Consider the following 137,743-nt stretch of genomic DNA (forward strand, 5'->3'; position numbering starts at 1 on the left):
CGAAAAGCCACGGGGTTGATGATGGCTACAATTTTGTAAGGGCCAATAAACCTAGGACCCAGTTTCCAAGAGGGAACCTTCAATTTAATATTCCTAGTAGACAACCACACATAGTCATTCACTCCTAGGTCCGGACCTGGCGACCGTCTCTTATCAGCCATGCATTTGTATTTACCTCCCATATTTTTCAAGTTAGCTTGCACCTTCTGCCATACCGATGAAAGAGATGACGAAAACCGTTCCTCTTCGGGAACCCCAGAAGACCCCCCCTCTTTGAAAGTACAGAATTGGGGATGAAAACCATATGCACCAAGAAATGGTGACTTGCCAGTGGATTCCTGACGACGATTATTTATGGCAAACGCAGCTAACGGTAAATATGATGACGACAACTCTTGGTTTTCAGACACAAAACATCTTAGATATGTCTCAAGGTTTTGGTTGGTACGCTCAGTCTGTCCATCCGACTGAGGATGGAAAGCAGAGGAAAAGGACAAGTGTACCCCCAAACGGGAACAAAAAGCTTTCCAAAATTTAGAAATAAACTGGGTACCCCGATCCGAAACAACATCGGAGGGGACCCCGTGAAGCTTCACGATTTCACTGACGAATACCTGAGCAAGAGTCTTAGCATTAGGTAGTGCGGGTAACGCAATGAAGTGTACCATTTTGCTAAACCTGTCCACTACTACCAAAATAACTATTTTACCCGCAGACAAAGGTAAGTCAGTGATAAAATCCATTGACAGATGTGTCCACGGTCTATTGGGAATGACGAGTGGTAATAGAGACCCTGCAGGACGTGTATGTGAAACTTTTGCACGCGCACAGGTAGAACAAGAAGACACAAAATCCAATACATCCTGACGCAACCTTGGCCACCAAAAACGACGAGACAATAGTTCCAAGGTTGCTTTACTACCCGAGTGCCCAGCAAGTGCCGAATTATGATGTTCCTTTAATAATTCGAAACGTAAGTTCAACGGTACAAACAATTTCTCTGAGGGGCAAGAGACCGGGGCGTCCCCCTGGGCCTCTAACACCTTCCCCTCCAAAACAGAGTGTACCGCAGAAACAACCACTCCTCTTTGAAGAATGGGTACCGGATCACTCACATTACCCCCTCCAGGGAAACAACGAGATAGTGCATCAGCCTTGGTGTTCTTTGCCCCAGGACGATAGGTAATCACAAAGTTAAACCTGGTAAAAAATAGCGACCACCTAGCCTGTCTAGGGGTGAGACGCTTAGCTGATTCGAGGTACAGAAGATTTTTGTGGTCCGTAATCACAGTGACGGGGTGGACTGCCCCCTCTAAGAAATGACGCCACTCCTCAAACGCAAGTTTAATAGCTAATAGTTCCCTATTGCCAATATCGTAGTTCTTTTCTGCTGCAGATAGTTTTTTAGAAAAGAAAGCACAAGGACGCCATTTGCCAGGAGACGGACCCTGAGACAGCACCGCCCCCACTCCCACCTCTGACGCATCGACTTCAACAATAAAAGGCTGAGAGACATCAGGTTGGACCAGTACAGGTGCTGAGGTAAACCTCTCTTTTAGAGAGGAAAAAGCAACTTTAGCGGCGTCAGACCATTTAGAAAAATCAGTCCCCTTCCTAGTCATGTCAGTGAGCGGTTTTACAATAAGTGAATAATTTTTAATGAATTTCCTATAGAAATTCGCGAAGCCCAAGAACCGTTGTACTGCTTTGAGGTTCTCAGGAAGATCCCAATCTAAAATTGCCTGGACCTTCCTAGGATCCATACGGAAACCTGACGCAGATAAAAAATAACCCAGGAATTGTATCTCCTGAACGGCGAAGACACATTTTTCAATTTTAGCATATAATTCATTCGTCCGTAGGACCTGCAGTACTTGTCTGACATGCACCTCATGTGTTTTCAGATCGGACGAATAAATTAAAATATCATCTAGGTATATTACCACAAACCTGCCGATTAGATGACTAAAAATGTCATTAACGAAATGTTGAAAGACGGCAGGAGCATTGGTCAGACCGAAAGGCATAACTAGATTTTCATAATGCCCCTCAGGGGTGTTAAACGCTGTCTTCCACTCATCCCCCTCCTTAATACGAATCAGATTGTAGGCCCCCCTAAGATCAAGTTTGGAGAACCACCTAGCACCCGCAATCTGATTAAACAGGTCAGGAATGAGAGGAAGAGGGTATGGGTCTCGGATGGTTATCCGGTTTAATTCGCGAAAATCTAAGCAAGGACGCAGGCCCCCATCTTTCTTTTTAACGAAGAAAAACCCTGCAGCCACGGGTGAAGAAGAGGGTCTGATGTGTCCCTTAGCCAAGCTCTCAGAGATATAATCTTTCATGGCTTGTCTCTCTGGACCCGAAAGATTATATAACCTGGTCTTGGGTAATTTTGCGCCGGGAATAAGGTTAACCGGGCAATCATAAGGACGATGAGGTGGTAACTTCTGACAACCCTTTTCAGAAAAAACATCCTCAAAGTCCGAAATAAATGTAGGTAGGGTAGTTATGGAGGCGACTAAGCAATTGCTATTTAAGCAATTTTCTCTGCACTGCTCACTCCACTCCAATATCTCCCTGGCCTGCCAATCCACCACTGGATTGTGCGCTACCAACCAGGGAAGACCCAGCACTACCGGAGTGGGAAGCCCCTCCAGAACATAACCTGAAAGCATCTCGTTATGGTGGTCCCCTACCCGAAGGTGTAAATTATGAACAATGTGCGTGAGGTTTCTCTGAGACAGGGGAGCAGAATCAATAGCGAATATGGGAATGGGTCTCTGTAAAGTACAGAGAGACAAACCCAAAGTGCGGGCAAAATGGGCATCTATCAAATTTACCCCTGCTCCACTGTCTAGAAAGAAAGAAATAGTCTCCGTCTTATCACCAAAAATAATAACCGCTGGCAACACAAATTGCGATGTACGTATGGAGGAAACGTATACCCCCCGGCTGACATCCTCCACACAGCCTGGGGTTAGTAGTTTTTCCGACGGTCTTTTGTTTCTGAAGAAAGAAGGACAGACATTAATGAAATGACCCCTCTCCCCACAAAAAAAAACAAACCCCACGCCTACGGCGAGCCTCAGGAGGACGGACCTGACGAGTAGTTCCTCCTAGCTACATAGGCTCGTCTAAGTCCGTACAGACTAACTGCTGCTTGGGAGGGGTTACCAATTGCTCCGGTTTTTTCAACCTGACCCTAAGGCGTCTATCTATTCGGATAGAAAGGGACATAACCGCATCAAGGGAAAAGGGGGTCTCATATAATGCAAGCGCATCCTTAACCCTTTCGGATAACCCAGAGCAGAACTGACTCCTGAGAGCCGGGTCGTTCCATTGGGTATCCGTAGCCCACCTACGGAATTCAGAGCAATACTCCTCTACCGGCCGCTCTCCTTGTAAGAGTCTCCGTAATCTTGATTCAGCCAGGGCGACTCGGTCAGGGTCATCATATATGAGACCCAAGGCCCCGAAAAACTCATCCACTGACCGAAGAGCCTGGGAATCAGTAGGTAAAGAGAACGCCCAGGACTGCGGATCCCCCTGCAGCAGGGAAATAACAACCCCCACCCGCTGATCTTCATTACCAGAGGAGTAAGGGCGCAGTTTAAAATATAACTTACAGGCCTCACGGAATGTCAAAAACTTGTCCCTTCCCCCAGAAAATCTGTCAGGGAGAGGGACCTTGGGTTCCGCAACAACCTGGTTACCAGTAGCAACCGCTGGGCTTGCAGTCAGTTGTAATTGCTGCTGTTGCTGGAGGACCGACGCCTTCAATCCTACCACCTCCAAAGACAGGCCATGAAATTGTTTGGACAGAGCAGCAATTTGATCCATACTGGATTCTAAGTAGGTAAAAAAAAATTTTTTTTTTTTTTTTTTTTTTTTTTTTTATTTTTTTTTTACCTACACAAAATAATGGCCAGAGATAATGTAAGGAGGTCTGGGAGTGCTGGACAAGGAACAGCTGAGGAGAAGGAGCTACGGATCCCTGAGTGAGCCAAAAGGGTTTGCTAAGCAAACCCAGAAAGCTACCATAAGGAAAACAGCCCTATCTTAAATAGAGCGTGCAGCCAACCGCTGCGACTTCCTGACCCCGGGTATAACGGAGTCAGGCGTGGTCCTCGACACCCTCGTGACACCCAGGCTGCCCCCTGACAAGAGAAGATGCTCTTCTTTGCCCTGTGCTGAATCGCGCAGGGCAAAGGCATTTTCAGGAGATCCGGTGACGTACTGGGCTCTCCTTAGGGCTGCCAGGCGGAGGCTTCCGCCCAGCAGTGAGCCCGGTGATGTCACCGGCACTGATGGGCGGGCTTTAGCGCTGCCCTAACCTGTAAAACGGCTAGGGCAGCATTAAAGCCAGCCCATCAGAGCCGGTGACGTCACCAAACACAATGCTGGGCAGAAGCCTCTGCCCGGCAGTGTGTTATTGTAAATAGAAGAGCCCTTGCTCTGCACGATCCAGTGCAGGGCAAGGGAGAGCATCGGAGCATGACATGTTCCGATGCTACCATCAGGGGAGCTGCCTCGGTGAAAATATGGGTATGTCCGGACTGAGATCTGAACCCGACCCGGACAACCCCTTTAAAGGGAACCTGTCATCAATTTTATGCTGCCCATACTAACGGCAGAATAAAGTAGAGACAGTTGAGTTGATTTCAGCGGTCTGTCATTTATAAGTTAAAAATAAGTGGTTGCCGAGAACCAACATCACAATCATTGCAGACTGGGCCTGGAAAAGAGTCACGGCCACCTGAGAAGAGTCATGGTTTATCATGAATTCTTGCTCTCCCTACCTCACGGAATACCTTGGGGTGTCTTCTTTTCAAAATGGGGTCACTTGTGGGGTATTTATACTGCCCTGGCATTTTAGGGGACCTAATGCGTGAGAAGTAGTTTGAAATCAAAATGTGTAAAAAATGCCCTGTGAAATCCTAAAGGTGCTCTTTGGAATGTGGGCCCCTTTACCCACCTAGGCTGCAAAAAAGTGTCACACATGTGGTATCGCCGTACTCAGGCGAAGTTGGGCAATGTGTTTTGGGGTGTCTTTTTACATATACCCATGCTTGGTGAGAGAAATATCTCTCTAAAAGACAACTTTTCGCATTTTTTTATACAAAGTTGGCATTTGACCGAGATATTTATCTCACCCAGCATGGGTATATGTAAAATGACACCCCAAAACACATTGCCCAACTTCTCCTGAGTACGGCGATACCACATGTGTGACACTTTTTTGCAGCCTAGATGCGCAAAGGGACCCAAATTCCTTTTAGGAGGGCATTTTTAGACATTTGGATCCCAGACTTCTTCTCACGCTTTAGGGCCCCTAAAATGCCAGGGCAGTATAAATACCCCACATGTGACCCCATTTTGGAAAGAAGACACCCCAAGGCATTCAATGAGGGGCATGGCGAGTTCATAGAAGATTTTTTTTTTTTGGCACAAGTTAGCGGAAATTGTTTTTGTTTTTTTTTCTCACAAAGTCTCCCTTTCCGCTAACTTGGGACAAAAAGTTCAATCTTTCATGGACTCAATATGCCCCTCAGCAAATACCTTGGGGTCTCTTCTTTCCGAAATTGGGTCACATGTGGGGTATTTATACTGCCCTGGCATTTTAGGGGCCCTAAAGCGTGAGAAGAAGTGTGGAATATAAATGTCGAAAAATTTTTACGCATTTGGATTCCGTGAGGGGTATGGTGAGTTCATGTGAGATTTTATTTTTTGTCACAAGTTAGTGGAATATGAGACTTTGTAAGAAAAAACAAAAAAACAAAGACGTCTGAATGGAGCCTTACAGGGGGGGGGGGGGTGATCACCCCATATAGACTCCCTGATCACCCCCCTGTCATTGATCACCCCCCTGTAAGGCTCCATTCAGAGGTCCGTATGTGTTTTACGGATCCACGGATCCATCGATCGGATCCGCAAAACACATACGGACGTCTGAATGAAGCCTTACAGGGGGGTGATCAATGACAGGGGGGTGATCAATGACAGGGGGGTGATCAGGGAGTCTATATGGGGTGATCACCCCCCTGTCATTGATCACCCCCCTGTAAGGCTCCATTCAGACGTCCGTATGTGTTTTGCGGATCCGATCCATGGATCCGTGGATCCGTAAAACACATACGGATGTCTGAATGGAGCCTTACAGGGGGGTGATCAATGACAGGGGGGTGATCAGGGGTTAATAAGGGGTTAATAAGTGACAGGGGGGGGTGTAGTGTAGTGTGGTGCTTGGTGCTACTTATTACTGAGCTGCCTGTGTCCTCTGGTGGTCGATCCAAGCAAAAGGGACCACCAGAGGACCAGGTAGCAGGTATATTAGACGCTGTTATCAAAACAGCGTCTAATATACCTGTTAGGGGTTAAAAAAAATCGCATCTACAGCCTGCCAGCGAACGATCGCCGCTGGCAGGCTGTAGATCCACTCGTTTACCTGCAGTTCCTGTGAACGCCCGCGCCAGTGTGCGCGCGTCCACAGGAAATCTCGCGTCTCGCGAGATGACGTGCCGGCGCGTCCAGGAGGAATGAATCAGCCGCCACCGGAACGCGATCCTGCGTTAGGCGGTCCGGAGGCGGTTAAAAAGACATGATAACCTTGTCAAAATTATTTTTCTTTGCATCGCTATATTCTGACCCCCATGACTTTATTATTTTTATGTCTATGGATATTTACTTTTTATTACATTTTTGGGGAATTGACGTGACCAAAAAACAGCCTGACCCCTGACCTACATACACAGGTGAATCCAATTATGAGAAAAAGTATTTAAGGGGGTCAATTGTAAGTTTCCCTCCTCTTTTAATTTTGTCTGAAGAGTAGCAACATAGGGGTCTCAAAACAACTCTCAAATGACCTGAAGACAAAGAGTGTTCACCATCATGGTTTAGGGGAAGGATACAGAAAGCTGTCTCAGAGATTTCAGCTGTCTGTTTCCACAGTTAGGAACATATTGAGGAAATGGAAGACCACAGGCTCAGTTCAAGTTAAGGCTCGAAGTGGCAGACCAAGAAAAATCTCGGATAGACAGAAGCGACGAATGGTGAGAACAGTCAGAGTAAACCCACAGACCAGCACCAAAGACCTACAACATCATCTTGCTGCAGATGGAGTCACTGCGCATCGTTCAACCATTCGGCGCACTTTACACAAGGAGATGCTGTATGCGAGAGTGATGCAGAGGAAGCCTTTTCTCCGCCCACAGCACAAAAAGTGCCGCTTGAGGTGGGCTAAAGCACATTTGGACAAGCCAGCTTCATTTTGGAATAAGGTGCTGTGGACTGATGAAACTAAAATTTAGTTATTTGGCCATAACAAGGGGCGTTATGCATGGAGGAAAAAGAACACAGCATTCCAAGAAAAACACCTGCTACCTACAGTAAAATATGGTGGTGGTTCCATCATGCTGTGGGGCTGTGTGGCCAGTGCAGGGACTGGGAATCTTGTCAAAGTTGAGGGACGCATGGATTCCACTCAGTATCAGCAGATTCTGGAGACCAATGTCCAGGAATCAGTAACAACGAAGCTGTGTCGGGGCTGGATCTTTCAACAAGACAACGACCCTAAACACTGCTCAAAATCCACTAAGGCAACGTTCTGGAATGGCCATCTCAGTCCCCAGACCTGAATATAATTGAAAATCTGTGGTGTGACTTAAAGAGAGCTGTCCATGCTCAGAAGCCATCAAACCTGAATGAACTAGAGATGTTTTGTAAAGGGGAATGGTCCAAAATACCTTCAACCAGAATCCAGACTCTCATTGGAACCTACAGGAAGCGTTTAGAGGCTGTAATTTCTGCAAAAGGAGGATCTACTAAATATTGATTTCATTTCTTTTTTGTGGTGCCCAAATTTATGCACCTGACAAATTTAGTTTAAACAATTATAGCACACTTTCTGTAAATCCAATAAACTTCATTTCACTTCTCAAATATCACTGTGTGTGTCTCCTATATGATATATTTAACTGACATTTTTTATCGTAACAACCAACGATTTATACAGGAAAATCATGACGATTAAGGTTGCCCAAACTTTCGCATCCCACTGTATTAGGGCTCATGCACATGACTGTATTTTGCAGTCTGCAAAAAACGGATCTGCTAAAAATACGGATGATGTCCGTATGCATTCTGTATTTTGCGGAAAGGAACAGCCCCTAATAGAACAGTCCTATCCTTGTCCGTGATGCAGACAATAATAGGACATGTTAAATTTTTTGGCGGAACGGACATACGGAAACGGAATGCACACGGAGTAACTTCCTTTTTTTTTTTGAGGACCCATTGAAATTAATGGTTCCGCATACGGTCTGCAGCAAAAGGAAAGGACACGGAAAGAAAATATGTTTGTGTGCATGAGCCCTTACACTGTGTTTTTTCTACACGAAAATTATTTTTTTGGGCGAGGATTTTAGCGCTGATTCCGCACCAAAAATCCTCGCCAAAAACGCATGCAGAACTTCCCCACTGCCTTGAATAGGGAATCTGCGTGTTAATCCATACAGCGTTTTTTCCCCCGCATGCGGCTTTAGAAACTGTGCCGCAGAAAACAGAAGCGTCCTGTCCATTCTTGACACAGTTTACGTGCGGAATCCCCATCCAGAATTCTATTGAAAATGGCCTGGAATGAAAATCCTCGCCGAAACAGCAACCAAACACCATGTCCTTTCTCGGCGTGGCCGGTAGCTATAAGCCACTGATCCTCAGCGCTGCCTTCCATTGAAATGAATGGGAGACAGAAAAGGCGCGGACGGATTTCTGGTAAAATTTTCCACTGTAAATCCGTCGAGTGCATGTCCCCTTGTGTTTCACCTGTGGTGTTCAGTCTTTGCAATACAAAAGCTGAAACCTGGAAGGACCCACTGCTGCTCCAAAAACCAGACCAAGGCCTCATGCACACGACCGTTGTGTGTTTTTTGCGGTCCGCAAAACACGGATGGCGTCCGTGTGCGTTCTGCAATTTGCGGAACGGCACGGACAGCCATTAATATAATTGCCTATTCTTGTCCGCAAAATGGACAAGAATAGGACAGGTTATATTTTTTTTGCGGACCACGGAACGGAGCAACGGATGCGGACAGCACACAGAGTGTTGTCCGCATCTTTTGCGTCCCCATTGATGTGAATGGGTCCGCATCCGAGCTGCAAAAACTGCGGCTCGGATGCGGACCAGAACTACGGTCATGTGCATGTAGCCCAATTCTGACAGATCTGCTGATGAGGCCTCTTGCACACGGCTGGAAGTGTTTTGCGGTACGCAAATCGCAGATACGCAAAGTATGGATCCCAGCCGAGTGCACGCTGCATTTATTTATTTTTTTAACCTTGTCTGCAAACCATGCATCCAATCTGCAAAAAAAATGAAAACGGATGCGGATTGAAACTACGGCTGTGTGCATGAGGCCTAATCCTCAGCGGACCTGTCACGTGTGGTCGCGCTCATAAAGGGGCAAACATTTCAATGCATGTAAGGACTGTGAATTTCTGTCATGCATAAGGAGATGTGCGACGTCCATAGCAACCAGTTACACTAGAGCTTTCCTATACCTAGAAAATGAACGCTGTAACATGACTGGTTGCTATGGGCAACCAGTAGTTTCTATACCTAGTTTTATGCAGCATGGCTGTTAGGCCTCTTTCACACGACCGTTGTTTTTTGTTTTTCGTTTACGGGCCACTTTTTGCGTTCCGTATACGGAACCATTTATTTCAATGATTCTGCAGAAAAAAACGCAATGTACTCCGTATGCATTCCGTTTCCGTATTTCCGTTACGTTGAAAGATAGAACATGTCCTATTATTGCCCGCAAATCACGTTCCATGGCTCCATTCAAGTCAACGAGTCCGCAAGAAAAACGGAACACATACGGAAATGCATCTGTATGTCTTCCGTATCCGTTCCGTTTTTGTGGAATCATCTATTGAAAGTATGCCCAGCCCAATTTTTTCTATGTAATTACTGTATACTGTATATGCCATGCGGAAAAACGGAACGGAAACGGAAACACAACGGAAACAAAAAATCAGAACAGATCCGTGAAAAAACGGACCGCAAATCACTGATAAAGCCATACGGTCGTGTGAAAGAGGACTTAGTGGACTTGTACAGATGACGTAGTGAGTGTAGAATGACGTAGACTTGTACACCAGGTCATCTGTACACGTCATCTGTACACGTCATTCTACACCAGGTCATCAGTACACGTCATCTGTACACGTCATTCTACACCGGGTGATCTGTACACTACGTCATCTGTACACGTCATTCTACACCAGGTGATCTGTACACTACGTCATCTGTACACGTCATTCTATACCAGGTCATCTGTACACTACGTCATCTGTACACAAGGTGATCTGTACACGCAGAGCAGGAGGAGTGCAGTGTGGTGCTGGGCGGGGGGAGGAGATCCGGCGTCTCCATCCCTGGAAGTAGGGGAAAGGTTAACCCCATTGCCTCCTCCCCGAGACCCGCAGTGTCGGAGCAGACGTGCCCGCTGGAGGATGCAGAGCGCACTGGAATACGCCTGGTCTCCCAGGGCTCTCATACGGTGAGATTCCTCCATCGCACGGAGCGGCCGTTTGCTATGACGTGGTTCAGGCGTCCGTCATTGGAAGGAGCGGTTCTGTGCGGCTGATGCAGGGAGCCGGCATTTACTGATTGCGGTATCGGTGCGGCTTAGCTATGAGTGTGGTCTCCACCGGGATCGTGCCAGTTGTACTGATCCATAGAAACAGCTGCCATCAGTATATGATCTAGTATGACCTGTGGGAGAACTCTACCCCCCTGAGCCTATATGCCTTCATCCCTGGTGGTTGTGTAGGAGGAACCCTGTAGCATGTATATGTAGAATTTACATTAGACTAGTTTTATTCTTAAAATACTAAATTCAGTCAGCATGCCTTATGCGGTGTCATGGCACCCCCTCCTTCCACTAATTAAAAAGGGGAACGTCATGCACACCAATGTATTTTTATTTTTTCCCCCATGTCCGTTCAGTTCTTTTGCAACCCGTATGCAGAACCATTCACTTCAATGGGGCCACAGAAAAACGGAAGTGACTTGGTGTGCATTCTGTTTCTGTATCTCCACATGGCTGTTCCCCCAAAAAATAGAACATGTCCTATTGTCCGCATTATGGACAAGGATAGGACGGTTCCATTCTGCAAAATATAGAATGCGCACAGTCCGCAAAACATCCAAGAGTCGTGTGCATGAGCCCTATATCTGCAAAAATGCAGCCCCTTGTCTTATGGATGGGCATGCCTGACAGGATTGCTTGGTCCATAGGGAGAAAGGTGCAGGCGCACGTCCACCCCTGCAATTAAACAGGTCTTCTTAATAAGAGACCGCTCCTTTCAACGTGTGGCCACCAGAGCGATCACCTGATTGCCCCGGGGCCCGCTCCTGGCACCCTTGGCTAAGGGTGCTGCAACAAATTCAGTTTTTTTTTTTAATGTCATTTTTAACCACCTCAGCGCCTATAGCTTAAACACCCTTAAAGGGAGTCTGTCACCACATTTGAGCCTATTAGACAGATCCAATAGACAGATCCTCCTCTCTCCCGCGGCGCAGTGGAAAAGGAGAGAGGAGGAGCGTAAACGGGCGGGCAGAGGCACACGGAGGGCGGGGTTATGAGCCGTTTGGGAGGTCCGGTCTTGGGCTCGGAAGATTGAGACGCCGCCCTGGGCACTTGAGAGGGCGCATTTACAGAACCTACAAAGTTCATTTTTGGCTGAAACAAGACTCCGGTATATGCAACAAAGGTACCGTTTTAAACTTCTGGGTGGCACATATAACGCTATTGGATCTGTCTAATAGGCTCAAATGTGGTGACAGACTCCCTTTAATGACCAGGCCACTTTTTACAATTCTGACCTACACTTCTTTCATCGTTTATTGCTCGGTCATGCAACTTACCACCCAAATGAATTTTACCTCCTTTTCTTCTCACTAATAGAGCTTTCATTTGGTGGTATTTCATTGCTGCTGACATTTTTACTTTTTTTGTTATTAATCGAAATTTAACGATTTTTTTTGCAAAAAAATGACATTTTTCACTTTCAGTTGTAAAATTTTGCAAAAAAAACGACATCCATATATAAATTTTTCTCTAAATTTATTGTTCTACATGTCTGATAAAAAAAAAATGTTTGGGTAAAAAAAAAATGGTTTGGGTAAAAGTTTACAAACTATGGTACAAAAATGTGAATTTCCGCTTTTTGAAGCAGCTCTGACTTTCTGAGCACCTGTCATGTTTCCTGAGGTTCTACAATGCCCAGACAGTACAAACACCCCACAAATGACCCCATTTTGGAAAGAAGACACCCTAAGGTATTCGCTGATAGGCATAGTGAGTTCATAGAACTTTTTATTTTTTGTCACAAGTTAGTGGAAAATGATGATTTTTCTTTCTTTTTTTTTTTCTTACAAAGTCTCATATTCCACTAACTTGTGACAAAAAATAAAAACTTCTATGAACTCACTATACCCATCAGCGAATACCTTGGGGTGTCTTCTTTCCAAAATGGGGTCACTTGTGGGGTAGTTATACTGCCCTGGCATTCTAGGGGCCCAAATGTGTGGTAAGTAGTTTGAAATCAAAATCTGTAAAAAATGGCCGGTGAAATCCGAAAGGTGCTCTTTGGAATGCGGGCCCCTTTGCCCACCTAGGCTGCAAAAAAGTGTCACACATCTGGTATCTCCGTACTCAGGAGAAGTTGGGCAATGTGTTTTGGGGTGTCATTTTACATATACCCATGCTGGGTGAGATAAATATCTTGGTCAAATGCCAACTTTGTATAAAAAAATGGAAAAAGTTGTCTTTTGCCAAGATATTTCTCTCACCCAGCATGGGTATATGTAAAATGACACCCCAAAACACATTCCCCAACTTCTCCTCAGTACGGCGATACCACATTTGTGACACTTTTTTGCAGCCTAGATGCGCAGAGGTGCCCAAATTCCTTTTAGGAGGGCATTTTTAGACATTTGGATCCCAGACTTCTTCTCACGCTTTACGGTCCCTAAAAAGCCAGGGCAGTATAAATACCCCCCATGTGACTCCATTTTGGAAAGAAGACACCCCAAGGTACTCAATGAGGGGCATGGCGAGTTCATAGAAAACAAAAAATTTTGGCACAAGTTAGCGGAAATTTATTTTTTGGGTTTTTTTTCTCACAAAGTCTCCCTTTCCGCTAACTTGAGACAAAAATTTCAATCTTTCATGGACTCAATATGCCCCTCAGCGAATACCTTTGGGTGTCTTCTTTCCAAAATGGTGTTATTTGTGGGGTTTGTACTGCCCTGGCATTTGAGGGTCTCCACAATCATTACATGTATGGCCAGCATTAGGAGTTTCTGCTATTCTCCTTATATTGAGCATACGGGTAATGAGATTTTTTTTTTCCGTTCAGCCTTTGGGCTGAAAGAAAAAAATGAACGGCACAGATTTCTTCATTCTCATCGATCAATGTGGATGAAAAAATCTCTGCCAAAAAAAGAAAAAGGAGGGGAAAGGCGTCTGCCAGGACATAGGAGCTCCGCCCAACATCCATACCCACTTAGCTCGTATGCCCTGGCAAACCAGATTTATCCATTCACATCAATCGATGTGGATGAATAAATCATTGCCGGGATTTTTTTTTTTTTTTATATATATACAAAGTGTAGCAGAGGGGTAGCACGATCCACAAGGTCTCCGCTGGTAGACAGGAAAAGCAGGCAATGATCCAAATAGGCCGGTACAGCATACAATCCTTCCTTCCCAAGAACTGTAACGGAACGCCTAGCACCCCGACCGGGTACCTCCGTCGATAGATGCTCCTAGTGCTTCCAGAGGACTCCAAGCACTCCACTTGACCTCGTCAGCACTGCAGACCCCACGAACCGCCGAAGCTTGGTGGAGGTCTCGCCGTCTCCTACCCACCCTGGACCTATGACAAGGCTCCAGTGGGTGAACCTCTCCTAAATCCAGAGACAGGAACCAGGAGCAAGCTCTTACAAGAGCTAGGAGTTATAGCCAGGGGAGTATACAGCGTATAGCAATCCCCATACACATGAGACGAGGCTCTATGTTGAGTGTAAAGCAAGAACTGACTGTACTTCACGTACAGCCTCTTTTATTCACAAACCAAAAACATAGTACTGCCCACAGGGTTTTGAAATACAACCAATCAATATATTACGACACATCCCCACAGTGCATCATGGTTTCCTCCTCTCTGCCCTGGAGACACCCGAGGAGTAATCCAATTATCTCTCAAGACAAAGGGACATTGCCAATACACATGTGGGACACAATGTCACACCCTCCCAGCAAACACAGACATTAACATATCCCAGATAGCTCCAGTCTGAGGGCATATCATTAGGTGAATGCCGCTCAGAATACACAAATACAATACAATTAGCTATCTGGGTCCCCTCACATAACGACATACAATTGCATGAATGCTGGCAGTTTTCATGCAGTCAGCATAGGAACGTTACAGCCCACCTGAACCATATTACCCAAAACATATATACGCTTGGTTCTTTAAAGTGGTATACACATATGCAATAACATCGTACATACAGGAATGACAATATACAGTGGCTGGGTTTGCCACACAAAGTGTTTGCCAAAGCATATGAACACCGCCACCTCCTCAGCTCATATGCCTCGGCAAACGTATCTTTTACTGCAGAGGAGAAATCTCGTCTTGCAGCGCCGCATACACCGACTTGTGTGTAATCTGACAGCAGCGCAATGCTTCTGTCAGAATGCACATCAGTGCTGCAGCTGGTTCATCGGTTGGTCCACCTGGAAGGTAAAAAAAAAAGAAAAAACCAGGCCGCAACGCAATAAATTTTATTAACTTTATAATAACTTTTGAACAGAGCATATAAACTTTTTTTTTACTTTTTGAACTGAAGTTAACTTTTTTGCTTACCTTTTTTTTAATTTTTTTTTAATTTTTTTTACCTTTTTTATAGGACAAACCTCTCCTTCCCCATGGGACAATGTGCAAAGCGCAAATCGCCCAAAGATGTGGCGAAGTACATTATGCACTTTATCCCAGGTGAAAGGAGGGGTTTGCAGTAGCTGTGAGTGTAAGGGCCCTAATAGCCCTGTGTGCCTGTCCTGTGAGATGCAATCCCTATGCTAAGTGTACCTGTGTGTGGTACTTCCGGAAACACTCTCCAAAGCATAGGGCAGGGTCGTCAGGACAGTCAGGACAGAAATAGCGGGTGTCACGCCTTATTCCACTCCTGCTACAGACACGACATCTTTTTCGGGGTGACGGTTGGGTTGAGGTACCACGAACGACACTGGGGAAATGTCGCTCGTGTAGACGGCTAACTACACTGGTGGATGGGGCCACGGAACCTTCTGGATACAGAAGGTTCTCGATGATCTCTTCCTGAAATTTGAGGAAGGATCCTGTTCTCCCAGCCTTACTGTAGAGAACAAAACTATTGTACAGAGCCAATTGAATTAAATATACAGACACCTTCTTATACCAGCGTCTGGTGCGTCGGGAAACTAAATACGGAGACAACATCTGGTCATTGAAGTCCACCCCTCCCATGAGCAAATTATAGTCGTGGACACAGAGGGGCTTTTCAATGACACGGGTTGCTCGCTCAATTTGGATTGTCGTGTCTGCGTGAATGGAGGAGAGCATGTAAACGTCACGCTTGTCTCTCCATTTCACCGCGAGCAGTTCTTCGTTACAGAGGGCAGCCCTCTCCCCCCTTGCAAGACGGGTGGTATCGAGCCGTTGGGGGAAGCCCACGCGACTAGTTCGCGCGGTGCCACAGGCGCCAATCTGTTCTGGAAACAAATGCCTAAAGAGGGCCACACTTGTGTAGAAATTGTCCACATAAAGATGGTACCCCTTGCCAAATAAGGGTGACACCAAGTCCCAGACTGTCTTCCCACTGCTCCCCAGGTAGTCAGGGCAACCGACCGGACCGGCTCCAGGGTCTGATCTTTTCCCTCATAGATCCGAAATTTGTGGGTATAGCCTGTGGCCCTTTCACAGAGCTTATACAATTTGACCCCATACCGGGCACGCTTGCTTGGGATGTATTGTTTGAAGCCAAGGCGCCTGGTAAAATGTATTAGGGACTCGTCTACGCAGATGTTTTGCTCTGGGGTATACAAATCTGCAAATTTCTGGTTGAAGTGGTCTATGAGGGGCCGAATTTTGTGGAGCCGGTCAAAAGCTGGGTGGCGTCTGGGACGGGAGGTGGTGTTGTCGCTAAAATGCAGGAAACGCAGGATGGCCTCAAATTGTGCCCTGGACATAGCAGCAGAGAACATCGGCATGTGATGAATCGGGTTCGTGGACCAATATGACCGCAATTCATGCTTTTTGGTTAGACCCATGTTGAGGAGAAGGCCCAGAAGAAATGTAATTTCGGAAACTTGGACTGGTTTCCACTGGAAAGGCTGGGCATAATAGCTTCCCGGGTTGGCGGATATAAATTGTGTGGCATACCGGTTTGTCTCTGCCACGACTAAGTCCAAGAGCTCCGCAGTCAAGAACAGCTCAAAAAATCCCAGGGCCGAACCGATCTGAGCCGTCTCAACCCGAACTCCAGACTGGGCGGTGAAAGGGGGAACTAATGGTGCGGCTGAAGTTGGTGACTGCCAATCAGGATTTGCCAGCACCTCAGGGGCTCTACGGGCCTGTCTGTGCGGTGGCTGCGACGGTGTAACTACTGCACGTGCCACCGTACCAGCTTCAACTGCCCTTCTGGTGCTCGCCACTTCACCATGTTGTACGGCAGTGCTGGTACTAGGTCCAGGGAGGGCTGCGCTGCTGGTGTATGCCTCACCACGTGATCCGACAGCGCCAGGCCCACTCTGCTGCTCTTGAAGCGGATCCTGCGTAACCTGTGGTCTAGCGACACGGGGCCGGGTACGCCTGGTGCTATCAGGGACCTCCACCTCCTCGTCCGAACTTTGGGTCAGAGTGCCACTGCTTTCTACAGGTTCATATTCTGACCCGCTAGATTCGTCAGATGAGGGTTCCCATTCCTCATCCGACTGGGTCAGAATCCTGTAAGCCTCTTCAGAAGAATACCCCCTGTTTGACATTTGGACTACTAAATTTAGGGGTATTCCCTGAGACTACCCAAGAAAAAAAGCAAACCTGTCTTACAAAGGGGAGGCTAGCGAAGTACCGGAGGCCGCTGCGGTTGATAAAAAATATCAAAACTGATTTTTTTATCGCCGCAGCGCTTGGAAAGTGATTGTGCTGTGATCAAAAAAATATGTTTTTTTTGTCACTGCGGTGGGGCGGGTGTGGGTGAACGCACGTGTGGGCGACCGATCAGGCCTGATCGGGCAAACACTGCGTTTTGGGTGGAGGGCAAACTAAGGTGACACTAATACAATTATAGATCTGACTGTGATCAGTTTTGATCACTTACAGATACTATAAAAGTACAAATGCTGATTAGCGATACGCTAAACAGCGAATAAGTGACTGCGGTGGGCTGGGCGCTAAACAATCGCTAAACTACCTAACCAAGGGGCCTAAACTATCCTAAAACCTAACAGTCAATACCAGTGAAAAAAAAAAGTGACAGTTTACACTGATCTTTTTTCCTTTCACTAGGTGATTGACAGGGGCGATCAAGGGGTTAATTCGGGTGATGGGGGTGATCTGGGGCTAAGGTGTAGTGTTGGTGGGTACTCAGTGATCTCTGCTCCTCTGCTGGAACCAACCGACGAAAAGGACCAGCAGAGGAGCAGACAAGCCATTTAACACGTCATATTTACTAATATGATGTGTTATCTGGCTTGTGATTCGTTTTTTTGAAAATCGCCAACCTGCCAGCCAATGATCGTGGCTGGCAGGCTGGTGACGAACTTGTCCTCTAACTTTTGCCGGCCCGCGATGCGCATGCGCGGGCCGGCTTTGAGCGAAATCTCGCGTCTCGCGAGATGACGCGTATATGCGTGACTCTGCGCAGCGCTGCCGCCTCCGGAACGCGATCCTGCGTTAGGCGGTCCGGAGGCGGTTAAAGCCAAAATCAGTGTTGATAATAAAGACTGAGGAATTATTAAAGAGGTTGTCTCACTTCAGTAAGTGGCATTTATCATGTAGAGAAAGTTCATACAAGGCACTTACTAATGTATTGTGATTGTCCATATTGCCTCCTTTGCTGGCTGGATTCATTTTTCCATCACATTATACACTGCTGGTTTACATGCTTACAGACCACCCTGCAATCCATCAGTGGTGGTCTTGCTTGCACACTATAGTAAAAACCAGAGAGGTCAGCCTCTCTGGTGGCCGGGACCTTGGGAGCGCACATAGGCTGGTGCTTTTTCCTATATTGTGCAAGCACGACCACTGCTGATGGATTGCAGGGTGGTCATAACCATGGAAGCGAGCAGTGTATAATGTTATGGAAAAACTAATCCAGCCAGCAAAGGAGGCAACATGGACAATCACAATACATTAGTAAGTGCCTTGTATTAACTTTCTCTACACCAGGCATGCTCAACCTGTGGCCCTGCCAGCCCTGTGCGCTGGTGAAATCTCGCGCCGTTCAGCTTTCGGCGCTGGCAGCCTGCGAGCGTCTTTCCCTCACCGAGCCTGTGCCGAATGCTGAACGGCGCGAGATGTCACCAGAGCACAGGGCTGGCAGACAGATGCGAGCGCTCCCTGGCCTGGTTAATCAGGACTTGGAGGGAGGCGACAAAGGTGGGAGAACGGAGCCTCTAGGAGCAGGAACAACACCCCCCCCCTGCTCCTAGAGGCTAATTAGCATATTATAAAAGTTAGATTTCTGGCGTAACGGGGGCATAGATAAAAGTAGGAATAGGCTAGTTAGGTTTAGCTGACATTAGCACATCGCTACTGACAGCTAGCTTAATAGGGTTAGGGCTACTTTCACACCTGCGTTTAGGTGCGGATCCCTCTGGTATCTGCACAGACGGATCCGCATCTATAATGCAAACGCTTGTATCCGTTCAGTACAGATCCGTTTGCATTACCATGAACAAAAAAAACAAAAAAATCTGTTTTGACTTACATTGAAAGTCAATGGGAGGCGGATCCGTTTTCAATTGCACCATATTGTGTCAGTAAAAACGGATCCATCCCCATTGACTTACATTGTAAGTCAGGACGGATCCGTTTGGCTCAGTTTCGTCAGACAAGCAGCGTTTTTGTGTCCGCCTCCAGAGCGGAATGGAGGCGGAACGGAGCCAAACTGATACATTCTGAACGGATCCTTATCTATTCAGAATGCATTGGGGCTGAACTAATCCGTTTTGGGCCGCTTGTGAGAGCCCTGAAACGGATCTCACAAGCAGACCCAGAAACGCTAGTGTGAAAGTAGCCTGAATCTGGTGACAGAATCCCTTTAAGGACAGATACTATTTCTCCCTTCTTTTGAATCCATTCCTGGTTTTGGCTTCAAAAACTGCATAAAAAAAAACCTGAAAAAAACAAGTGCAACTTGTTTGCAATTTGCTGTCGCATGACTTTTAGAACTGTAATTTTGACTGTAAAAACAGCGAAGACGCAGGTGAGTTGCGACTAACATTAAAATCACCCGACGCTGCTTGCGACACAGAATCCATTAGGTCTGGGTTGGTTGAGACTGTTGCATCGCAGGCGCAGCATGTAGCGTGTTGAACTGCGACATCATTGACCATCATTAGATCAAGTGTCTCTGTGTAGCCCTAGCATAATACCACAGCCACGTTGCTGGCGAGTCGCGTGTTGCCCACAATTTACATAGTCCATGGAGTTAGTAGTATGCGACTTGCGACACATGACACAAAAGCCATTAGATCTGGATTTTTTGCGATTGTCTCATCACAACTGCAAAATGTAATGTGTCGCCATGTAGACTAATGGTTAACTTCATTTTTCTGTATAGCATAGCCTAGTAGACTACTATGCTGAGGTATTCAATAAAAAATATACTGTGTGTCGTACATGGGAGCCTACAGGCAATATATTCATATGTAAACCCAAATAGTGGTATATGCCTGAGTTACAATTTCGAAAATCCTTCTGTGGAACACTCGAACCTCATGTTAAAGGGGTTGTCCAGCCATTAATACCGATGACCTATCATCAGAATAGGTCATCAATATCTGATCTGCGGGGGTCTGACACCCGCACATCCCCGGCTATTGTAATAGTGTGTGGAGGGTTACCCCGTGCGGTGTAAGTCTTTTCTGGGAGCTGCTGCGGAAGTCTGGTCTCCCTTCTCTATCCTTACCCCTTACCCCTTCCGTCCTCCTTCCCGGTTCCTGAGAGGGTCTTGACCTTCCTGGCCTCCTGCGAACCTCTCCGTCCGTGTTCGCATGTTCGGCCGCTGGCCCGCGTGATGATCTGCTGGTTTGTTCAGCCTTTACTTCTGGGTTGTGGCGCTAGGAGAAAGCTGACCGGAAGGGCCGGGATGGCGGCTAGCGCGTGCCGAGGTGAAAAGCCCAGCTGGCTCACTGCCATGCTGGGTGGAAAAACGTGGCTGTTCCTCCATTCAGGCTGGTGTTGGCTGTATGATACATGGAGCAGGCTTAGCGCGTTGAACCCAATGAGACCACCAATGATACATCGGTACTACGATGGGATAAGAGGGGTTATACCCCAGCATGAAATATTTATTTTAATGCTTATGGGGTCATTTCTTGTTGCTGAGGTTTCAAAGGAGTCTTCTAGGAATACCCCCAAAGTAAAGGAAAGGGGATGTGGTGTGTGTAAGATGAAACTTCCTTCTGCCCGGGCAAAACCCCTATGTCAGGGGTGTATCAGCAAGTTAATGGAGGAGGAAGCTCTGTCTTTTATGGGCAGCATTAAACAGGTGATCCATGAAGAGGTCAGAGAGTCTGTTAGCGGTTTGATAAAGCACCGCACCAGTACTTCTGCTGCTAAAGACTCCCCCTCCAGTGACAGTGATATACTTTCTGGTCTGGAAGAAGGAAAGTGGGGGTCATCAGACGAGTCTTCTGAGGACAAGGCCGCAGGGAGACCACTATTTCATGTGGAGAACACGAACTCTGTAGTAAAGGCGGTTAGGGCTACTATGGGGTTGGTTGATCAGAAGCCACAGCATTCAGTCCAGGACTCTGTTTGAAGGTTTAGCTCCCAAGAAGAGAAAGGTGTTTGATGTGCATAAGAACATTCAGGAAGTGATTGCCAGAGAATGGAAAAGACCGGATAGGAGGTTTTTTGTCCCTTCTTCGGTGAAGCGGAAGTATCCGTTTGATGAGGAATTGTCTGCTCCCTGAGATAGGCGCCCATAACTTGATGCCCTGGTAGCGAAAATGTCCAAGAAAGCCGCACTCCCCTTTGATGATATGGGTTTGCTCAAGGACCCAATGGACAGGAGGGCAGAGGTTTATTTAAAGAAAAATTGGGAAGCCTCTGCGGCGGCTTTTAAACCTGCTATTGCTGCTACGTCTGTTGCCAGGTCCCTGAAGGTGTGGATGGGGGCGTTAGAGGCTCACATTAAAGGGGGTACCTACTTCCTACCTTCCGTACTATAAATAATGCCTTGTATTTCTTAGATGATGCTTCTGCGGATACTTTAAGATTTTCCGCTAAAGATTCCGCCCTATCCAACTCTGCCCGGCGGGCAATTTGGTTGAAAGCCCGGAATGGGGATGCTAGTTCCAAGGCAAAACTTTGTGCTATCCCTTGTCAAGGAGAGTTTTTTGTTTGGGCCTGTCCTTGATGATTTACTGGAAAAGGCCTCGGACAAAAAGAAGGGCTTTCCCTCTGTTAGGCAGGCACCCAGAAAGTCTTTCTGTCCCAGATTTAATAAGGGAGTCTTTAAGGGGAAAGAAAGAGCAAAACAATTTGCAGGTCCAGGTAAGAAGAGTAAGGGATTTCTTTTTTCCGGGTCAGATGCTACAAAAAAGTAGTCCCGATGACGCAAGAGCACCTATTGGGGGTCGTCTGTCTCTTTGTGCACCTCAGTGGCAGAAGATCTCCAACAGCCCTTGGATAAATTCTGTGATAGGGGAGGGCCTAAAATGAAATTTTCAGAGTTTTCCAGTAGGGAGATTTGTAATTACAGATTACCGTTCAGATCCCGCAAAACAATCTGCCATCATCTCAGAGGTTTTTTCCCTGATAGAAAAAAGGGTGTTGGTAAGAGTCCCAGAGCAGGAATTGACAGAGGTGTTTTATTCAACTCTTTTTCTGGTCAAGAAGCCAAATGGCTCATTTCGGACTATAATAAACTTGAAGTGTTTGAACCAATTTCTGCAGTACAAGAGATTTCGTCCATCAAGTCAGCAGTGAACAATCTCTTCCTGGATTGCTTCATGGCCACAGTAGACCTGAGGGATGCGTACTGTCATGTCCACATTCATCCCAGCCACCAGAGGTTTCTGAGGTTAACAGATTAGTTAGAGAGAGAGATTCTGCATCTTCAATTCCGGGCATTACCCTTCGGCCTCGCTCAAGCTCCAAGGTTTTCACAAATATTGTTTCTGAAATGATGGCCCACGTCAGGGAGAAGGAGATCATCATTATACCATACCTAGACAATTTTCTGCTGGTGGCCTGGTCAGGTCAGATTCTTCAGGGTCAGATTGCCTGGTTGAGGGAAGTTCTTGATAAGCTGGGATGGGAGATAAACCTAGAAAAATCCAGTTTATTCCCAAGCCAGAGATGCAGTTTCCTAGGAATGATTTTTGACTCCAGTTCCCAGAAGTGCCTGCTACCCCTGCAAAAAGCTTTACTAATCAGATCAAGAGTTCAGCTTCACTCGTCTCAGTCAGTCACCATAAGAGAGGCCGTGTCGGTACCGGGTCTCATGACAGCCACTATTCCAGGGGTGGAGTGGGCCCAGTACCATTCAAGGCTTCTTCACCTCCTGCGGGACTGGGACAGAAGTCTCCCCTCTCTGGACACAGAGATCAGTGCAGTCTCTAGGTAAAATTTCTCTCGGGGCGAGTGTCACCCCCCCCCCCCTCAAAACTGCTCGATGAAATCATAGCAGAAGAGTACTTGCAACCGTCTCACTATATATATATATATATATATATATATACAGGGAGTGCAGAATTATTAGGCAAGTTGTATTTTTGAGGATTAATTTTATTATTGAACAACAACCATGTTCTCAATGAACCCAAAAAACTCATTAATATCAAAGCTGAATATTTTTGGAAGTAGTTTTTAGTTTATTTTTAGTTTTAGCTATTTTAGGGGGATATCTGTGTGTGCAGGTGACTATTAATGTGCATAATTATTAGGCAACTTAACAAAAAACAAATATATACCCATTTCAATTATTTATTTTTATCAGTGAAACCAATATAACATCTCAACATTCACAAATATACATTTCTGACATTCAAAAACAAAAACAAATCAGTGACCAATATAGCCACCTTTCTTTGCAAGGACACTCAAAAGCCTGCCATCCATGGATTCTGTCAGTGTTTTGATCTGTTCACCATCAACATTGCGTGCAGCAGCAACCACAGCCTCCCAGACACTGTTCAGAGAGGTGTACTGTTTTCCCTCCTTGTAAATCTCACATTTGATGATGGACCACAGGTTCTCAATGGGGTTCAGATCAGGTGAACAAGGAGGCCATGTCATTAGATTTTCTTCTATTATACCCTTTCTTGCCAGCCACGCTGTGGAGTACTTGGACGCGTGTGATGGAGCATTGTCCTGCATGAAAATCATGTTTTTCTTGAAGGATGCAGACTTCTTCCTGTACCACTGCTTGAAGAAGGTGTCTTCCAGAAACTGGCAGTAGGACTGGGAGTTGAGCTTGACTCCATCCTCAACCCGAAAAGGCCCCACAAGCTCATCTTTGATGATACCAGCCCAAACCAGTACTCCACCTCCACCTTGCTGGCGTCTGAGTCGGACTGGAGCTCTCTGCCCTTTACCAATCCAGCCACGGGCCCATCCATCTGGCCCATCAAGACTCACTCTCATTTCATCAGTCCATAAAACCTTAGAAAAATCAGTCTTGAGATATTTCTTGGCCCAGTCTTGACGTTTCAGCTTGTGTGTCTTGTTCAGTGGTGGTCGTCTTTCAGCCTTTCTTACCTTGGCCATGTCTCTGAGTATTGCACACCTTGTGCTTTTGGGCACTCCAGTGATGTTGCAGCTCTGAAATATGGGCAAACTGGTGGCAAGTGGCATCTTGGCAGCTGCACGCTTGACTTTTCTCAGTTCATGGGCAGTTATTTTGCGCCTTGGTTTTTCCACACGCTTCTTGCGACCCTGTTGACTATTTTGAATGAAACGCTTGATTGTTCAATGATCACGCTTCAGAAGCTTTGCAATTTTAAGAGTGCTGCATCCCTCTGCAAGATATCTCACTATTTTTGACTTTTCTGAGCCTGTCAAGTCCTTCTTTTGACCCATTTTGCCAAAGGAAAGGAAGTTGCCTAATAATTCTGCACACCTAATATAGGGTGTTGATGTCATTAGACCACACCCCTTCTCATTACAGAGATGCACATCACCTAATATGCTTAATTGGTAGTAGGCTTTCGAGCCTATACAGCTTGGAGTAAGACAACATGCATAAAGAGGATGATGTGGTCAAAATACTCATTTTCCTAATAATTCTGCACGCAGTGTATAAATATATATATATATATATATTACACTGCTCAAAAAAATAAAGGGAACACTTAAACAACACAATATAACTCCAAGTCAATCCCACTTCTGTGAAATCAAACTGTCCACTTAGGAAGCAACACTCAGTGACAATCAATTTCACATGCTGTTGTGCAAATGGGATAGACAACAGGTGGAAATTATAGGCAATTAGCAAGACACCCCCAATAAAAGAGTGGTTCTGCAGCTGGTAACCACAGACCACTTCTCCGTTCCTATGCTTCCTGGCTGATGTTTTGGTCACTTTTGAATGCTGGCGGTGCTTTCACTCCAGTGGTAGCTTGAGACGGAGTCTACAACCCACACAAGTGGCTCAGGTAGTGCAGCTTATCCAGGATGGCACATCAATGCGAGCTGTGGCAAGAAGGTTTGCTGTGTCTGTCAGCGTAGTGTCCAGAGCATGGAGGCACTACCAGGAGACAGGCCAGTACATCAGGAGACGTGGAGGAGGCCATAGGAGGGCAACAACCCAGCAGTAGGACTGCTACCTCCGCCTTTGTGCAAGGAGGAACAGGAGGAGCACTGCCAGAGCCCTGTAAAATGACCTCCAGCAGGCCACAAATGTGCATGTGTCTGCTCAAACGGTCAGAAACAGACTCCATGAGGGTGATATGAGGGCCCGACGTCCACAGGTGGGGGTTGTGCTTACAGCCCAACACCGTGCAGGACGTTTGGCATTTGCCAGAGAACACCAAGATTGGCAAATTCGCCACTGGCGCCCTGTGCTCTTCACAGATGAAAGCAGGTTCACACTGAGCACATGTGACAGAGTCTTGAGATGCCATGGAGAACGTTCTGCTGCCTGCAACATTCTCCAGCATGACCGGTTTGGCATTGGGTCAGTAATGGTGTGGGGTGGCATTTCTTTGGAGGGCCGCACAGCCCTCCATGTGCTCGCCAGAGGTAGCCTGACTGCCATTAGGTACCGAGATGAGAGCCTCAGACCCCTTGTGAGACCATATGCTGGTGCGGTTGGCCCTGGGTTCCTCCTAATGCCAGACAATGCTAGACCTCATGTGGCTGGAGTGTGTCAGCAGTTCCTTCAAGACGAAGGCATTGATGCTATGGACTGGCCCGCCCGTTCCCCAGACCCGAATCCAATTGAGCACATCTGGGACATCATGTCTCGCTCTATCCACCAACGTCACGTTGCACCACAGACTGTCCAGGAGTTGGCAGATGCTTTAGTCCAGGTCTGGGAGGAGATCCCTCAGGAGACCGTCCGCCACCTCATCAGGAGCATGCACAGGCATTGTAGGGAGGTCATACAGGCACGTGGAGGCCACACACACTACTGAGCCTCATTTTGACTTGTTTTAAGGACATTACATTAAAGTTGGATCAGCCTGCAGTGTGTTTTTCAACTTTAATTTTGAGTGTGACTCCAAATCCAGACCTCCATGGGTTGAAAAATTTGATTTCCATTTTAAAATTTGTGATTTTGTTGTCAGCACATTCAACTATGTAAAGAACAAAGTATTTCAGAAGAATATTTAATTAATTCAGATCTAGGATGTTATTTTTGTGTTCCCTTTATTTTTTTGAGCAGTGTGTGTGTGTGTGTGTGTGTGTGTGTGTGTGTGTATATGTATATATATATATATATATATATATTTTTTTTTAAATTGCAGTATAAAGGAAGGCAATAGCCTTTGAAGAGTAGTCATGAAATACAATCATCAATAATGTGCAAAACCAAAAAACTGTCATGTTAGCATTTAATAACTAACTAAAACCCAATCACAGCAGGTCTCAACTAGCACACGCAAGTACGCAAGTAAATGTACAAAAACCAAGTAACATATAAAACCAGATTCAAAGCATAGATGGCATGGCGGATTAATGTATACTGTACATAAAATGTATGGAGGTTACACCATGCCGTACAATATAACCTCTGTGCCATGCTGTACAATAAACAGTATAACCCCTACACAGTGTAGCGGTATACTGTATATTGTGTGGCACAGTGTATGCTATATGTGTATAACAAACATATTCCACATGAAAACTTACAATTACTTGGCTTGGCCCTTGGGGATCTCGGACGCCACTTCAACACTTTGGCTGGGGGGCTCGGTGAAGCTGATGTTGTGTTTTATCCTAATGAAAAAGATTTCATAATAAGGATTTGGAGAAAGGGCAGAGGGATAGCAGAGCAGGGAGAGGCTGGTGCTGCTATTAGGGGGTCATACCACGGGGGAGTAATAAAGCCCACCATAATGCCCCCCCAGTAGTAATAATTCTCCTTTATAATGTGCAAAACATGCCCCCAGTTGAGCTAATGTTCCAATAATGTGCCAATATAAAATACCCCTTCTTAGTGCCCCCGTAGATGACCCCATAGTGCTCTTCTCTCCCCTTCCCCATAGTACCCATAATAATGTCCTAGTATAAAATGCCCCTATACAGAGCCCCCCATATAAAATACCCCTTCTTTTTAGCCTCAGTAGATGCCCCTATTGTGCCACCCAATAATGTTCCAGTAATAAGTGCCCCCATAGATGCCCCCCAATCATGTGTCCGTAATAAGAGCCCCCCCTATTATGTGCCAGTAGCCCCCCTATTATGTGCCAGTAGCCCCCCCCTTATGTGCCAGTAGCCGCCCCCCCCCCTATGTCCCAGTATTGTAATTTGTGTATATATATATATATATATATATATATATATATATATATATAATTATACTTGCCTCCTCCAGGATGCGATGCAGGTCTCTTCCGGCCTGTGTCCCTCGCTGGCTCAGGCGGCGCGATGATGTCATTGCGCCGCCTGCACCGGCCTCTCATAGGCTGCCAGCACTAGGCCGGCAGCCTATCAGAGGAACAGGGAGGGGACACACCTCTCCCTCCCCTGCCGCAGCACAGACATTTGTATTGCTGTCCTGAGGACGGTGATACAGATGACTATAGAGATGAGTGAGCGCTTCCATAATGGAAGTGCAGCGCTCATCTCCTGCTGTGCCCTGCCGGCTGCCCGCCTGGTCCAAGAAACGGCCCTGACAGAGATATCTCTATCTTCCCAGACCCTAGATTCCTTGGGGTGGTGGATAGATCTAAAAAACCTAGAAAGAGGAGTTCCTTGGATCAGGGAGGTGGTTCTCCCCTTAACCACGGAGTCTCCCGGGCATCAGAGGCAGGAACGTAAGGGTCTAGTCGGACAACACGAGAGCCATGGCCTATATCAACTGGCAGGGAGGTACAAGGGCTCAGGACCTAATGGCTCTCACTCATCAGATTTTTAGCCTAGCAGAAGCTTCTCTATTATTTCTTTCTGCAGTACATCTAAGGGGTTCAGACAATGTGAAAGCGGACTTCAGTCATCAACTATACCAGGGAGAGTGGTCCCTAGATCAGGGGGTTTTCAATCAAGTGGCAGCATTGTGGGGTCCTCCGGAGATAGATCTCTTTGCCACCAGGGCAAACAGGAAGGTAGAGGTCTTCTTTACCCTTTCTCTGCAGGAGCATCCGAGAGCAGTAGATGCACTGGTCCAGTCTTGGAGGCAGGGCCTTCTGTATGCCTTTCCCCTGCTAAAATTGCTACCAAGAGTCCTCAAGAAAATCGGAGAGGAGGAGGCCTAGGTAATAGTTATAGCTCCCTTTTGGCCAAGAAGGGTGTGGTTTTCCTGGCTCCGCAAAATGTCGAAAGCAACACCATGGGTGCTTCCAGAATCTCAGGAGCTTCTGTCCCAGGGTCCAGTTTTTCACCCAGAGGTGAAGAATATGCACCTGACTGCCTGGTTATTGAGAGGGAGATTTTAAAGAAAAGAGGTCTCTCCGAGGATGTGGTAAACACTCTGTTGGCCAGTCGGAAAAAGGTCACTTATGAGATCTACCTTTGTTTGGAGGACCTTTTTCAGATTCACCCAAAAACCTGTGGATGTGCTAGAAGCTCCTGACATCCCGCTTGTATTAGATTTCCTACAGGAGGGATGGAACAAAAAACTTTAGGCCCAGCACTTTGAAGGTCCGGATTTCAGCCTTAAGCGCCTTATTTAAGTTAGCGAAACATCCTTGGATTAGGAGGTTTATAACAGCAGTGTCTAAGTTATCCCCGGTCTGTAAAAATAGAATTCCCCCGAGGGATTTAAATTTGGTTCTCTCCTCTTTCACTTCAGACCCTTTCCAGTTTATTGATAAAATCTCCCCAAAGTTGCTCTCCCTTAAGCTTGCTTTTCTTCTGGCCATTACTTCGGCTAGAAGAGTTAGTAAGATTTCTGCTCTCTTGGTTGACCCTCCCTATTTGGTGATCCTGGAAGATCGGGTAGTGATTTCTCCTGATCCTTCTTTTTTTACCAAAAGTCTCTTCACGTTTTCGCCTTTCTCAGGCGATAGTACCGTATTTTTCGCCCTATAAGACGCATCGGCCCATAAGACGCACCTAGGTTTTTAAGGAGGAAAATAAGAAAAAATATATTTTTATCCAAAAGGTGTACTTTTGGTCGGTTTTAACTAATGGCGGTCTGTGCATGACACTATTATGGGGGATCTGTGGATGATGCACTGTTATGGGGTGGGGGATTTGTGGATGGCATTATGATGTGGGGGGATCTGTGGATGGCATTATGATGGTGGGGGGGATCTGTGGATGGCATTATGATGGTGGGGGGCTGCAGGCGGCCGTAACTCACTAAGGTCACGTGCCTGCTCCGCCTACTGTATAATACAGTACATACTGAGCGGCGGGCCAGAGTACAGTGCCTGCACTGCCCGCCGCTCTCCCCGCCTACTACAGACCCTCCTCCCTCCTCACTAATTCATCGCAGTCTGCGATGTAAATTGCCAGCATTTGCCCCATAAGACGCAGGGGCACTTTTCCCCCACTTTTGGGGGGGGGGGAAAGTGCGTCTTATGGGGCGAAAAATACGGTATTAGCTTCCTTCTGTGCTTCCCCTAAAAAAAAAAAAATAAGGAATCCGAGTACCACTATCTAGATGTTAAGAGATGTATTTTGCAATATCTACAGGTCACTCAGCCTTGGAGATCCTCCTCACGTCTGCTGATTTTGTCTCGGGGAGCAAAAAAGGGATCTGCAGCCTCGTCTCACACTATTGCTAGATGGATAAGACAGGCCATTTCCTTAGCTTACTCTTCTAAACGGATTGTTCCGCCCTCGTGATTCGGGGCTCACTCTACTAGATCAGTCTCCACGTCATGGGCAGAGAGAGCTTCTGCCTTTATAGAGCAGATTTGTAAGGCATCTACCTGGAGTTCTCCACGTACGTTTTTTAGACACTATAGACTACAGTTGCCATCTATTGAAGGTCTTGCCTTTAGTTGTAAAGTACTTCAGGCTGTGGTCCCAACCTAGACAAATTCTTACCTATTCTCCAGGGGTGCTGTCATAGGCGAGATTGGATTACACTTACCGGTAATTTGGTTTTCTTTGAGCCTATGACAGCACCCGGTTAATTCCCAACCCTATATAAAAATTGTATAGAGATATATACGGTATATATATAAAAAAAATAATAGGTTGTTAAGATGTTATGTTTCTTAGTTCTTGAGAATAGGACTGGAGATAGAGGGGATGATCCCTCCTTTAAAAGGCAGTTCTGGTTCCTGTTTCCAGTCCTGAGGAGGTGGAGGCGGTCTCTCCAGGGGTGCTGTCATAGGCTCAAAGAAAGCGATTACCGGTAAGTGTAATCCAATCTTTCCAGTCTGCGCATGCGCAGTTCTTTCTACCTTTTTGAAAAAATTAAATACCGGATGCAGTTTTCCGGATGATACCGGAAAGACGGATCCGGTATTTCAATGTATAAGTCTAATGGATCTGGAAAAAAAAGATATCCGTTTGCATCCGGATTTCCAGATCCGACAGGCAGTTCCGGCAACGGAACTGCCTGCTGGATTCTAACAACGCCAGTGTAAAAGTACCCTTACCTCAACACGGAGAACTATGAAAAGATTTAGGATTTGCTATATTTTAAAAGAATGCGCTTACAGGCTAAATTTTTGTGATATTTAGCTGCAAATCAGGTGTAAATGCAACAATGTTTAACAGATATTGCTCCTTTTTTCTTTGTATTTTCATAAATGACCCCTTGTCTGTATAATTCTCCGACATGTCACTGCTTTACTTTTATAATCCTTTTAGTTCTGTAAATCTGAAAGAAGCTTATGTACTGTACACGCCTTTTTCTTTTCTTTATGTCTACTACCACCCTAGCTTGGGGCAAGCAGTGTTTGACACCACCTGTTGCTACACTAAAAAGGGTATGTGCAGAAAATCTGCAAGTCTGGACCAAAACCCCACAAAAACCCCACACAAATCAGCACTATTTATTGCAGTTTGGGCATGTTTTTGGTGTGGATTTGATGCAGGTCTCCCCCTTCTATTAAAAAGGGGGAAATCTGCACAAAAAAGCAACAACACTTGACATGCTGCAGATTTCAAAGTCTGTCTATTTCACCACCTATAGGTTAGTAACCCCTATAGCTGGCAGTTGATCTGCACCGGCTTTTACATAACTTTGGCGCATTCAGCGTTAGTGTTAATATTAGCCCCCTTTCCTTGCTGTCTTACATTTGGACCATTTTCTATGCCTAAAACAGGCATAGAAAATTATGCCTGTGCTACTCCCACTTTTTTTTAGACCTGGCATGAGCGGGGAAAACTCTCAGATTTTGACGAAGAAAACCTTTGTGCCATAATCTTTGCCAAAAATACAACTAATATAGGCGTATTTCTGGATAGTAAATGACCCCCAGTGTACATGAGATTTGGCTAATCTCATACGCTTTGCTAGTACTGTATGCTGTGGTTTTTCCTGCGTGGAATAAACCTAGCGTAATTTGCACCCTTAGGCCCCTTTCACAACGAGTGAGTTTTCCGCGCGGGTGCAATGCGTGACGTGAACTCATAGCACCCGCACTGAATCCTGATCCATTCATTTCAATGGGTCTGTGTACATGAGCGTTTTTTTTTTTTTTTTTTTTTCTTCACGCATCAGTTCTGCGTTGCGTGAAATACGCAGCATCCTCTATATTCTGTGTTTTTTCATGCAGCCCTGGCCCCAAAGAAGTGAATGGGGCTTCAGTGAAAAACGCATTGCATCCGGAAGCAAGTGCGGATGCAATGCGTTTTTCACTGATGGTTGCTAGGAGATGTTTTTTGTAAACCTTAAGTTTTTTATCACGCTCGTGAAAAACGCATTGCACTCGCGCGGAAAAAACTGAACGCAGTTGCAGACAAAACTAACTGAACTTGCTTGCAAAATGGTGCGAGTTTCACTGAAAGCACCCTGAACTTATCCGGACCTAATCCGTCACCCTCGTGTGAAAGGGGCCTAAGAGTAAGGCTATACAGCGGCACGTGTCGTACAACTCCTAGTTGGAGAACAGTTGTGCAACACAAAAATATGTGCAACTTGCTGTCTCGTAACTATTTTAGAACTGTCATTTGGCTGTGAAAATACAGTTGCAGGCGAGTCCTGTGTGCGCCTCTGCTTAAAAGTGGAGACATGTTAAAGTCCAGTATCTCCCCACTGCCATATTTCAGATCAGTAAAACCTCATCCCATCTACATGAGGCCCCCCCCCCCCCCCCCTCTTATTGCTGCAAAACTGCAACATTATTTTATGGAGGCCAATGTGTTTGTCCTAACCCTTGAAGTATGTGCACATGGGAGTGCAGTTTATGTAGATTTTCCATGCAGATCCGCTGCGGTCAAACACCAAAATTTGCATTTGTTACTTGTGGATTTGCCCAAGATCTCACCCTTTGCATTGCAAATGGTGAAGTGTCCGGTGAAAATTTCTGCTCTTTGTACAGGAGATTTAGAAAATCCCATCTACTTAGTAGTGTATTACGCTGAAGATTTTCTGCACAAAAATGAATGTGTAATACACAGCATGTGCATGTGGGCTAATAGATGCCAAAAGCGTCCTGTGCCATCCACCTCTTGTTTATATGGACCCATAATACTGGCCATGTACATTGGCCAAACCAGCTTGACCCCCTTACGTGTATGGGGGGGCCTCCCGAATCTCCTTCGGTAGCAGATGTCAGGTTCAGATTTTGGGTTTTAGCATATCCAGTCTGTATGTTCTCGGCAGCAAAGCTGCTCTGGCATTGGCTTACACTACTATCCCTATTAAAAACACATGCATGCTCGGTATCGAGGAGTCTGGAAGAATACCTGTCTGCAGCACAAGCAACTGCTTGACTGTTATCTGGGGTACATTTGCATCTGCGGCATGGCTGATCTGGCACAAATGCCGTCTGTCCATTGCATGCAACGGTTTTTGTCCAGCTCAATGGGGGACCGGCAGTGAATTGTAGAATCTGGTGAAATCCGGAACAGCCTGCTGTATCTGCTTCTGGAGATGTGAACGTACCCTACGGCCCCATTCACACGAACGTAAGGCATCCGTGTTGCAGGCACTGGCTGTGTACACTTCGTGCTATGGATGAGGACCCATTGACTTAAATAGGTTCGCGATCCACAAGGTACGGCAAAAGATAGGACATGTCTTACCCTTTGTGGAGCGGAGGCACGGATCAGAAGCCCACGCTTTTCAGGTCTGTGCTTCCACACCACAAAAAATGGGACATCTTTTGTCGTGTTTTGCAGATCACTCACCCCTTCAAGTCAATGGATCCGCGCCCCAATACCGGCTAGCAGTCCGCAACACGGGCACAGCATCCATGTAGTCGTGTGAATGAGCCCTAATGTGCAGGTTGGGATTTGATTTACACATTGCATAAATAATATGTAGAGTTGAGCGAACCTGCCTTTTGGGAGTTTCGAGTTTGGGGGTTTAAGCGAATTAAGTAATGGATTCCGTTCTCACGGAATCCATCACCTAATTCAACGCCGGCATGCCGCATTATGCAAGTGTATGGCCGGCTCCGAGGGTTCCGTTCTGCTGGCCGTACACTTGTTTTATAACGGAATGCCTTATAAAGGCATTCAATGACGTTATAGATTCCGTGAGAACAGAATCCATTACGTAATTCACTTAAACCCCGAATTTGAACCTGCCAAAAGGTTCGCTCATCTCTAATAATATGCAGTAGAACCGGCCTAGAAATACAAATCTGCAGGGTCTGAACTCAGTCCAAAGACTGGAGTGTTTTAGCATGGGGGATATTTTCCTTAGTAATGAAGCAGAAGTGTGAAAACCTCACTTAGGACTGGGATTCTCAGCTATACCACCGTCGCCATGTCTGAACCCTGCCGTATACAGACAATCTCCCAATTAGCTGATTATTGTGTGCCAGGGAGGTGACTCCTCTAAGCAGATTACTGGCTTTCTATTCAGCCTGGAATGCAATGTAGTTTGGCTTAGTTGATCTGTAGGCATTACATTAAAATACTACTTCTATTGAGCTGTCTGACAACACGTTTTTAGTGCAGTTGTCACGGCATGGACTGCTGCTCTGTCCTGACAACTGGTGGCTTTTTCTGGCCATTTTACAGCCTTTATTTCTGGACATTAGGAGTACAAGCATCTGTGCGGTATAGGGGGGTTCAGAAATCTCCATATTTGAGGCGTTGTCACCTCCGCTCATAGCAACCAATTAATGCTTCCATTTGGTAAATTGCTGTGGAAGAATGAAAGCCGCACTGTGATTGGTTGCTATGGGAACCAAGGACTTTGTTTGAGGCAGTTCTGTCGAATAAAGGGTACGTTTTAGTGGCCCTGTGTTTTCTGTAAATGATCACTGTGCTTTCACAAAACTTTTGTGAAAGTGACGTATCAAAAAGTTTTTTTTATAGTTTGTTTTTTGTTTTTTTAAATGAAATGTTTAACGTATGGTGCTTCTTATTTGCAGATCAGTTACTACTGTGGGTTCCTCACTAACTCGAAAAGTTCTGTTCCCACCTCTTCCTCCTCCACCACGACCCTTTCGAGTATCAAATTGGGACAGAAGCCGGCGAAAAGGGGTGATGGCTGGCACCTTACAGGAACTGCTAGAAAAGGTACTTGTTCTGGATTTCTAATATATTTGTGAACTGTACTGTGCAAATTCAGGACAGCACGACCCTCTCCTTTGGACAAACTCGCCATCCTATATTAGGTCCACAGCCTGTACATTACGCGGGTATGACTAGATACACAGTGGCCCTACACCCATTTCACGTCCACAGCCGATTTTTCAAGGCCTTGACAAAGCATCGGTGGGCATGAATAGGCTGTAGGCCACTTTGTGTATCTAGTTATACCCTTGTAAAGCACCGGCTGTGGACCTAATATAGGATGGCAAGTTTGTCCAAAGGCGAGTGCTGTCACTTTCATATTTGAATGAGTTGAAGCACCTTCTTTCTGTACTCAGTGCAACATGGAACTACAACTCTCAGGAGATCTGGTTCAGAGAACAGTAGTGCCAACTGTGTGTTTTTAATACGAGACTGTTAAAAAGCGAACTATCCCTTTAAAGGACTTTCCAAAATACATCATAAAGTCATAGAGGCTTATCAAAAGTTTTGAACAGTGGGGGTCTGAGTGCTAAGACCCCCACTGATTTCTAGAACGAGGGGAGAGAAACGTGCGCTCTTTCTCCTCGCTGCACGAGCTGAGCTTAATCAAAGTCTATGGGCTTTTCTCGATTCTGTCCTCGGCAGCAAGGAGAGAGCGATATGTGAGCGCTTCTCTCCCCTCATTATAGGGATTGGTGGGGGTTTCATCATTCAGACCCCACCAATCAAAACTTTTGATATGTCTCTGACATATCAAACGTTTTAACAAATCGCATTGACACTTTAAATATGTACTCTGGGATGCCTTGTTCATGGTGCCCGTATTTTCCACACCACAGGATGCACCTAGGTTTTAGAGGAGGAAAATAAGAAAAATATATATTTTTCATCAGACCTTAGATCAGACCAACAATCTTCATTAGACCCACATTCCTTGTCAGACCTCAGATCAGACCCCATTCCTCATTAGACCTCAGATCAGACCCCTGTCAGACCTCACATTAAACCCCTCAGGATAGGTCATCAATATATTATTCCTGGAAAACCCCTTTTAGGCTCCATTCAGACGTCCGTATGAATGGTCGGGATCTGTTCCGCAATTATGCAGAAGGGGTGCGGACCCATTCATTTTCAATGGGGTCGGAAAAGATGCGGACAGCAGAAAGTGTGCTGTCCGCATCCGCACTTCCGCGGACAAGAATAGGCATTTTCTATTATAGTGCTGGCCATGTGCACATGGCCGGTGTCAGTCTTTTGCGGATCCGCAAAACACTTACGGACGTATAAATGGATCCTAAAGGGAATCTGTCGCCCTGATTATGGACTATTTCTTACAGCAATACATGTGTAGTACTGCAGATAAGGAGTCCAGATCTCTATTTCTTTATTATCTCTATTTATTTTCCAACTGCCCCTGGTTCTCTGCTGTCGGCGCTCAAAGCTGCACTGAAATACACAGTCCGGACTGCTGTGCTAACATAATGGAGAGGACTCCTGTGCGCATGCACAGCAGTCTTGACAATGTATTTCAGTGCAGCTCTAAATGCTAACAGCGGGGTATGGGGGGCAGTAGGAAAAAAAAAGTTATCTGGACTCCTTATCTGCACTACTACTCATGTATTACTGTAGATAATGCTCTAAAATTGGGGTGCCAGTTTACCTTTTAAACAGGAATCTGTCATCAGTTTTATAGTGTTCTAACTTATTATAAGGGCATCATAAACTAGTAACAGGTCTACTTGCTAGGACACCTTCTTCAATTGACTATTTTTGGCTGTTTTGCCAAAATCTTGTATGGAACCACTCCAGAAATGATGAGTCCTTGTATTCATGAGCTCCTAGCTCCCTGCCCACCTGCTGCGGATTCATATGGAAAAAACTGTCAGAGGCAGGGGTCGGGGACAGCAGTGAGCTCATGAATATGGGGACTCATTGGCATGTGCTGGAGCTTTCAGGATTTAAAACTGGTGACAAATTCCCTTTTAATAACATGACCTCTCAAGGGCACAATCAGTGCCACTGGGAGCACCAGTGCCTTTTTAAACAGCTGATTGGAGGGGGTCTTGAGTGTTGGACCCCCACCAATCATACACTGATGACCTATCCAGTCTTGGAAAACCCTTTTAACTATGCAGCAGAGGCTCCATCAGATTCTGTCATGTTTGACGAGAAGAATAGAGATGTAGGCAATGATGTTCTTTACATTTTAAACAGATACCACGATAAAACCTCAATGAACACCGTTACAGATCAGTGGCGTCTGGCGCTTGCAGTTGGCGTCCATCATATGACTGGTCCAGCAATGCATTGTGTTTTTTTTTTTTTAAGAATGAAAACCACAATTCAAATGTGAACAAAAACTAAAACAAAAAATGACTATTGAAACATGAAGGAATACATTTTATTTTCAATAATCTACATTTAGGAAAGGGGTATTTTATTCTACTCTTCTTTCGGAGCTTTCTTTAGATTTGTCCTGAGGTTACCCACTTGTGTGAGCTGATCCGTATCTCTAGGTGTGTTCTTCTGCCTCTTGTTCTGCCTCAGATTAATGGCTCATGCCCACGACCGTGTGCAGTCCGCAATGCACGGGCACCGACCGCGGGGCAGCCGCAGGTGGATCACAGACCCATTTACTTGAATGGTGTCAGGGGTCCGCTACCGAGGGTCCGCACTGCAAAATAGTGCATGCACTCCTTTTTTGCAGTGTGGCGGCATGGACAGAAAACCCACGGAAGCACTCCATAGTGCTTCCGTTGACTTCCGATCCGTGCCTCCGTTCCGCATCTCCGTGATTGCGGACCCATTCAAGTGGCCAATGCCAATGTATTGCGGACCCCCCTGTATGCAGCCCGCAATATGGTCACGGCCGTGTGCATGAGCCCTAAAAATGAGTCCTATTGCACAGATGGGAATAGAAGTGACGGCATCGCTGCTCATATCAAACATGCCTTCATATATGCGCAATGCTTGTGTCAATGGAAATTGTTTTATACGCTGGGTCTTACAAGTCAGTGTCACTTGTTATTACAGGCAGTGGAGACGTTGCTTATTGCTGCTAGAGTCGTGACCCTGGTACTAGAGGAGGATGGCACAGTTGTCGACACGGAGGATTTCTTTCAGTCTTTGGAGGACAACACACAGTTTGTACTTCTTGAAGGACAGCAGAAGTGGGCACCAGTATGTTTCCTAATGGCAGAGATTGTGTGCAATTTCTATGTACCACCACTAGGTGGCAGGCAAATATAACACGCAGAGACAGCTTGAGCTAAACATGAGCGAATTGATTCGTCTCATCAGCAGGACTCCATCCCCCGTAGGTGTAGATGCGCCCCCCTGCCGCTAGATTAACAGGACATTTAGCCTAACCTTGACAGCTTACTGCCTGTGCAGAGCAAGGGCAGAGGCTCTTTTACAGAGCTGCGACTGCATCGGCGCTGCTCTGAAGCCTATGCCCGTACTCTGCTATTCAGAGCAGTGGCACAGGCAGGAAGCTGTCAAGGTCAGGCTAACTGTCCAGCACCTTCAATCTAGTGGCAGGTGAGCGTTTCTTCACCTGCGGGACAGCCTCCCACTGGTGTAGAAGAAATCAATCAATTCACTTGTCTCTGACTTGAGCATAGTTGATTCACATTTGTGAAAAAATTGTCAAACCCCTTCATGTGCTTGAACTACTCCAGTATACAGCTAGAATATGGATTAAAGTATGCCTAACCTTTTTAAGAACATTTTTCAGCAAATTCCTTAAGTTTTACATTGACCCCGTGATAGTGGCAAGCACAGCGCTAACCGTAGTACCCCAGTTAACCACCTCAGCCCCTATGGCTTAAACACCCTTAATGACCAGGCCACTTTTTACACTTCTGACCTACACTACTTTCACCGTTTATTGCTCGGTCATGCAACTTACCACCCAAATGAATTTTACCTCCTTTTCTTCTCACTAATAGAGCTTTCATTTGGTGCTATTTCATTGCTGCTGACATTTTTACTTTTTTTGTTATTAATCGAAATTTAACGATTTTTTTGCAAAAAAATGACATTTTTCACTTTCAGTTGTAAAATTTTGCAAAAAAAAACGAGATCCATATGTAAATTTTGCTCTAAATGTATTGTTCTACATGTCTTTGATAAAAAAAAAATGTTTGGGTAAAAAAAAAAAAAATGGTTTGGGTAAAAGTTATAGCGTTTACAAACTATGGTACAAAAATGTGAATTTCCGCTTTTTGAAGCAGCTCTGACTTTCTGAGCACCTGTCATGTTTCCTGAGGTTCTACAATGCCCAGACAGTACAAACACCCCACAAATGACCCCATTTCGGAAAGTACACACCCTAAGGTAATCGCTGATGGGCATAGTGAGTTCATAGAACTTTTTATTTTTTGTCACAAGTTAGCGGAAAATGATGATTTTTTTTTTTTTCTTACAAAGTCTCATATTCCACTAACTTGTGACAAAAAATAAAAACTTCCATGAACTCACTATGCCCATCAGCGAATACCTTGGGGTGTCTTCTTTCCAAAATGGGGTCACTTGTGGGGTAGTTATACTGCCCTGGCATTCTAGGGGCCCAAATGTGTGGTAAGGAGTTTGAAATCAAATTCTGTAAAAAATGACCAGTGAAATCCGAAAGATGCTCTTTGGAATATGGGCCCCTTTGCCCACCTAGGCTGCAAAAAAGTGTCACACATCTGGTATCTCCGTATTCAGGAGAAGTTGGGGAATGTGTTTTGGGGTGTCATTTTACATATACCCATGCTGGGTGAGATAAATATCTTGGCCAAATGCCAACTTTGTATAAAAAAATGGGAAAAGTTGTCTTTTGCCAAGATATTTCTCTCACCCAGCATTGTCACAAGTTAGTGGAATATGAGACTTTGTAAGAAAAAAAATAAAAAATCATCATTTTCCACTAACTTGTGACAAAAAAATAAAAAATTCTAGGAACTCGCCATGCCCCTCACGGAATACCTTGGGGTGTCTTCTTTCCAAAATGGGGTCACTTGTGGGGTAGTTATACTGCCCTGGCATTCTAGGGGCCCAAATGTGTGGTAAGTAGGTAAATGACCTGTGAAATCCGAAAGGTGCTCTTTGGAATATGGGCCCCTTTGCCCACCTAGGCTGCAAAAAAGTGTCACACATGTGGTATCTCCGTATTCAGGAGAAGTTGGGGAATGTGTTTTGGGGTGTCATTTTACATATACCCATGCTGGGTGAGAGAAATATCTTGGCAAAAGACAACTTTTCCCATTTTTTTATACAAAGTTGGCATTTGACCAAGATATTTATCTCACCCAGCATGGGTATATGTAAAATGACACCCCAAAACACATTCCCCAACTTCTCCTGAATACGGAGATACCACATGTGTGACACTTTTTTGCAGCCTAGGTGGGCAAAGGGGCCCAAATTCCTTTTAGGAGGGCATTTTTAGACATTTGGATACCAGACTTCTTCTCACGCTTTGGGGCCCCTAAAATGCCAGGGCAGTATAAATACCCCACAAGTGACCCCATTTTGGAAAGAAGACACCCCAAGGTATTCAATGAGGGGCATGGCGAGTTCATAGAAAAAAAAAAATTTTGGCACAAGTTAGCGGAAATTGATTTTTTTAATTTTTTTTTCTCACAGTCTCCCTTTCCGCTAACTTGGGACAAAAATTTCAATCTTTCATGGACTTAATAAGCCCCTCAGCAAATACCTTGGGGTGTCTTCTTTCCAAATTGGGGTCATTGTGGGGTGTTTGTACTGCCCTGGCATTTGAGGGGCTCCGCAATCATTACATGTATGCCCAGCATTAGGAGTTTCTGCTATTCTCCTTATATTGAGAATACGGGTAATGAGATTTTTTTTTTCCGTTCAGCCTCTGGGCTGAAAGAAAAAAATGAACGGCACAGATTTCTTCATTCGCATCGATCAATGTGGATGAAAAAATCTCTGCCAAAAAAAGAAAAAGGCGTCTGCCAGGACATAGGAGCTCCGCCCAACATCCATACCCACTTAGCTCGTATGCCCTGGCAAACCTGATTTCTCCATTCACATCAATCGATGTGGATGAATAAATCCTTGCCGGGATTTTTTTTTTTATATATATACAAAGTGTTTGCCAAAGTATATGAACACCGCCACCTCCTCAGCTCATATGCCTCGGCAAACGTATCTTTTACTGCAGAGGAGAAATCTCGTCTTGCAGCGCCGCATACACCGACTTGCGTGTAATCTGACAGCAGCGCAATGCTTCTGTCAGAATGCACATCAGTGCTGCAGCTAGTCGATCGGTTGGTCCACCTGGAAGGTAAAAAAAACAAAACAAAAAAGAAAAAACCAGGCCGCAACGCAATAAATTTATTAACTTCAGAACAGAACATATTAACTTTTTTTTAACTTTTTAAACTTTTTTACTTACCGGTAATTTTTTTTTTTGTTTAGTTTTTTTTACCTTTATAGAACAAACCTCTCCTTCCCCATGGGACAATGTGCAAAGCGCAAATCGCCCAAAGATGTGGCGAAGTACGTTATGCACTTTATCCCAGGTGAAAGGAGAGGTTTGCAGCAGCTGTGAGTAAAAGGGCCCTAATAGCCCTGTGTGCCTGTCCTGTGAGATGCAATCCCTATGCTAGGTGTACCTGTGTGTGGTACTTCCGGAAACGCTCTCCTAAGCATAGGGCAGGGTGGTCAGGGCAGTCAGGACGGAAATAGCGGGTGTCACGCCTTATTCCACTCCTGCTACAGACACTACATCTTTTTCGGGGTGACGGTTGGGTTGAGGTACCAGCAACGACACTGGGGAAATGTCGCTCGTGTAGACGGCTAACTACACTGGTGGATGGGGCCACGGAACCTTCTGGATACAGGAGGTTCTCGATGATCTCTTCCTGGAATTTGAGGAAGGATCGTGTTCTCCCAGCCTTACTGTAGAGAACAAAACTATTATACAGCGCCAATTGAATTAAATATACAGACACCTTCTTTACCAGCGTCTGGTTCTGCGGGAAACTAAATAGGGAGCCAACATCTGGTCATTGAAGTCCACCCCTCCCATGAGCGCATTATAGTCGTGGACTGAGAGGGGCTTTTCAATGACACGGGTTGCCCTTTCAATTTGGATTGTCGTGTCTGCGTGAATGGAGGAGAGCATGTAAACGTCACGCTTGTCTCTCCATTTCACCGCGAGCAGTTCTTCATTACACAAGGCAGCCCTCTCCCCCCTTGCAAGACGGGTGGTAACGAGCCGCTGGGGGAAGCCCACGCGACTAGTTCGCGCGGTGCCACAGGCGCAAATCCGTTCTAGAAACAAATGCCTAAAGAGGGCCACACTTGTGTAAAAATTGTCCACATAAAGATGGTACCCCTTGCCGAATAAGGGTGACACCAAGTCCCAGACTGTCTTCCCACTGCTCCCCAGGTAGTCAGGGCAACCGACCGGCTCCAGGGTCTGATCTTTTCCCTCATAGATCCGAAATTTGTCGGTATAGCCTGTGGCCCTTTCACAGAGCTTATACAATTTGACCCCATACCGGGCACGCTTGCTTGGGATGTATTGTTTGAAGCCAAGGCACCCGGTAAAATGTATTAGGGACTCGTCTACGCAGATGTTTTGCTCAGGGGTATACAAATCTGCAAATTTCTGGTTGAAATGGTCTATGAGGGGCTGAATTTTGTGGAGCCGGTCAAAAGCTGGGTGGCCTCTGGGACGGGAGGTGGTGTTGTCGCTAAAATGCAGAAAACGCAGGATGGTCTCAAATCGTGCCCTGGACATAGCAGCAGAGAACATGGGCATGTGATGAATTGGGTTCGTGGACCAATATGACCGCAATTCATGCTTTTTAGTTAGACCCATGTTGAGGAGAAAGCCCAGAAAAATTTTAAGTTCGGAAACTTGGACTGGTTTCCACCGGAAAGGCTGGGCATAATAGCTTCCCGGGTTTGCGGTTATAAATTGTGTGGCATACCGGTTTGTCTCTGCCACGACTAAGTCCAAGAGCTCCGCAGTCAAGAACAGCTCAAAAAATCCCAGGGCCGAACCGATTTGAGCCGTCTCAACCCGAACTCCAGACTGGGCGGTGAAAGGGGGAACTAATGGTGCGGCTGAAGTTGGTGACTGCCAATCAGGGTTTGCCAGCACCTCAGGGATTCTAGGGGCTCTACGGGCCTGTCTGTGCGGTGGATGCGACGGGGTAACTACTGCACGTGCCACCGTACCAGCTTCAACTGCCCTTCTGGTGCTCGCTACTTCACCAGGTTGTACGGCAGTGCTGGTACTAGGTCCAGGAAGGGCTGCGCTGCTGGTGTATGCCTCACCACGTGATCCGGCAGCGACAGCCCCACTCTGCTGCTCTTGAAGCAGATCCTGCGTAACCTGTGGTCTAGCGACACGGGGCCGGGTACGCCTGGTTCTATCAGGGACCTCCTCCTCCTCGTCCGAACTTTGGGTCAGAGAGCCACTGCTTTCCACAGGTTCATATTCTGACCCGCTAGATTCGTCAGATGAGGGTTCCCATTCCTCATCCGACTGGGTCAGAATCCTGTAGGCCTCTTCAGAAGAATACCCCCTGTTTGACATTTTGGACTACTAAATTTAGGGGTATTCCCTGAGACTACCCAAGAAAAAAAGCAAACCTGTCTTACAAAGGGGAGGCTAGCGAAGTACCGGAGGCCGCTGCGGTTGATAAATATCAAAACTGATTTTTTTATCGCCGCAGTGCGTGTAAAGTGAATGTGCAGTGATCAAAAAATAATAATTTTTTGTCACTGCGGTGGGGCGGGCGTGGGTGAACGCACGTGTGGGCGACCGATCAGGCCTGATCGGGCAAACACTGCGTTTTGGGTGGAGGGCGAGCTAAGGTGACACTAATACAATTATAGATCTGACCGTGATCAGTTTTGATCACTTACAGATACTATAAAAGTACAAATGCTGATTAGCGATACGCTAATCAGCGAATAAAAGTGACTGCGGTGGGGTGGGCGCTAACTGACGCTAACTACCTAACCAAGGGGCCTAAACTATCCCTAAAACCTAACAGCCAATACTAGTGAAAAAAAAAAAGTGACAGTTTACACTGATCACTTTTTGTCTTTCACTAGTGATTGACAGGGGCGATCAAAGGGGTGATCAAAGGGTTAATTGGGGTGCAGGGGGGTGATCTGGGGCTAAGGTGTGGTGTTGGTGCTACTCACTGTGAAGTCTGTTCCTCTGCTGGATCCAACCGACGAAAAGGACCAGCAGAGGAGCAGAGAAGCCATATAACAGATCATATTTACTAATATGATCTGTTATATGGCTTGTGATTCGATTTTTTTAAAAATCAGCAACCTGCCAGCGACGATCATTGGCTGGCAGGTTGCTGATGCAATTGTCCTCGAACTTTTGCCGGCCCGCGATGCGCATGCGCGGGCCGGCTGTGACCGAAATCTCGCGTCTCGCGAGAGGACACGCCGGCGCGTCCACTCGGAATGAATCAACCACCTCCAGGACGCGTCGCTGCGTTCGGCGGTCCGGAGGTGGTTAAGGGCCCTTTACACGGGCCAAGAATTGGCCAGATAATTGCTAACAAGCGTTCATAGGAGCGTTCATTAGCAATTATCTGGTGGTGTAAAGGTGTCGCCGATTACCGGATGAACGAGCAAAACACTTGTTCTTCAGGCAATCGTATCTTTCATGCAGTCACTAAACCATCATTTGCTGGCAGCAGATCATGCCGTCTAATCACGCTCTGCTGCTGGCAAATGATGATTCTGCATGGGGAAGAGCGATGGCATTAGTAATTGCTCCTCCCTATACTGTGGAGAAGATCACTGCATGTAAATTCAGCGGTCTCCTTCACTAACGAGCAGGCTCTTACCGGGAAGGAACTCTTCCTTCCTGACAGTCGCCTGCTAAATTGTCCCCTCTAAAAGGACCTTTAGGCCTCCTGCACACGACCGTTGTGTGCACCCGTGGCCGTTGTGCCGTTTTCCGTTTTTTTTCGCGGACCCATTGACTTTCAATGGGTCCGTGGAAAAATCGGAAAATGCACCGTTTTGCAGCCGCATCCGTGATCCGTGTTTCCTGGCCGTGAAAAAAATATGACCTGTCCTATTTTTTTCACGGCCAACGGTTCACGGACCCATTCAAGTCAATGGGTCCGTGAAAGAACACGGATGCACACAAGATTGGCATCCGTGTCCGTGATCCGTGGCCGTAGGTTAGTTTTTATACAGACGGATCCGAAGATCCGTCTGTATAAAAGCTTTTTCAAAGCTGAGTTTTTACTTCGTGAAAACTCAGAACCGACAGTATATTCTAACACAGAAGCGTTCCCATGGTGATGGGGACGCTTCTAGTTAGAATACACTACAAACTGTGTACAAGACTGCCCCCTGCTGCCTGGCAGCACCCGATCTCTTACAGGGGGCCGTGATCAGCACAATTAACCCCTTCAGGTGCGGCACCTGAAGGGGTTAATTGTGCTGATCACGGCCCCCTGTAAGAGATCAGGGCTGCCAGGCAGCAGGGGGCAGACCCTCCCCCCCCCTCCCCAGTTTGAATATCATTGGTGGCCAGTGCGGCCCCGCCCCCTCTATTGTAATAATAGGTTGGTGGCCAGTGCGGGCCCCCCCCCCCCCTCCCTCTATTGTAATGATTTGTTGGTGGCACAGTGTGCGCCCCCCCCCCTCCCTCCCTCTATTGTAATTATTCGTTGGTGGCACAGTGTGCGCCCCCCATCGGCCCCCCCTCCCTCTATAGCATTAACAACATTGGTGGCCAGTGTGCGGCCTCCCATCTCCCCCCCCCCTCCCCCCCCCCCCCCCATCATTGGTGGCAGCGGAGTTCCGATCGGAGTCCAAGTTTAATCGCTGGGGCTCCGATCGGTAACCATGGCAACCAGGACGCTACTACATTCCTGGTTGCCATGGTTACTTAGCAATAGTACAATAGTAGAAGATTCATACTTACCGGCTGCTGCGATGTTCGTGTCCGGCCAGGAGCTCCACCTACTGGTAAGTGTCATTGCTAAATGAACTGTCACTTACCAGTAGGAGGAGCTCCCGGCCGGAAGCAGACATCGCAGCTCCCAGGTAAGTATGAATCTTTTACTATTGTACTATTGCTAGTAACCCGCTGCCACCAATGATCGGGGGGGGGGGGAGATGGGAGGCCGCACAATGGCCACCAATGTTGTTAATGCTTTAGAGGGAGGGGGGCCAATGGGGGGCGCACACTGTGCCACCAACGATTACAATAGAGGGAGGAAGGGGGGGGGGCGCACACTGTGCCACCAACGAATTATTACAATAAAGGGGGGGGGGCGCACACTGTGCCACCAAGGAAGTATTACAATAGAGGGAGGAAGGGGGGGGGGGGCCGCACTGGCAGCCCTGATCTCTTACAGGGGGATATGATAGCACAATTAACCCCTTCAGGTGCGGCACCTGAAGGGTTAATTGTGCTAATCACAGCCCCCTGTAAGAGATCGGATGCTGCTAGGCAGCAGGGGGCAGTCATGTACACACTTTGTAGTATATTCTAACTAGAAGCGTCCCCATCACCATGGGAACGCCTCTGTGTTAGAATATACTGTCTGAAATGAGGTTTCACAATCTAACTCATATCCGACAGTATATTCTAACATAGAGGCGTTCCCATGGTGATGGGGACGCTTCAAGTTAAAATATACCATCGGATTGGAGAAAACTCTGATCCGATGGTATAAAAGGGACTCCAGACTTTACATTGAAAGTCAATGGGGACGGATCCGTTTGAAATGGCACCATATTGTGTCAACGTCAAACGGATCCGTCCCTATTGACTTGCATTGTAATTCAGGACGGATCCGTTTGGCTCCGCACGGCCAGGCGGACACCAAAACGACTTTTTTTTCATGTCCGTGGATCCTCCAAAAATCAAGGAAGACCCACGGACGAAAAAACGGTCACGGATCACGGAAAAACGGGACCCGTTTTTGCGGACCGCAAAAAAATACGTTCGTGTGCAGGAGGCCTTAGTCACAGTACCCTCAGATAGCAGAACACTTTTCCTGCACTATGGCTTCTTTTCTGGACATACACTGAGAAGTATGTGGTGCCTAGGAAGTGGTGGATATGTCCAGAGGAGAAACCTGAGGATAAATGCCATAGTGCATTTACTTCACAGCAATGAAGGAGATGATGATGTGGGGTGAGAGAGAAACGGCAGGGACACGGGTAAGTGATCTCTCCTACTTGGAGCACAGTGATGGTTGAGTGTGGGAGATCATTTACCGGTCTACCTGTTAACAGCTCTTTCCCCCAGATCACCATTTTCTCCTTCATTCTTGCTCCTGTGCTTTGCTGCACATAAAGTGTTTGCTAAGTAAATTAACGCTATTCCTCCTTCTCCACTGTGCCGATTCAGGATATCATGGTGTGTGCTGAGAGCGGCGCGTGCCATGTTCTCTCAGTGATACTAGGCTGTGCACTGTGCAGCAGCGCAGCCTAGTATCGGTAAATAACAAATCCCGGGATCGAATCGATCCGGGTACAAAAGTATCGATAATTCGATACTCGGTGCAACCCTACATTGGTCAGAAGATGTCTAAATTGGTATCATGGGGACTATAAACTTGGTTTCCTGGAATGTCAGGGGTCTGCAGGACTCCACCAAACGTACAGAAATATTTGATAAGTTGAAATCCCTACCGCCCTCTCTTGTAAGTGTGTGAGAAACCCATATGACTCTAGATACTTTACAGTGGTTGGGTAGAAGATGGGTGGGATGGGCGTATCATTCAGTCTATTTAGTCTAGGGGGGTGAGTGTCCTGATTCACAAAGATGTACCTTTCCGACTGCATAAGTCTCAGGTTGATAGGGAGGGATGCTTTGTAGGGCTTCATTGCGCTATATTTAATGTGGAGTGTGTTTTGATGTTTTTGTATATACCCCTGCCATTCTCTAGCTCGGTACTAACCAAGGCACTGGCGTTCACTGCTGAGTTACTGTATCACATTTGGCTATAATTTTTTGGGGGGATTAGAACAATTATGTGGATGTTGTATTGGATAAGTTCCCTGTGCGGCAGCCTCTCCTGGCTGATCCTCAGACTCCATTTGGGAGGCTGTTGGAGGAGCTGGGATTGGTGGACTTATGGTGGGTAAGAAATCCGAATGAACGATGTTACTGTTGTCCCTCTGGAACGTATGCTTGGCTCTCCCGCATTTATTTAGCGTTAAGCACCCAGGCAATGTTACCATGGGTCTCCCAAGTTTCCTACGCCCCCAGAGTGATATCAGAACATTCTGTCCTATCCATCAGTTTGTGTGTGGGAGGGGCACTAAGACAGAGAGACATAGAAGCTGGAAGCTAAATCCATTCTGGATCAGTCTTGTGAACATGGTAGAAGTTCGGAAGCAAATGAGGGAATGTCTGCAGTTTTAATGAGGGTTCGGCCAGACTGGGAGTAGTATGGGATACGCTGAAAGCGTTCTTGATGGGTATTTTTATCAGGCAGATTTCCAAGGTTAAAACACGAACTAGAGCCTTAGGAGAGGAGCTTAAACGTAGGTTAGCGGAAACTGAGATGCTTCATATAGCTGCCCTATCTCCAGTGTCCCTTGCAAACTGGAAAGAAGCACAGGAGCCCCTAAATGCCCATAGTATAGAACAAGCATCCAATTGTAGATTTGTTTCTGAGACAAAGCTACTTTGAAGAAGGGGAAAAAGCGTGTCACCTCCTGGCGACAGTGGCTAGAGCGCAACAGGAATCATATGTACATGTAGTAAGAGACGAAACTGGTTCTTCAGTTACTGAGACCCCTGACGTTCTGAAGGTGTTCTGTCAGTTTTATACCAACCTATATAAAACAAGAGAGATGTATAGTGCTGAGGATATGTATAACTATATTCATTTGCAGAAGCTATCTGGGGAGGAGAGAGATCGGCTCGAGTTGCCTATCACATTGGAGGAATTGAAAGTAGCAATGGGAAGCATGGCGAATGAAAAAGCCCCAGGCCCTGATAGGTTGCCAGTAGAGGTATATAAACACATGGAAGATGATCTGCTACCCAAATTATTAGAAGTGCTCACAGAAGCGCAAGAGTTGGGCCCTTTGCCTGCTTCATTCTATGAGGCTATTATAGTTGTCCTCCCTAAACCCAGAAAAGACCAGGCTCTCCCCGAGTCTTATCGGCCGATCTCTCTGCTCACAGCTGATGTAAAAGTTCTGCCGAAAGTTTTGGCAAACAAGTTGGCGAATGTCATCACGTCTGTGGTACACCCGGATCAATCTGGATTTATGCCGTCCAAATCCATGGCAGTGAATCTGAGGAGATTTTTCCTGAACTTGCAGGTGGCCCCGGGTGGTGACCTTGGCAAAGCAGTGATGTCCTTAGATGTTGCTAAAGAATAATGAACTGTCATGCAGTTTCAGGCTAGAAAGAGGACTAGACAGGGATGCCCACTATCGCCCTTATTGTTTGCCATTGCTATTGAACCGCTGGCCGCCCTCATACAGCATGAGCCTTAGATACATGGTTTTAAATATGCAGCGGTGGAGGAAAAACTGTCACTTTATGCTGATGACATGCTCCTATTTGTGGATAAGGTGGGCACATCAGTGACCAGAATAATGGAGATAATTGAGCTGTTTGGGAAATATTCAGGGCTGACTATTAACTGGACCAAGTTGGCATTGATGCTGTTGTCTTCCCAGGAGGATAGAAGGGGTCTAACTAATATACCAATTCTGTGCGTAGACACGTTTAAGTACTTAGGAATATGGATTACTCGTGAGGTGACTGATTATTGTGACTCCAATCTCATGCCGCTGTTGGAGAGAATGAAACGGAAGGTGGAGTCCTGGGTAAAATTGCCCCTATCTGTCATGGGAAGGGCAAATCTAGTTAAAATGATTCTAATGCCACAATTATTATATGTCTTGCATAATGCCCCTGTTTGGCTTCCGAAGCATCTGTTCAAGAGAATCGAGGGCATCGTTAGAGATCTGTTATGGAAAAAAAAGACTCCCAGAATCTCTAACTCTATCTCCTGTAGTCCTATAGAGTTTGAATTGAGCGCCAGTGCACATGCTTGACCGACACTCCATTTAAACAGGGAACATGGGACCCCCCATTCTCGTGATTGGTTCAGTCTAGCGGAAAGGGGAGATTTAGTTGTAACCAGAATACCCCTTTGACCCCTACTGTTCATCATAATGAAGGGTTCACCGAATAGTTTACTGAGGCACAGTGCTGAGGCTATACCTGGTAGTGCAGCTCTGTCCCATTCACTTGATCTACCATCAATCAAATATTTATGGCCACTGATATTTAACTTCCAGAAAACCCCTTTAAACATTCACTAGGATTAAAGGGGTTGTCAAAGATGATTAAAAAGTTTGGGCAAACTCTCCTATGGCTCATTAAGATGGCCGTATCTGTTTTTGAGGTCCGCATTTTGCAGAAAGGAATGGCCAGCCCTATGATAGAAATGCGTATTCTTATCCGCAACCGCGGACAAGATTAGGACATGTTCTATCTTTTTTTACCGGGCCACGGAACAGAAGTACGGATGCAGACAGCGGTGAACCATGATTGGCTGCAGCAGTTTCTTGTCTACATGCATTAGCAGGAAGACCAGAACATCGCCACATAGAACAGCTGTGGAAAACGGGGTGACTATAAGGGTCCATTCACACGTCCGTTTTTTCTTTCCTGATCTGTTCCATTTTTTTCTGGACCAGATCTGGACCCATTCATTTTCAATGGGTCCTGGAAAAAAACGGACAGCACAATGTGTGCTGTCCGTTTCCGTTGTTCCGTTCCGCATGTCCGTTTAAATATAAAACATGTCCTATTCTTTTCCTGAAAAATCGGATCCTGGTACAATACAAAGTCAATGGATCCGCAAAAAACGGATGACATACGGATGTCATTCCGTATGTCATCCGTTTTATACGGAATCCGTTCCTGGAAATTACATTTTAATTTTTTTTTTTTTTTTTTTTTAAAGAAATCCTAACAACTTTATTTGCTTATTGAAATTTATACATGTTTCCGTTTTTTGCGGATCCGCAAAAAACGGATGACATACGGATGACATACTAAAACATTTTCAGGAACAACGGATCCGCAAAAAACGAACAGAAAATCGGATTATAGAAAAATACTGACGTGTGAATGTAGCCTAACTTAATGTTTTTATTTTAGGCTATTTGAGGGCTTCTCTGATATTTCAATTATTGTGGACAACCCTTTTTTTAACTAATAACAGGCGTGTACCATATATACACGTGGTTAAAAAATAGTGATTGCTCATCACAAGGATGAGAAAAGCTGCTGTGAATTGCATGGACCGGAAAAGTCACTGACAACTTAAATCAACAACTATTTTGTCATCTTAAGGCTGAATTTGTAGAGCTGCTTTTACACGTTTTTTTGAGTGCATATGTGATCGTTTTTGTAATTTTGTTTAATGTTGTCTAATATCTCTGTATCTAATATCTAGCATTCTAGAGGTCTGTCTGTTACAATACACAATCTCACAATCCTTTCCTTAGGCATCTGTTATATGTATGTGTGTATATGTGTGTGTGTATATGTGTGTGTGTGTGTGTGTGTGTGTGTGTGTGTGTGTATATGTGTGTATATTTATTTATTTATTGCAAGAAAAAGTATGTGAACCCTTTGGAATGATATGGATTTCTGCACAAATTGGTCAAAAAATGTGATCTGATCTTCATCGAAGTCACAACAATAGTGTCACGGCCATGGCTATGACCGTGACTCCTGAACCGCATGCGGTTGTCAGCGGTTCTCTTTGGTGTTCAATCACAGGTGAGGGCTGTGGTATTTGCCTCACCTGTGGTTGCCGCTGGCAACAGTGTGTATGGGCAGCGTAGCAGTCGGAGCTGTGCCATTGCAGCTTGCTACGTTGTGCATGCGGTTTTGTGTGATGTGTGTATGTGTGCACTTGTTAGTTATTGTGTGCACTTTCCCTTTATGTATGTTTGTTTTCCCTTCTGTGTTACTGGAAGGGTTAACTTCCTTCCCAGTGTGTGTGTGATGTCACTGGGTGTGTCCAATCCTTGGGTGTGGCCACTTGGGCCTATAAAGACCCTCTCTCTTGCAGAGCTCAGGAGGTTGCTTCAGCATGCTTGCTGATAGCAGCCTCCTGTGTTTGTTCATCCGCCAGTGAGAGCCACCACTGTGGTCATAGTTTAAGTTTGAGTTTACAGTTCATAGTATAGTTTTATGTATGCCTATGTCTTTGTGTGTGTTGTAGCAAGTTTGTCTGTTGGGATTTTCATATGTGTTTGTGCAGCATAACGGTTCTGGATCCCTGTCTGTTTAGGGATCCAGTCAGCAGGGCTGTGGCAGGTTGGTGAATGTCTGTTCACCTGCCATTTCCGTATTGCTGTTTCTGTTCCCCTTTTCCCAACAGCTTGGCCATTGAGGCTCCTGCTCCTCCGTGTCAAGGAGGAGTAGGTTGCCTTACCCAGCTCCTAGCTCAGGGATCTGCGGAGGGTAAGACAGGGCTCCGAGGTTCCGGCGCATGGGCCCTCCTACCTTAAAGGTCGGCCCATGCAGGTTAGGAGTTAGGGTCAGGGTAGGGACGCTGTAGGAGGTGACCTGCTCCCTGTCCTGTGGCTTCATGGCCGAGTAGCTACTTCAACACCTGGCACCTCACGGCTGAGGGTTTCCCCCATCCTCAGCCGTGACAAATAGACAAAGAATTAAATGTTACCATGTTTTTATTGAACACACCATGTAAACATTCACAGTGCAGGTGGAAAAAGTATGTGAACCCCTAGACTAATGACATCTCCAAGAGCTAATTGGAGTGAGGTGTCAGCCAACTGGAGTCCAACAATGAGATGAGATTGGAGATGTTGGTTACAGCTGCCCTGCCATATAAAAAAACACACACCAGTTCTGGGTTTGCTTTTCACAAGAAGCATTGCCTGATGTGAATGATGCCTTGCACAAAATAGCTCTCAGAAGACCTACGATTAAGAATTGTTGACTTGCATAAAGCTGGAAAGGGTTATAAAAGTATCTCCAAAAGCCTTGCTGTTCATCAGTCCACGATAAGACAAATTGTCTATAAATGGAGAAAGTTCAGCACTGCTGCTACTCTCCCTAGGAGTGGCCATCCTGTAAAGATGACTGCAAGAGCTCAGCGCAGACTGCTCAATGAGGTGAAGAAGAATCCTAGAGTGTCAGCTAAAGACTTACAAAAGTCTCTGGCATATGCTAACATCCCTGTTAGCGAATCTACGATACGTAAAACACTAAACAAGAATGGATTTCATGGAAGGATACCACAGAGGAAGCCACTGCTGTCAAAAAAAAACATTGCTGCACATTTACAGTTTGCACAAGAGCACCTGGATGTTCCACAGCAGTACTGGCAAAACATTCTGTGGACAGATGAAACCAAAGTTGAGTTGTTTGGAAGAAACACAACACTATGTGTGGAGAAAAAGAGGCACAGCACACCAACATCAAAACCTCATCCCAACTGTGAAGTATGGTGGTGGGGGCATCATGGTTTGGGGCTGCTTTGCTGCTTCAGGGCCTGGACGGATTGCTATCATCGAAGGAAAAATGAATTCCCAAGTTTATCAAGACATTTTTCAGGAGAACTTAAGGCCATCTGTCCACCAGCTGAAGCTCAACAGAAGATGGGTGTTGCAACAGGACAACGACCCAAAGCATTGAAGTAAATCAACAACGGAATGGCATAAACAGAAGAAAATACGCCTTTTGGAGTGGCCCAGTCAGAGTCCTGACCTCAACCCGATTTGAGATGCTGTGGCATGACCTCAAGAAAGCGATTCACACCAGACATCCCAAGAATATTGCTGAACTGAAACAGTTCTGTAAAGAGGAATGGTCAAGAATTACTCCTGACCGTTGTGCACGTCTGATCTGCAACTACAGGAAACGTTTGGTTGAAGTTATTGCTGCCAAAGGAGGTTCAACCAGTTATTAAATCCAAGGGTTCACATACTTTTTCCACCTGCACTGTGAATGTTTACATGGTGTGTTCAATAAAAACATGGTAACATTTAATTTTTTGTGTGTTATTAGTTTAAGCAGACTGTGATTGTCTATTGTTGTGACTTAGATGAAGATCAGATCACATTTTATGACCAATTTGTGCAAAAATCCATATCATATCAAATCAATGGAATTTGCAATGGAGACTCTGTTATGAGACTTCATTGCAGTTTTCTTCATTTTTAATGGAAGCGCAGCTGGAGATGGTGTCTAACCTGTATTTTGGGGTCATTTGGCCCTTTTGAATATGCATATTTCTCTCTGTCTGCTGGGTAGGAGTGGGCAGGGTTTCCAGGTGTGATGCTAGTGTTCTCTCCTCCCTCTCACAGCATGCAGTCTCGCTGACATACAAAGAGAAACTGCATCTCCATCTCCCACCTTTTAGTTACTATTTTATACTAGGCAGGCAAAGTGGAAGATGCCACTAATACAGCATATTATAGCCTTTCAGTTTCTTGTGTTTTGATTTCGGCAAACAGAGCTAGAATAATGGATATGCTTTAAAGGGGTTGTCCAGGATTAGGATATTGATAGGCCCAGAATATCTGATTGTCAGGGGTCTGACATCCTACACCCATGCCAAATGGCTGCTTGCTTGTAGCATTGGTGCCACTGTGCAGTGGTTGTAACTTGTAGCTCACATTCACTTCTCACTGTATTGCTGCAGTTACTGTCTAAATCCACTACACAATGGACCGAGATGTGTAGCTCAGGCACCGGAGCTATAAGGAAACTGCTGATCGGCAGGGGTGCGGAGTGTAAGATTCCTGACTCAGATATCGATGGCTTATCCTTAGGATAGGGCATCAGTGTCCACATTCTGGACAACCTCTCTAAACTTATTTATGGTTATTATAATAGATATGTTATTAGTTGTACTGTAATGCATGGCAAGGTATAGCGAGCTACCCCCTTGAGTATTAAACATTCTGCCCTTTGTTAGTTTGTTTCTGTGGGAACCTTTTGCTGCCCTTGTTCTGCTTCCCTACATTTTGGTCCATCTAATCATTATCTGACTTGGACAACCTTGCCTGTTCCTATAAAATCTCTGTATGTTCAACTGACATGGTATCAATTGTGGACTTTTATGTTCCTAGAAAAGAATTGTCACGCCATCCACCACGCAAGTGAACAAGAAGGGAATAGCCAACATTACACTGGATTTGTACAAGCTGAACCCCAAGGATTTTATTGGCTGCCTGAACGTAAAGGCAACCTTTTACGAAATGTACTCCGTGTCTTGTGATATTAAGTGTTTGGGGGCAAAGAAGGTTTTGCGGTGAGTATGTGCTTTATATTGGTGACATTTTCTGAAACCGATAAGCCAGAGGGGTCAAGCACCCTAGTATTATATCAGTGGAATATTGCTGGAGGCAATATGGTCTAGTCTTAATAGGTATTATCATCTGTAGCACTGGTTGGAAATAGCCAACTGGACATGCCTGACTATTTTCGGAAGTTCCATAGAAATTAATGGAGAGTGCACCGTGCCAGTGCAGCCACCGCTCCATTCACTTCTATAAAACTGCCGCAAGTGGCCAAGCCAGCAGTACCCGACTATTTCTGGCAGTCCCATAGAAATGAATGGAGGGTGGCCGTGCCTGTGCGGTTCGCTTATTTATTTATTTTTTTCACTTTAGGGGCAGTGTTCTAGAAATAGGTGCGAATCCCAGAGGAGGGACCTATCTTAGTTATATGCCACCAATGTCTCAGGTGAGACAACCCCTTTAAGGGCCCCCAACACTATCATGTAACCAGTGCATATTTCCTTTATGTACTAGAAGATACTATTTCTGTCTTCTCAGGCTTTTTATATGGTCTTCGGATAAGAATAGTTACATTTCTTATTTGTCTTTGCTGAGAGCTAGACATAGGAAACCTGTTCACTCTAAGTCAAGCAATGCTAGGTTACACCTCGGATATAAAAGCATATATAAAAAAATATGGTGTTGGCAGCATATCACAAGTATGTACTAGAAAGCACAAGGCTTTGGCCCTATCTGTATAGATGGGATGACAATAATTATAGTTATGGACAGTGAAAGCAATGTCATCTATGGCATTGATATTTACAACTCATTCTCCTTCACATCAGTCTGTATCAGAATGCAGAAATAGACTATTACAGTCAGTATGAATTTTAGTTGCTGACCATAAGAACTTGCAGTATATAGATATCCATGGAAAATTACCTGAAATATTAGTTGTCAGCAGCAAATTTCTTAGATCATTGGCCGCTTCTGATTTTTTATATTTTTTTATTTTTAGGAAAGATATCCTAAACCGTACCTCTTGACTGGTCCATCCCCACAAATGTATAGAAAGAATTGGAAGTTAATTTATATATTACACAGCCAATGTGGGGTTATTTATTGACCAAGACATATCTCAGTAGCCAGGCTGCTATGCATCTACAAATGTGGGCTCTCTGATGTCCACGTGTCTCCATTCAAGTGGACCTGTCATGTCCTCCATAAAGTAAAACTGGCAGCATACCTTTTTATTGATTGTGGTCCCCTGATTGCAGATCCCCGGCTCTACATTTAGCACCCAATATTCAAATTGATAACTGGGTAGGCTCCCATGCCGGTGTATTTACACCACTCAGTTGTCGGGGCAATTATCGGAAACTAACGTTACTACAAAAGCACTTTCCCAATAATCTGCCACCGATTATCCGATGAATGACCAAAATGCTGAATTTATTGTTTATGTAGCACATTGAATGATTATTTGTGGGCATCAACAATGTTTTCAGCTAATGAACGAGCATTTTACTCATTCTTCGGGTCATCTGCAGCACCTTTACACGGGCCAGTTATCAGAAACAAACATACATACTAACGTTCATTCCCATTAATTGCACCCTTGTAAATCCGCTATAAAACTGTCCTTGTTAATTCTACACTGTCAGAATGGTTTAGGTTCACGCCCCTTTGACTCTGGGCTGTGGAGACCACCTAGTTGTCAATTTATTCACGAAGCAGCATATCAGACACTGAAAGTAACACTACTAATTGCAGGGATTGGGAGAGCCAATAAAAAAATAATAATCTGTTTTCTCCGGATAGTAATCAGTAGAGATGTAACAGCGGCTGCTGTGCGCCGCTGTAACCCTGCTTACCGGCCTGGACCCGGGCGCTGTGTTCAGCAGTGATCTGCTACCAGTGTTTCCTTTCAGCCCTGGCCCTGGCTTGTTTCCTGCAGCATTTTCTTAAGGGCCAGTGTGCGTCACTTCCTGTGTTTTTATAGGTTGGATCATGTGACCTCGCCAACCAATCCTACCCCTCCTGCACATATATATAAGTGGCTCAGCCCCCTTCCCAGATGCCTCAGTGTCAAGGTCCTTGTGTCCTGCTAAGGTTCCTGATATCCGCTTGTGGTCCTGACTCGTACTTGTGTTCCTGGACTCTGCTACCTGTTTGATCCCTGCCTGCTTGCCTTGACTCTCCTGTTGTCGCCGGATTGCCTGACCTGTGCCGCCTGCCCTGACATATTGCCTGTCTGACTTCGCCTCTGCCTCATCCTTCAGTCCTGCACTGTTGCTCCTGGTAACGACTCGGCCTGCTGACAACAGGTACCTCCTGGTCTGCCTGGACCAGCTGCCTCGTGTGCCTTTCCTCCTCAAGAGGTAGTGACCTGGTGTTCCCCTCAGGAAAGTCTATCCCCACCATCAGGGGGTACTGTGAAGATAGAGGGGGTAAACAACGCTCTTGGAGGTAGGACAGGTGGCACAGTGGGTTCACACCCGCTGGTTCGTGACAAGAGCTATGCTCAGTGGAGGACATGACAGGTCTTGTTTTAATATAGCAGTTATCTTCCAAAGTTGCAGAATGATAAATCTAATCTTAATGCATTCTAGTACAAACAAGACCTTTTATTCCCCTGCCTATGTTTCTTACTCTCCCAACTCCAAGCAGCATACGCAAGTCCAGTTTGGGTGGAGCAGGTCTTCAAGCCAAATTATACTTAATTTCTCTATCACTTCCGTTCTGCTTTAGGTTTTAAGATGGGTCTGTTAGTTTATTATCTCCATTAAAGTATACAAGCACATGTTTATTCTACAATCTTTCTTATTACAATATGTAATCTAACAAGGGACATTAGGTCAATGTCTTCTCACTCATTGTGGGAATGAACTATGTATAACAGGGTAAGGAATGTTTGTTTTCCTGAGATGTCAGCCGACATGTTCATTTTCTTTTGCAGCTAACTTTTTACACTAGAGACGCCAGAAAACAGTAAGATCGTGTCTTGATTTATACTGAAGACCAGCTGTTCTGTAAAAACGCAGCTGTTGTATGTCCAGTTGTGTCCTGGAGGAGCCTGGCCACACCTGCCACCATATCCTGATTTCATCCTCCTTGTCGGGCTCACTCACAACTGAAATAAGAGCTCTTAAAGCAGAGCACAAATGTTCCCGTCAAGTTCCCCCGTGTCTGTGGTACACTAGATACTCTAATGTTTTAGCTAGGAGGACAGGAGAAGTCCATAGAAACATTGATCACAGACTTGAACATCCTATTCTCTTGGAATCTGAATACCTGTCCTACGCTAGCCAGAGTTATGGAACCTAAAAAGTATTTACCATACGACTTTGATTTAAGAGGCCGGTTTGACATCTTGATCATATAGGGCAGGGGTACTCAACTAGTTTTATTAAAGGTCCACATACCTGGGTCTGCAGTCAGTTAACAGTAAAGATGCCATGCGATCATGTGATCCATGCGCGTGGGGCGCTCTGACGTTATAGTGGAGCGCCCCGGGTAAGTCCCAGAATTAGTAATGGACACATTAGTGCCCCAGTAAGAATAATGTCCCCATTAGTGCCCCCAGTAAGAGTAATTCCCCCATTAGTGCCCCCCTTCTCTGCTTTTGCAAAAAAAAAAAATTTGCATTCACCTGGCTGCGGTGAACATTTGCTGCTGACTGCAAGCTCAGGACCGGTGCTCCAACGTGATGACGTCTTGTAGGTCCTGTCCTGAGCTTCTAGTCAGCAGGGAGTGTTCTCCACAGCGTGAGCAAATGGAGGTGGAGGTACCGTAATTTTATAAAAATTTTTACTAGCACAAGTAGCGGTGGAGGTAAATGCTGTACTAATGGGCGTTCCATGATGAAGCGCTCATTAGTAAGGGTACTTTCACACTTGCAGCAGGACGGATCCGACAGGCTGCTCACCCTGTCAGATCCATCTTGCCACTACTTCGCCGTGCCGCTGCTCTGTGCCCATCGACTATAATGGGGATGGGGGCAAAGCTACGGCGCAGCACGTTGAGAGGCCGCCAGACTAAAAGTACTACATGTCCGACTTTTTCATCTGGCGGCCTCACGCCGTGCACTGCCATGCTGCGCCGTAGCTCCACTCCTGCTATAGTCAATGGGGAGTGGCAGTCCGGCGAAATAGCGGCAGGACGGATCTGACAGGGTGAACAGCCTGTCGGATCCGTCCTGCCGCAAGTGTGAAAGGAGCCTAACAGTCCTTACAGGAAAATTCTGGCACCGGCAAGGGAACTAAAATACCAGCCTTGCTGGTGAACTACTGGCCGGGTGGCAACCCAAGCCACAGAACAGACATATGATAGTTTTGTTCCGCATCCAATTCCCATTATTGGGGGATTGGATGCGGCCCCTTAATTACAATGGGGCCACAAGAGATGCAGACAGCACACTGTGTGCTGTCTGCATCTTTTTCCGCTCCATTGAAACTAAGGGGTCCGCATCCGATGCCCCAATAATGGGAATTGGATGCGGAACAAAACTATCATGGTTTGATGGGGCTTTATCACTTTATTTAATCAGGTTACCTTTAATTTTAAAGAAGATGGCCCAGGAGAGATGGGAACATGACACTGACTGGAGTCCTTTCCTGCAGTCAGTGACGTGTTCCCGCCTTTCTGTAGCCCTCTCCACGCCCCCCTTCCTTCCCAAATGTGACATTTATATCATTGGTGGCAGTGGTGATGTCCCTCCCCTCTCCAGCAGCACGTAAGTGTCCTTTGGAGCTTGAAGCTCCCTTACGTGCTGCCGCTGCTGCAGGGGAGGAGGGACCTGTGAGCGCACTGAGGGAGAAAGCTCCCTCCACGTGCAGGTGACGGATGAAAGCGCTGGTGCCTGCATGTGGAGGGAGCTGTCTCTCACTGCGCCCCTGGGGCAGGAAGAAGTGCGCCGGTAAGCTCCTCCTCCTGCACGTACCACAGTGTGCAGGAGAGGAGGAGCGCTACATGTGGAGGGAGCCCTGTCTCACTGCGCTGTGGGACAGGCGGAAGTGCGCCGGTAAGCTCCTCCTCCTGCACGGTACAGTGTGCAGGAGAGGAGGAGCGCTCTGAAGGATGGCCGGGGTCCGGACAACTGGCGGCCGCGGTCCGCCAGTTGAGTACCCCTGATATAGGGTTTATCTTCCTGATAGGCACTCATTTTATTTTATGTTCAACCAAACCAGAAGGTTTTACTTCTGTGCGGAAGCGAGAATTATTTTCTCATTTTCCAGCATCATTTTAAGAGGAAGTAGCCATAAAATCTGAACAAAGGTCTCAGGCTTGTACTGCTGAGCCTGTTGCCACACAGCATATTCATGTACTGTAGCTTATCGTGTAGTTCCACGCAAGACATTTATTAGTATTCACAGTCGTAGCTCAACATTGTCTCCTGTTCCTGGTGGTAAACCTTAAACAAAAGTAGTCAGGGGCAGGCAATTAATTATTTCCCTTACGTCTTCCTTGAAAAAAGCCTGGTAGATAAAATTAATGTTCTCAAAGACACATTAAATAGTTAAACGTTACTGTTAAAGTCTATGGAAAATGTATTAAAAGTTTGTATTTGGTGCCCACTCCCCCCAACCCCCAATGCAGAATGCTTTGGCTATGGCAGTTCAGACATAGTCTTCCCCATAGGACTTAAAAGGGGTTAAACCAGCCAAACCTGTGGGATCTCCATGAAATAAAAAAAATAATAAAAAAACACACTATCCTCAGTTTTTCACAGCTGTGCTCTGTTTACTTGGCTGGATCGGTGTCGACAACATGTGAACGCTGCAGGCAATCACTGGCAACGTCTGGTACACATCTGCACATCACATGACTTCACTGCTGCAGCCAGGTAATTAGAGCCCAGCCAGGAGAATTGGAGTGGTTGCTCAGGATCTGTGAGGTAAGTACTTACCTGTTATTTCAGTCGGATTCCAGAGGTTTCTTCGTGAAACTGGACAACCTTTTTAAATAGCGACGTAAATATAAGATTACCCATAGGTATGTACTGGTACAGATAATCATGATTGTAATGTCAGATGTCATACATTCCTTGTTTACCCCAACTATGATGGTAACATAAGTCTGCTTATGGATTTTAGGAGCTTTCTGCGGATCCTGTCTCACCTTGCCCAGGTAGCTGGGCATTTTCTCCTATACGGCGGCTCATATATCCTTCAGTGGACAGAAGAAAGTGATGAAAGAACATACAGAAGGGCACGGAACTCTTAAAATGCCAGTGGAATGTCCTTCACCACCTGTTATAACGTACATGTATACACCTGATGGTGGCCATATGCATTTCCAGACGACCACACAGCCGATAGTCATGAACATTTTCACGTGCACTTTTTGTACAATACATACGTTGTATAAAGCATCTCCTCATATTTGCATTTCTGTCTCATTAGTCCAGGAGATAATTAGAAATCCTCATGTCTGTTAATTCCAATAGTAATGACCACATATTGTTTACATGCATTGTATCGTATGTACACTAGAGCATTACTTTGCTGCCTGCAGTTATCCTAGGTCACTCAACGAGAAGCTGAGATACGGGCAGTTGTCCTACAGATGTCATGATGACGTACAGCTGTGGTGACCAATCAAAAAGCCTGTGGGGCTAAAAAAAACAAAAAAAATTTCCAAGCAAGGAAAATCACCAGTTCTGTCATGTAAAGACCCTATTGAACAGCCCCTCTTGTCTCCGTTTCCTGGACTTGGCATGGCATATAAGAACTTCATGCACGCGACCGTATCTGTTTTGCAGATCTGTTCACAAAACACGGATGCGGTCCTATTGACTTCAATTGGTCTGTGGTCCTCATTTTGCTGGCATAGTCTATCTTTTTGCAAAACGGACATATGGGTGCAGGAAGCACACAGATGATCTGTGTAATTCCCGTTTCCGTATGTCCATTCTGAAAAAAAGATAGAACATGTCCTATACTTGGCAGCAAAATGAGGACCATGGACCCTTTTGAAGTCAGTTGGTCCACAAAAAATGCATATGCAACACGGGCGGCATCCATATTTCGCGGATCTTTTACATAAGTCCTAAGTAGGTAGTTTATTGGCAGTTTTACACCACTGTAATATGACCACGTTTTTGTACCCGACTTAAAGGGGTTGTCCAAGTTATTTTTATTGATGACCTATCCTCAGGATAGGTCATCAATATCAGATAGGTAGGGGTCTGACACCTGGCACCCCCGTTGATCGTGCCAGTGCTGCCTTCTCTTCATTGTTTACCTGTTCGCAGTCGCAACAGCAGTGGTGAGCAGGTGTAATTACACCTAACCCAATCCCATTTCTCTCCTGAGGATAGGTCATCAATGAAAATAACTTGGACAACCCCTTTAAGGAACCTCTCAATGGTTCTTCTAAAGTGAACTTTGATAACCAAATAGCCTGTAGTGTTCTAAGGCTACTTTCACATTAGCGGCACAGACCTCCAGCAGGCTGTTCCGTCGGGTGAACAGCCTGTCGGATACGTTCTGCCGCTAGTGAACGTGTGCCCCCGGACTGCCGCTCCGTCCCCATTGACTATAATGGGGGCGGAGGCACGGCTAGAGGCTGCCGGAATAAAACTACAACATGTCCGACCTTTATTTCGGCAGCCTCTCGCCGTGAGCTGCCGTGCCTTGCCGGAACTCCACTCCGCCCCCATTATAGTCAATGGGGACGGAGCAGCAGTCTGGGGGCACACGTTCACTAGCAGCAGGACGGATCCGACAGGCTGTTCATCCGACGGAACAGCCTACCGGACTCCCCTGCCGCTAGTGTGAAAGTAGCTTAAGTCTGGTTCAGTAGTTCTGCAGTTATATTATAGCCATGTACAACCAGCTGTAACCGCAGTCAACAGCAGTTATTGATTTTGAGTAGGTAACTTCTATTGCTGACATTGGTTTTGTGTAGATCCTTTTATTAATAAGTCTGTGAATCTTTGTGGGTGCTGCTAGTTTGAGAATTTTCATTGTTCTAATCCCTTGACATCATGTAAAGGTTATTTATTGATATAGGCTTTATGATATAGTTTTTTTCTATTAGATTATTTTGTTTTTCAAGTTGATGCTGCTGAAATGTAAGTGTAGTCTTGTGTATCTGATCAAATATGAATCAAGCAAAAGTGAATATTGTATGTGTTAAGTAATTTCCTACAAACATTTGATTTGCTTGACTGTTTGATAGAACTGTATTTAACTAGATTCAGAATAGTTTTAGGCGTAAAGGAACTAATTTTCTTTCCAGTGTGCGGTTTCTTGTGAAGGTCCCTACTTATTTAACTTAAGTCAGGGTTGTGGCCTTCACAATCTCTTCATGTGGCTTCTGCATCATTGGGCAGTGGTGCATTTTTTACATTACATTTTTTTACTTTGAATTCTGAATTTCACCGCCATTTAGTTTCATACAGTTTGTTCCATCCAAGAAACTGCCAACAGTATGGCCTTTGACAGCCCACCGCTTTTGGCATGTCCCCTCCATACAGCTATGGGGCCAATTTTTAAAACTGACTAATGTGTCATCCATATTGAAATAATGAATAGTGAGAATTAGAGCATTCTAGATTTAACTGTTTTCCATCTTTGTCATATTTGGTATAGTTGGTGCAGAATGGATTTTACATTATTGATATCTCCTTAAAGGGGTTGACCATTTTCCAGCTACTGTTGACCAATGTGTTTGTAAGATGACTATATGGCACTTAGTAATAGTCTTTTCATAAGGTGTTCTCCCTTGTTGGCCAAATCGTTTGTGCTGTCCATAAAATGGCTGGTGATGGAGGGTCACGTGACCAGGAAACTCACTTATTCCCCTCCATTCAAATACACTGCACCCTCACTAAACTCTCAATATTGAAGATGTGGGAAAGACTGAGTGATGTGTCTGAAATTATTTTTGCAGACCCTCCATCAGTGTCCTTCTATTATGTACAGGACCTCTATGTGTACAGCACAGAAGATTTGTCCAACAAGGGGACATGACTTATGAAATACAGCAAGTAGCACAGAAATTCAATAACTGCTATACTAATAAGTGTCATATAGTCCTCTTACGGACACATTGGTCAAAAGTAGCCTGAAAGTGCCCAACCCCTTTAAGCTTGCAGCAGTTTTTGTAATGGCTAAAGATGTAGATAGCTTGAGTCGGTGAGAGTTAACTTCGAATGGAAGTATCTGGAACACAATACATTTATGTTGTAGTCATTTTTAAATATTTTTGTTTTAATAAAATTATTTTATTGTTCTAATGATTTGCACAAGTCTACTTTGTATCCCTCCTGTCCACTGAATATTTTCTTTCTAAATGGTGTTTCACTGATTGATATCTACTGATGTTTCCAGATTGTTATTGCGTATACCTGGTTTAGGCAATGGTCTGACAGCTTGATAGGTCTTATAGCTGTCTAGTAGTTGAAGCAGGAAAATTCATTATGGTCACAAATGTGGGTATCCAATCTAAAATCCTACCTTGTAGACTAGTACGCAGGTCACTGACTAGGAAGGGAAACAAGTGGACTGCTTAAAGGGAACCTGTCACCTGGATTTTGTGTATAGAGCTGAGGACATGGGTTGCTAGATGGCCGCTAGCACATCCACAATACCCAGTCCCCATAGCTCTGTGTGCTTTTTATGTGTAAAAAACCCGATTTGATACATATGCAAATTAACCTGAGATGAGTCCTGTCCCTGACTCATCTCACGTACAGTACTCATCTCGGGTTAATTTGCATATGTAGCAAATCGGGTTTTTTACACAATAAAAGCACACAGAGCTATGGGGACTGGATATTGCGGTTGTGCTAGCGGCCATCTAGCAACCCATGTCCTCGGCTCTATACACAAAATCCCGGTGACAGGTTCCCTTTCAAGTCTGAAAGCAGGCAGATGTGTCCTGGTATTTGCCTACTGTAGCCGGAGCGGGGCTGGCGCTAACGCGTGCAATGTGTGTACGATGTTCGTCGGGAAGTGGTTCTTCAAATTGGCACGACTTACCTACGCACGTCTTGCACACATTGCACGTGTTGAATGCCAGCCCCGCTCCAGCCAAGAGGTTGTTTTGCTTTATACAGTATATTGGTGACCTATTGTCAGGATAGGTCATCAATATCTGATTGTCAGGGGCCTCGCCGATCAGCTGTTTAAAGAGGAGGCAGCGCTCCATCAGCTGTTTAAAGAGGAGGCAGCGCTTCATGTGAGCGCTGCTTCCTGGTCATTACGCTACATCCGGGGGTGCACAACCTGCGGCCCTTGATGCCATTCTCTGCGGCCCCCAACCATCTGGTAACAAACATGTATGTCTATGTCTTCTGGCTGCTCACATGCATTTTTCATGTATTCTCCCATTAGATGGGAGTCCTGGAGATATAACTAGACATTTATGGTATATACTGTATGGACAATACGCCATACAGTATTTCACTTGTTAATGCCCCTTTTAACTTTTTATTTTCGGCTATTGGGATTCCTTCAGTCTGACAATGTGGCCCCCACCCAGAAAACGTTGTGCACCCCTGTGCTACATGTTGTCTCCTGTGGAGTGAATAGGGCGAGTCCGAAACGAAGTGCAGTGTAATGAACTGGAAGTGGTGTTCACATGGAGGACCACCTCCTCTTCAAACAGCTGATCAGCAGGGATGCCGGGTGTCAGACCCCCACTGATCAGATATTCATAACCTATCCTGATGGTAGATCATCAATAAATGTCAGGATAACCCCTTTAAGCAGTCCACCTGTTCCCTTCATGTGGTTTTCTTACTCCATCAGTCAAATGGCCTTTTCCCCTGCAGAAGAACTATCGTACCGACCTCTGTTCCCACCTCCTAAGCTTCCATTGGTGTTATGCCCACTTTGCACAACACAAACCAATGCGCTTAATGCAACCCTTTTAGAGACCATGTACATCACCCTATGAGCGCCTTTTGTGCAATGTATAGTCTTCTAAGTGTGACCCACCATGTATGGTTATGAGAGGGGGTATGTATTGATTTTATATACAGTTGAAGCCAGAAGTTTACAAACACTATATAAAAAGACACATATGCATGTTTTTCTCAATATCTGACATTAAATCAGAATAAACCTTTCCTGTTTTTGGTCAATTATGATTACCATAATTATTATTTCCCAAATGCCAGAATAATATGAGGTTTTTTTTAAGGCATTTTTATTACTTTCTGCAAAGTCAAAAGTTTACATATATTTCATTAATATTTGGTACCATTGCCCTTTAAACTGTATGACTTGGGTCAAATGTTTTGGATATCCTTCCACAAGCTTCTCACAATAGTTGGTCGGAATTTGGGCCCATTCATCCTGACAAAACTGGTGTAACTGAGCCATGTTTGTTGGTTGCCTTGCTCGCACCTGTCTTTTTTCAGCTTTGTCCATCAATTTTCAATAGGATTGAGGTTTCCGCCCAAGCTTTAACTTCCTGGCTGATGTCTTGAGATGTTGCTTCAGTATTTCCATATAATCTTCTTTCCTCATGATGCCATCTATTTTGTGAAGTGCACCAGTCCCTCCTGCAGCAAAACAACCCCACAACATGATGCTGCCACCTCCGCGTTTCACAGTTGGGATGGTGTTCTTAGGCTTCCAGGCGTCTTCCTTTTTCCTCCAAACGATGGTCATTATGGCCAAAAATTTCAATTGTAGTTTCGTCAGACCACAGGACATGTCTCCAAAATGTAGATCATTGTTCCTGTGTGCATTTGCAAACATTAATCTGACTTTTTTATGTTTCTTTTGGAGTAATGGCTTCTTACTGGCAGAGTAGCCTTTCAGCCCATGTTGATACAGTACTCGTTTCACTGTGGATATTGACACAATCCTACCAGCTTCCACCATCATCTTCACAAAGTCTTTTGCTTTTGTTTTTGGGTTGATATGCACATGTGAGACCAAAGCACGTTCATCCCTGGGACACAGAAACCGTCTCCTTCCTGAGCGGTATGATGGCTGGACATTCCCATTTTGTCTGTACTTGCGTGTAATTGTTTGTACAGATGAACAAGGCACCTTCAGGTATCTTGAAATTGCACCCAAGGTTGAGCCAGACTTGTGCAAGTCCACAATTCTCTTCCTGATATCTTGGCTGATTTCTTTAGACTTTTTCCCATGATGCTACACAAAGAAGCAGTGTGTTTCAGGTGTGCATTTAAATACATCCACAGGTGTGTCTCTAATTAACTCTGATCTTGCCAACAAACCTAACAGAAGCTTCCAAACACATGACATCATCATATGGGCAGTCCAGAATTGTTTAACCCCTTCCCGACCAGCGCCTTAATAGTACGCCGCAGCGGGACGTGACTTGCCGCCTAGCACCGTTCTGTTACGGCCCGCTGCTCGTGCTGGTGCTGCGTCCCCCCGATCAGCTGCAGCGGACCGGCTGTTCCCGTTGGCCGGACCCCTGCTGTATGTGCCGGCATAGGTGAAAACACTGATGCCGGCGCATTTACCCCTTCTATGCCGCGGTCAGCGCTGACCGTGACATAGAAGGGGTTTGCTGCGGGTGAGGGAGCCCATTGGGTCCCCTGATGAGTAAAAAGGCAGCTGATGCCGTGCAGAGGCTGCCCAATGCCTTGCACGGCTTTGGGACCTGCCTTCTATGGTGCCCAGAAGATCCAGCCTCAGGCTGGGTCTCCTAAGCAACCTGTTAGAGTATTACACTAACAGGCAATGCATTACAATACAGATGTATTGTAATGCATTGCAGAGGGGATCAGACCCCCAAAAGTTAGTCGGAAATAAAAACGTGTTTTTAATTTTAAAAAAATAGTTTCAAGTGAAATAAGAAACTCCCCTTTTCCCCTGATTATATAATAAAAATAAACAAACATATTGGGTATCGCCGGTCCGTAACGACCGGCTCTATAAATATATCACATGATCCACCCCGTCCGATAAACACCAAAAAAAGCCATTTTTGTCACCTTACATCACAAAAAGTGCAACACCAAGCTATCAAAAAGGCGTATGTCCCACAAAATGATACCAATAAATCAGTCACCTCATCCCCAAAAAAAAATGAGCCCCTACATAAGAAAATCGCTCAAAAGTTAAAAAAAAAAACTATAGCTCTCAGAAGATGAGACACTAAAACATAATTTTTTTTTGTTTCAAATATGCTATTATTGTGTTAAAGTGAAATAAATAAAAGTATACATATTGGGTATCGCCACGTCCATAACAACCAGCTCTATAAAAATATCACATGACCTAACCCCTGTATCAAAAAAAGCAATTTTTGTCATTTTACATCACAAAAATTGCAACACCAAGCGATCAAAAAGGTGTATGCCCCCCAAAAAAGTACCAATCAAAGAGTCACCTCATCCCGCAAAAAATGAGACCCTACCTAAGACAATCTGTCAAAAAAATAAAAAAGCTATGGCTCTCAGACTATGGATACACTAAAACATAATTTTTTTTTTTTGTTTCAAAAATGCGCTTAGTGTGAAAAACTTTAATAAATAAGTAGTATACATATTAGGTATTGCCACATCCGTAACTATCTGCTCTATAAAAATATCACATGACCGAACCCCTCAGATGAACGCTATAAAAATAAATTAATAAAAACTGTGCCCAAATTTTTTTGGTCACCTTGCCTCAAAGTGTAATAATGAATGATAAAAAAATCATATGTACAAAGAAAATGGTACCAATAAAAACGTCAACTCTTCTTGCAAAAAACGAGCCCCTGCACAAGACGATCGGCAGAAAAATAAAACAAATATGGCATTTAGAAAAATGGCGACCCAAAAACACTTTTTTTTCATAAATGCTTTATGTAAAACTGAAACAAAGGGAGTAGACACATTTGATATCATTGGGTCCGTAACAACCTGCTCTATAAAAATAGCGCGTGATCTACCCTGTCAGGTGAATTGTAAAAAATAAAAACTGTGCCAAAACAGCAATTTTTTGGGGTTACTTTGCCTCACAAAAAGCTTAATCTAGAGCAATTAAAGGTCATATGTACCCCAAAATAGTACCCATAAAACTGTCACCTTATCCCCTAGTTTCCAAAATGGGGTCACTTTTTGGGAGTTTCTACTATAAGGGTGCATCAGGGGGGCTTAAAATGGGACATGGCATCTAAAAACAATATGGCGTTCCTTTCCTTTTGCGCCCTGCCGTGTGCCCTTACATCGGTTTACGACCACATGTGGGGTGTTTCTGTAAACCGCAGAATCGGGGTAATAAATATTGTTTTTTGTTTGGTTGTTTAGCCTCGAGGTGTTAAAGAAAAAAAATTATTAAAATGGAAAATCTGCCAAAAAAGTGAAATTTTTAAATTTCATCTTTATTTTCCCCCCTCACCTATGACAGCACCCTTGGATAGTGTCCGCCCCCTTCTCAGGACAGGAAACGGGAAAGACAACCACTTTAAAGGAGGTACCAACCTCCCTCACACCAGTTCTGTTTCCTGTCCTAAGGGACAGAGTTTGGATTCACAACCACGCCAAGGAGAGCTGCGGGCGCCCCATGTGAGTACTTATGAGGAGGGCCTACCCGGCGGCATAAGTCTTCTCAGGAATCCGCTGCAGAGCCTGGACCTCGGACTCTTCCTTTCCCCCCCCCCCCCCACTCCGGTCCCTTCTCCGTCGGGAGGTTTTACAGGTTTCCTGGACGCGCGGACCTCTGTGGCCGTGTCCGCATGTTCGGCTGCCGGTGTTGGTCGTCACTTCCGGTTCCGGTTGATGGCGCCGACGTCACTTCCGGTTTCGGCAGCAGGAGGAAGCACAAGCCTGGAAGTGGGGGGAGCCTGTGCTCGCCCGGCAGAGTTTAAGTTGAAAATAAAAATGTGATAGATATATATAGGTTTCTTATTGGTATGAGATGTTTATTTCCTTAGTTCTTGAAATAGTACAGGCATGAGGGAGGTTGGTACCTCCTTTAAAGTGGTTTTGTTTCCTGTCCTGAGGAGGGGGCGGATGCTATCCAAGGGTGCTGTCATAGGCTCAAGGAAAAAAGATTACCGGTAAGTGTAATCACATATTTCCTTTAATTCTTGTGGAACACCTAAAGGGTTAACAAAGTTTGTAAAATCAGTTTTGAGTAGCTTGAGGGGTGTAGTTTGTACAATGGGGTCATTTATGGGGGTTTCCACTATGTAAGTCCCACAAAGTGACTTCAGACCTGAACTGGTCCTTACAAATGGGTTTTGGAAATTTTCTTAAAAATTTTAAGAATTCTATTTTATGAGGCATCACTTTCTGTTTTAAAAGCAGAGAAATTGAAATTTTGAAAACTGCGAATTTTTAAAAATTTGGGGTAAATTTGGGATTTTTTTTTATAAATAAAGGTGAAATATATTGACTCAAATTTATGACTATCCTGATATAAGTTGTACCATAGGGTGGCAATCCTTGCGTACATATTAGACTGGTTTCACAACGGCTCAACTAAGAGATGGGTTGGGTTTGAGAAATTGGAGACGGAAGTCCCCCCTCAAAATCTCCTCTGGGTATCTAAAGCTTCCCGTAGTCGCAGACTCCCGCTTATCACCGCAGGTGTCCTTCAAGTTTGGGATAGATGTGCTGTTGCATTGGGTTGTTCGACCTTCCCAAGTCCTATGACACCAATTTTGGACAATCCGGATTTCCCGTTGGGTATGAGGAGGAAGGAATTGCTGGGTTTTCGCAAAGGGGAGGATGTTAGGGTACGGCAGATGATCAAAGGGAACTCAATTCGACCATTAGTTGATTTACCAGGCCAACCACTGTGGTACTCAGCAGAAGTGGCCAAAATCATTAAAAACAAAAAGATAGCATTTAGGAATTATAAAAAAAAAAAAAAAACGAGGATGACAGACAAATTTATAAGATTAGGCAGAGAGAGGCCAAACAAGTTATAAGAGCTTCTAAAGCACAGGCAGAAGAGAAATTAGCTCAGTCAGGGAAAAGAGGCGATAAGGCATTCTTCAGATACATAAATGAAAAATGGAAACTAAAACAAGGAATTACCAAATTAAAAACTAAAGAAGGAAGGTATATGGAAGAAGATAAAGAACTAGCTGACTGCCTCAATGAATACTTCTGTTCAGTTTTTACAAAGGAAAATGAAGGAGAAGGACCTCAGTTGGGAAAGAAGACTAATGAATCTTTTGACGCATGTGTTTTTACAGAGGAAGAGGTTCTAAGTCAACTGTCTAAAATTAATACAAATAAGTCACAGGGGCCTGATGGGATACACCCAAAGCTATTAAAAGAGCTCAGCGGTGAACTAGCAAAACCATTAACAGATTTATTTAACCAATCACTGGCAACAGGAGTCGTCCCAGAAGATTTGAAATTAGCAAATGTTGTGCCCATTCACAAGAAAGGTAGTAGGGAGGAATCGGGCAACTATAGGCCAGTAAGCCTGACATCAATAGTGGGGAAATGAATGGAAACCATACTTAAGGAGAGGATTGTGGACCATCTAAAATCCCATGGATTGAAAGATGAAAAACAGCATGGGTTTACTTCAGGGAGATCATGTCAAACTAATCTTATTGATTTTTTTGATTGGGTGACTAAAATAATAGATGGAGGAGGTGCAGTAGACATCGCTTATCTAGACTTTAGTAAGGCTTTTGATACTGTCCCACATAGAAGGCTTATCAATAAAGTGCAGTCATTGGGCTTGGACTCCCATATTGTTGAATGGATTAGGCAGTGGCTGAGGGACAGGCAACAGAAGGTTGTAGTCAATGGAGTATATTCAGACCAAGGTCTTGTTACCAGTGGGGTACCTCAGGGATCTGTTCTGGGACCCATATTGTTTAATATCTTTATCAGCGAAATTGCAGAAGGCCTCAATGGTAAGGTGTGTCTTTTTGCTGATGACACAAAGATTTGTAACAGGGTTGATGTTCCTGGAGGAATACACCAAATGGAAAAGGACTTAGGAAAACTAGAGGAATGGTCAAAAATCTGTCAACTAAAATTTAATGTTGATAAGTGCAAGATAATGCACCTGGGACGTAAAAACCCAAGAGCAGAATATAAAATCAGTGATACAGTCCTAACCTCAGTATCTGAGGAAAGGGATTTAGGGATCATTATTTCAGAAGACTTAAAGGTAGGCAGACAATGTCACAGAGCAGCAGGAAATGCTAGCAGAATGCTTGGGTGTATAGCAAGAGGAATTACCAGTACAAAGAGGGAGGTGCTCATGCCGCTCTACAGAGCACTAATGAGACCTCATTTGGAGTATTGTGCTCAGTACTGGAGACCATATCTCCAGAAGGATATTGATACTTTGGAGAGAGTTCAGAGAAGAGCTACTAAACTGGTACATGGATAGCAGGATAAAACTTACCAGGAAAGATTAAAGGACCTTAACATGTATAGCTTGGAAGAAACACGAGACAGAGGGGATATGATAGAAACTTTTAAATACATAAAGGGAATCAACAAGGTAAAAGAGGAAAGAATATTTAAAAGAAGAAAAACTGCTACAAGAGGACATAGTTTTAAATTAGAGGGGCAAAGGTTTAAAAGTAATATCAGGAAGTATTACTTTACTGAGAGAGTAGTGGATGCATGGAATAGCCTTCCTGCAGAAGTGGCAGCTGCAAATCCAGTGGAGGAGTTTAAGCATGCATGGGATAGGCATAAGACCATCCTTCATATAAGATAGGGCCAGGGGCTATCCATAGTATTTAGTATATTGGGCAGACTAGATGGGCCAAATGGTTCTTCTCTGCCGACACATTCTATGTTTCTATGAGGGGAGGGGGGCGTAGATAATGTATAGTGGGTTGAGGAATTTCATGCTATCTTTAGGCCCGTTAGAAGCGCTTTCTAGGGATTTAACACCATTTGAAGCAGTGTGCTCACAATCATCCCCTCCTACGCATTTGGTGTCTCTGTTGTACGGGCTGCTTCAGGAGAGTGTTGGGCCTCCCTCTTCCTTGCCTTATGTTCGGGCATGGGAGAAAGAACTTGGTAAAGTATTCTCTACTGACCAATGGATGAAATCATTTATGCTCTCTCATAAGTCCTCCATTTGCTGTGGGGTGCAGGAAAAAAATGTCAAGGTCCTTTCTAGGTGATACAGGACTCCTGCTATCTTGCATTCCTTTTATCCGGATTGCTCCGATATATGTTGGAGATGTTTGGAGGAGGTTGGTACGATGTCCCATATATGGTGGCAGTGCAAGAAAATAGTTCCCTTTTGGTCTGCTCTAAATGAGTTATATAACCGTGTAACAGGCACGACGTCCAAATGGACCCCGGAGGAAGCTCTCCTATCGATGTTTGCTGGTTCCATTCAGGTAGCTAAGAGGGGCCTCCTGAGATTTTTCGTACAGGCGGCCTGTTTGGTGGTGCCGAGACACTGGAAGTCTCAGGATGCTCCCAAGGTGGGAGAATGGCTATAGACGTTCGAAAAAATACGCAGAATGGAGGAATTAATAGCTGAGGACATGGGAATGGATCAGAAATACCTGAGATTGTGGACGCCATGGCTTCTCTTTAAGGGGTCTCAGGAGTTCTCTAATTGGCTCTCCGGTTACTTCAGGGTGATGCGTTTGGTTCCATGTAAGATACCTTGTTACTGTCTTTACCCTTATGTGTCGTGTTAGTTTGTCCACCCGTGTGTCTGGTTTACATGTCTATGCATAAGTCTCTCTTATTGTGGAAGTTTTTTCTTTTTTTGGGCCGGGGGTTTCTTAATTTGTGCGGAGATTTTCAATCAGGATGAGTAGCCCAAAATGTTATTATCTGTACCATGATGCTTATGTTGTACTTATGTATGCTATCATTTATTGTGTCTCAATAAAATGATTGAACAACAAATTTATGACTATCATGAAGTACAATGTGTCACGAGAAAACAATCTCAGAATGGCTTGGATAAGTAAGTGTTCCAAAGTTATTACCACATAAATTGACATGTGTCGTATTTGCAAAAAATGGCCTGGGCAGGAAGGGTTACAGGCATAGTAATGTTATTATTATTTTTTATTGTGGATAGCGAGCAGTCCATGACCCTTATCGCCTGTGGGCCGATAATTCTTAGTCTGTGCCTGCCTCACAAATTTACTTTACAAAACATCCCCAATTTGTGCATATTTTCTAATAAACCAAGCAACAAAAATCTATACAGAATGCATCTATATTGCCCTTTCGGTGGCCCCCTGATTTTATAAGTACATCTGTTTTCTATGTGGACTGATTATATCGTCAAACTCAACCTCGCTAATAAGTTGTTCCTTGTCCGAATCCCTGAAGCAGCTGTTATTTTGTAATCTTATCTTATATTGAAAAGTAACAAAATGGAGTTAATGATATTTAACAGTCTGATGTAACATGTACATAACAACAAAGTAATAAAGATAAAAAAAGAGATTACTCATTTCAAGAAAAAGCTACAGACACTTTTAAACACTTTTCCCCCCATAAAGTATATTATTCATGGAATAGACAAGTTTCATGGATACATTTCAAAAAGGTAAGATGTGCAATAAACCTGCCTATGGCATACAGTTGAAACCAGAAGTTTACATACACTATATAAAAAGACACTTATGCATGTTTTTCTCAATATCTGACATGAAATCAGAATAAACCTTTCCTGTTTTTGGTCAATTAAGATTACCATAACTATTATTATTTGCCAAATGCCAGTTATTCTGGCATTTGGTGTATGAGAGGGAGAATGTTTTATGGCATTTTTATTACTTTCTGCAATATCAAAAGTTTACATAGAATGTGTCGGCAGATAAGAACCATTTGGCCCATCTAGTCTGCCCATCCCAGCTTACTGTCTGTTGGATAGCGGCTGTGCTTGGTATTGCATTTCATCCCCATTCACTTGATTGGGACTGAGCTGCACCTAGACTTATGAACGTGACATCACTGGCCTCAACTAGCGCTGTGGTTTCTTCAAACAGGTGACTGATGGGGGTCGGACCCCCGCCAATCTGAAATTGATGACTTATCCTGAGGATAGGCCATCAGTATAAAAAATTTGGAAAACCCCTTTAAAGTAGACTGAAAATATAGCAATATAATATATAAGGATTTGAATAAAATGGTATAAATTAATATTTTTATTTGAAAAATGGCACAGGTATAATCAAAAAAGATGGCTTATGAAGACACAACATTTAGGTTAGGTTCACTTGGATACGTCTGTTTGGTGTCTTGCAAAATATACCTCTGAGACGAATATACATACAAAGAATCTCCTGTTGTATGTTTGCTTAGTATACCTTAGTCTTAACTGTTGCATTGAAATACCGTATCAGTCTCTCTGGTGTCATCTGGAAAAATGGATCCGGTATCTATTTCTTTTTTGCATTTTTAAAGGTTTGCGCATGCGGATCCGTTTTGCCAGAACACTTAATGCCAGATCCGGCACTAATACATTTCAATGGAAATTAATACCGGATCCGGCATTCCGGCAAGTATTCAGGATTTTTGGCCGGAGAGAAAACTGCAGCATGCTGTGGTATTTTCTCTGTCTAAAAAACGTAAAGGGACTGAACTGATGCATCCTGAACGGAATGCACTCCATTCAGAATGCATTAGGATAAAACTGATCAGTTTTTTTCCGGTATTGAGCCCCTAGGACGGAACTCAACACCGGAAAAGAAAAACGCTAGTGTGGAAGTACCCTAAGACTCCATTTACCTCACCCATTTCTGTGACCTTTTTTTTATTTTTTTTTATTCTTTATTTATAAGATTCAAGAATAAGACAAAGCTTGTAACATGTTAAATCACATATCACAAAATAGCATAGCCGAAACACGTCCGGCATACAGACATGAGTAACATATTGATAATCTGACAATAGAGTCTGAGTATACAAAGCATATGAAAACCATGATATAGACTGAGCAATACAAAAATAATAAATAAAAAAAAAAGGGACATGACCGACATAAAGATGAGTTATTCTCTAATAATGACCGATCACTCAACATTCTTATCAAAGGACTTGACAACATTACTAAGACTGACAAGGGGAAGAGACAAAAACACAGAGGGGAGGAAGACAAATCCAGTTAGTGAGGGCTTAATAGGAGGGTTAAGCGCAATGGACACTTCAGGTAAGCAAGGATTGATACTCTGTTGAATCTTGGAAGGTGAACCATGGGGTCCACGCCGTGACAAAAGTTTTGTTATTGCACTTCAAGGATGCTGTTAGTTCCTCCATTCTCCGGATCTCTTCCACTTTTTGAATCCACAATTCAGTGGATGGCGGGACCAAGGATTTCCACTTCATCGGAATGCAAGACCTAGCCGCAATTACCATATGACGCAAACAGGAGCGTCGGAGTAAGCTCATGGGCAAATCCGAGTGAAGCAATAAGAAAAAACCTGGCGAATTTGGAATAGTGAAAGGGAAAATGGACGATAAAGCCCTATGAATTGAGTCCCAAAAATGCCTAATTTTGTCACATTGCCAGAAAATATGGAGAAGCGAACCCTGAGACGATTCACATCGCCAGCACAGAGGGGACACTGTCGGAAACATTCTTTGGAGACGGGTCGGAACATAGTACCACCTAGACAATATTTTGTAACTAGCCTCTTGATACTTACTGGCAATGGACGATTTATGAGCTAATTGGAATATTTTAAGCCATTGGTCGGAGGAGATATCCATTTGCAGATCCTGAGTCCACTTGTTTATGTAAGGAGGGTAGAAATCTTTGTCAGGTGTTACCAGAGATTTATATAACTCTGAGAGAGAATGGCGATATACACCTGAGCCTATGCACATTTTTTCAAAGGGAGTGAGGGCTCTATCCAAATCCGGGGAAGAGGGAATGGAGGAGAGGAAGTGATGCAGTTGCCTGGTTCTCCAAGGACCGAGAGTACAAGGCTCAGACTGCTCCAGTAATTCAGCGTGAGTAAGCCAGCGTCCAGCCGTTCTGAAGAAAGGCGCACGACACCTCCCACTCCTTCTCCACTGCACAAATGGACCTCCCGATATTCCCCCCTGGGAAGTCCGGGTGTTCCAAAATTGGGAACATTGGTGATGGTGTAGGTGAGATTGTAGGACTATGTTGATATTTGCCAAATTGGAGTAGAGTGGGGCCTATGATAGGGTGTGAGGAGATTGCAGTCGGAGTCTTCCTATCGACCCACGGTAGTAAAGCCAACGGGGCACGGGAAGAGAGTTGCTCAATGGAAATCCATTGTTTAAAAGGGACGTGACGGCACCAGTCTAACACACGTTGAAACATAGAGGCAGCATGATATTTCCTTAAGTCCGGTATCCCCAGACCCCCTCTATCCTTCGGGACATGCAGCAAGGATCTAGAAATTCTTGGATGTTTACCCGCCCAAATAAACTTGAAAAGGTCACGATGAGCAGAATTGAAAAAACTAGCTGGTATGTGGATAGGGAGGCTTTGGAATAAGTATAACAGGCGTGGGAGGACATTCATTTTGAATATAGCGCACCTGCCAAACCAAGTATATAGGCCTTTGGACCATCTCTTAAGATCCACCTTGATCCGGCTCAATAGTGGAATGTAATTTCTAGAGAACACTTCCTTCAAATCCTTGGGGATCATCGTACCCAAGTATTTGATGGCATCTTTCGTCCATCTGAAAGGTAAGGAGCCCGCTAGTTCCGCCTCTAGAGAGTTTGGAATGGATATATTAAGAGCCTCGGATTTTTGTAGGTTAATTTTCAGATTGGACAAGGTATGGAACTTCTGAAATTCCTCAATAAGGTTGGGAAAAGTGATCCTAGGATTTGTAATCGCAAACATCAGATCATCTGCGTAGGCTGCTATTTTAAATTCCTGACTACCCACTACCAGGCCAGAGATGTCGGGGTTTTTCCTAATTGATCTTAGAAGAGGCTCTAAAGTGAGGATAAAAATTAAGGGTGATAGGGGGCACCCTTGGCGAGTGCCATTCCTTTTTTCAAAGGGAGGCGAGAGCACTCCATTCACCTTTGTGGATGCCGAGGGGGAGGAGTAGAGAGAGCGTATCCAAGATAACAGAGGACCCTCGATACCCACATGGCTAAGTACTGCATATAAGCAGGGCCAACCCACCCTGTCAAACGCCTTTTCGGCGTCAGTAGATAGGAGACAGAGGGGGGAGCGTTGTAATTTGGCATGATGAATGAAGTTCAATACTTTCGTGGTATTGTCTCTCGCCTCCCTTGAGGGGACAAATCCAACTTGATCCGTATGGATGAGATCAGATAGGAAAGGGGACAAGCGTGTAGCCAAAATTTTAGCGAATAGCTTAATGTCCACATTAAGCAGAGAAATAGGGCGGTAACTAGCGCAGGCGGTCGGGTCCTTACCTTCCTTATGGATCACTGTAATGTGAGCGTGCAACATATCCCTAGGGAGGGGAGTACCTGAGCTCACACTATTCAGGGCATTAGTAAGAGGTGTCTGAAAAAGGGGGAGGAATCTCTTATAGTATGAGGCCGGAAGTCCATCCGGACCCGGAGCCTTACTAGGTTGCATTGACTTTAGGGCTACACCTATCTCTTCAGTAGTAATCGGGCTACTCAAACCCTCAAGGGCCTCACTCGGTAGTTTAGGTAACCCTGAAGCAGACAGGTAAGTACTCATGACTGAATCCAAGGAAGAGCTAGCTTGGGTAGACTGTGGGAGATTATAAAGATTTTGATAGAAGTGGGCAAAAGCCTCTGTTATGGAGTTAGGGTTACTCAGGGCGTGACCTCGTGGAGGAGTGATTCGGGGAATGTAATTCCTAGCTCTCTGTTCTCTCAATGATCTGGCCAGCAATCTACCACATTTATTACCATACTCAAAGAAATGCCTCCTACCCTTGGATAAAAGAAAGTTCGTACGGGTGTCTAACTTATCCTTAAGTTTACATCTGGCTAGTAGAAGAGCTGAACGCGCTGATAGCGCATGGGAGCGTTTATGCAACTGTTCCAATTCCGAAATTTCCTTTAAGATTTGGGAAATTTCCATTGCCCTTTCCTTCTTACGCCGGGCACCATGTCTAATGAACTCCCCCCTTATCTGTCGGTGGGTAATAATTCAATTAAGAATTATTAATTATGGTCATAAAAATTATTAATCATAAAAAAATAAAATTTATAAAATTTGTCATAAATTCTTAAAATCATGACCTAGTGAATTGTAGACAACCTAATTGATACAATTCACATCTGAGTCCGACTATTTCCTCAGATAAATAAGTTCTTTTTGACGTGAGATGATGTTAATGATAAAATGTAGTTCTGCATTATACAATAATACACAGGTATTATAAAAATATGCAGATTTATTGGTTACAAGATTATAAACATATAGAAGTAAATAAACACAAAGATACATGCAAATGAATATATATATAGTGTTAATATAAAGCATTACAAGCTTAACAATACATGTGAGTGGAAATAACTTGTCACATTATAACAAAGCTATCATTAGGTTAGGATATCAAAATATGAACATAAGTTATATACATTACTTCTGTTCAGAGAAAACCTCATGATATCAGGATGGGCATGTCTAATCCTAGACATCAATATAGAATGCTAAATACATTCTGCCCCCCCCTAACCAACTACACATCACATGGCTTCAAGATGGGCAAATCCATCCAAGGATATAACTTAGAAGAGATAACTTTATCCTTCCGCCCCATCCTGGACTATTTTCACATACGTAACTTTGGTAAGACTATTAAGACAAATAACTGGGATCTAGGATCTTAAATGGGAAGGATTTGACGTCTTTCCCGTGGGAATCCATCACTTAGCTTGGCGAAGAATGTTCTATCAATATAATATATATATATATATATATATATATATAAGCAATCATTTTATGCTTTGCTAGATTATGAGTCTAGATTCTTCTGCAGGTAGAATGAAGTCTCACAATATCCTAAGACTACATCTCAATATGGAGATGATCAATTAATTTAATCATTTATTTATTCGCCAATCTAGATGGTATAATTTCACCCACACTATCAAATTAGTCTTAATAAAATGAAATATCATTTTCTGTGTCTCTTACCAAGTCCTAGTAGGAATCTCACTTCTGCTCCTAGGAAAGCTGGGTGGTCCATCATAGCACATCTCACCATGGCTTTCATCTTGATAGACCTCAACTTCTCCTCTCCTTCCTTCTTTCTCCTTCCTTCTCACTTTCTCTTCCCTTCTCTCTATGGCTTATGATCCCAAACTTATCAGTTAGACACACCTTCCTAGTTTGGGAACTTTCCAATCATTGTCGGATGGGCGTGACCATTGATAAAATGTGACATCATAACCCTACCCAGAATGCATTTTTGCTACTGTTGTAATGTCACCTACTGACACATAGGTGGCACTGCTGTATAAGCTATTTGCATCATAGTATAAAGGGTTAACTTATATAAGTCCGAATATACATTTTGACCTTAGAAGCTTTAATTCAAAGCCATAGGGATTAATTCTGACACTTGTAGCAATTAGAGACAGACCTCTAGGCGTCTCACTTAGTGTTTCTCACACTGTTTATTTGAGGATCGTAAATTCCCTTGTTTTCTCACAGAGATATCAGTACCTCCTCTGTCATACCAAAGATGTGATTAACGGTTACAAAATACACATCTTCACAGACACTCTTCTTGAGACAGATATTCCCCTAATGAAAAATATATATATACTGGATACATGTTGTCTTCGTAACATATAACAATATAATATAAACAAATATATATATGTCCTACTGATTGTCTTATGCAAAGGACTAAGGCTCATTAAATGAATACATACATATTATGTATTTTGCTTCATTTATAAATGCCTAATTGTATAGGTAATTATCACCAGCTGCATAAAGCTTATCTTTTACTCCCGTCATAAATTTAAGTAAGTAAACAAGGATGCCTCTTCTCAGACTGGTATATTCATGAGAAGAATAACATTAAGCTTTGTGTGACCTTAATTTGGCCTACTCAAGACATACAAAATTGCAACTATAGTCGAGCATGGCTCTTAAAGGCAATGGACATCCATTTTGACAATAATGAATTGGATATCAATGCATTTACCTATGAAAAGGCACAACAAATCCCCCCTTTTCAGCATATTCAATTTCGTTATTAGAAGGTTGAATAGGCTGAAATGCAATAAAGGGCTAAATGCTCCAAATCATTATGGATTGGGGAATGCAGGTTTTTACCTTGGAATAAATTTATCACAACTTTGTGTGTACTTTTACGACACAAGTCTAACGCACAAACTTTATGATTAGTTAAACTACAAGTAGGTTATGTTCCTTGTATAAGTGATAAACGCATAGAACGCATATTATACAATTGTTTCGTTCTTTTCTTTTATGACCACTGTAGAGAGAAAGACGTTTCGGTCATTTTCTGGACTTTCTGGAAATGTGTCTCTAGTTAAGATCTTTCTTTGGTCCTCTAACTTAATAACGTTGCTGCTAAAATGAAAAACTGGAAGTAATAGCTTCCTGGCTTGTCAGCAACTTGGCAACTCGATTTAGCGAGCGGTGCTTGGCATCATATCTTCATATCTGCGATCTCGAATACTTTGTCATGTTGCACTGGTGTGATGTACTTTTGCAGCGGCTGTCGAATCTCCTGGGGCTCTGCCCACTTGTCCCTCCTGGATACATCTTGGATACATCTGGGTTGGCTCCGACTGGACGTCTCTTGCGTCACGGATAGCCTTGACCTCAGGTTCTCTTGGTTCCGGATATAAAGACTTTTAGGATTCCGCCATCTGTCCTTCCATCTACACGTGATCCCATCTTGGGTCATCATCTAAGCTTAAGAAAACAACAGACAGTATGAGCAACAACGCAGCAAAAACTTAATCAAACATATACCTGCCTATTTTAGGCCTTTGACTTATGCCATACTTTAGCCAGCAGCAAGTTGAGGACTTTTATGCTTTTTTTTTCCAAAGAAAAACAAACTACAGGGTACCATGAATAGATATAACTATTCTTCCTTTGCTAGGCTAATACAGCCTTAGGTGTTGTGCCTATTTAGGATAATAACCCAATCAATACTTTGAGACTACCTCGAAACAGAGTAATATATATGCGTCCATATATCTGCATGGAATACAGTGACGACAAGTTAGTCACAATTGATAGACAAACAATATGGTTAGTATAACTGTTCAGTATCTTTTCAGTCATACAATACCACCACCAATCATATGAAATTTATGATATGTCTCCATCTTCAAATTTTTGATTTTTCAATCTCAGTTCAGCTCTTGGCGTTTTTAGCACTGAAATAAAACTCTACACAAACATTATGTTAATGATCCTGTGGAAAAAATTGATTAGTAATCAATATCATTAATCATTTATTGACTTGGTATAATTAATTTCAATGAAGCAGTTTGCTTCATTTACTGGACATTCCCATGTCAGTAAAGTATTAAATAACTTTTCTTTTACTCTTTATTCACTTTATGAGATAAAGAATTTACATTCAATGAAGTTGGGAGAATCTTACTCTTCCTTTCCATTAGGCTGACTTAAAAAATCAGCTCTCAGCGCAGCTCTGCGACCTCTGACCTTTTCACTGACATGTATCTAAACTTAGGGAATGTACTCCTCACCCCTCCCTTAGGAGACTTTTAAGGCAATTAGGGTTAGTTAACAGAGCTATTTAAATACAGTTTTGCGCTCTTTACTACTAAAACAAATTAGCAGGTTCTAGGTACTCTGCTAAAAAAATAATAATTCACAAACAAGACTAAAAAATCTGAAAAGATTAATCAGAGTGAGATAAAAAAACAATTCCCCCCTTAGGGGATTATCATATCTGCGGCAATGGCAGATTGTACATTAGGATCCTATAAGAAAGCATGGTTACATTAGCATACATAGCAATTAACCTGTTTAAAACTGTTCTCTTATAGATTCTATTTATCAATAACATTGGGTCAGACTTTATGTATAAAGTTCCTCTATTATCCTGTAACGCCCTGAGCTACTAAACTCAACCTCCCCGTATATGGGGGTAAATCTCCAACTATGGGAGTTAACTGGCCAGGAATTAATAGGAAGGTTCCTGAGTCAAACACAGGACTAGAACCGGACCCTGTACCGCCTAGGCTAATGAGACCTACATCTGTTCCCTATGTTGGGACAATTTACTATTAATTTCTGGCGATACAAAAACATCAATTATGTTTAGCATAGACAAACAACTCCTGAGTTGATTTACATGTCATGCACTGGTTGCATTCGTGTAATAACACTTTACTGCAACAACTCATGTGCGGTTCTGGTATGGGCTTAACCCCTTTAGTACCAGGACATTAATATTGAATATGTATAGACCACGCCCTTCTAAAGGTTGTAAACGTGATCTGGCTGTAGCATTCTAATGCCAGCAACAATATACATGACAACTTATCATTAATATGTCATCTCATCAATCATAAATCTCGCTGGGGCCTCCATTTATGTCGGTGGGTAATAATTCAATTAAGAATTATTAATTATGGTCATAAAAATTATTAATCATAAAAAATAAAATTTATAAAATTTGTCATAAATTCTTAAAATCATGACCTAGTGAATTGTAGACAACCTAATTGATACAATTCACATCTGAGTCCGACTATTTCCTCAGATAAATAAGTTCTTTTTGACGTGAGATGATGTTAATGATAAAATGTAGTTCTGCATTATACAATAATACACAGGTATTATAAAAATATGCAGATTTATTGGTTACAAGATTATAAACATATAGAAGTAAATAAACACAAAGATACATGCAAATGAATATATATATAGTGTTAATATAAAGCATTACAAGCTTAACAATACATGTGAGTGGAAATAACTTGTCACATTATAACAAAGCTATCATTAGGTTAGGATATCAAAATATGAACATAAGTTATATACATTACTTCTGTTCAGAGAAAACCTCATGATATCAGGATGGGCATGTCTAATCCTAGACATCAATATAGAATGCTAAATACATTCTGCCCCCCCCTAACCAACTACACATCACATGGCTTCAAGATGGGCAAATCCATCCAAGGATATAACTTAGAAGAGATAACTTTATCCTTCCGCCCCATCCTGGACTATTTTCACATACGTAACTTTGGTAAGACTATTAAGACAAATAACTGGGATCTAGGATCTTAAATGGGAAGGATTTGACGTCTTTCCCGTGGGAATCCATCACTTAGCTTGGCGAAGAATGTTCTATCAATATAATATATATATATATATATATATATATAAGCAATCATTTTATGCTTTGCTAGATTATGAGTCTAGATTCTTCTGCAGGTAGAATGAAGTCTCACAATATCCTAAGACTACATCTCAATATGGAGATGATCAATTAATTTAATCATTTATTTATTCGCCAATCTAGATGGTATAATTTCACCCACACTATCAAATTAGTCTTAATAAAATGAAATATCATTTTCTGTGTCTCTTACCAAGTCCTAGTAGGAATCTCACTTCTGCTCCTAGGAAAGCTGGGTGGTCCATCATAGCACATCTCACCATGGCTTTCATCTTGATAGACCTCAACTTCTCCTCTCCTTCCTTCTTTCTCCTTCCTTCTCACTTTCTCTTCCCTTCTCTCTATGGCTTATGATCCCAAACTTATCAGTTAGACACACCTTCCTAGTTTGGGAACTTTCCAATCATTGTCGGATGGGCGTGACCATTGATAAAATGTGACATCATAACCCTACCCAGAATGCATTTTTGCTACTGTTGTAATGTCACCTACTGACACATAGGTGGCACTGCTGTATAAGCTATTTGCATCATAGTATAAAGGGTTAACTTATATAAGTCCGAATATACATTTTGACCTTAGAAGCTTTAATTCAAAGCCATAGGGATTAATTCTGACACTTGTAGCAATTAGAGACAGACCTCTAGGCGTCTCACTTAGTGTTTCTCACACTGTTTATTTGTGGATCGTAAATTCCCTTGTTTTCTCACAGAGATATCAGTACCTCCTCTGTCATACCAAAGATGTGATTAACGGTTACAAAATACACATCTTCACAGACACTCTTCTTGAGACAGATATTCCCCTAATGAAAAATATATATATACTGGATACATGTTGTCTTCGTAACATATAACAATATAATATAAACAAATATATATATGTCCTACTGATTGTCTTATGCAAAGGACTAAGGCTCATTAAATGAATACATACATATTATGTATTTTGCTTCATTTATAAATGCCTAATTGTATAGGTAATTATCACCAGCTGCATAAAGCTTATCTTTTACTCCCGTCATAAATTTAAGTAAGTAAACAAGGATGCCTCTTCTCAGACTGGTATATTCATGAGAAGAATAACATTAAGCTTTGTGTGACCTTAATTTGGCCTACTCAAGACATACAAAATTGCAACTATAGTCGAGCATGGCTCTTAAAGGCAATGGACATCCATTTTGACAATAATGAATTGGATATCAATGCATTTACCTATGAAAAGGCACAACATATCACACACTTGTGGGCGGCCCACACCGTCAGAGGTGAGGTATCATTAACCTGGTTTTCCTCGAAATAACGGGAGAGAGCCAGGTTAATGTCTTATGAGATTACCAAATCCTGCAATAACGACTCGTTAAGGCGCCATTGCCACGATCTAGCCGTAGGAAGAGGGGATTTCAAGGAGACATGCAGCATGGCGTGGTCAGAGAAAGTGATGGGGTCAATTGAGGAAGAAGCTATTAGTGGAACAGCTGAGTGTGTGACCTTTCTTATCCATGTTTTGAATTTCAGAAAGATTGCAGATTTGTCACCCAGAACCTATCAATCTTAATTCTAGAATAGTAAAACTACTTATTGACTGAGTAGATATACACTGCTGCAGATACACTACTCACAAAAAGTTAGGGACATTTGGCTTTCAGGTGAAATTCATGGAAAACGTAAAAAGCTCATACTACAGTGATATTATACGATGAAAGTCAGGCATTTAAGTAGAAGCATGCAATGGTGATTTCCTCATCGCAAACAATTTATTGGAACAAAAGCCAAAACCGTGGTGTGTATACCCCCACAAAAAAATTGTCAGTCTCAATAACTTTTCATGTGGCCTTGAGCAACAATTACAGCTTGAGAATGATGTCTCATGCTGTTCACAAGTCGACTTATTGTCTGCTGAGGCATGGCATCCCACCCTACTGTTCTTGAAAGGCGGCCCTCAGGTCATTGAGGTTCTGGGGTACAGAGTTATGAGCCTTTACATGGCGACCTAACTGATCCCATAGTTTTTCAATGGGATTCAGGTCTGGAGAAAGTGCAGGCCACTCCATTTGAGGTACCCCAGTCTCCAGCAGCCGTTCCCTAATGATGCAACCTTGATGAGCTGGTGCATTGTTGTCCATGAAGATGAAATTAGGACTGTGTTCTTCATGCAGAGGCTCAATGACTGTATTAATGATGTTACTCAAGTAGTATGGGCTTGTCACTGTACCATTCACAAAGTGTAGGGCAGTTCTGTATTGACTAGACACACCTGCCCACACTGTCACACTAACACCACCAAAAGCTCGCCTGGTGACAACAGTGGCTGATGCATATTGCTCTCCTTGGTGTGTCCAACATCGTTGGTGGCCATCTTTTCTGCTCAGTGTGAATCGACTTCCTGTGCCTAGTAGTGTGGTCAGGTACCCTTTGCAGGTCATCTAGCACAGCGTTTCCCAACCAGCGTGCCTCCAGCTGTTGCAAAACTACAACTCCCAGCATGCCCGGACTGCATTTGGCTGTGCGGGCATGCTGGGAGGTCTAGTTTTGCAACAGCTGGAGGCACACTGGTTGGGAAACACTGATCTAGCACACAGACCACGCTGAAGTAAACGGTCTGACGTGACACTTGGGTCTCTCTCACCTCCTTTTAATGTGCTTGGAATTGTGTGGTTTTTTCAACATCTGGTTCCGCAGGGCATTGTTCACAATGAAGCGGTCATCAGTGTGGAATGTGGCCAAAGGACGTCCACTTCTATGCCTTTCTGTGGCTCTCCCAGTCTCTCTGTTGCAACCTGTTGATGACACACTGTGACACTCTAAACTCAGTGTCCACTTCCATCTGAGAACATCCTACTTGAAGCCTTGCAATAGCGAGGTACTGTTGATCAATTGTTAGGTGTGGTCTTGGTCTCATTTTGTCAAAATGTGAACAGCATGATGAGGACTATTTAATTACCAATTATAATTGAACCAAGAAATGTATTGGGCGATTCATGGATCAAACACCTGTTACGAATTTTGCTTCTTGTTAGAGAACAGCAAGTTGTGCAAAAAGTACAAAAATATTGACCAGTTGGACATGTGCATTCAAAAGTGTAGAGAAAGTCACATTAAAGGGAGTCTGTCATCACAGTTTCCCCTTTCACCGGCGTCAACCTCGTAGGTGCCCAGGCGCCCATCCTTTCCCGACGGACTCAGCGCGCAGGCGCGGGATCTCGGCAAAAGAAGAAGTAAGAAGATAGGCGGGCAGAGGGAAAGACTGGCCGGGGGGAAGTGACGATAAGGCAGAGCTGCCTGGGCACCTACGAGGTTGACGCCGCCCCTGGGCACTTGCGAGCCCTCATTTGCATATCCTACTAAGATGATTTTTGCCAGTTTTATAAGTCCACGATTGCTTATAAAGGTAACGTTTTGATCAACTGTAATGCTGCTAGAAATCTATGGGAATGGTTAAAAAGGTGAAACTTTGATGACAGACTCCCTTTAAGTTCACCTGTAAAGGTTACAGTGCGTTTTAGGTTCATACTGAAATTTCACCCACAAGCCGAATATCCCTAACATTTTGTGAGGAGTGTATCTTGTTCATATAAATGTCAATTGCATCATGATTATTGTACAGTGTTACATTGCAGATTGATGCGATTGGCAAAACCAAAGTTTAAAAAAGAGAAAAGGTGATCTCGTGCACAGCAATGTGAATAAGGTGCACAATTATAATGTTGGGTCCTCAAGAATCATCATTTATAAAAGAAAAAAAAGTCACGTATACCTAATGCACAAACTAGGCAATATATTTACACCAGGCTTGTTTCAACATCAACCATGTGAGTGCCTGTGCCTACATGACTGTCTGAATGACTGAATGACCTCATTTAACATCACATAACAATGTGATATACAGACATGGAGGATCACAGCGTTTTCATCATTTCTATCCTGCTTCCCTAAATTTCAGCCATGCGGTGGTCTGCATCATGTGATGACTACATAGTCACATACATGACGGCAGAAACAAATGTTTATCTGTAAGACCTAGTGTAACAGTTTCCATCAGTCCTTTAGCTAGTGTGAATACTCGCTTTATATTATATATTATTTCCAGCATCTGTGATGGCATCAGGGTTGCCAACCGTCCAGAAATTTCTCGACAGTCCATGAAAATGGACAACTTTTTATTCCTGTGTCTGTTTAAAAAAAACAGATGTGTCCGTGTTTTTTCTGGAGGCTGATAACAGTTTGATTATTTTGGTGGTAATTATCATCATTTTCCAGCTCACAGTAAATGCTGGTAATGAGTTCTTATCAGTATATTGACCTATAGACATGGATTACTTATTATATTTATCATCCAATATGGTTTCCCAATCTGACTGCATGATTTTGTGATAAATTGCCCAGAAAAAAAATAATATTCTGGTTGGCATCTGTGTTGTGTCTGTGCTTTTCACAGACCCATAGACTATAATGTGCATGAAGGAGCCATAATCACGGGCAAAAATAGGGTATGCTTCCATTGTGTCACCACAGACCCGCGCTCCATGGAAAACCACTGCTGTGAATATACAATACAGTGGAGACTACTGACAGCACACATCCGTGATTCACTGACACGTGAAAGAGGCATAAGGATGGTCATTAGATGTCAGCCAAACAAGTGCTGAGCTCACAGCTGTCTCTACTAAGCCCCATACACATGCATGCTCAGCAGGGAGAGGGAAGACGCCTCTGACAGCGGCTTATCTCTCCAATGACAAAAGGATTGGCCACTTGAAATCCAATCCAACCCTTATCTCCCAGACATCTGCATTGGGATACAGTAGGCCCCCATATGGATTAGATGGTCAGCCAGTCCTGCCAAACTCAGCAGATTTAATCAACATTTATCTAATGATAGTGGGCACAAAGGCGTATGCCGGAGGCCCCACCATGGTGTCATTGAGCATAATGGGAGTGGTAGTGCTTTTATTCCCCCCCCCCCCCCCCTTTTTTTCCCCTTGATTTGTGTTCTTTTTTTCAGCTATGTGACAGTATTCTGAGGTGATTAAATAAATGATTCTGATTGGTTCCTGGTTATTTACCTGTTGCTGAGGCATCTGAATTCTGCCAGAATTTTTTTTTTTCTCAATTGTCTGTTTATTAAAGTTTCAGACACAGATTCAATTACAACAGTAGCTTAGACCGTATTTTTTCATTGCAAAAATATCATGTTAACCCCTTCCCGACCTTTGACTTACTAGTACGTCTTGGGAACCACTGAGTTCCCGCAATTTGACGTAATTGTACGTCATAGTGATCGCGCTGGCACCGGAGCGGTGCGCGCGCGATCACTCCAGGGGCCCAGCAGTCCGTGGTAGCCCAGCAGTCCTGCTGTATCCGCCGGCATTGCTGTAAAAGCCGATGCCGGCGGATTAACCCTTTCTATGCCGCGGTCCGCGCTGACCGCGACATAGAAGAGGTTTGTGTCGGGTGAACGATCGCATTGAGTCCCCGCGCTGCTGTGGCGGGGACCCGATGCCGTGCAGAGGCTGCCCAATGCCTTGCACGGCATCGGGAACTGCCTTCTACGGGAGCCGAGGAGATTCAGCCTCAGGCTGTGTCTCCTAGGCAACCTGTTAGTGTGACTCAGTGTCATACACTAACAGGCAATGCATTACAATACAGATGTATTGTAATGCATTGCAGAGGGGATCAGACCCCCAAAAGTTAATGTCATAAATAAAGTAAAGTAAGAAAAGTTTTTAATAAAATTAATAAAGTAAAAAAGAAAAAAAACGCCCCTTTCCCCTTATTTTATAATAAAAAACAGAAAAAACCCACAAAACCCACACATATTAGGTATCGCCGCGTCCGTAATGACCGGCTCTATAAATATATCACATGATCTAAACTGTAAAAAAAAAAGCAATTTTTGTAACTTTACATCACAAAAAGTGCAACACCAAGCGATCAAAAAGGCGTATGTCCCCCAAAATGGTATCAATAAAAAAGTCACTTCATCCCACAAAAAATTAGCCCCTACCTAAGACAATCGCCCAAAAAATAAAAAAAACTATAGCTCTCAGAAACATGGAGACACTAAAACATCATTTTTTTGGTTTCAAAACTGCTATTATTGTGCTAAAGTAAAATACATAAAAAAATATATACATATTAGGTATCACCACGTCCGTAACAACCAGCTCTATAAAAATATTACATGACCTAACCACTCAGATGAACACCGTAAAAAAAAAGTGTAAAAAAAAAGAGCAATTTTTGTCACATTACATCACAAAAATTGCAACAGCAAGTAATCAAAAAGGCGTATGCCCCCAAAATAGTACCAATCAGACCGTCACTTCATCCTGCAAAAAATGAGACCCTACCTAAGAGAATCGGTCAAAAAATAAAAAAGCTATGGCTCTCAGACTATGGAGACACTAAAATATTATATTTTTTTGCTTCAAAACTGCTATTATTGTGCTAAAGTGAAAAAAATAAAAAAAATGTATACATATTAGGTATCGCCACGTCCGTAACAAAAAGCTCTATAAAAATATCACATGACCTAACCACTCAGATGGACACCGTAAAAAAATTAAAATAAAAAACTGTAAAAAAAAAAAAGCCACTTTTGGCACATTACATGACAAAAATTGCCACAGCAAGTAATCAAAAAGGCGTATGCCCCCCAAAATAGTACCAGACCGTCACCTCATCCCGCAAAAAATGAGACACTACCTGAGAGAATCGGTCAAAAAGTAAAAAAAGCTATGGCTCTCAGACTATGGAGACACTAAAATATCATTATTTTGGTTTCAAAAATGCTATAAAAGTAGACATATTAGGTATTGCCACGTGCGTAACGATCTGCTCTATAAAAAAGTCACATGACCTAATCCTTTAGGTAAACGCTGTAAAAATAAAAAATAAAAACGGTGCCAAAACCATATGACGTTCCTTTCCTTCTGCGCCCTGCCGTGTGCCCGTACAGCAGTTTACGATCACATGTGGGGTGTTTATGTAAACCGCAGAATCAGGGTAATAAATATTGAGTTTTATTTGGCTGTTAACCCTTGCTTTCCTACTGGAAAAAATGGATTAAAATTTAAAATCTGACAAAAAAGTGAAATTATGAAATTTCATCTCCATTTTCCATCAATTCTTGTGGAACACCTAAAGGTTTAACAAAGTTTGTAAAATCTGTTTTGTATACCTTGAGGGGTGTAGTTTCTAAAATTGGGTAATTTTTGGGTGGTTTCTATCATATAAGCCTCACAAAGTGACTTCAGACCTGAACTGGTCCTTAAAAAGTGGGTTTTGGAAATTTTCCGAAAAATTTCGAGATTTGCTTCCAAACTTCTAAGCCTTCTAACGTCCCCCAAAAATAAAATCTCATTTTCAAAATGATCCAAACAGGAAGTAGACATATAGGGAATGTAAAGTAATTACTATTTTTGAAGGTATTACTATCTATTATAAAAGTAGAGAAATAGAAATTTTGAAATTTGCTAATTTTTCAAGATTTTTGGTAAATTTTATATTTTTTTATGAATAAAAATGATTTTTTTTTTGCTTATTTTTACCACTGTCATGAAGTACGATATGTGACGAGAAAACAATCTCAGAATGGCCTGTATAAGTAAAAGCGTTTTAAAGTTATCCCCACATAAAGTGACACATGTCAGATTTGCAAAAAATGGCCTGGGCAGGAAGGTGAAAAGAGGCCCGGGGTTAAAGGGGTTAAGGTACAGAAAGTGAGGATAGCAATGGTCATAAGATCAGCTGGGTACATGCCCCAGATGAGTGGAAGCAGAGTAGACATATTCAGGTTGAGTACAAGAAGAAGCCAACATTTTTAAATATAACTTCTGAAAGGTGGTGTCAATAGTATCAGCCAGTATAAAACAAAAAAAAGGTCAAGACAAGACAGTCTACATCCAGGGTAAGTATATAAGGGAGAACAAAGCCTAATTTAGACTGGGAAACGAAATACCAAATCCCAGGCTTTCCAAGTATGATCAAATTTATCAATCTGGTTAAGCAGGGTAGCCGAAAGGTATTCCATTCTCCTGACATCCATTATGCTGGCTATAAGATCAATTTGTGAGGGGGAATTTGTGCGTTTCCAAAAGATGGCTATTAAGCGCCTAGCTGCCGTCAGCACATGAAGCATCAGCAGCAGGGAGTGCTTCTTCAAGTATATGTGAGAAATGTTCAATAAGTAAGTGATGGGCTTCAAAGGGAACCTAACATCTAGTAGGCAAAAAAGTATATCCTGTGTTATGGTCCAAAAAGGCTTTAAAAAAGGGCATTCCCAAAAGATGTGAATATGGGACCCCACGCCTGTTCCACATCTCCAACACCTATCGGAAATGTTAGAATTAAGCTTATGTAGTAATTTTAGGGTGTGATACCAGAACATTAGTATTTTGTATGTGTTCTCCCTGTGGGTGATACAGGCAGAAGTCATAGCAGCTCTTTTCCAAATCATCCTCCACTCTTCCAATGGAATAGTGCGATGCAAGAGCGATTCCCATTTTGTCAAATATGAGTGTCTAGTGAATGTGGAAGAGGGTGGGGACGAGAGGATAATATAGATTTCAGATATAAGGCCTCTAGTCGAATCCGAAAGCTTGCACACCTTTAGGAATGATGTAGGGATGGATCCTTGATTGGAATGAAACAGAGTATTGAATAGAAGCTGGATTTGTAGATACTGATAACTAGATGATTACGGAAGTGATATGGAGCTCTTAAGTGTATCAAATGGGATCAATTGCAAGGTCCTATGGTCAACCATATCTACAAACCTGAATATCTTCTTGGAAAACCAAGACTTAAAAAAAAGAGGTTTGTAGCCCCATCTGAAATAAGGGATTAAATAAGAAGGATGTCATTGAGGATTTCTCGGAGATTAAAGAGAATCTACGGCAGCAGTATTGCCACACCTTATACGTAAGCGACATGGGTCCTAATAAATCTGGTATCTGTGACTGTGGCACAGGAGACCACAGTAGGGAGTTAGGATGAATTGGTGCTATCCAGAGATTCTCTACCTCCATCCAATTAGGGTAAGCATACAGGTTGGACCATGCTGGGAGCCGTCTAAGATGAGTAGCCCAATAATACCTAGTAATGTCTGGTACTGCAAGTCCTCCCTGAGTTTTAAGAGCCGTGAGGGCACTGCCAGCTATTCGATGTCTCTTCCCATTGCATATAAATCTGAATATACTCGATTGCAGAGCATGGAGTTCATGTCTCGGAACCCACACAGGGAGAGTTTCAAACAAATATAGTAGTTTTGGTAAGATAGACATTTTAACCGCCGCTATACGGCCAAATAAAGATATGGGAAGAGACATCCACTTGCCCATCTGTCGCTTGAGGTCACGGAATAAAGCTGGGAAGCTGTGCGTATATAGAGGATATGATGCTGTCAGATTCACACCTAAATAACGTAAGGTCGTGTCTGTCCATCTAAAACGAAAATTAGCCTTAAGAGGGTCTAATCTATCAGCAGGGAGATTCAAGGGAAGGACTTCCGTCTTCGCAGCGTTGATCTTACACCCTGAAAGTCTACCATACAGTGCTAACAAATCAAAAAGATTCGGCAGGGTGATATGCAGGTAAGAAGGACATCGTCTGCGAATAAGGAAACCTTGTATTCAATTTGTTTAACTTTAATCCCATGTACGTCGCTTTGCCAGCATTTGATTGGAGAGTGGAGTTCCAGTGGCGGGAAATTCAAGTATTTATAGACGGTCTCAGCAGTTCCGGAGCTTGTCCGCCGCGTAGCCTAGAAGAAGAAGACGTCGTTCCACCCGCCCTCCCTTAAAGAAGTCGTGGTCCTGAGTTAGAGGGGGAAAGGGGCGGTAGTCAACCAGCTTTGCTAGGGGGACAATTGTGGACTTAATGAATATTTAATGATTATTTATTTATTGGTTCATTAATTATTCATGGTTTTTATTATTATTATTATTATATTATGTAACCCTTAATAAAGGACCACTGCCATTTTGCACCAAAATTTAGTTGGTATTTATTTTTAGACAAGTGAATTTAAAGTTAATTAATTATAGTTAAAGTTATTGCTCATATGGCACCATGTGTATGGCCAGTTTAATTGCTCGTGGATAGGGATAACCCCTATAATAAATCTTACATCTGTTACAATGTCAAATGTACGTGAATCATTCATATCAGTATCAGCCACTTTATAAAAATGCAGGGGAACATGTAATAGTTTGGAAAGCACGTCTGGTCTGTAAATCTTTCACAGATATTTCAAAGGCTTTTACAAGGCAATGACTTTCTTTGTTTTGCGTGCAATGCAACCTTGATCCTTTAATGTGACCGGTACAGAGTTTGCCAAATGAACCAGGAAAATGGATTATTAATGGACAAATGATGGCATGAGTCTGGATGTAGTCCACTCTGGTGTCTTGTAGAGAAGTCATTCCCAATGTAATGCACTGGTGATATTCTTATGCAGTGTGAATCACAAAATCACCATTTTTATTCTGTGAAATATGCTCCCGACTTTTTATAGGTAGTGAGCCACACAAAATATTAAAATGGCTAATGTCTATTAATATGATCGGGTGATATGGCTTACCTCATGGTAACTTCTAGGGATTCTGATCATAGTGCCATGCACTAAGAGTAGGCAGAGTAAGCAGTAGCCTAGGGCGCCACTGGGTGTGGGTGTGTGTGGGTGGGTATGTGTGTGTGGGGGAGCAATTTATAGGGAAAAAAAAAATCTAAATTGCTGCTCTGCCTTTTTAAGCATTTTGCCTCTGTGATAGGTATCAACCCTGATTTAAGTAATCTGCATGCCTGGCTTTGCTGTTTGGCTAAATGATTAGCTAATCAACAGCTAATCGGGAAGGAATTTTTTATTCCCCTAAAGTGAGGAAAATTGGCTTCTACCTCACAGGGTTTTTTTGCCTTCCTCTGGATCAACTTGTAGGATGACAGGCCGAACTGGATGGACAGGTGTCTTTTTTCGGCCTTATGTACTATGTTACTATGTTACTATGTTACTATCAAGCTGAGCTTCAGGGATCAAGGCTGCAGAGCTGGCACATTGTGCATCCCATGCCTTGGGCACCATGAGAGATGGTACCACCTCTGGTGCCATGTTCTAGTAATGCCACAATTGCACGAGATTGATCAGGGCTCCCATATAAATTATTATGCTGTCTGCTAATTTTATACTTACATAATTATATTATTCTGAATTGTAAAAAGTTTACCTTATAGAAATAAATGATAATGTAAAAACACTTTTTTACACCACTGTGGCGCGTGCCTATTGGTGTCCATTATTGTGCATGTGCCGCATATACTGTACATAGCCATAATCATGAACTCCCTTGTAACAAAACCCTACATATTCCCCTTAACCAGGGATCAGCAACCTTCAGCATTCCAGATGCTGTGAAACTACAACTCCCAGCAAGCAAACATGCTCTCCTGTTCTTCTTACTCACACAGATGTGAATGAAGCATTCTGAGAGTTGTAGTTTCTGAACAGCTGGAGTGCCAGTGGTTGCTGATTCCTGCCCTAAACCATTACATATAATTGTCTGGAATACCCTGTATTGTGCCTTGGATATGGTTTCATTGGGTAATCTGGAAAAAGCAGTAGACCGGAAAAACCCACCACTACCCTCCGCTTACATACTGGTGCAGAGAAGGACATCTGCTACTGAACTGGCTTGGTCACTGGAAAAGAATGAGATACTGTACCTTTCTGAAGAAATTAGATAAGGTTAGGAGAGACAGGAGCAAATGAGGTGTGCTCTCCTGCATGAGAGAAACAGATTGATGTGGTTATAAAAAGTAGAAGAAAAGATAAAGGTTCTTCATAGATCAAAGGATATGGGAAGGAGAGAAATACGAGAGTTAGGCATGTTTTGTCCAAGTATTGTCCATGGCTTTGAAGGTCAAAACTAGATTTAATTTCATTGGATCCTAGTGATGACAGACAGGTCAGTGACTATTAGGTCTTTCACCACCGCAGCAGTATGTCAGTTAGTAAAAAATCTCCATAATGTAGGTGGGAGATGAACAGCGCGTACACAAGGACTTTATTAGACATGCAAGAATCAGAGAAGTAGATAAATAGAAAAGACCTTCTCAGCAAAGATCATGGTCCCGCCTCTTCTAGTGTCCAGACTTTAACGGGTTCACAGACTCCGTGATTTCCATCATTGATAGGCCTCATGCACACGGTCCGGCACAAACAGTCTTTAATATAACTGCGGACAAGAATAGGACATGTTATATTTCTTTTGCGGGGCCAGGGAACGGGGCAACGGATGCTGTCCGCATCTTTTGCGGCTCCATTGAAGTGAATGGGTCCACATCCGAGCCGCCAAAACTGCGGCTAGGATGTGGACCAAAACAACGGCCGTGTGCATTTGGCCATAGTGAGCCAAAACCAGGCAGGAGTGGAGGCTACACAGAGATAAGATATAATGAAAAGATCTGCTCCCGGAGTCATTTCTGTTTTTTGTGGCCCCATTCAAGTGAATGGTTCTGCATACAGGCCACAAAAAAGAAACCAAAAAAAAATGGAACAGACACAGAAAAAAATATCTTCGTGTGCATAAGCCCTAATGCTGCTGTCTGAGCGTGGAGGACACCCGAGGAGTACAGGAAGTCAGACGTCTAGCCAGCCTAGTTGAAAGCCAATTTTGCAACAGCCTCTGGAAATCTTTGGAATCAGCAGGTTTATATATATATATATATATATATATATATATACTGTATATATATACGGTGATTCTTTAGAGAACACTGTAAACTGTCTGTCTGTTCTAATTAAGGACTTTTGTTACTGCTGAGACATGCAGTATAAGGCCGGGTTCACATCACCGTTTCGTTTTCCGTTCTTCCTATATCTTAAAGGGGTTGTCCGAGTTATGAAAAAAATATATATAGCACTGAAAATCTGATGGGCAGTAATATATAACTAAGCTAAGCAAGTTTTATGCAAAAAAAAAAATATATATATATTTCCTCATTTCCCTGGTTCTTTTCCTGCCCTTTGTTTACATGCAATAAAAACAATCTCTGCCCCTCCCCCTGCTCTGCTAAGGGAGTGAATACAAGAGCTGCCCTGAGTGCTGGGAGAATCAACTTGTATGTATCAACTACAAGTCCCAGCTGTATAATGACACTGCTAAGGGAGTGAATACAATAGCTGCCCTGAGTGAGATGTCTGCCTGCTGGGAGACTCGGCAGCATGTTGTATGTGTAGAACTACAAGTCCCAGCTGTATAATGACACTGCCCGGAGTGCTGGGAGGGAGAATCAACAGCAACTTGTAAGTGTAGAACTACAAGTCCCAGCTGTATAATGACACTGCTAATACACACAGGATCTTCCCCCTACCTTCTTGTGCAATGCTCTCTCTAGTCTGTCAGCTCCTGTGCCCAGCATTGTCACTGCCTGCTGCTACCTAGTCTGTGCAGCTGAAGGGGTTATGAATCCTAGGAGAGCAGACAGCAGTGAAGGGGGCGTGGCCAGCACAGTGACTTCTTGTTTACAGGCTTGTAAATGAACTTTATCAGAGCAGGGAGAGAAGCTGACATCACAGGTCATGTGACCTTCAGTCAAATCTGATAAACCAGCCACTGCAGATAAAGTGAGTTAATTGTAAAGTTGTTATATTTGCCTAGTTAGGAACATAGAAAGAACAAAAAAAATAACTCGGACAACCCCTTTAAGCATCCGTTATGCACATTTTGCATCCTTTTTTGCCATTTCCATCTGAGATCCATTATTTTAGACGGAAAAAAGTCCTACACTAATGGAGGGTTCACATCACGTTTTTGCCTATCGTTTAACCTACACATAAAACATATACATTAATGGATGCCTCAAACTGATGACATACAGTGACATCCATTCACCATAGGCCCCTTTCACACGGGCGAGTTTTCCGCACGGTTGCAATGCGTGAGTTGAACGCATTGCACCCGCACTGAATCCGGACCCAATTATTTCTATGGGGCTGTGCACATGAGCGGTGATTTTCACGCATCACTTGTGCGTTGCGTGAAAATCGCAGCATGCTCCTCTTTGTGCGTTTTTCATGTAACGCAGGCCCCATAGAAATGAATGGGGTTGCGTGAAAATCGCAAGCAAGTGCGGATGCGGTGCGATTTTCACGCACGGTTGCTAGGTGACGATCGGGATCGGGACCCGATCATTATTATTTTCCCTTATAACATGGTTATACGGGAAAATAATAGCATTCTGAATACAGAATGCATAGTAAAATAGGGCTGGAGGGGTTAAAAAAAAAATATATATATTTTAACTCACCTTAATCCACTTGTTCTCGCAGCCGGCATCTCTTCTGTCTTCTTTCTTCAGGATCTGGGTAAAGGACCTGTGGTGACGTCACTACGCTCATCACATGATCCATCACCATAGTGATGGATCATGTGAATGACCATGTGATGAGCGTAGTGACGTCATCAAAGGTCCTTTTCCTCACAGATGAAGACAGAAGAGATGCCGGCTGCGCGAACAAGTGGATTAAGGTGAGTTCAAATATTTTTTATCTTTTTTTAACCCCTCCAGCCCTATTGTACTATGCATTCTGTATTCAGAATGCTATTATTTCCCCTTATAACCATGTTATAAGGGAAAATAATACAATCTACTCAACCTTGAACCCAAACCTGAACTTCGGGTCTGGGTACCACAGTCGGTTTTTATCACGCGCGAAACACATCGTGCGGGTTTTCCGCAATGCACCGGGACGCATCCGGACCTAATCCAGACACGCTCGTGTGAAAGAGGCCATAGTGTTAAAAAGAAACAAAAAAACGTTAACGTATACGTTTTTTTTTTTTTACCAGACTCTGCAGGATACCAAAGCGTGTATCCTTTTATATTCACCAACGTAACAAAAACGTTATTTGAACCTACCCTAATGCCTTATTTACACGTCAGTGTTTTGGTCAGTGATTTCCATCAGTGATTGTGAGCCAAAACTAGGATTGGAGCCTCAACAGAAATAAGGTATAAGGGAAAGATCTGCACCTGTTCTGTTGGCTCAAAATCACTGATGGAAATCACTGACCAAAACACTGACGTGTGAATGAGGCTTAAGGCTGAGTTCACATCACCGTTTATTCTTCTGTTCTCCTGGTCCATCAGAAGAACGGAAAACAAAACGGTGATGTGACCCCAGCCCAAGGCCTGCACTCCACCTGGGTTGCTCCCCTGAACTGCAGCTGATCTCCAGTGGTTTGCATGTGGTTAAACTGATGGGGTTTATTTTGTGGTACGGTGCACTGCATCAGGCGCATGTGCAGTGCGAAGATGGAGAAGAGACCAGTGCACCTCACTTCCCTGCACATGCGCCTGGTGCCACTAGACTCTTTATTCACATTGAGCTTTTAAAGCAAATTAACTTCAGCCCTCTGACATAAACACAAATGTGGGCTCCAAAATGCCTGGAAGTCATGTCATATACTGAACAGTCACCTCAGCTGTTTCTATGGGATCAGGATAACATTCTGACACGGCTCTAAATCACACAAGTCTTTTGTTGCATTTCAGGCTGCCGTATAAAAATAGGCTGCAGGCGAGCCAAAAGCCGAGGCTTTCTCGGCAATGTTTGTGCTGAGACCAGATGGAGCAGTGAGGAATGACATTTCTTGCGGAGCTGTAATCGGAGAGGGACAGTTGCCTCAGTGGTACAAAGTGGGGGCTGAGTCTGGAAATCTAAATGGTCAAGATGTTTGTTCTTTTCTCCACAATATCTATTAGGAGGAGTTGTTATAGTACAGATCTAACGTTCTCCTCCTATGGAGGACCTTTTACACAATATATCCCTCGTCTTATCACACTGACCAGACTGGTCCAGCATATTTATTCCAGGATATATACCCTATATAGATATTGTAGTTGTATGTAGCTTGGCATTTTCTAAATACATTAGCACATATTTCAGTGGCCTTCTGCCCAGTTCCTGGTGTTTGGTGGCCTCTTGTCCACAAACGTGCTCTAGCAGGATACAATGAGTTATGAGCATCACTGACCGTTGTGTACGTCTATACATCTATGGTGGAGTACCAAATCTTCCCTCACAGCAGATATCAGGGGCATGAGGGATCTCAACGTGGATTCCAACATGTTGTTCCTGTGGGAAATAAGCTGCTGGCTGTGGCTCATTTCCCTACCCTCACCCACAACTTCATAACTGGGAGCACTGTGTAAGCATTCCATTCACCAAGCTAGGAGACTGCGTTGCCCCAGACAGCTCTCTCTTCTGCCTCCCTCATGTCCTGGTTCCTGTCAGGACTTTCAATTTCATGACTGGGTCCATTCCTGTATGGGTCACCACATGGGCATCGGTTCTTTTTTTTTTATCTTGGGCAAGTCCTGGTAGAGACAATGAGGGAGAGTTGATACAGCTCGTTTTTTTCCTTTGTACCATCTTCGATAAATTTCCCGCACATACAGTACATTTTCTAGGTATGTGTATCCAGCACAATGTAGTCTTCGGCTACTTTCACACCAGGGTTCAGCAAAAACGCTTCCATTACTGATAATACAACCATCTGCATCCGTTATGAACGGATCCAGTTGTATTATCTTTAACATAGCCGTCAACGGATCCGTTTTCTATTGTGTCAGATTCTGTCAGAGAAAACGCATCCGTCCCCATTGACTTGCATTGGGGGTCATGCCGGATCCGTCTTGCTCCGCATCCCAGGACGGAAAGCAAACTACAACATGTTGCGGTTTGCTCTCCGGTCTGGGAACGCAACCAAACGGAACGGAATGCATTTTGGAGCATTCCGTTCTATTCAGTTCAGTTTTGTCCCCATTCATTGTCAAAACGGAAGCGTTTTTTTCCGGTATATATGCCCTTTATGATGGATCTCAATACCGGAAAACTAAAACGCTAGTGTGAAAGTAGCCTGACTAAGTTTATGGCCACATGGTCAGGTTCCTGATGCAGTTTTGGATGCCAAAATCAGGAGTGGATCATAAAAGGAGCTAAAGTATAAAGGAAAGATATGACTTCTCTTTTTTGAATTCACTCCTGGTTTTGGCTTCCAGAACTGCATGAAGAAACCTGGCCATGTGGCTGTACCCTCAGGACAGCAAAAACTGCAGTTTCCTCAAATGACCACCGTGCACTTCTAATGTACACTTTATTATTATATTGTTAACAATGCTTTTTCGGTTAAAGGAGTTCTCTGGGAATAATATAAAATGGCCACCAGCAACCTGTCCTACAATGGGAGAAGGACCGATTGTTACCACTTTCAGAGATGCCTATGGAGGGTGAGAGGGCCTCACTACACTGCCCTACAATAGCTGGTAATGATGGGATCCTGCCTATGATATGCCATCATGGCTGAACAGCCTAACAGGAACACTTACTAATATGTAGTATATGCAAGTGCCAGAGTGTAATGTGTAGTGAGGCTCTGCACCCTCACCTCTCAAGAAGCTCTGCAAGTGGTGCAACTAGTCCTGCTCACATTCTAGGACAGGTTGCTGGCGGCCATTTTAAATAATTCCCAGAGAACCCCTTTAAGGCCTCTTTCACACGAGCGTGACGGATTAGGTCCGGATGCATTCAGGGTGCGTTCAGTGAAACTCGCACCATTTTGCAAGCAAGTTCAGTCAGTTTTGTCTGCGATTGCATGGTGTCACAATCGACAACTAACAAAACCCTATAAATAATACCTATAATAATAATAAAAGACTGACAACCAATTGTGGATAAATAAGGCCGCGGTCTTTATTAAATCTGGGGGTTAACCAATAAATATTACCACAATAAATTAATCATACAGATTTTAAATGAAATAAATACCAAAAAATCCCTTAAGTTAATATCCGTCCACCCAAAAGACTGGGCGACTAACCCCCCCCCAAATTTATCAAGACCGCGACAAAGAACAGGGAGGGCGGGCGGGGGATGCTTCCTTCTTGATTGAAGATTCCGACAGCCAAGACCCAGGTGAGTGACCGACCTTAAATACAGGTCCAGTTCCCGCCACAGAACCTCCAGGCCAATCCTTGATTCTGGCTAAAAATAGCCTAAGCCCAGCAACCGGACAGCAACCGTTCTGGACCAATCACCTAAGCCCAGCAACCGGACAGCAACCGTCCCGGACCAATCACCTGCCGTCCAGTTGCCGGCTTAACCTGAGGAGAAAAACCAGGGAGAAAAGAGAACAGGGGGGGGGGGGGAAGAAAACATGGCAAAAAACATATAATGTGTCTCAATGACACCATGAGGGGCAAGCGCCAATTTCGGCCTTGCCCCTATCATGGTGTCACAATCGACAACTAACAAAACCCTATAAATAATACCTATAATAATAATAAAAGACTGACAACCAATTGTGGATAAATAAGGCCGCGGTCTTTATTAAATCTGGGGGTTAACCAATAAATATTACCACAATAAATTAATCATACAGATTTTAAATGAAATAAATACCAAAAAATCCCTTAAGTTAATATCCGTCCACCCAAAAGACTGGGCGACTAACCCCACCAGCCAAGACCGGCATCAGCCGGACTTGGCCCCCCCCAACAAAACCGCGGCCCTTTCCATTATTGACTGTAAACCTGTATTAAAAATATCAAGACCAATGTCCGATAAATGTACAAGATCATTTCTATAAAGGCCAACAACAGAACCATCCAGCTCCATATGCCGGAAGGTCCAACCATTCACAGCGGGAAGGAACTTCTCCAAACCCCTGTTTACCCTTTTACGAATTTTATCCAGAAAACGAAGTTGTGGTTTATTCCATAACAAACGGGGAATAATTTCAGAAAAAACCAAAATAGTTCCTGGTAATAACTAACTGATATAAACTAAATCATTTTTTATATCTGCTAATAAATCCAAGGTTCTCACTTTCCCCAAATCATTTCCCCCCACATGAAAAATAATTACCTGAGGAGGGGGGAGAGACTGTAACTCACCTTCAATAAGGGGGACTACCTGCTTCCACTTTAACCCCCTAAAACCCAACCAATAAATATAAACAAAAGGCAGATCAAAAAACAATTGCTGAGCATAGTTACGCTGACAGGCCCTCTTCTCAGCCCAGAAAATAAAGGAATGCCCGCAAATCCACACATTGATCTGCCCAAAACCTGAAAAAGAAAATAATTAAAACAAAACTAAATTAGGTCTGATATAAAGTTTATATCTATCCGAACTCCATCTTCCAATCTCTTTAATCAAAACCTTATCCAATCCCATTCTAGCCGCCTCAGTAGCGGCCCCGATGCGAAAAGAATGAGATGAATAAGGCTCAGACTCCAATCCCAGGCTGTACAAACATTTTTTAAAAACCGCATTGAACTGATATTTAGACAAAACTGAACTATCAGCATGAATTAAAAAGGAATCAAAACCGGGGGGCCTCACCTCAAGAAAATCCCTTACCGCCAGGACCGGACAAATATCAGAACCAGCCAACTGACCCAAACTAATAACAGAACCCCTTCCAAACTGATCCGACTTAGACTTCCGTACTGTGATAAAAATGCCAGCAGGCACTAACTGAATATCCGACAACAACAAAGGAGAGGCTGACCGAATATTCGGGGCGACCAATTCACTAACCCTAAAGGCTCCAAAAAATGCTAAAACAAATGCACACCTAAATAATTTAAACTTGTAACCCGAAGCAGCACACAGCTGCAAGGATGACAACAATCTGCCTAAAAGATCAATAGAAATCGGACGACGAACGTCCGGAAAAACCCTACCTTTCTTGAAACCCTTCAAAAACTGTCTAACCGCAAATGAACTATTCACAGGAGGGAAACCAGACAACTTAAAAAAGAATGATACCCCAGCTAATGTCTTCTGAACTGCGGACCCACCCAACCCTGATTTAACCAAACTACAAATAAAGTTCAATACATGACCAGCCTTACCTTCAAAAACATTCACTCCATTACCTTCACAAAACACTTCCCATTTATTCCATGCTAACGCATAACTATTCCATGTATTGGGAGCCACCGAATGTCGAATCTGTTCACTTATTAGTGCCAAATCAGACTCCAGAGGTAAGGTGGACACGGGATGCCTTCCTTTGCTGCGTTGGGGACCAAGGCGAAGAATTTCTCCCACTGTGCACGAGAGAGAGAGTCTGCTATTACATTTGACTTACTGTTAATATATTTAGCTTTAAGCCAAATATTCCTAGACAAACAACAACGAACTAAAAATCGCAACAGCTTCACCACAAGCTCATTATTAGAAGACAAGCAATTTACTGCAAATAAGACTCCCATATTATCGGTATATACCAACACCCTTTTATCTGCTAACTCCTGCCCCCAAATCACTAAAGACACCACTAGTGGGAAAAGTTCTAATAACACTAAATTCTTTAAAACCGTATCAACTTTCCAAGATTCATCCCATTTCTCCGCTGACCACTGACCTCGAAAATAAGCCCCATAACCACAAGACCCGGCTGCATCCGTGACTAGGCCTAAAGCCTCAGACTCGACAAAATCCTGCTGCCATAAGCTACATCCGTTAAAATGCACTAAAAACTCCTCCCAAACCCTCAAATCATCTTTCAAAGACTTTGATAACCTAATATGGGCAGATGGAGATTTAAGACCCCTGGTTGCCATGTACAACCTCCTAGAGAATACCCTACCCACAGGAATTACCTTAGATGCAAAAACAAAAAGACCCAATAAACTCTGTAACTCACGTAATGTCGTCTTCTTCACCGCTAACATTTTCCTGATTGACTCCAACAATTTAAATACCTTATCCATAGGAAGCCTAAATTCCATAGCTACTGAATCAATTGTTATCCCCAAAAACTCAATTTCACAACAAGGAAGAACCGTTTTTTCCTCCGCTAATGGAATGCCAAAAAACCGACAAACCTCATGAAAACGATTTAATAAAGCTAAACAGACCTCAGAATCAGGGGGACCAACAAACAGAAAATCGTCTAAATAGTGTAAACAACCACCAACACTAACTGAATACATAGTAACCCAATGAACAAAAGATGAAAACGACTCAAAATAAGAACACGATAAAGAAAAACCCATAGGCAGACACATATCAAAATAATAATTCCCCTCAAACTGAAAACCCAGTGAATTGAAACCACTCGGGCAAATTGGCAATAAACGAAAGGCAGACTTTATATCAGCCTTAGCCAATAAACAACCCCTACCAAAAGAACCTAGCAAACTAACAGCCTCATCAAAAGAACTATAAGACACTGAACACGACCCCTTATCTAACTCGTCATTGAGAGACTGTTTTTCCGGAAAAGATAGGTGATGAATTAATCTAAACTCATTGGCAGCTTTTTTAGGGACCAAACCCAGGGGGGATAAACGGAAGTCCTGAAAAGGGGGGTGAACAAAAGGCCCAGCCACTCTCCCTGCATCTATCTCTTTCTGAATTTTCTCCCGTACTATATCCATATTAGAACTAACTGAACTCAAATTATCTAACCAAACACACCCTGGGCCTTTAAACTGTGGAACGAAAAAACCTTCACTAAAACCCTTGTTAATTAGCTCCGCCTTCTCCTGGTTTGGATAAATGTTTAACCAAGGAACCATGTTTTGCAACTTCACAGGTGTCAGAGCTTTTCTGAAATTCTCGACTAACAACGGCATGTTGGGCCCCTGAAACCCTTTTAAAACAGCGAAACATAGGGTGGGGGCCCGAACAAACCGAGCACTCATGCCTATATTTACAGGAATTTAACCATTTACAAGATGACTCGTTGAAGGCAAAACATAGTCCCTTCCTCAATACATTCTGACTGATGCTCTGCTGCCTTGGAGGCCCCACAGATCTCTGCGGAAGCATCAAAGACAGCCATAAACCTACATCTTTACTACCCCACTGTAAACCTGGGTGAACAGCTAATTTTTGACGAAATGTTTCATCATAGTGAAACCATGAGAAACCTCCGAAATTACGGTAGGCCTCTAAAATGATGTCAATATGCTGAAACAATCCACTGCACAATTGGGGATACTTAGATCCTAAAATTGATGAATAAATACAAAAGGCTTGCAGCCAATTGTTAAAGGACTTTGGTGCTGTCCTTTTCCTGTCCTCCTCTGATTTCTCATCCGCCCTTTTTTCCGTTTTAATAATCTCTCTGGAAGAAGGGAGCAATGATAATAAATCAATATACTCCCTCCTCCAAATTTTCTCTTTCACCGTATTAGGCAGATGAAAACCCAGAGGAGACAATTCACATGACATTGCCTCCTTTAAACATGACTCCGTCACACCAGCTGCATTGGCCAGCACTGGTCCACCCGCACCAGAAGCATTCACAGCGACAGATGCAGGACGATCAGTCCAGGCCGCAGCAGGTGACAGACAGGTAGTGCTAGAACTAGCAACAACACCTTGCGCCAGATCCGAAAAAACCCTGGCTAAACCCTGTAAAAAGGAAAAACTTTGGTTATCATTAACAGGAAAACAATCAGGCAGATTAACCTGCCTATCATTGATCTCACCAAAACTTGGATCCATGGTATCTTCAGCAGGCTGCCTAGCTATCTCCTCAGAACCAGGCTGCGAGACCGCCGACCTGGGAGGAGACCGCTGACGCCCAGCCGCTTCTTGACTCCTGGACGGGGAGTAGGAGATCCTGGGCTTCTTCTTCCGGCTTGAGGACCGCACAGGAACACCAACATTCTTGTATCCTCCATGGGTAGAAGCTGCAGCTGTAGTGCAGGGAGAAACCACAGCGCCTTTACGGGAACTGCTTCTTCTACTGTGGGGCTGAACATCACTGCTCCTCTGCCTGGATTTCCTAAAAGGAGGCAGTAATACATCGCTGGAGCCACAAGGTGGCGCTGTTTCCGGCACAGGATGAAAGGAGGGCACACTGCTCAGCTGTCCCCTGCACTCACTGGTTACTGGCACTTCTCCCCCGATCATGTGACCTCCGCTGCCTTCCACTTCCTCCACCAGCACAGCAGGTCCGCTCATTGCAGATACCGGCGCTACCTCAGCCAGACACCTGCGCAGCCATTCCTCGCCGCCGCAGGTGAGAGCTCTTTTGTGAATCTGGCTGAGGAGCGCATCGAGCGGGCCGAACTCCATCCTGCAGCGCCGGTCACTTTATTAACAGAGGGGAGGAAAAATTCAAATGCTGGAGGCAGCCGACTGGAAACACCGACCGCAGCTTCACACAGCAGATGCCGAACTTGAACCGCCGCTCCGGCCGCTTCTTGAAACACTGCTCCGCCGCTGACACAGGAAATCTCCAGGGACTTTAGCTCTTTTGCCACTGCTGCTGCCGCCGCCGTCACCGCTACGATGTCTTCACACGGGATGCTTCCTTCTTGATTGAAGATTCCGACAGCCAAGACCCAGGTGAGTGACCGACCTTAAATACAGGTCCAGTTCCCGCCACAGAACCTCCAGGCCAATCCTTGATTCTGGCTAAAAATAGCCTAAGCCCAGCAACCGGACAGCAACCGTCCCGGACCAATCACCTGCCGTCCAGTTGCCGGCTTAACCTGAGGAGAAAAACCAGGGAGAAAAGAGAACAGGGGGGGGGGGGAAGAAAACATGGCAAAAAACATATAATGTGTCTCAATGACACCATGAGGGGCAAGCGCCAATTTCGGCCTTGCCCCTATCATTCAGTTCTTAGTTTTTTTCCGCGCGGCTGCAATGCGTTTTGATGCGTTTTTCACGCGCGTGATAAAAAACTGAAGGTTTACAAACAACATCTCTTAGCAACCATCAGTGAAAAACGCATTGCATCCGTACTTGCTTCTGGATGCAATGTGTTTTTACACTGAAGCCCCATTCACCGGGGCTGCGTGAAAAACGCTGAATATAGAACATGCTGCGTTTTTCACGCAACACAGAAGGCCCCTTTCACACGGGCGAGATTTCCGCGCGGGTGCGATGCGTGAGGTGAACGCATTGCACCCGCACTGAATCAGGACCCATTCACTTCTATGGGGCTGTGCACATGAGCGGTGATTTTCACGCATCACTGGTACGTTGCGTGAAAATCGCAGCATGCTCCTCTTTGTGCGTTTTCCACGCAACGCAGGCCCCATAGAAGTGAATAGGGCTGCGTGAAAATCGCAAGCATCCGCAAGCAAGTGCGAATCCAGTGCGATTTTCACGCACGGTTGCTAGGAGACGATCGGGATGGGGACCCGATCATTATTATTTTCCCTTATAACATGGTTATAAGGGAAAATAATAGCATTATTAATACAGAATGCATAGTACAATAGGGCTGGAGGGGTTAAAAAAAAGAAAATAAATAATTTAACTCACTTTAATCCACTTGTTCGGGTAGCCTCTCCTGTCTTCATCTTTGCTGTGCAAGAAAAGGACCTGTGGTGACGTCCCTACGCTCATCACATGGTCCGTCACATGATCCATCACCATGGTAAAAGATCGTGTGATGGACCATGTGATGAGCGCAGTGACGTCATCAAAGGTCCTATTCCTCAAAGAAGAAGACAGAAGAGATGCCGGGCTGCGCGAACAAGTGGATGAGGTGAGTTAAATTATTTTTTATTTTTTTTAACCCCTCCAGCCCTATTGTACTATGCATTCTGTATTCAAAATGCTATTATTTTCCCTTATAACCATGTTATAAGGGAAAATAATACAATCTGCACAACACCTAACTCAAACCCGAACTTCTGTGAAGAAGTTCGGGTTTGGGTACCAAACATGCCGATTTTTCTCACGCGCGTGCAAAACGCATTACAATGTTTTGCACTTGTGCGGAAAAATCGTGCCAAAACCGGGCCAAAAACATGATGCCCGTGTGAAAGAGGCCTAAGAACTCTGGACATATCCGGACTAGTTTCCATCGTGTTAATATATACCGTATACAACCTTACAATGCTATTCATTGTTATATTCCAGATATATATGGGTCACGATTATCTGTTTATATTCCATCAGCGTCAGCCCTCGTCGTGGATGTAGTAACAGAAGTCTTGTGATTTATGGTGCTTACATTTCGTGAATACAATGTAAGCAGAGAATGGGAGGCAGGTTGTTAATAATGCCATTGATACTTGCTAGTAATTATACGGCCCATGATGTCATGTACACCCACTAGTGAAACTCCATCCATAGGCAGAAGCTCCCACTTCCAGTATAATGTCCTCATTATGTACCCTGATTCTTCAATGAGCTTGTGTCAGGGATAGTCAATGTTTGTAGTACAAGGAACAGTAATTACCAGACTTACATAGTCTTCAAAGAAAAAGGAACATATTCATGTAAAAACAGCATAAGTAGTTGTGAATTGAACCTTACCCATAATCATCTCTGCACAATTATGGCTGTCACATCCTGTTCTAGGTTTGTCCTGGTCACTAGAAATGTCACCATTTATAGGCTATTCTCTTTCTGTCTCCTACCTGTGTGCTTCAGATCAAATAGGTTCTGCATTTGTGATCTTTTTCTGCATTTCTCCTGAATTAATGCACATACATAGTATAAGGCTTCGTTCACATCACCGTTCAGCCTTTCCGTTCTCCGGCTCCGTTTAGGGGCAGGAAAACGGAAAGGACGGATTCGGCACATAACTGAGCCGAATGGAGCCCACGGGCCCCACAGACTATAATGGGGTCAGTTTTTTTAGCCTGCTTTCTAAGGAATTTTATTTCTGCATAGGACACTCTTTAACCCCTTCCTGACTGCCACTATACATGTACAGCGGAAGTCAGGTCTTTAACGATAGCGCCCACTCGTGAGCACAGTGGATGCCATAGCCGCCACATTTCTGTTGTTTTAAACAGAAGACACCTGGGGCTAATATCTGCGATCGGTGTTAACGCCGATCTCGGACATTTAACTCATCAGATGCCATGGTCAATTGGGACCATGGCATCTGAGGTGGTCTTCCTGAACAGCTTTCCTGTGCTGAGATCAGGGAAGCAGTTCTTTGTCTACAATATTCTGGGTCTCTGAAAAAGCCCAGCCTGTGGTTCTCATGGAGGCTTGCAGGTGGCAGGGCTCCATAAGACCATAGGGATTCTGTAATACATTGCAATGATAATTCACTGCAATGTAAGGCAGAAGCGATCTGATGATTGCATGTTCAGGTCCCCTAAGGGGGCAAGAAAAAAAAAGTACCTGGCCAGCAACCGTGAGGAAGGCTTGAGTGTTCCCCTGGGCATTGGCTCACCAGGAAATTTCCCTGTAGGGTCTATGGCCAGTCCACCGCCGGTGCTTGGCATGCTGTGAGGAGGCCACAGCACTCACCACTTATCTGCAAGGTTGCAGGGATTCAAATCCCGACTTATCAGATATTGATGACTTATCCTGAGGATAGATCATCAATTCTGAACTTCTAGAAAACCCCTTTAATCCATGAAATCTATCATGAAAATTTGCAATATAAATTGACATTCTATGGATTGGAAAAATCTCACCCACTTGCTGTGTAGGAGGAATGGAGGAATCAGCCTGTGGACTCCTTCTCCTCCTACACAGCAGCGGGATGTGTGACATCATCATGCTGCTGCTGGGGAGCGCCGGCATCTGAGCTGTCATTATCGGAGGAACCAGGTGAGAATTTACAGTTTGTTTTTTCACTTTATGTGAAGGGGCACATGAGGGCATAACTACTCTGATGGAGCACATGGGGGCATAACTACTATAAAGGGGGCACATCTTGGCATAACTACTATGAAGGGGGCACATTTTGGCATATCTCCTGGGCATAACTATTGTGAGGGGACACATATCTGGACATAACTACCGTGAGAGGACACATATCTGGGCATAACTACCGTGAGGGGACACATATCTGGCCATAACTACCGTGAGGGGGCACATCTGGGCATAACTGCTGTGAGGGGGCATATCTGGACATAGCAACTGTGATAGGGGCACAATGTGGGCATTACTACTATAAGGGGCACAATGTAGGCATTACTAATGTGAAGGGGGCACAGTATGGGCATTACTACTATGTGCTGACACAAAGGGGGAATAATTACTATGTGGAGGCATTAAAGGGGTATTCCCATCTCAGACAATGGGGGCATATTGCTAGGATATGCCCCCTATTGTCTGATAGGTGCTTGTCCCACCTCTGGGACTCTCACCTATCTCATAAACTGAGCCGGCAAAGTGAAGGAGGGCGCACCGCACCTGCCACCGCTTCCATTCACTTCAATGAGGTCGATGGAAATAGGCGAGCGAGAACTTGGCCATTTTCAACGGCCCCATAAAAATGAATAGAGGGTGGCCGCGCATTTGCGGTCTGCCCTTATTCACTTTGCCGGCTCAGTTTACGAGTTAGATCCGGGCACCTATCAGACAATGTGTGTATATCCTAGCGATATGCCCCCATTATCTGAGATGGGAATACCCCTTTAAGGGGACTGGGTGTGTGTAGGTATGCTTTGCTTTGTCCCTCTTTACAATGAAGTTGGGAGGCCTGTACTAGTGAGACCTGGTCCTGCCTGGAGGCCAGAGGACACTGTATATGGGGGCACACATTCCCCGCCTGCTGCTCCTATGTAACAACTGCTCGGAAAGCTGACTAAGTCGGATCTGCCCAGATCCCCACCCATCGCTCTGACTCTGGGGCCACAGTCGGTCCTGCCCCATGTAGGCTGTCCCCCGGCAGTGGGAGTGCAGGCTGCAGCCTCAGACGCCCAGTCACCCGCAGCACGGCAGAGTAACGGGACGTCACCAGCACCACCATGAGGGAAATCGTGCACATCCAGGCCGGCCAGTGCGGGAACCAGATCGGAACCAAGGTAAGGACGGCCACCGGGTAGTCTCCTCTGCACTCTGGGCCGATTTTTAGCTATCAGATCGATCGATCTATATCTATATGGTCCATCTGTAAGAAGTCGCTCCTGACTGGCTGCAGTGATGACATGGCGCACGAAAAACTTCCACACTGGACTGGGTGTGTCTGACAGCACCCAACTCCATGTTACAGGGTGTCATACAGAAGAATGGAAGGAAGCTCCTTACAAGAAACCGTCCCCTGGATCACTGCCCTGTGGATGATGGGAGTATGAATAGGAAGGTTTCTCCTGCCTACAGTTCTGTATCTTTTCTGCTATCATCAAGATCTCAGTCTCTTCTTTTGGACAAATGATATTAAATAGGGGTTTTCTTTATTTTTTATATATTGTCTTTTTTTTTTCTTCTGGCACCCAGTAGAAACATTTCTATCTATCTATCTATCTATCTATCTATCTATCTATCTATCTATCTATCTATCTATCTATCTATCTACTGTATCTATCTACTGTATCTATCTACTGTATCTATCTATCTAATGTCTGTCTCATATCTATCTATCTATCTATCTATCTATCTATCTAATCGTCATCTTTAAGTGTCAGTGACTATTTCTGAATCTCCCATGAAGAATAATGGACAATGTCCACATGAGTGGTCTGTCCTGATCTACAGACTGCCCCCTTTCTTAGGATCAGGGAGGGTATCAGGACACATCCCTTTAAGTAGGGGAGCAGTAAGTGACTGAGTTCTGCTTGTGCAGGACATGCTGAGATAAGTAGTTCCACACTAACAATGCTGAACTGAAGCACTAGTGTTATGGACAATTCAGATTAACTATGGGGCAGAAGGGCCCCACTGGGGCTTTGCAGTACCATTCTCACTCAGCTTGTTAGACTTTAGCATCAGATTTAGGCTACATGCACACGACCATATGGATTACCTCCATATGCAATCTGTTTTTTTTTGCGAATCCATTGTAACAATGCCTAAAACGGATAAGAATAAGCCATTTTCAATTTTTTTGCGGGGCTACGGAACAGACATAATGATGCTTTTTTTTGCGGACCCATTGAAGTGAATGGGTCCGCATCCTATCCGCAAAAAAAACGGAACAGACACGGAAACAAAATACGTTTGTGTGCATGTAGCCTTAGAATAAAACGCGGTCAGTCTTCAGCTGTGCGTTTCCAAAGTTCAGAGAAGAAAAAGCAGAAGGTACCAGTTATATGAGGATGGACAGCATATGACTCACTGGGAGAGATTTATCAAAACTGGCTTAGTTCCTCATAGCAACCAATCAGATCCCACCTTTTATTTTTCAGAGCTCCTTTGGAAAATGAAAGGTGGAATCTGATAGGTTGCAATGAACCACTGAGCCAGTTTTGCTTTGCACCAGTTTTGACAAATCTTCCCAGTCACTGGGTTCATCTTACGCATGACAGAAAAAGTAGATATAATCTATGACAGGACTGGTCTTTGTAGACTTTCTGCTGTGGTGGAAGTGCGCCTGATTCAGGCAGATGGCTCTTTTATCCTCTTGGAATTCTGAAAAGCCCCCATGGTCTCCCTGTCCGGCAGCAGGGAGTGTCCTGGGTGCTTCTGTTATGCCAGGAATGCCACCAGCTGCTGGGCACCCACATCACAGTATCTGCCATGTCACAGCCACCACATTTGTTGAGTGCTAGATTTCACATTCATGATTAAGGCAAACCATAAAATACTGGATGGGACATTTACTAGAACATCACCACCATATTTATTATCTACTGCATGTATGTAGAGAGCTGTAATTCATTCTGTAGCCCCCACTACATGAGCTCCTTCACTGTTCCTGTTGGTGATATCCTCATTATGTAGGATTAGATTGGTCACTCATGGGTTGTGATGGAGTTAAGGGAAGATGAATAGGGCTTCTGTGCTGAGAGCTTCTCAGTGATGATGGTGGAGCACTGCTAACACTAGGCTGGCAGCCATGTCATATCACTGTATGAGTGTTCTTCCGGAGACTTGTATGTTGGATGGTTTTTGTAGGAGACAGATTACCTTTTTTAAGATGGAGAACAAGTTTATGGATGAATGGACCTCTACAGGCAAAAGTATCCTAAACTCAGAGGAGCAGCTTGAAGCTCCTTGATACCAGAACTAAAGCGTTATCCTTGTCCGCCACATAATGGGACAATAAATCCCCCCCCCCCTCATTCTTCGGACTAATAGGGTCCCCCCCCCCCCCAATTAGATATTTATTACCTATCCTGTAGATAGGCAATACTATTTTGTAGGATAATCCTTTTAGAATAAATTTGGCTTCTGGATTCAAGAAAAACTGGGTGGAAGCGGTGACAAAGCATTGGTTAAAGCGGTTCTCCAGGATTTGATCCTGAGGATAGGCCATCAATATGAGATTGGCAAGAGGCCGACTCACGACACTCCATCTGATCAGCTGTTTTAGGGATCTGTAGCACTCACCAGAGCTTACCAAGCACAGCGACGTCCATTGTATAGTGGCTGTGCTTGGTATAGGCCATGTGGTCGATGTACGGTGATGTCACGTGGACTAGGAAGAGGTCTAAATGCTCACGGAGCTCCATACAGCTGATCAGTGGGGATGGCAGGAGTAGGACCCTCGCCTATTTGATATTGATAACCTGTCCTGTCAGTATCAACATTTCTGAGAACTCCTTTAATTCACTTTACACTTTATGTTTTTTTTCTTTAATGTGTTGATGTTATATTAAGTACATGATTATATAAAAAAAGAACCATAAAACCCTCAGAACTTCTGAAATTATATCATTGTATGTTTGCTGTAGAAGTTTGTTGCTTATCTTCTAACCTGAATTCTTCCTTTATCTCTGTCTCTTCTTATTGTTCTTCTTTCGAAGTTTTGGGAAGTGATCAGTGACGAGCATGGCATCGATCCAGCAGGAAGCTATGTGGGTGATTCAGCTCTACAGCTTGAGAGGATTAACGTGTACTACAATGAATCATCCTGTGAGTGCATCCCAAACAGTCAGGGTGTGGGCTGTACTGTTACACTGCCTTTATGACTTACATGCATCAATAAGTGGCCATTTAGCAGAAGACATGATAGTGTCTAGTGAGGAAATACACATATTATGTTCCTAGATGCTTCAAATGTTAGATGGCCGTATATTAAAATCATTTTGGCAGATACCACAAATTATAGTAGGTTCGGCTACAAAAGCCTTGGAGTTCCTCTGGGGGACAGTCCGCCGCCCAAAATGTCTGAGATTAGCCAATTCCTATCTTTATATAGATTTAAACATGCATGGTCAGCTGAGGCTATCTCATGTATGCTGCATATCTCATGAATGTTCAGGATATCCATTGTCCCACCGATCATGATTCACTAAGAACAGGAATGGATGTCTGGAACCTGTTGGGTTTGTGCTTAAGGATTTTCCCATTTTCCTTATTTCTATAAAAAATATTAAGGGGATAAAACATGGCAAATGATTCTTACCAGTGTACCTAAGCTTACCTATCTCTGGTAAAGTGGAAATGGCACCTACTCTCCGTTGCCTCCTTACTACAGTAGGTTCGTTCAAATAATAAAATTAAAGCTTACAGTTGCCTTTGTGGGACAGTAGAATTTCCCCATAAATGACTATATAAAATAATGACGGGAACAGCTGAACATAAGCTCAAGCTTTTGTTTTTTGTAAAAAAAATAAAATAAATAATAGTCAGGCTGTACTGGACAAGAGAGGAGAACCCAAAAATGTAGATAACAATAAGAATTACAAATTCTAAGGCTATGGACACCTTTGGGCATTTTGTTATGATTGCATTTTACTTATTTTGGGATAAAAATCATTTTTAATTGGTCTTTATAAACAATTATCAGCAGTTTTTGTGATACATGTGGTTGAGAATCAGTCTATTTACAGACTTCCGTCCTGAGTTCCATCAGCTGATGGCTCATGAAGCCTTATCTCTGATTTCCAACACTCATTTAAGCCATATTCATAACCGTTTGATAAGAGTTTAACTATAATGTGTGTTTTATGAAGTCAGGAGATCAAAGATAAGGCTTCACTTGAGCGGTCAGCCATTGGAACTCAGGAGGGACAGTCAGCAAATAGACTGATTTTTAACTGCATGTATCCCAAAAACTGCTGAAAATTTTCATTTTTTTTAAAGAAAGACCAATTGACCAAAAAAATTTTTAGCTCAAAATGAGTAAAATGCAATCATAAAAAATTGCCAGAAGGTGTCCATAGTCCTTAAAGTTTTATTGTGTGTACGGATATTGTGTGCTCTAAATGGGTTTGCCAGTCAAATAAGTTCTTTGATTGCCTTGCAGAAATAGATTAATAAACCTTACTAAAATATAGTTTCATTGTAAAAGCTGCACTCTTGTCCCCAATTCACAACCCCTCTTGCCATCCATTAAATTCTGTATTTGTTCCGAAACAGGCAGGGTGCTTCCCGCTCTATGTCAGTCACATGCTTGAAGAGTCTGTCTCAATTAATTAGCTAAGCCAGCCCCCTTCTCCATCATGGCTAGTGTAGAGACAGAGAAGAGGATTGGCTTAGCTAATGATCTGAGACAGCCAACCCCCTTCATACACAACACTGACAAACAAAGATCGGGAGGAAGCTACCTGCTGTATCAGAACAAATGTAGAAGTGGAAGTTTCGGGACTTTGAGAGGGTCTGATATGGAGAAAATGGTGCATCTTTCCTAAATAAACTATATTAGGAAGTGTTATTAATATATATTTGCAAACCCACCAAAGAACTTTTGTATGTCCCTGGAAAACACCTTTTGAAGGGGTTGTCCAAGTGTTGTATCTGATGGATGGGAGTCGGACTCCCAGCACCCCCACCGATCAGCTGTTTTTGGAGGTTGTGGTGCTCTGATGAATGCCGCAGCTTACCAAGTTTAGTGATGTCCATTGGATAGCAACTGTGCTTGGTATCGCAGCTCAGCCTCATTCACTTGAATGAAACTGAGTTGCGTCTTTGTCATGTGACTGATGAACATGACATCACTGGCCAAGTGTAAGCTATAAGGAGGCTGCAGAGGTTACCGGAGCACGGCGGCCTCTTCAAGCAACTGACTGGCGGCGGTCAGACGCCCACTGATCAGATATTGGGGATAGGTCACCAGTATAAAACACTTGGACAACCACTTTAATAAAACAGTTGCATGCTAAAACCCAAGCAATGTAGTAGCTAAGGCTTTTCTCTCGCACATTCCTCTTCTTAGCGTTACCGTAACAAGGGTGCACTACACTGAAATCCCAGAACAGAGGCTTGCTAATGGAGACAGAACATTTGATTCTCCACATCTATAGCCAGTACCGTGTCTTTATGATCCGTAACCAGGCGTAATGCAGCTATGGAGGTGGTTTCCACATGTAGTAACTGTTCATTCAAAACTGCGAGCAGCAATAATTCCTTTATAGGATGGATTTTCAAAAAATGCTTTGACTCTTGTCTCCGAGTGAATACAGTTCCACTCAGCAGTATTTAGGTTGGCCGCACTCCCACCGGCCCAGCACTGAGCTCTGCTCTCTTGGCATAATGCCCTCTCTCTTCTGCTCTAAGTGAAACACTCTGCTTGCCTAATACACCAGTTACACAGTTCTGGTCGCTGCATTTCAGACCTAAATGTAGCTTTATTTTTTTATGGAAACTTTCCACAATTATTATTTTTTTACAGTTTTTTTCCCCCCCAAAATAAATCATGTGGGGCTGTTAGAACTGACTGACATGTATGATATCAATTCAGAGAGAAGATGACCTCATTGTAATGATAGGATTTGTACCTTAAACCACAAGATGTTTAATAGTAAATCTTATTTAATTGTATATATTATAAGAAGTTCCATCATTTTATGTGAGAGGGGAATTTTAGCTCAGTTTTTCTGATAACAGAGCTAGAAGTCTCCCATGTCCATTCACACAACCATCCAGTTAAATGACAAAATTCTGTCTTCTTGCACTTGCCACAAGAGGGAGCTATTATAGTATGCAGTGCGCTCTCCCTACTGAAGACAGAGATGATTTCATTTAACAAGGCTATGTACACCTTTGGGGGCATTTGTTTTTATGATTTCATTTAGTCCTTTTGGGCTAAAAAATCTTTTTTTTCAGTAGGTCTTTATTAAAAATGTTGAGTATAAGGTTTATAAAAGAGTTTATTTGCAAGCTGTGACTTTGTCCCCTTTGAATCCCATCAGCTGACAGCTCATGTAGAGCTCTGATCTCTTGACCTCATAAACACTCATTATAACTCAATTCTTATCAAACGGATAATATTTTTGACGCAATGGGATAATTGGATAACTAGTTCAGGGTTAGCATCTTCAGAATTGTTGAGGGCATGGTTATTGGACACACAGCGGGTGTCAAACTCCTTATTGAGTGGAAGGCATACCTAGCTACTGTTGAGTATGGGAGCAGAATTGGTGTGATACAGCCTGTACCCCATAGTGGGGTTCATATAGAAGACATCCGCTTGGGGCAGGGTGGGCACACTGTACTGTGGGGGGAGGGATTGTGGTATACTTGTTGTACCTTTCTTGTATTTGAAAAACTCAATAAAAACTGTTTGATTTAAAAAAAAAAAAACCTGATAAGAATATGACTTAAATAAGTGTTTATGACAGAATTCAAAGAAAACAGAAAGTCACAGCTTGCAGACCGAGTTTTTAACCCTTGTACTCAGCAATGGCTGAACGTATTTAATAAAGAGCAACTGAACAAATATATTTTTTTTGTCCAAAATGGGTAAAATGCAATCATAAAACATGCCCCTGAAGATGTACATAGGAAGGTTTACTAAGCTGAATGCAGCATCATTTTAGCTCAGTTTGCAGCAAACAACTAGGGTATATGCCTTGCAACAGATTTTTTTTCTGTTTTAGAAAACTGTATTAGAGGGTGTTGAAAAGTGTTTAGAAAATGGCGTGTGGCCAAGTAGCACCAACGTTCTTGTGCAAAATATTGGTCTAAAATAAGCAAAGCAAGAGGTGGCATAAGAAGAGTGTCTATGTCAGCAGGATGCACCAAATGTATCACACAGCGCAAGCCACACATACATTTAGCGCATCTTCTGTCTCTGTCTGGTCTAGTTTTAAACTAAGTGTCAAACAATAATAATAAATGTGTCCCAGTGTATTTTCTTAGGCTACTTTCACACTAGCGTTTTTGCCGGATCTGCCATGGATCAGCAAAAAACGCTTCAGTCACGATAATACAACCGTCTGCATCCGTTATGAACGGATCCGGTTGTATTATCTGTAAAATAGCCATGACGGATCAGTCATGAACTTCATTGAAAGTCAATGGGGGACGGATCCGTTTCCTATTGTGTCAGAGAAAACGGATCTGCCACCATTGACTTACATTGTGAGTCATGACGGATCCATCTTGCTCCGCATCACATCGCGGACAGAAAAATGCTGCTTGCAGCGTAAGGCTACTTTCACACTAGTGTTTTGGCTTTCCATTTGTGAGATCCTTTCAGCGCTGTCAAAAGCGTTCCAGAACGGATCGGTTTTGCCCTAATGCATTCTGAATGAAAAAGGATCTGCTCAGAATGCATCAGTAGGCCTCCGTTCAGTCACCATTTTCTCTGGAGGAGGACACCAAACCGATGCCTGCAGCATTTTGCTGTCCGCCTGACGAAGCGGAGCCAAATGGATCTGTCCTGGCACACAATGTAAGTCAATGGGGACGGATCCGTTTTCTCTGGCACAATAGAAATTGTGCTAATTTGTATGGGCAGCCTTTCAAACTATATTTACATTCGGCCACTTCAATATGGTATAGTTTTCCCATTAAAACCAGTGGTGTATTTACCATGTAAGCAGACCACACCACTGCTATGGGGCTCTGGTGAAGGTGGTGGTGATTGCTTTTGCTGACACTGAACTCCTTCTTCTGTAGTTTCCTGTAATCACAGCTAGGGGGAGCTAAAATGATAGATCTTTTTGCAACTTACATTTAGTTCAATAGTAACTGTATAAATTGCTTGGCACTCAGCACCCCCTAGTGGGGAAGGAGAGGATTAGAGCTGTCTGGGTGACCATTACAAAAAAGAGTACATTTGTCACATCTCACTGGAGACCTCTACCAAAGCCATAGGGCCCTATAACTTCATAGCATGCTAGCATTTATTATAAATCTGTAATAAATCTGCACTTTCATAGTGTTACTTAGATCACACATTGTAAAAGCCTTTATATATTTCAGACATGTAAATGGCGCCAACCAAAGATATACAACGTGTTTTGTATACATTACGGACCTGCTAGTAAAACAGATCAGTTTACATGTGGCGGACCGGAATGCTGGTATGCTTAAATCGTCACATCCAAGACTAAAAATGGAGCTGTGTGCTATACACTATAAACAGTCTAGGAGAACCAGCAGTCATCTGGATAGGTGTATAGAATTTGGAATGGACATCTGAATAAAAAAATAATTTGAGTTTTCCTTTTTATTGGTCACATTTGCCAAAGCGGTCATAAAATGGTGGCCAGAGTAACAAAAGCATTGCTTCGGTCAGGATAAAGCTCAAGCAAGGAGTATTCCTATCAGGGGCATAGCTAAGGGCTACAAGAGTTTAGCTTGGGCCCCCCCTTTCCTCAGTGCTTTGTGGCCAGGGGCAGGGAAGCACATAGCCTTCCTGCTGATTGAGGCAAAAATTGAAACGGCACCGCCCCCCCCTCCCCCAGGTCAAATACTTGACCTAAGGCCTCCTGCACACGGCCGTTTTTTTTTCCCGTTTACTGGTCGTTTTTTGCGTTCCGTATACGGAACCATTCATTTCAATGGTTCCGCAAAAAAAACGGAATGTACTCCGTATGCATTCCGTTTCCGTATTTCCGTTCCGTTTTAACATAGAACATGTCCTATTATTGCCCGCAAATCACGGTCCGTGGCTCCATTCAAGTCAACGGGTCCACAAAAAAAACGGAACACATACGGAAATGCATCCGTATGTCTTCCGTGTCCGTTCCGTTTTTTGCTGAACCATCTATTGAAAATGTTATGCCCAGCCCAATTTTATCTATGTAATTACTGTATACTGTATATGCCATACGGAAAAACGGAACAGAAACGGAAACACAACGGAAACAAAAAACGGAACAACGGATCCGTGAAAAACGGACCGCAAAACACTGAAAAAGCCATACGGTCGTGTGCAATAGGCCTAAGGCCTAGTTCACACGATAGTTTATTTTGCGAGTGTACAGGCCTTTTTTTTGTGTTCCGTATACGGAACCATTCATTTCAATGGTTTCGCATTAAAAACGGAATGTGTTCCGTATGCATTCCGTTTACGTATTTCCGTTGAAAGATAGAACATGTCCTATATTTGGCCGCAAATCACGTTCCGTGGCTCCATTAAAGTCAATGGGTCCGCAAAAAATACGTAACACATACGGAAATGCATCCGTATGTCTTCCGTTTTTGCTGAACCATCTATTGAAAATGTTATGCCCAGCCCAATTTTTTCTATGTAAGTACTGTATACTGTACATGGCATACGGAAAAACGGAACGGAAAGGAAACGTAAACACAACGGAACTCAAAAACGGAACAACGGATCCGTGAAAAACGGACCGCAAAAAAAGATAAAAGCCATACGTTCGTGTGAACTAGGCCTGACCCCTACCCTCCAACCAGAGGTGTGACTGGAAAATTCTGGGCCCCAGTGCCCTCCAAGCATGCACTTTCTATAATACTGGTGTCTTCTTATGCGGCACAAGGGTCTTTGGCCCCCTCAGTCTCCTGGGCACAAGGTAGCGACTGCTACCTCTGCACCCCCTATAGCTACACCCAAGTTACATCAATAGATACATAGTATGGTTTAAAATATGTCTATCCATCAAGTTAATAGAAAGGGATGTGACTAGGAAGGGGTGTGGTTAACAATAATTCTGTACATTTTAATAAGAGTTGGGGCTCATGCAGGCGACCGTATTTTCTTTCCGTTTCAATTCCGTTTTTTTACAGGTTCATATGCGGAACCATTCACTTCTATGGGAAATGACTGTGCATTCCGTTTCCATATGTCCGCTCTGCAAAAAAATAGAACATGTCCTATTCTTGTCCGTTTTGCTGACAAGGACAGGCATTGTTACAAGGGATCCGGAAAAAAAACAAAAACGGATGCAATACGGATGTCATCCGTTTATATTGCGGATCCGTGTTTTGCGGACTGCAAAATGCATATGGTCGTGTGCATGAGCCCTTAATCATATTTTCTTGTAAGAATTCATCTAAGCAGTTTTTGAAACTATCAACTGTTACCTGCTGTGGCCATGTCCTGAGGTTGACTAGTCCACTGATTCACAGCTCTTATGGTGAAGACGCCTTGTCGCCTCTGGAGACTGAACTTTTTCTTCTCCAGACGGAGGCAGTGCCATCTTTTCTTTTGTGGGGTTTTTACATTGAACAGCTTTTCACCATATTTTTAAGGACCATTTTTATATGTATATAAGTAAACCATGTCTTCCCCTTAGACGCCGCTTCTCAAGATTTTAATCTTTCTTCATAACTAATACCCTCCACACCCCTTATCAGTTTAGTTGCTCTGCTTTGTACTTTTCCAGCTTCAGGGCATCCTTTCTATGGACTGGTACCCCAAACTGAACTGCTTATTTCAGATGAGGCCGCACCAATGATTTGTAAAGTGTTAAGATGATGTCCCTGTCCCACATGTCCATACTTCTTTTAATACACAACAATATCCTACCAGCCTTAGAAGCAGCCGACACTGCATGCTGTTATTTAGGCTGAGATCTGCAAGTACACCCATATCCTTCTCTGCAAGTGATACAATCCAGTATAACGTTTAAGGGAGAATTCTATATATCCATGTTTGTCCAAGAAACAGCAGGAGTCCATTCTGTTTTCCTGTATCTCAGGAACAATCGGTATCCTATTTCCGTACATGGACGTCTTATGCTGCATCTAGCAGAGATTTGTTTTGTCTGATACTAAAATGGAATTTGAATCGATGCCAACCTAATGGGGTTTGTGTAAAGACAGCATTATACACTGAACAGTTTTGTAGGTTCTAATATAGACACCTACGACCAAGAGGGCTTATCTAGATCAAAATCAAGATACAGCTGGAGGAAAGGTAACCAAAATACTATAAAGTTACTGGTGCTCATCTTCTGAGGGACGGACAAGGAGTTGGAAGCTGTTCCCCCATTACTCTGAATGGCAGGGAATAGACAGAGCTTCCAGATGGATCGTTCCCCTTCTTTAAATGGAAGATGCTGAAAGTAAGAAACAGCTACTGCTGCTTCACATATGGTTCCTACTGCACTAGTCAGCATCAGCTCCCTTACGAGACAGTAAAACCCTGAGAAAGTGGATTGAAGCAGGAGCATTAGGATTAAGGGTACTTTCACACTTGCGTTAAAGTTTTCCGGTATTGAGTTTCGTCCTAGGGGCTCAATACCGGAAAAAAACTGATCAGTTTTATCGTAATGCACTCTGAATGGAGAGCAATCCGTTCAGGATGCATCAGGATGTCTTCAGTTCAGTCACTCTTACGGTGCTGCAGTATTTTCTCCGTCCAAAATTCCGGAACACTTGCCGGAATCCCGGATTCTGCATTATTTTCCTCTGAAATGCATTAATGCCGGATCCGGAATCGGCAAAACGGATCCGGTTTTCCAGTCTGCGCATGCGCCGACCTTTAAAAATGCTAAAAAATAAATACCGGATCAATGCTATCCGTTTGCACACGGATTTCCGGATCCGGCAGGCAGTTCCAGCGACAAATTTGACTAAGGGCTCGTTCACACGAACGGGTGAAGCCCGTGCCCCTGCTGTGGACCGCAAATTGTGGTCCGCAATGCACAGGCACCGTCCGTGGGGCAGGCGCATGGGGATCGTGGACCCATTCACTTGAACGGGTCCGCGATCCCTCCGTACCGCAAAAAGATAGAGCATGTTCTATCTTTTTGCAGTGCGGAGGCACGGAACGGAAACCCAGGAAGCACTCCGTAGTGTTCCGTTCCGCATCTCCGGATTTGCGGACCCATTGAAGTGAATGGGTCCGCATCCATGATGCGGAATGCACACGGAACGATGCCCGTGTATTACGGGTCCGCAAGACGGAAACGGGCAGCACACGTTCGTGTGAACGAGCCCTAAGCCATAAGAGGGACTAATTAGCTCTAAAACGATGGCTTATTGACCTATTTTTCACATTATACTGGCCTTTGTAGATATCGGAGTCCCGGAAAATATTAACACAGACCACGATCATTATTTTTATTAGTTTTCCTGATGAGTTTTATTTTACATAAACTTGAGAAATTGAATGTTGTTTGACTTTATCCTAGCTGTATATTAACTTTTTAGAAGCTTCACCATTTCCAAAATCTCATCCTTGTTGACATTCAGATGTTGACATATTAGGGACATAGTCCTAATTTCCCCAGTCCTGGTAGTTTGGCACAATGTACATGGTTACAGAACAACTTTTATACTTATTGCAGTTTATCACGTTGTTAATTGACAGCACAGTATGTAGGAGTCATTCTGGTGAGTGAATACAGGAATCCAAGAAGGATCTGAAAATAATAATAGTGAAAGGAATATTAAGATGGGAGATTAAATATGATTGATGACTGATTGTGTTCTCCCTCTGTCTCAACAGCTCAGAAATATGTTCCGAGAGCAGTGCTAGTTGACCTGGAACCAGGTACCATGGATAGTGTCAGGTCTGGCCCGTTTGGACAACTCTACAGACCCGACAATTTTATTTTTGGTGAGCATTAGCTTATTTAACTTCATAATGTATAGTTTCTTTCAGTGTTTAACCTCAACTCGTTTTAATGCCATATTTACCAGAAATCTGAGAGGGGGGGGGGGGGGGGGAACAGGATAGTGGTTTGTGTGTTGCATGATCATGTTTAGTCTGCAGGTAGCATCTTTATTATATATACTCATGAATGGGAATGAATACTATTAGCAAGCATTCCAGTACATCCTCAGAATTACCTTCGTATACAAGTTTTTGTGCATTGCAGTTTCCCCTCTTCTTTGCAGTAGACAATGTGAACAAATACTCTTCAATAACAAAAAGTTAAACTTTATTTGGTATTTTCCATGTCTTCAAGATTTTCCTTTTAAAACACTTTGTGGTTGCAGGACAAACTGGAGCAGGGAACAACTGGGCCAAGGGACATTACACCGAAGGTGCAGAACTGGTCGATTCTGTCCTGGATATAGTCCGAAAGGAATGTGAACACTGTGATTGTCTGCAAGGATTTCAGCTCACGCATTCTCTTGGAGGAGGAACAGGCTCTGGCATGGGCACACTACTTATTAGCAAGATAAGGGAAGAATATCCTGATAGGATAATGAACACATTCAGTGTCATGCCCTCACCCAAAGTATCAGACACCGTTGTAGAGCCATACAACGCTACCTTGTCTGTGCACCAACTGGTCGAGAACACAGATGAAACGTATTGCATTGACAACGAAGCCTTGTATGACATTTGCTTCCGCACCCTGAAACTGACCACGCCCACCTATGGTGATCTCAATCACCTAGTCTCTGCCACAATGAGTGGGGTAACCACTTCATTACGTTTCCCAGGCCAGCTCAATGCAGATCTTCGAAAGCTCGCTGTAAACATGGTCCCATTCCCACGTCTTCATTTCTTCATGCCTGGCTTTGCACCCCTAACCGCTAGAGGAAGCCAACAATATCAAGCACTCACTGTACCTGAACTTACCCAGCAGATGTTTGACGCCAAGAACATGATGGCAGCTTGTGATCCACGCCATGGTCGATATCTAACTGTGGCTACAGTCTTTAGAGGGCCAATGTCCATGAAGGAGGTAGATGAACAGATGCTAGCAGTCCAAAACAAGAACAGCAGCTACTTCGTAGAATGGATTCCCAATAATGTTAAAGTGGCTGTTTGTGACATTCCACCTAGAGGACTCAAAATGTCCTCCACATTCATTGGGAACAGCACAGCAATCCAAGAATTATTTAAGAGAATCTCAGAACAGTTTTCTGCCATGTTTAGAAGAAAGGCTTTCCTACACTGGTTCACTGGTGAGGGGATGGATGAGATGGAATTCACCGAGGCAGAGAGCAACATGAATGACCTAGTCTCAGAGTATCAACAGTATCAAGAAGCTACAGCCAACGATGGTGAGGAAACGTTTGAGGAAGATGAGGAAGAAATCCATGAATGAAACAAAATTGTATTTTCTGGTGATATTACTAAATCAAGGAGTACCATATTTGTCTACTTTCCATGTACTGTGAAAGCAAGCGGCCTCTGAGCTGCTGCAATGCAATTAGAGAGCCACACATTTGTATGGACAAGGCCTGAAAAAGATTAGGCACTAATTTTCTTGGGAAAGTTTATAAAGGTTTCCTCAACTCTGTATTTTAATACAGTCAAATCCATGTGCTTTGCTAAAGTAATCTGGTTTAATAAAAAAAAAAAATAATCCCATTATGCCAAGTGTGAATTCTGATTTCAATTTACATTCACATAACTAAAATGAACAACAGCAGAAATATCTTACATAGGTGAACATCTAAATCAATGGGCTGCTGGTGAATGGACATGCTGGGTAGCAGCTTTCTGCTGCTCGATGACAACAGTAGCCATCGCCAATGAGGCTCATGATTGCAGACATGCTAGGGCTTTGTGAAGTTGGCCTCCACCTTTTACAATGGGGGGCATGGTTTAGGGTCCATTCACACATGCGTAGTGTATTGCGGATCCGCAATACACCCGGCCGGCACCCCTATAGAACTGCCTACTCTTGTCCGGACAAGAATAGGACATATTCTATTTTTTTCCAAAGCCGCGGACTGGAAGATCGGTGGCGCGCTCCGGAAATGCGGAAAGCACACTGTGTGCTGTCCGCATTCATTCCTGCCCCATAGAGAATAAATGGGTCCGCACCTGTTCCGCAATTTGCGGAACAGATGCGGACCCATTCTACGGACGTGTTAATGGACCCTTAGACAGAGCAGTTTAAGCTGTGTGTTTTGTACCCATAGACGGATGCTATAGAGGGGAAACCTCGCACACACTATATGAATAGCTTCTTGTGCTCCTCTTTTTGGGATCCACTGTTTTTGGCTAAACAAAAACTGCAATGCAGTGTGTGTGAACAAATTTCACCCAGGCTGCCCATAGATATCGGGCAGGGAGAGGGAGGGGAGGGAAGCAGAGGAGGATGTCTGCCATACTTATCTGCTCCTGCAGTCTTCTCCCTCTGTTCAGGACCAGCAGGGTTCACCTCTTCAGACGTCTGACTCCAGGAGTGCAGTGCTCTGGGTGGAGGGCAGCATAGGTGACCCAAGGGCTGGTGGGATACCGGAGCTAACAGGTTGAGCCCGGTTCCACTTTTCTTCTGGGGGGAAAAAGAGGCAGCCAGTCAACGTCCCAAAGACGGCGGCGGGCACTCCATGGGGGACCAGGAAAGCGCCATGCTGACCTGTGTCCCCATCTAGAAAGAAAATAACAAACCGGAGTAGAGATAGTGTAGCGTGTCAACCTCCTTCACCGGACACTAAGCAAAGACTGAGTTTCTCCTGCTGGAGCCTGGGGGTATAGCCCGAGGAGAAGGAGCTCTTTCATTTGCATAGTGTCCCTCCTACTAATACCTCAAGCTATACCCATGGTCTGTGTCCCCCAATGGAATGTACGAGAAAAAAACCTTTTGCATTTTTTTTCTCTAGTGTTACAAAAAGTGAATTTTAGTTTTCAACAAAACCCCAAACAGTTTGTCACTTGCTTTCAGAGTTTCCCCTTGTGCCGTCCCTGCCAAACTGTAGGCAAAACTTTTTTTTTTTTTTAATTTGGGAAAAAGCCTGAACAGATAAACACAAAATGTGTGCATAACCAGAATTTATTTCTTTCAAAGGCCACATTATTCTGTAATTACAAACATACGTAAAGGGACACTTCCAAAACAAAGGGGTCTTTTCTGTAAACAGAGTTTACATTTTTTAAATAATTTTTGGCTGTTTTTCTACTTCATACTAGCTATGCCATGGATATAAATATTACGCCTCTAAAGCAGTCAACACAAAATTATAAGACTTATATATATAGGTAATTAATTTGTCAGTTTATTGCTGCCGTAAGGAGAACAGTTACCTGCAATGCAATTCTTATGAAATTAGTAGGTGTAGAATCGGGATAACAGTTTAAAAGCTGCATTGTTCTCTATAGTACTACGTAAAGATATACATAGAAGAGCGTTGCACTTATCATTATGATGCTCGAATGGAGTCACTAAAGGGCGGGGGGGGGGATCTCTCTGGTTGGAGTGAAAGGTCTGACTAAAAAACGTTGAGCGACACTGTTAAAGTCCAAACAAAGAGTAAGTTAAAAGTGAATGTAGGAAGTGGCATACATGGAGTGATTTCAACAAATTATATCCATTTATAGATATAAAAAATAAATATCATACAATAGTCACACACAGATTGTATATATGTGATTAAAGGGTTTCTATCACTTCGTTTCACCTATTTAGCTTTCAGACACTAGCGATCCGCTAGTGTCTGCTCTATCTAACCATCCTAATATAAGAGCTTATTGTCCTGCCGTTTAGCTAAAAAAATAACTTATATAGATATGCAAATGAGCCTCTAGGTGCTATGGGGGCGTGATTAGCACCTAGAGGCTCCGTCGCCCTTAAACTGCCGCCGCCCAGCGCGTCCCTCCAGCCCGCCCATCTCCTCCGGAATGCGATGCTCCTCGTATTCGGCGCATGCGCAGTGAATGTTTGATCGCTTCCCTGCTCAGATATCTCCACTGCGCCTGTTCCTCGGAGCACTATGACGTCATCGGCGCAGGCGCAGTGGAGATGTCTGAGCAGGGAAGCGATCAGACATTCACTGCGCATGCGCCGAATACGAGGAGCATCGCATTCCGGAGGAGATGGGCGGGCTGGAGGGACGCGCTGGGCGGCGGCAGTTTGTTAAGGTAGACGGAGCCTCTAGGTGCTAATCACGCCCCCATAGCACCTAGAGGCTCATTTGCATATATATATATAAGTTATTTTTTTAGCTAAACGGCAGGACAATAAGCTCTTATATTAGGATGGTTAGATAGAGCAGACACTAGCGGATCGCTAGTGTCTGAAAGCTAAATAGGTGAAACGAAGTGATAGAAACCCTTTAAACATTTTTGTTGTTTTTTTATATAGAAGTGCCTCTTTAAAAAGTGCATTTTTGGCCAAAACGGAAACTTTCCAGTGCTTCTGAATCCTCATTTGAGTCTGTGACGTCTTGCTATTCTATTAATCCAAGAGCAGGAAGTGTTTGTCATATTGATCACAATGAAGGGGCTGCTTGGTTCCCTGGTCCCTTGCCACAGAGCCAAAAAACTGTTTAACCTGGCATTACTCCTGGAAGGGCTGCAGTAAATCTTCTCCTATAAAACAGCCTATACAAATGGATGGCTCACAGGTCCCTGATCAGCTTCATGCAGATGCATGTGGCAAGAGATAAGGCCCCTTTCACACATCAGTGGTTTTCCATGAGCTGGGGGGGTCTGTGGTGACACCATGGAAGCATGCCCTTTTTTTTGTCCTCACGCTATTAAAGTCTATGGGTCCGTGAAAACCACGGACGCAATATGGATACCATCAGTGTTTGGTCCGTGGTTTTCACAGACCATTGGTAGAGGTTTTGGAAATTCATTTTCAGTCTAGCAGTGTCCCTGGAATACGGACGACATATAGACCAAACCACGGATACTTTATTGGACTCTTCATGGATGACCCACTGACCATCTTGTCACAAATGTCTTCATGGATGTGTGAATGAGGCCTAAAGAATGATGCACAATTTTTACACACATTGTGGGAAATGTATCATGAGGGCAATATTTTTTTATTTTTAATAGACTATTTTTACTTTTCCAGACGAAAAATAAGAGTAACAACATACATCAGACTCGCAGGTCTCAAGACTAATGCCATCGGAGTTTCATAGACAGTACATTATTAAAGTGTTACAGGAGTCTACTTCATGACAGTGGAAAATATCAGAGTACATCACCCCAAATTGTATTGTTTCGCATCCGAAGCTCCAGGGTCAAGACCACTTTCACACTCACAATCACACCCACCACAGCGCTGCAGCTCCCCCCCAGGGAAGGAAAGATTTTTCGGCCGAACCACTCATATGCATCACAATCTATGTAAGAGTACGGAGGAGACTCGTCCTTATAACATAAGACTGCACTCTTCTTTTCATATTAATAATAATAAGCCCACTGTTTACCACATTGCCCCTTTCCTGTAGGTAATATTTTTACTCATACTATTTCAGGCGCTGGCCTCGCTTGTAGCCAGAGTCCCCAAATTTCTCTCTGCGTTCCCTCTCGCCATAAACGTTAGTTTATACATCGGCAAAACCGCATCTATAATTTGGATCCACTTTTGTACCGACGGGACCGCCGGAGGTTTCCAGTTCAGTAAAATGACCTTCCTGGAGTAGAACATTAAGAGTCTATACAGCATCCTAGCATGCTTAGTTTGGATCAGATTATTCACTAGTCCCAATAAGCTATTCTCTGGGGAGCATACTGCTGGTAACCCTTATTTCTCATTAAGAAATTTGTGAATTCCTGACCAAAACTGTGCTATCACTGGACAACTCCATATCATGTGAATCAAGGTTCCCCTTTCTGCGCCACATCTTGAGCATTTAGGAGTATCCAATTTACGCATACATTGTAGCCTTACTGGAGTCAGGTATGTGCGATGCAGCCATTTAGCCTGTATTAATTGGTCCCTTGCACTGATTACCGAGTGCCTCCAAGTGTGCATTAGTTCTTTCCAATTGCGGAATATCCACCTTCCACCTAGCCAAAGATTTAGATAAGGGGGATGAGGCCTGCGACATCAGTTCCACATAGAAGGAAGATACTGGTTTACACAACTCTCAATCTAGCAACCTTTTCAATGGAACTATATTCTAGCTTAATGGGATCCTTACCAAATTGTTTAGTACATGCATGTCTAAGTTGGAAGTATCTAAACAAACTAGATTTGGGGATCTGAAATTCTTCCCTGAAGTCTCTAAATGTCTTGAAGTTTCCCTCTACGTATAGTTGGGTAGCGTACTTCACCCCATGTCGCGGCCAGAACTCAAACTCCTGCAGCTTATACAATTCCTGTAGTCCTTGATTACGCCACAATGGAGTCACTGGGGACAACTCCCCTCTGTCTTCCCCATTCTTGTTCACTCGTACAGTTTTCCTCCAAATAGTTAATACCGCCAACATATTAGAGGTAAGACATCTAACTGGGTATTTACCCTCCCTATATATGAAGTTTGTTAAAGCTTCATATGACCCCAACAATGCAGCCTCCAGAACAGTCACTGGATTATTGGCGTCTGCTCTGATCCACCAACTGGCATATGTCAGCTGCACTGCTTGGTAGTACTTGTACATATCAGGGAGAGCCAAGCCACCCCTGACAAAAGACGCTTTCAGCGTATCTCTAGCAATTCTGGGCTGTGCATTGGGCCATAGGAAGGGAGTCAGTAATTTATCAATCGCCTCAAAATGGGATTTCTTTAAAAGCTCCGGCACCACCCTATACATATATAGTAATTTTGGTAACAAGGCTATTTTGAAGATATTTATCCGTCCCACCAGGGAAAGAGGAAGGGCTACCCAAGCCTTTCATTTTTGCGTAATATATTCCATAGTCGGAAGCAGATTGAGAGAGGTGAACTGTTTAGGCTCTTTATGCACTATGACTCCCAAATATTTGAACTTAACAACCACTAAGAGTTTTGACCTTGCCGATACTCTCGTATTCTCGGTTTCATCCACCAAATACAACACAGATTTGGCCCAATTAATTTTAAGTCCTGAATACCAACCGTATTCATCTACCACTTCTAAGAGTGTATCTAGTGATTTCTCCGTATCTCCCAAATATACCAACATATCATCGGCGTAAAGTGATAATTTTTCTGTGATGCCCGCAATATTCCAACCCTCAATCCCTGGGCTGCTATTTATCAAAATAGATATTGGTTCCATCACCAGAACGAAGAGTAACAGCGACAGTGGGCACCCTTGTCTGGTCCCTCTGCGTAAATGAAAGGTCCTGGATAACGTCCCGTTCACACGCACTCTCGCCGAGGGGTCCGCATATAACAGATGCAGCCATTTCAAGAATTTCTTTGGGAACCCAAACTTTGCTAATACTTCCCATAGAAATTGCCACTCAACAGAATCAAATGCTTTTTGATTGTCTAAAGACACTATCGCCCTATCTCCCACATTGTCATGTTGAACTTGCAGGTTGGTATAAAGTCTCCTGAGATTTATATCAGTTGACTTCCCAGGCATAAAACCGGACTGGTCTGGGCCCACCGAGGATAGAATAATGCCTGACAGACGGGATGCCAGGACCTTCGCCAGTATCTTAGCGTCTAGATTTATGAGGGAAATAGGGCGATAGGAGCTACACTGTTCTGCTGGTCTCCCAGGCTTATGGATTACTACTATGATAGCTTCAGAGAACGATGGAGGTAACTTTGAAACTTCCAGCGAGTAGGTAAATAATTCACTCAATCTCTCACTAAGCTTCTCCGCATATAACTTGTACCATTCTGCAAGAAACCCATCTGGACCCGGGGTTTTATGTGATGCCATGGAGCCTATGGCAGCCTGAATTTCTAAGGGTGTAATTGGAGAGTCCAGCATTCCTTTATCGGTCCTTAGATAGTTGTGGAAACTTCAGCCTACCCAGATAACCCTGTATCTCTTCCGGAGTATACGCAAGAGTGGAAGAATATAAATTGGTGTAATATCTAGCAAATTGAGCACAAATCTCCTCAGGTCTATAGACCTCGGTCCCTGAGTCCGTTTTTATCATTGCCACGACAGTCTGCGGATTCTCAGCCTTGGCCAAATATGCTAATGCCTTTCCGTTCTTATGTCCATCAGAGAATACTGTCTGCCTTTGTGCAAGAAGTCTCTTCTGCGTATACTCCGTAAGATGTAGCTTATACTCCCTTTGAATGGCTAACCATTCCTCTCTACATTCCCTAGAGGAATCACTAATGAAAGCCTCCTCCGCCTCTGCCAGTCTGCTTTCTATCCCAGCACGGGTGATTTGCAACTGCACCCTGTGCGTAGCTATAGCTGCTATATACGCTCCCCTTAGAACTGCCTTACAGGCCTCCCATTCTGTTATCGGGTCAGTGGATCCCTCATTAGATTTCCAGTATTCCTCTAGCTCAGTGTTACAGGACGACTCTACCGGGATCACCTGCAGCCATACCGGATTCAATCTCCATACCCTCTCTGGTTTTCCTATGGCTTGAGACAAAACAATCTGTAAAGGGACATGATCAGAGATACCCCGTGGCAGATATGTCGCCCCCCCCCCCCCCCCCCCCGTACCAAGGGTAGAGCATCCTGATTCCCAAAAGCCAAATCAATGCGTGACATACTATCCCCCGAAGCCGCCTGACAGGAGAATTGCTTAAGGAACGGGTTCCTCCATCTCCAAATTTCTGTCAGATTGTGTGCCTGCGCCCAGTGAACTAGAGCTGCATTGTGTCTATGTGGAGGTCTCAATCTATCAAGTTGGCTATCTAATACTGCATTAAAATCACCTAGTATTACAAATGGGGCTGGAGGCAGTAGTGCAATCTTCACCATGAGCTCATCCAATAAGGTTCTGGCAAATGGTGGAGGCACATACAGTCCCACCACCATCAGAGGTTCACCTCTTGACAACTCCATGCAGGATAATAAATCTACCATTCATATCTACCTGGACTTTGTTCAGCTGCCACGGTAAGGTTTTACTGATCAGGATTGAAACCCCTCTTGCATTGTTGGTATACGTTGCATGGTATGCCTGTCCCACCCATGGTCACCGAAGAGACAGAATTTTCCGATCGTTTAGATGCGTTTCCTGCAAGATAAGAATGTCAGGAGCATGCACTTTGACATAGTTAAACACCAGTGATCATTTGTAATTTTACAGTTAAATCCCCTCACATTCCAAGAGATTATTTTTATATCATAGCCATACTCTCCGTTCGGTACTATATAATTCTTGACCAACATCTGCAGCGCTGCGGTGGCACACACACATCCATTCACACCTTTCTGAACATCCCATAATTATTCCCTTTGTCCCACCCTGCCCACACACCCCCAACCTGTCTGGGCCTCAGATCCCGAACTAGTAATTAACAAAGGCTAAGGGCGTGCTCCTAAGCCTCTAACACAACCCAACTAGCTATGTTCACCATAGAATCCCGGCGAACGTTCCTTCTCGATGCTCCCCCCCACCCGGACACCTTCAAAAGGGACCCCTAAACTAGCGGCTAACACCACTTCTGGCTAAGTAGGTCTCCACTCAACCCCAACCCAAGAGGTAAGATATAGAAGACCCCCCTTGCTATGAGAAAAGCTCTCCCACTAGTAGCATACCACCTCCCACTCTTATGTACTCCCTGATACTACAATACAGAATAAGTGTATCACCTCCTGCATCCTTACCCTCCCCTTGCTATTTCTTCCCCCTCTTTTCAGTCAAAATAGACAAGGAGATAGAAAAGGGAACAATAAACTGAACCCAACAATTATATCGAACAGTTCCATTATAGTATTTCACCGCTGCTCCTCCCGTGATCGACGAGTATCCAGCCAATCTGAAGCCTCTTCCGGAGTTAAGAAAAACTTTAATCCCTCCATCAACTTGGATCCGTAGCCTCGTAGGGTACAGCATGGCATATTATATACCCAGTTCTCTGAGCCGTGCTCTGACCTGGTTGAATGGCTTCCTTTTCTTCTGTACCTCAGTGGTGAATTCGGGATAAAAGGAGATCCTTGTGTTTTCAGAAGAGATAGTTCCTTTTTTCCTTGCGGCCACCAGGATTTCGTTGGTCCCTGTAATTTAGTATCTTCATAATGTACGGTCTCGGTGGTGCCCCTGGGGGCAGGGGTCGTGTCTGAATTCTGTGGGCCCTTTCTATCACAAAGCACTGGGATAGATGCAGTGGAGCCAAATGTGTTTTAATCAGATTTTCTACAAACGACGGGCTCAACCCCTTCAACTCTTTCCGGCAGGCCCAATATATACGGATATTGTTTCGCCTGTTTCTATTTTCCGCCCTAGCTTGCAGAGCTTTAACTTGCTGCAGCAGTGAACAGGTTAAGTCATTATGGCCTCTAACAGTGTCCTCCACCTCTCCCACTCTGCGTTTCACTTCCGTTGTTCGTGTTCTCATCTTTTCTATATCGTGGCGCAGAATATTAATGTCGCTTTGAAGACGATCAATTTTCGCCGTTAAGGCAGCTTGACAGGAAGCTATTGCTGACATAATTTTGTCTGTTTGTGCCTGTTCCGACACTGTATTGCCCGCGGCCCCTTCCCCCCTCGGTTAGGCTCATGGTTGTCCATGAAGATTTTGTTTGGGGTCTGAGGAGGCACTAATTGGTTTTTCCGCCCCATATACCGGCCGACTGGAAGCTTGGGGAACCCGGCTGATCGCCCTCTGCACAGAAGGGCGGCCTTTCAGGGGTCTGCAGATGAGTTGAGCCCCTAGTTAATCTCAGTCTGCACTACCTCACCAATATATAGTCCAGACTGTACGGGACACTCTGTGCTAACCGTTCCAAGCTGAACTATGCGCACTCAAACTGATGCGCCCAAGTAGGGCAAATGAAACCTTATTATGTTTAGCTGAGTACACAAAAGCTGGGTACAGTCAGGTCCACAAATATTGGGACATCGACACAATTGTAACATTGTTGGCTCTATACATCACCACAATGGATTTGAAATGAAACAAACAAGATGTGCTTTAACTGCAGACTGTCAGCTTTAATTTGAGGGTATTTACATCCAAATCAGGTGAACGGTGTAGGAATTACAACAGTTTGCATATGTGCCTCCCACTTGTTAATGGACCAAAAGTAATGGGACAATTGGCTTCTCAGCTGTTCCATAGCCAGGTGTGTGTTATTCCCTCATTATCCCAATTACAATGAGCAGATAAAAGATCCAGAGTTCATTTTAAGTGTGCTATTTGCATTTGGAATCTGTTGCTGTCAACTCTCAAGATGAGATCCAAAGAGCTGTCACTATCTGTGAAGCAAGCCATCATTAGGCTGAAAAAACAAAACAAACCCATCAAAGAGATAGCAAAAACATTAGGCGTGGCCAAAACAACTGTTTGGAACATTCTTAAAAAGAAGGAACGCACCGGTGAGCTCAGCAACACCAAAAGACCCAGAAGACCATGGAAAACAACTGTGGTGGATGACCGAAGAATTCTTTCCCTGGTGAAGAAAACACCCTTCACAACAGTTGGCCAGATCAAGAACACTCTCCAGGAGGTAGGTGTATGTGTGTCAAAGTCAACAATCAAGAGAAGACTTCACCAGAGTGAATACAGAGGGTTCACCACAAGATGTAAACCATCGGTGAGCCTCAAAAACTGGAAGGCCAGATTAGAATTTGCCAAACGACATCTAAAAAAGCCTTTACAGTTCTGGAACAACATCCTATGGACAGATGAGACCAAGATCAACTTGTACCAGAGCGATGGGAAGAGAAAAGTATGGAGAAGGAAAGGAACTGCTAATGATCCTAAGCATACCACCTCATCAGTGAAGCATGGTGGTGGTAGTGTCATGGCGTGGGCATGTATGGCTGACAATGGAACTGGTTCTCTTGTATTTATTGATGAAGTGACTGCTGATAAAAGCAGCAGGATGAATTCTGAAGTGTTTCAGGCAATATTATCTGATCACATTCAGCCAAATACTTCAGAACTCATTGGACGGCGCTTCACAGTGCAGATGGACAATGACCCAAAGCATACTACAAAAGCAACCAAAAGAGTTTTTAAAGGGAAAGAAGTGAAATGTTATGCAATGGCCAAGTCAATCACCTGACCTGAATCCGATTGAGCATGCATTTCACTTGCTGAAGACAAAGCTGAAGGCTTTGCATCACCAGGGATGAAACCCAGCGTCTGGTGATGTCTATGCGTTCCAGACTTCAGGCTGTAATTGCCTGCAAAGGATTTGCAACCAAGTATTAAAAAGTGAAAGTTTTATTTATGATTATTATTCTGTCCCATTACTTTTGGTCCCTTAACAAGTGGGAGGCACATATGTAAACTGTTGTAATTCCTACACCGTTCACCTGATTTGGATGTAAAGACCCTCAAATTAAAGCCGATAGTCTGCAGTTAAAGCACATCTTGTTCGTTACATTTCAAATTCATTGTGGTGGTGTATAGAGCCATACATGTTTGAAATTTGTTGATGTCCCAATATTTATGGACCTGACTGTATATTTAGGCTGAGTACACCCCTGCTGAGTACGCCCAAGCCGAGTACACGGTTGTTGAGTATAGTGAGGCTGAATACACTGTTGAGTTTATTTAGGCTGAATACACGGCTGCTAAATATATTTAGGCTGAGTACATTTGACTGAATGCACATGTGCTGGATACAGGACTGCTGAGTACATTCAGAATAGAGGCAGACTGGCTGGATACATGCAGGCTGATTATATCAGAGCTGGGTTCATATGAGCTGAGTAGATGCAGTTCTATAGTTGTTATTACAGGGTGATCTGCTTTGCCCTCTTCAGCCACGTGGTTTCTCTGGAAAATGGCTGCTGGCGCTCACAGGGTACTGCCGCCCTGCCCTCCTTCTCCTGTCTGCTGCAGACCCGCACCGGGGGATCCCCCTATAGCCTGCTCGTAATCTTCCCCAGCCAACTCACCACCAGTCTCTTCAGCAAGCCGATCGCAGCATGACAGTTTGTCCGCCGGCCGTGCGCTCCTCCTGCCTCCCTGCAATGGCCACTTCACATGAGAGCGTCTGCCCGCCGAATCAGCTCCTCTCCCGCCA

General features: G+C 43.9%; 2 protein-coding genes across 2 annotated transcripts; both read left to right on the plus strand.

Annotated features, from left to right (window-relative positions):
• Positions 1 to 10,457: 10,457 nt before the first annotated feature.
• On the plus strand, positions 10,458 to 61,722 carry CIDEA (cell death inducing DFFA like effector a). Its single transcript, XM_040433256.1, has 5 exons — positions 10,458 to 10,565; positions 34,419 to 34,566; positions 37,597 to 37,743; positions 54,682 to 54,863; positions 60,930 to 61,722. Exons 1-5 carry the CDS (start codon positions 10,519 to 10,521, stop codon positions 61,057 to 61,059), a joined length of 654 nt encoding a protein of 217 aa, XP_040289190.1. The 5' UTR covers positions 10,458 to 10,518; the 3' UTR covers positions 61,060 to 61,722.
• Positions 61,723 to 111,665: 49,943 nt separating this feature from the next.
• On the plus strand, positions 111,666 to 126,313 carry TUBB6 (tubulin beta 6 class V). Its single transcript, XM_040432368.1, has 4 exons — positions 111,666 to 111,821; positions 114,702 to 114,810; positions 124,487 to 124,597; positions 124,981 to 126,313. The coding sequence occupies exons 1-4, from the start codon at positions 111,765 to 111,767 to the stop codon at positions 126,042 to 126,044; spliced, it is 1,341 nt and encodes a 446-aa protein (XP_040288302.1). The 5' UTR covers positions 111,666 to 111,764; the 3' UTR covers positions 126,045 to 126,313.
• Positions 126,314 to 137,743: the final 11,430 nt, after the last annotated feature.

Source organism: Bufo bufo, chromosome 5 (genome assembly GCF_905171765.1).
Source record: "Bufo bufo chromosome 5, aBufBuf1.1, whole genome shotgun sequence".
NCBI lineage: Eukaryota > Metazoa > Chordata > Amphibia > Anura > Bufonidae > Bufo > Bufo bufo.

Coding starts and splice junctions, on each gene's coding strand:
- CIDEA (XM_040433256.1), top strand. CDS start 10,519: ATGCAGAGCGCACTGGAATACGCCTGGTCTCCCAGGGCTCTCATACG. Junction 34,567..37,596: donor TACAGGAACTGCTAGAAAAG/GTACTTGTTCTG, acceptor TTGTTATTACAG/GCAGTGGAGACGTTGCTTAT. Junction 54,864..60,929: donor GGGGCAAAGAAGGTTTTGCG/GTGAGTATGTGC, acceptor TATGGATTTTAG/GAGCTTTCTGCGGATCCTGT.
- TUBB6 (XM_040432368.1), top strand. CDS start 111,765: ATGAGGGAAATCGTGCACATCCAGGCCGGCCAGTGCGGGAACCAGATC. Junction 111,822..114,701: donor GGAACCAGATCGGAACCAAG/GTAAGGACGGCC, acceptor CTTCTTTCGAAG/TTTTGGGAAGTGATCAGTGA. Junction 114,811..124,486: donor GTACTACAATGAATCATCCT/GTGAGTGCATCC, acceptor CTGTCTCAACAG/CTCAGAAATATGTTCCGAGA.